General features: G+C 33.5%; 2 protein-coding genes across 2 annotated transcripts; both read left to right on the forward strand.

The window, feature by feature from the left end:
• Window positions 1–14,765: 14,765 nt before the first annotated feature.
• On the forward strand, window positions 14,766–114,594 carry LOC111045892 (mannose-binding protein C-like). Its single transcript, XM_039427717.1, has 5 exons — window positions 14,766–15,197; window positions 69,829–70,110; window positions 102,645–102,748; window positions 110,375–110,483; window positions 112,071–114,594. Exons 1-5 carry the CDS (start codon window positions 15,056–15,058, stop codon window positions 112,316–112,318), a joined length of 885 nt encoding a protein of 294 aa, XP_039283651.1. The 5' UTR covers window positions 14,766–15,055; the 3' UTR covers window positions 112,319–114,594.
• A 1,581-nt stretch (window positions 114,595–116,175) lies between these two features.
• LOC111045908 (ARL14 effector protein) lies at window positions 116,176–121,554 on the forward strand. The gene is made up of 2 exons (XM_022331386.2): window positions 116,176–116,380; window positions 120,992–121,554. The coding sequence occupies exons 1-2, from the start codon at window positions 116,349–116,351 to the stop codon at window positions 121,341–121,343; spliced, it is 384 nt and encodes a 127-aa protein (XP_022187078.1). The 5' UTR covers window positions 116,176–116,348; the 3' UTR covers window positions 121,344–121,554.
• Window positions 121,555–121,896: the final 342 nt, after the last annotated feature.

A 121,896-nucleotide genomic window follows, 5' to 3' on the forward strand; every position in this document is an offset into this window, starting at 1 on the left:
TTTAGTACCAGAAAATTTATTGCTTCAAGGTCTTGAACTTAGCCTGCTATCCTATAAAATAACAAAAATACCATTTCATGCTGGGATATTGAACAATATTACGAATTTCTGCATTTTCGCATACTCTAACCATCATTAATCATGATTGCTTGGAATATTAAAGAGTATTTTTAGTAGGTACATTCAAAGGTATCATAAAAATCTTCGCTTGAACATGCGATTATTGTAAATCGCACCAGGAATTATTTACAAATGAATTTATTACACATCTTTTGAGATTAAGAGAGTTAGCAACGATTCCTTTTCTTGAACCTGCCGGCTAGCTATATATCCTCCACAGAACAAGCTAATAGGAAAACTATATACTAATTTATTCGCACAATGTCAGCGTTCTAAGAAGAATGTGTTTATTTCTCTGCTCTTTTTTATTGGAGCGAAAAGTTTTATTCTTATTTTCAAATCTAGGAACAGGATGGCTTAAGATTGTACCTCGTCCTTTTTTCGAAAAATAAGTAGAAAAGCAAAGTTGCCTGACAAGTTTATTGCAGGGTATTACCTCAACAAAAGAGCAGATGGGATGGCAAGAGGCTACTGCTTGTTTTTCTGAGGAAGTTGTCTCGGGGCGGACGGAGGACATCGCCCTTGTGGGTGTGAAAAACTGGTCTCCAACTTCCAAGGATCGATGTCCTCATCAGTCCTCTGGTGTCACTAACCTTTTTCGAAAATAGAACAGATTCGTCATATTTGTGGAGTGAATAATATTTACTAACAAAGTGATTAATCATTGGAAAATTAGAAAACGATTGCTTTGGCGGTTTTTTAGTTGTTTTTTAGACACCTGACAGTTTGGGTGAAGAAGCAATTATTCTTTTATTGATTCATACAATAAGTACTTCAAAAATGATAGGGAGAGAAAAAATAAGGTACGGTAACGTTGTGCTATTGCTCTCCCAAATTTAGATAAGTTTACACATAGTCCGAAATAGGTTAAGTCTTGTAGTTTTTCACTTCACAAAATTTTAATTTCTTAATTATTTTCACAAAGTAGATTTTTAAATTCAAATGCTTCAAGATCAAACATGGAAGAAAAAATTCACATTATTATCACTAAAGTAGGAAATAATTCATATATTGGGAATGAACCTGTTATGTTATCGGAATCACAATAAATTACAGTTCTTAAAATATTATCTATAGTGAACTCCACGTTATAATGGCAGTGGAGTAAGATAGGAGAAAAGCGTTGCCGATTTTCTGCATTGCGACTGCCTTCTATAGAGGATAGTCGATACCGGCTTGTCTGATGTAATACCAACTGTCCAATTCTTCTTGAGAATAATCAATTATTTTTTATTTATGATACAAAGGCAGTTAATATTTGCTAAGAAAATATATTTTTCAATTTTTTAATAACAAACATCTTTTTATCAAGTATATTATAATTTATTATTAAAAACGATCTGGCAAAGTTTCGGAGCTAGAAAAGGATAGCGCTATCTGCTTTGTAGAATGATAGACAAGGATAGCAACACCAATGCTAATCGAATACTTCAATTATAACGTGATCCCTATCACTCTACAGGTACCGTATTCTGCAGGGCTCCACTTTTGTTATCGATCAAGCTGTATTCCTACATATCAGTGTAAACGTGTCCCGAGTAGTGAAAATATAATCCCAATGAATTGTTATGAGACTATTCATACTAGCTCAACCGGGCTGAGTGTGAATAGTCCCATTAGAACTCATGGGAATCATACTTTTACTGTGCCGGTCACGTTCACTGATGCAGATATGTGTGAATCTAGCTTGATACTTCTAGTCTAACTCAATTTTTGCAATTCAAACACTTAATTTTGCACTTGTTGCGCTAGATGTTTTTGAATTTTTTTCACTAGCTTTATTGAACATAATTATATAACTGATTTGATTGATTGATTGATTGCTTATCCATATGTCTTTAACGAGATTCATCATACCCGACCAAACTACCGAACCATTCAAAATACCGAAATACCGGTAACTTACTACTAGGAACGAGATTACTAACAGCTAAGATACAACCATAGAGAAACAATAGCGTAAGTAGATATCCCATGGTATAGGGAATTAATGTCGCAACTTTTACTGTTATGTCAAGCCGATTACTGTCGATTATTGTCAATTTTCACTGTTTTGTTGGGGTGGTAGTGTATGAACGGCACAATTTGAGAGACTACCACCATCACACAGCTGCATAGGAAAGAACTACGTGAACTGGGATTGGCTTGGGATAACAGTAAAAGTTGCGACATAAACGCCCTACACCATGGGATATCTACTTATGCTATCGTTTCTCTATGATACAACTCACAGAAGTTAATCTATCCTGAGTTGCTCCCTATCTTAATGGGTTGTACTAGAATCTTATTGCAAAAATCTCCAGTGCTGTATATTTGAATTAGAATAAGCATATTTTAGCAGTTTGTGTTACATTAATGAACGCTCTTGTCATGAATGAAAAAGTCTTATAGATCATCTTGTGTAATCAGGCTCCACCAGAATCCTGATGTGTTGTTATGAATGGACGATTGTGTGGCCTTCACAACTTCTTCAGAAGCACAACAACGCATGATTCACAATTCACACATCCAACTCCTAGTTTCTAGTCATCCTATTATCCACAGAGTTCCAAATCTAGCGTCATTTAAAAATAGTCCAACTGCAATGCTGACCACCGTATGAAGTCCCTCCACGTTACCAAGATCCAATTAGTGAGCCGGAACTTTTGATTGTGCATCATACTAGTCGGACCGTCGTTTGAATGTAACATGTTTTCGCACCTAATTAATATACAATATAATATGCTAACGTGTGTAAATTGGATCAGGTGTCGAGTGAAAGTGATGCTAGGATCCTCTATGGTAGCTGCAAGCAAGAAATTTCTGGGGAGTGTAGTCAGTCTCAATACACAGTTTACAATAATTATTTCAGTATTTACGAAAATAACGGACGGCCCAGGGCTTGTTAACGAGCAATTCTTCCCACACTCAGATCTAGTCACAGTCCTAAATATTTACCCAACTGGTTGAAAGTATAGTGATATTAAGTCATTTATTAACAGTCACAAATCATTATCTGTAATTTAATAAAGGAAAGAATTTACTTAAAACAAGTACGGGATAGGATAGTCATTCACGATTGAAGCATCATCACTTATGAACTACTGGACTGATTAACTTGGAATTTTACATAAAGATTCTTAATTTACCAAAGATGGTTATATGCCTATTTTAAATTCTTCAAGATTCAATTTCGTCATAAATAAATAAATAAATAAATATATATATATATATATATATATATATATATATATATATATATATATATATATATTATATATATATATATATATATATATATATATAATATTTATTTATTTATGGAGACAACAGGTTACCCCTAATGTGTCTCCTTCACAAATACAACAATACAAGATACAATTCGTGAAATACAACAATACAACAATACAATGATCAAAGTAACTTACAATTGCAATATTGTTAAAAGAAAAAAACTATAGAAATACAAGAGAAGGAAAAAAATAGATTTATACAATAAAATAATTATAAAACGGAATATAGAAATGAAAAGGTTCTAAAATTAAAATAAAAATGTTACAAAGAATGGATAAAACTAACAAATGAATGTCAGAGGACTGATACCTGCCAATGAAGCAACAGAATGAGTAAGAAGTACGAGTACATAGTGCAATAGATACACACCTATATACAGCAACAAATAATCGACAACACGACTGAGCAAGGATATCTCACAATAGACTGTTTAATATTCTATAAAATTTTTCAGGAGAGAACCAGAAGATGTCCAGTTGCCCAGAGAAACAGTTGAATAGTCTTTGAACTCTGTTGACTGGAGAATTATAGTGACTCACAGTTCTGGACTGGGGCACAAAAAAAGAGAAAGTGGAGCGACGTGATATGGTAGATATATAAATATTTACAAATGAAAGCAAATATGGTGAATCTATTTTACTATTTAATAAGCTATGAAGGAAAATTAAAGACTTAACATCTCGTCTTGTTTTTAATGATTCCAATTGAAACATATTTCTCTGAGTGTCAGAGGGAAAATCAAACGGACAATTGAAATTGAATTTCCTGAAGTAAATGTACCTTAAAAATTTATTTTGTAAACGCTCCAAAAGTAGCACTTGATCATTACAATAAGGGTTCCAAATTTCAGACGCATACTCAAGAATACTTCGGACAAGAGATTTATACAGAAATATTATGGGTGAGACATCATTGAAAGGTGAACATGTTCTCAGGATAAATGTTTATTGAATGTAAAATCAGAGCTGTAAATCACACCCAGATCCTTAAAAGACTCTACCTCCTCCAACGGTATACCATCAATACTATAGATGCATCTGTGTGAAGCTACCTGCCGGGAAAATGATAAAGTTTTGCATTTAGCTATATTTATTCTAAGGCAATTATTCATACACCATACACTTAGTTTATCAACATCCATTTGAAGGCTAAGCTAGTCATCAGGGCTCAAAATCGCTTTGTACAGCTTCACATCATCTGCATACATCAGACAGGATGAACCATCAAAGACAGCAGGGAGATCGTTAATGAATAGAAGGAAGAGAAGTGGTCCAAGGTTAGAACCCTGAGGCATCCCAGATGTACAGTTGAGAGTTCTAGACTTGAAATTATGTACTCTAACATACTGCACTCTTGAATCCAAATAGCTCTCAACAAGATTTGCCAGGCTTGTACAAAAACCAATCGACTTTAGTTTTTTAACTAATATTCTGTGATTGATTGAATTGAATGCCTTTGAGAGATCCGTATAAACAACATCAACCCGCCCCCCACCATCAAGAACTCTGGATACCTCATTGCTGAACTCCATTAGATTAGTCACCGTAGAACAGCCTGACAGAAATCCATGTTGCTCGTCCGCGATTACTCCCTTCACCTGCCTGTATATAACTGCATGCAAAATTCTTTCAAAAACTTTGGAAAAGCAATTTAAAATTGATATGGGCCTATAATCACCTATATCAGTTCTCTTACCTGACTTGAAGATAGGAGTAATTCTAGCGACCTTCCATTTAGAAGGGAATTGGCCAGTCCTAATCGATAAATTGAAAACGAATTGCAATGGACTAAGGAGTACCTCTACACAACCCTTCACAATAAAAGTAGGTATCAAGTCAGGGCCCTCGGAACAGCTAGATCTAAGGCTGTTAATAGCAGACAGGATCTCGTCAGAGGAGACAGAATCAATACTAACACCTAATCCCAAGCTCCCAGACATCTCCAGCTCATTCTCATGGATATCAGGGGCGGCGTGTGTATCAACCTCATAAGCTGACTCAAAATATTTCGCGAACCCATCTACAGCCGCAGAACCGCAGTAGGAATCCCCATTCAGCGACATCGTCGACTCCACAAACGACGTTTTTCTTTTGGAATTTACATAATTCCAAAAGTTTTTCATACTTCCATCTAAGCCTGACTGAATCGATGTCAAATAGTTTTCATGAGACTTAGATATTCTAGCCTCCAAGGATGTTCGTAAACTTTTGAAAAGGTTATCATGATAAGGAGACACTCTTCTTTTTCGTGCACATCTATTCTTAATCCTCAAATCAGAAATTATATCAGGAGTAAACCAAGGAGGGTATTTTTTTTTTCTTCAATACGATCCTTGGAATACACTCATCCAAATATTTGTAGAGTAGACTATAGAACTCGTCCACTGCAGAGTCGACATCAGTACAGCCAAACACAGAGTCCCAACAACAGTCTCGCAGCTTACAATAAAGTTGAAAGTAATCCCCTTTAGAATAATTATACCGGGATTCAAATGGATCAACCGGAGATTAATTTGCCTCCGGAACAGAATATGAAGCATCAACACACAATGCCGGGTGATGGCCGTCTTCAGGAAGCAAGGGATCATCGCTTTGGAAGACTTTGGCAGGAAAGTTACAAAGGACCAGGTCCAAAGTCCTTCCCAGTTCGTTTTTTACCGGATTTAGAGAAACAAGATCATAGAATGACACAAAATTGTGAAGCATTCTTGCCTTAATTGTCCCTACAGAAAAATCATAATCATTTGAGCAGATTTCAGGCAGATTAAAGTCTCCGATAACCAAGAAATTACCGTTGATTAGGCCATTGAGTGATTCAAGGTGGTCACAATAATTGAGAAAGACATTTGTTGAAATTGTCGGCGATAAATAAACAGCATTAATGAAGAAGTGAGTGGAATTAGATCTTATTTTTATTCCGACGGAATCATAATTATTATTAATATAAATGATTGGAAATTATATAAAAATGATATGAGGGATTGGAAATTCACGAATCATCACGTCTGAACTACTCAACTGATTAACTTGAAATATTGCATATAGATTCTTAATTTACCGAGGATGGTTATATGCCTATTTTAAATTCGTCAAGATTTCCGTAGCTGTGTGACGCTGGTAGTCTCTCAAATTGTGCCGTTCATACACTATCACCCCAACAAAACAGTAAAAATCCACAATAATCGGCTTGAGATAACAGTAAAAGTTGCGACAAAAATGCTCTATACCATGGGATATCTACTTACGCTATTGTTTCTCTATGTTAATATCGAGAAATTCCACAAAATTCCCTTGCGGAGTACGGGTTACCTGCTAGTAAACAATGATCAAGAGGTGGCAGAAGGATACTAGTATAGGTAATTGATGGTGCTAGTACTGAATAAGTTTCATTATACGTATCCATTATTGGTCTACATTTTTGTAATGACCCAAAGAAAGTTTCGTCCATCGATGAATATTATCTTGGTGAGATCCATTTCAAGCTGTCATCGTTCCCAATAAATAACATCATAAGATTCCCATTCATCAGATACTGACTAATTAAAGTGAATCTCACCTTAGTTATACATTGTAGTGTTGAATGGAGTGCAGTAAGAAAAAGATCAGAGCATGATCCTTTCTCGCAGCTGCAATTCGTGGATGTTAGTAGTGATAATAATGGACTTCTGTTTATGTAACCTCTGTGTTATGAGAGTAGGCTACAACTACAAAATAAAGAGTACAAACATCATAAAAAGGCCTTGAAAATAACTCAGAGTGAGTAGAAAGGAGGATCGTCTGAACTATTTAGGTACAGATTCAAGTCTAATTATTTTGATTGATGTTGATCATTTTCTAGCTTTATGCCTTAACTGTTACATCTTTATTAGAAGTATCTCAACTGCCTTTGTAATAGTCTATTTGAGATTGGGATTTGTATCTGTTGAATAGCAGGCTATTGAGAAGGAAGGATGAATTATTGTAGTTTGCGTTACAAAATAGTACAGCAATTGTATGTCATTAGAAACGGATGGAAGTTGTGAGTCTATTGTTGAAGCAGGCTCAATTAATTCCAAACAGGATTATCGTAAACTTTAGTGAGCTTCATCTTTGTGAATTTCATATTTGAAATGGTTATAGGGTTGATTCATTTTAACATGAGAAAAATATTGATCCAATTTCAGTAGGACACTGAAAAAAGAAAAAACAAAATTCATAAGTGAAGATATTGATAACACATCTAAATACATACACTAAGGGAATGAGAGAGTGCTAAATCCGTACAAACTGAGAAATGAAAACACAAATTTAAATTGTCAACCACTTTTTAAATTTTTGTTTTCATTATGGAAGAGTACCACAACATCACTAACAACACAACTGTAAGGTTAAAATTGGGAAACTAATGTAAATCGATGAATAATAATACGGTATTGATTATCCATGCAACAGCTTCTCTTCATACAATCCAATGTACCTAGTATAGATATTTTAGATACCTTGATACAATCTATCCTACAATTTGAGACTAGGCGTATCCTATACTATATGTTGCCCTATCCTTGTAACCATCATCAGATGGTATCTTGAGGATATCATTCGAAAGATTCTCTATTAACAGGTGGTAATTATGATGATGCTTATTCAGCTAGTAATCATTTTTCAGCTATAATAAAATTTTCACGTTATAAGGAGTTCTTAGACTAAATTCAAATTTTGATCGAGCTCGTTTCAAGGTATGCCTCAAACGTACTTCTATACTGAAAATTTAGGAGTAGCCACAGAGAAGAAGAAAGAGTTTTTATTAAAAAGTTAATTGAAGAGTTTAAAGTAAACTTAAAGAGTTTGTTGAAAAGTGTTAATTCCTTCTACTTTGTGGAGTAGCTCAGGATCTAAAAAGGTGAGCTCCTTATTGAATTATTTGTTGTGAGAATAACTTTAGAGAAATATGAGAGAGAATTTCAAAAGAAATTCATTGAATTGATAATGGTTACATTATTATTTTGCCGTAGTACAAATATTAGGAAGCTACCCTGACAATACCTTACCATGAAGTCATCTCACCGCAGAAAAATTATTAACAGGATGAATTTTTAATGGTTAGAGGTTCACTCTCATCACAAACTAACTGAGGAAAATCTCTTTCCCAATTTTCTTGAGCCTACTCATGGTTAAAAAGTACAAGCACGGAGTAAAGAACGATTGTTTCCTTTCTCTGTTTTAGAACATATCATAGCTACATACACATGAATGCTAACACATTTGGTATTGTACTCATGATAAGTGCATACACTAATATAGTAATACCCATGGTAGGTAGATAAAGAGAGTAAGACCTTTGACTATAGACAGATATTCTGACCTTTGACTATAGACAGATACTGAAATTTTAAGAAAGATACTGAAACAGAAACTGATACAATACTGATACTGAAAAAGAAAGATACTGATACAGAACAGAATATCTGTCTATAGTCAAAGGTAAGACCTAGTTGAGTTGGGTGACCCAATCTCAGCATGTAGATTACTGCCTACTTAACTGTACTTACTGTAATTCACCAGTAGTTCTCAACTCGTAATCTACAACTCAGCTACTTTTTCGTCAATTATACACACCAAGAGTTTCAGCAGAACCTTGGGAGTGAGCTATTATAACCGCGTTAACCCTCTGTTATTAAAACGGTATTTACTTTCCTTCTTCATTGAGCTTACCCTTTCATAGTTCAGAGATGTCAGACTCATCATCAGTTGATTGCTGTGATTTAGGATGTGAACGGTTGTTAGGTGTCGTAATAAAATGGCCATTAGGAAAGGAGTCATCCACTCGAGTCAAGTAAATGAGTCAAGTTGAATCGAGTCATCTACTTGTGTCAAGCTGAGTCGAGTTCTATCTCATCTTGAATTAAGCTTTTAGAATTAAGTTTGTTTTTTCCGGTCCTTTTTCAAAATTTTATTCTATTTTATTTATTTATTTATATTTTTCACAAAGAAGCACTGATTGGGAGAGAAAAACTAAGGATACTCCTTGTACTATTTCTCTCCCAAATTTAGATTACATTTTAAAAGTCCAAAATTATTTCTTCAATATGTGAATCTCATCTATTTAAGTAATAATAATGTGAAATAGCTGTTACATTTTTGGTTTCGAAGCATCTAAATTTGAAAATCGACTTTGTGAATATATTTAAGGACTGTGAAGTAAAGAACTACAAGACTTAAGGTGGGTTTACACCAAAGCTATTAACAAAATGTTAATCACTCAATCCTTATAGATTCTATTAGATTGAACGGAGCTTGACAAACACATATGTTCATCATGTGTATGATAAGTGATGTTCGATCTAATAGAATATATAAGGATTAAGTTTTTAACATTTTGTTAATAACTTTGTTGTAAACGCAGCTTTAACCTATTTCGGACTATGTGTAACCCTATCTGAATTTAAAAGAGAAATAGCACAAGGCTACCTTACTTTTTCTCTCCCTATCATTTTGATGATGTACTTACTGTAACAATGAATGGATAAATGAATGAATAAATAAATCTACTCGAGTGAAGTTGAGTAAATTTAATCATCGAGTCTGCGATGAGTCGTTGACTCGAGTCAAGTGAGTCTACTTTAGTCTCCAATGTTTCTAAATGTGAATAATATAATTCAACACCTTTTGACTATGACTCTGACTGTCTTTGAATCAAAACTCTGTGAACGTTGTTTTTGAGAGACTTTGTTGAGCCTTGTTTTTCTTATGAGTCTTTCCACAGTCATGTACCTAATAAAGCATGGGAATGCGTTCACTTACAAGGTTATTATTAAATTTAATGACAGAATTGTCTCTCACGTTGAAGAATGTGAGAGATGTCAGATTATATTTTTGATGATATTCTAGGGAAGGTTGAAACACCTTCTAGGCTAATCACATAGTTTCTTTCAGCTCGTTTCTTAATCGTTACAAAATCGTCTACCAACTAGCCTACTGATATTTGTGTGGTAGTTAATAGATTTGTAATGGTTTTTCAAGTCTATGAGATATTATTACACAATTTTGGTAAGTCGTAATATTTGAGGAACTCAAGTTGGATTGATCTTTTTGGATTGACCCTTTATTGATTTCAAAGGATTTAGAAGGTGATAGTGGTTTCTCTTAGAATTCGCAATTTTCGTATGTTGATGAGAATTGTTCTAAAATACAAAATAGTACAGAGAACAGTGTCAAGGCTTCTATGATGTAAAACACAAACAATTTTTCTTCGATTATTGAATTTTATACTTTACTCTCACGGTATAAGCTTTTTCACGCATTATTCACCAAACTATACACCCCTACACCAATACATTACACCTTTCCATTTTCGTTTTGTTTAGATTTTGCTGAGGGTGATGCTCACATCAGTTCTAGGATTGTGCATGTGCATGAGTAATGAGGCGGTTGATGATGAGAGATGAGTGGACCTACAGTTTTAGGTGGGCTCCGAACCACCGGTTTCAGCCATGCATTTCAAGTAACGGTAGCATAAATTTAGTAGCTTGTGACATTTCTGAAAGCCCTATATACCTTCTAATTGAGTTGATAGTTATTTTAAACTGTTATTATTGGTAGAGTGAGAAGTGTTGCTGCTATTTACGGTAGCCAAAATATCGCATTCCCGAAAATCATACGGTGACTTATAGCCAAACTATATAAACATGTTCAGACATGTAAGCTTTCTGTTTGTGCTTTACAATAATTACTAGTAGTTCTGTGAACAGTAGACCTCACGCAGTATTCTCATCCACAAGTACCTGATTGAAACCATAGACCTTATGGAAATACAGCAATAGACTGGCTTCTCCACACATCTGTGTAATCACTTGTCAGCTGATTTATGATGAATAATTCTATAGTCTGATTTTTACTCTAATATTGGCGTATGAAGCTCCTTTTTCCTTTCATATTATCCTTGAAATGCAAAATTTCCAAAAACCTTGTATATACGTCGACACGCAATTAAAAAAGGAACATACCTGTCAAATTTCAAGAAAATCTATTACCGCGTTTCGCCGTAAATGCGCAACATATAGACATATAAACATTCAAACATTTAAACATTAAGAAGAATGCCAAACCGTCGACTTGAATCTTAGACCTCACTTCGCTCGGTCAATCAAAACATTTGAATAATACAAGCATTTTGCCATCTAAAAGCGAAAATCTAACCTCCTAACCTACCCTTTCACCTTTCAAACCCTTAAGGCTTCTTCATCTATTAGGTCGTGTTTATATTTTATAGTTTGCTATAGTTTTGTATAGCTACACGTCAGCTTGTGAATTTCAGGGATGAGATATTTTGGTTTTCGCTATTTACAAGGAAGAAGGAGTGCTGGCAGTTTAAAGTGGGCTTTGTGACAGTTCAAACTGAATCACACTATTTCAATATAAATTAATTTTTCAGCACATTCACTCTTGTGAAAGGCTGCCTGACCAGAGGGTGTCCAGTGTTCAAAACAATCAAACTTTACACGCAACTATTAGTGAAAGGGTTAATTAAATCATTATTCTATTATATTTACCGACAATATTTGTCCTCCAAAACAGTTTGGCGTGATTAATTTCCTCTGTTATAATTAGATTGTTTATGATTACCGCAGTGGGCTGAACATTTTTGGAATGGACTTGAATGTAATGAGCTCTGATAGTAGGCTACAATAATACAGTAGTTTAATTCTTAAAACATATACTTATTGTATGAATCAATTAATAAAGAATTCGACTAATTATTTGTTGATACAGTCCTGAGCCGAAATAATGCTGGAATTATAGTAAATCGTATCAGAGAGGTTTGGAATAATAATATAATACCATTGAGAAACATTAGCATAAGTTTGTTTCTGTATGATAATACTCATATCATAATACCATAGAGAAACAATGGCGTTAGTAGATATCCCATGGTATAGGGCGTTTATGTCGCAACTTTTACTGTTATCTCAAGCCGATTACTGTCGATTTTGTCGAATTTTACTGTTTTGTTGGGGTGAAAGTGTATGAACGGCACAATATGAGAGACTACCAGTGTACCAGAGTCACACAGCTTCACGGGAAGGAATTACATGAACTGTCGGCTTGAGATAACAGTAAAAGTTGCAACATAAACGCTCTATACGATGGAATATCTTCTTATGCTAATGTTTCTCTATGATAATACATAACCTATTCCAATCATATAGTATTGAGACTGATAGTATTTTGACTTCATCTTCAAATTAAGATGTTTTCCGAGGATAACATAGGGTACCTAGTATTTTTTCCTCATAGTGTATTTCTTTTTCTCTCCCAACAATTTAATTTCTTTGTATTGCAATTCTCTTGATTGAGGAGCAATTTTTGGGATTTTTTAGCACTCGTGTGCTCCTATATTGTTGTAAATGAATAAATAATGCTCACATGATCCCTGAGCTTCTGCTTCCGCTTGAATATTATGGTGAGAGATGAGTGGGTCTCAAGTTAATTCAATTACCGGTAATTCTATAAGTGTATTTCGAACCATCAAAAAGTGGCTATTAACCGTCAGATAACAGAACTTTCAAAAGTATACAGTTGAAAGTAGTATACAATTGCATAAATTGTATAAAAAGTAGAATTAAAGGGACAAAAGAAAAACAATAGGGCGAAACCAAAAGGTTATATGGAGTTTCAATCCGGTAAATTTTTCTCTCTCAATTTGGGAAATATAGAGGAGGCTAATTTCACCCTAAAAATGGACCTATACAAAGCAGGAAACTGAACAGCTTCTTAGCTATCTGATATTGAAGAATCTATAGTTGGATGCACATTATAAACTCAGCACGTGATTGATTTACTATCCATCCTTACTCAGCACGTGATTGATTTACTATCCATCCTTATTCAGCACCCAACATTGGTTTACTATCCTTGTGTGTTATTAGACGCAGATAGCTTTAGAGCAGATAGCTCCATCCTTTTCCAACTCCGCACGGTTACCAAATCGTTTGTGAGCTATGAAGAATTATGATGAACTATCTGAGCACTTAATCTCAATTGCGAAAAAGTATAATTGAATCTTCTTCTTCCTGCATTCAAGGTTTAGGCTCTTGCCTGTTCCGACTCACAACAGTATAATTGTGTATCATGTTAAGTTATATTTTTATCATGGATATGATATATTTTTGAAATATAATTTGCTATTATGAACAAGAATCAACAATATTAATACTATATAACATACCGGGATGATTGAATAAAAATTTGACAGTGACTCAGTCGAATTTTATACTGGTTTGACTTGAATCACAGCCATCTACTATGGAAGGCAGTGGAAAAATAAAAGTGGTAACCTAGTTGTCCTACAGTTTCCACTGACTTCATAACGTGAATCTCACTGTATAGAAACGACCATTCTTATCAAAATATCAGAAGATTGAATTGCTCCAAGATGAGTGGTAGCTAAAAATAAATTCATTAATCCATGAGCACCATCTCAACTTTCGGAGACATTTAATTTCCGCTTCCAACTAATCCGATACAAGTTTAGTTTGTCTTCTAGTTAAAACCACATTAAAATGACCCGCGGTCCTATCAATCTACACTTCCTGACAGATTATATATGGCTTTTTAGTGACACCAGACATTCCTCCAGAAATAAAACATCGTGTCTGTGATGTCGTCTACATAAGAGGACATTAAATTCCTTGTTAGATGATTACAATCCGATCGTTTTGTGGAAAGCTGGTAGCTGCTGTGTTATAGCAAGGTAGATGAGAGAGGGGTTGTGAGAGAGAAAGAGAGAGATTTAAATAGAGTAAATGAAAGTGAGAGAGAGAGAGAGTGAGTAAGTGAGAGCGAGTGAGAGTGTGAATGATCGAGGGGGGCGTGAGAGAGTGAACGATATCGATGAAGGAAAAAGCATTCTTTGAGAGAGTAAGAGTATGATTTTTGGAAGAGGAAACCCATTAAGATGAGAATGAAGATTGAGTTCAATAAGAATAACGATGAATATTGTGATGAAACTTCATAAATCGGGGATGTTTCAACAAATAGTAAGAATAAAGGATAGAGGGAGATGGAGTAAGCGGTGGAGAGAGTATATCGATGGAGGAGTAGGTATTCTTTGAGAGAAAAAGGGTGATTTTTTGAGGGAGGAAGAGAGTAAGAGTGATAGACAGACAGACAGAGAGAGATGAAGGGGAGTGAGTGAGAGGAATTGATGAATGAGGGATTCTTGGAGATGGTGAAGAGGGATGATTCTTGAAGGAGGGAAGAGATTAAGAGAATGAAAGTGGGAGAGAAAGAGAGTGTAAGAATGAGGGAGAGAGAAAGAGAGCGAGAAGGTGAGTGAGAGAGTGTGTGGAAGAGATCGATGAAGGAGGGATTCTTGGACCTTCAGTTTCCAGAAGTTGTTTCCAGTAGATTCAGTCGGTTGACCAGCGGTGTAGTGCGTGCATGCAAGCAGTGGTGTGTGAAAGCTGTATTTCGTTCAACTGGATCTCTCGTCAATCGGCGATCTCAGGAAATTTTCATTTCACCTCCAGTTTCAGTGGTTTGAAAACAAACAAAAAATTATCGACACTAATTAACTGTCCACTTTTTGATCTAATATTCAAATTTGAGACAATAATATTATTGTCAATCTACTGTTCACTTTTTTGACTCTTGATTCCTGACTTTTGTTCCTGAGAACAAAAATAATGGCTAACTTTGTGCTGTGTTGTTCTTCGATGACCCTTGTTGTGCTTCTGCTGTCTCTAGCCAATCGCTGTGGGAGTGTCGAGGGTCAGGGCTCATCCCGGGGACACAAGCTGCCCCCAACTTCTGCTTCTCTTGATCCAAGTGAGTATTCATTTATTCATTCATTACTCCATTAATTTATTCATTTATTCGTAGTATTGTTCATATATTTATTCTTTCATAAACATATGAAAATTGATGAATAATTGCATTTATTCAACTGCCAACAAATGATATTATTATTAATATACACAAATCCAAATCAATTGCTGTAAATCACCCTGAAGACTTCTGCTACTGCAAATATTGACAACTATAATTATAATAATCTTTCATAGACAATAAATACAAGTCAGGTAGATGAACAAGCAGTTGCACAAAACTCTTCCAACCCTTGGATTGTAACAACTAGTCAAGAGATGAACTCATTTCATTCATGGACAGAGACCGTGAAGACTCCTGCTTCTGCAAATATTGACAACTATAATATAATCTTTCATAGACAATAAATACACGTCAGGTAGATGAACAAACAGTTGCACAAAACTCTCCCAACCCTTGAATTGGGACAACTAGTCAAGAGTTGAACTCATTTCATTTATGGACAGAGACCGTGAAGACTCCTGCTTCTGCAAATATTGACAACTATAATATAATCTTTCATAGACAATAAATACAAGTCGGGTAGATGAACAAGCAGTTGCACAAAACTCCTCCAACCTTTAAATTGGAACAACTAGTCAAGAGTTGAACTTATTTCATTTATGGACAGTGAAATAATTCAGGCACACCCTGCATTTGCACAGAACTAATTCACCCCTTATTTCAAGTCCAGTGGTATGCTGAGTCGTGCTCCAATCCACACATCATTTCAAGACCAAAATTTCATGTTACACTTGGCTGTGACAGAGTTTTGAGCTTATATAGTTTTCTCGATAAAAACTTGATTTTTTATTTGAAAACTGCAGATGATAGAGATGTTAGTGACTTACACAAAAGTATGAGGTTCTTGGTTTTGCCATGCTCCTCACACATCATTTTTAAACCAGAATGTTATGTTGCATTTGGAAAAAGCTTCTCTCGTATATTAGCTACCCGTCTTATTTTATTATTAACTAGTGTCTACACTATGGACAAAAAATATATGAATAATCATCATCTTATGTGCAAGGATTAGGCTATTGCCTGTTCCGACTTACAAGCAGTTTAAACAGTAGTTAGTGAGTTCAAAAGAGTTATGAAGATTTACATCCATACACAACATGCATTACATTTATTGCCATCTTTTACGTGGCCTTCCAATTGATCTTGTACATTCTGGTCTATAATTTGATACTTGAAGGGGTAGCCTTTCTCATGAATAATCCAGAATGGGATTAGAAATATGGAGTATTAAAAAATGAAGTAGGCTTATGTGAAATTCGTTGTGTTCAAATTCTGTAAGGAATTCTTAAACCTAATGGTTACGTTCAAGGAATGATAGATGCATTAACAAGAATATACAGTATTATGATAGATGGTATCATTCTACAATATTATCTGAGGTTTTGAATAATTGTTCCCCTCATTATCACTTGAAAAAATTAACAATGTTTCAGTTGAAGTAACAATCAAACATTTTATTGATTTAAAGATTCCCTCTTTGTACTGGAAGTCTGATATTTAATCAGATTATGGCCCACTCTCTAGGGCACCAACTACTTATTAAATCTAATCAAATACGAAAAAATAATTTACGTTATCTTCTCTCTGTGATCTAATGGACTAATAAATCCAAGTTTAAGAAACCGGGCCTAAGATTATGATTCTCAATTCTAAGATTGCAAATTAACTGAGATTGATTTATGTCTCTGTTTAATATGCTCCGGCTCTCTTTCTATTCCGAATCAGCTTCTCTATCTTCGATGGAGATCATAGCTGTGTCAGATTTGAAGGCCTTCAATTAAGACGAACATCACCTTTCTTCATTAGCTTTCACTGATTATATCACATACTCTTCACTCTTATCATTATCACCTCCCATCAATTATCAGTCTTCATGAGAGTCATCTGAACTTTGGTAATGAGAAATTTCATTGTATTCTGCTTATTGTCTACATCTAAAGCGAACTATTGATAGGATCCTTGTCAATCAATTTATTCTGTGATTACATTTTACTGAATATCCTTGATGTTTCTAATAGATTTGTGACTAGGTATGAAAATAGATTTGTGACTAGGTATGAAAATTTCATGGCAAAAGCACAGAGATGAGCTTATTTATACCTAAGTATTTAGCATAGTACATCTAAAGTAACTCATAGATTTTGAGTTTCTCAAGTTTAAGCAACTCATAGTAACTCAAGTTTATAGCATAGTAACTCTACAGTAACTCATAGCATTAACTCTACGGTATGAAAGTGACATTGAACATTTCGTGCTTCTTCAATAAAAGTCCCATTGAAAGCTCATAATTAAAACATTCCATATATAGTAACATTATGTTACTATGTCAAGTAAATAGCAATAATTGATACACACACAAAATATTGAATCCAGAGATCTTTCGAATGTAATTTTTCATGAATTTGATTCACAAAATGTTTCTATGAATAACATAAGTGCATTACGAACAAATCAATCGAATGCAGAGCATTGAATCATAATTCACAGATTTGTCAACATTTGTTACGCAGAAATGTGAATCACGATATGTGGATAACGAATGTTAAAAATGTTTTACCTTCTTCTGATATATTTATTTTTGGAATTGAGAAAATGGTCAATTTCTTTTGATTGAGATTTCTTTGCTGAATATTAGTACAGTAGAAACCTTGTAATTTTCTTAATCATGTTAATCATTATGAGGGAAGTTTATAGGCACTGTAGAGTTTATGGGTTCAGAGTTCATGGGTTTGAGAGTTTATGATTAGTTCAGAGTTCTTGGGTTTATGAGTTTGAGTGGAGTCTATTGTTTATTAATTTATGAATGTGTCTATTCTCTAAAAACCAAAATTAAGCTGATATCAAATTCACCAATTGAGTAATAGACTATCCTTCTCGTAGTTTGGTCAATATTTTTTTTTGCAATCTCACTATACCCTTCTACTCATTAACAATAATAATTATTTATTTCAATTTTATCGCTTTTGAAAGAGACACTAGCGTTTCACATATCATCAAATCATTTTCAATACTAAACTCTGAGCTCTGTCATAGTTAACTGATTTAGGTATCGAGACTTTCACTTAAGATAATTTATATCGAAGCCATCATTAATCAGTTGATTACAGAGAACAACTACATGACCTGTGAATTTCATCTAATTTATGTAGGTACTCATTTCAATGATTTCGTTATTCATCAATGTGTCAAGTTACTTAATTTTATTGATTTGAATGATTGTAGAATTGAATTTCATCTGATAACGATTTTGATTTTTTGTGATGATTTTATTGCTAATTTTCACAAATATTAGTCGTAATGTTGGTTGACGAAGGACTTTGGTGACAAACTATTCAAAGTCAAAATACACCGAGAAATTAAGAAACATCGGCTTTTCCTTCTTACCAATTTTCTACTTCTGTTTTCTATTGTAGTTTTTGTATTTACGAGATTACTTATATTAGAAAAGGTATATTCCTCCACTCTTTTCATATTATTCATTTGGTTTTGTTAGTTACCTACTAAGTTTTCTTCATTTTTTGTTGTTTAACGGCTCTCATGACCATATTTGGAATACTTGGGGGCGTGTCGTGTCTTTGCCAATGACAGTAGAGCTCAACGTTAATTGGACAGCTAATGACCAATCGTAGGGCTTCTCCCACACTTTTCTGCTGCTCGTTGTATAAGCCAGGCCATTATAAATCGGCCTGCTTTTTCATTCCGGATCATTCTTTGATTATGTGTTTCTGTTATTGATGAATAAATGAATGGTATAATCTATAATACATAAAAATTGTATGATCTTTTCATAATAAAGGAAAGAGCTGGCTTATACACGTACGGGATAGGAAATTCATGAATGACGCATCATCACGTCTGAACTACTAGACTGATTAACTTGGAATTTTGCATAATATGCATTATTAATTTACCTTGGATAGTTATAGGTCTTATAATTTTTTTTTTGCTTTAGGGCTACTTTTAATATAAATCTGAGTACCATTTTTAAATTATTTCGTCACGACATAATGAAACATATGTCGTGACGAGATAATTTGAAAAGGGTAGGTACTCAGATTTATATTTTTATTATGTCCATTTTGATCTATTCGAGATTTCAGTACGTCAAGTTTCCAGTTTGTCAAGTTCTCAATTGGACCCTTGCGGAGCACGAGTTACCTGCTAGTAATTGATGAATATGTGAATAATATTAATAATGGTAAGTAAATAAATGGTGAAACTACTATCTCAAACTAATAAATAATTAGTGTTTTTGAAAATATCAAGTCTATGAAACTAGAGATGTTCTTAATGACAGGTACTCTTATGATGATGGCACAGAGAAGAGATAAAGAAGATCCTTTCTTATCTGTGATGATAGCTATAGTAGGGTCCACGTTTTAATGGCCATATTTCATTAACATTGGTTTTGCTATCCTTGTCTATCATTCGACAAAGCAGATAGCACTATCCTTATCTCACATTGTTTCAAACAATGTAGAACTATGATTAATCAACAAAATATTTAGTCTCAATATTATGATTAATATTTACTATTTCAATTATTATGAGAATGCATTATTGAATAATTGAAAGATATAATATTTTCTTGTTGGCTAGTAAAGTGTCCTATCAAACTATTAGGCTAGACACACCAGTTAGTCAAGACAAGACAAGACATGATCAGACACAATACTTCACATAGTTATTACATTGCAGAATGTTGCTTATGACACAACACACACTGATTAGTCATTGCAATTAGACATGTCTTCATAAGAAACTATGTGAAGTATTGTGACTGAACGTGTCTCATCATTATTCATTTATTTTCTTGTAAAACTGTTGTTAATTGGTGAATAAAATGTGATTTGATTTAATGTATTGTCTTGTCTTGAGTAACTGGTGTGTGCCTAGCCTAAGTCAACTCCTACCCTACACAATACAATTTTTTTTAATCTGGATCATGTATTCTTCGCAGAATGAACAAATTTCTAGTTCAATGGACTCTCATAGGTTTTTGGAAATGTAACTTTATTTTATCGATTGTGCTATCAGTTTTGTCTGCTCTCATTCAACATCATTGTTTTACATTTGAAAAATGTTGAAACTGGGATACCAACATAATTTTTGGCGTTCACGTTCACATCTAACTTACTCCAAATGGAACACCGTCACAATTTCTGCTTGAAAGTCTCAATGAATAGACTCTAGACTCAGTTGTGTATGATCTCATCCACGATCCAATAACGGCGAGAGTGAGAGTGAGATTATGTCCGATGTACGATGTACACCCATGTAGGTTTTGGATTGTGAAACACCTCAGAACCAGTTTAAATGAGCCTAGTTTAGGAACAATAGGCCTGCAACTAGATACTAGACAAAGCAGGTGAACCAGGAAAGATTCTGAAGAGTGTTTTTGTAGCTAGGAATGCTGTCACAGCAGTGATAGTAGTGGCGTAGTACTTGCTGTCATATCCAAGAACTAAATCTATATAATAGAACTATATCTGTAGAAAAATAACTATATAGGTACTCCATGCTATCATGCAGGCTTATCTAATATTTCTGTGTTTACATTTTCATAAAACCTTCCACTGTTGTATAGACCTATCTGTAGATGATAGAAGAAGAACGATATAGCTACTTCATGCTATCATGAAGCCCTATTCATTATTTCTGTATTTAGGCCTACTATTTTCATTTAACTTTCACTGCCCCAAAAGTTCGACAATGTAACTGGAATGATTGCTTGCTATTATGGTATAGTGAGATTCATGTTATTATTAGCACCTGATTAATATTGATTGGCTTTCTGCTATCATTGTATGACATTGGAAAAAGCACGACAGATATCTCTATCCTTTTCCACATCCGCACTGTTGCCAAGTCATTTGTTGAATATGGAGAAACAGAATGGACTATCAAAATAGTTAATCTCAATATCATGAACATTATCATAGCCACCTCTAATACAAGGCCCCGACCTACGATATTGCAACGTCGCAGTGTAGGCCTAGAATCTAATACATGATTGGTGACAAAGCTTTTTAAAAATACCAGCTGATCTTTTTCACCAATCATGTATTAGATTCTAGGCCTACACTGCGACGTTGCAATATCGTAGGCCGGGGCCTTGTATTAGAGGTGGCTATGACATTATTGTTAAATGCATGAGAAAATAGATTTTCTTGACAAAGAAAATATTCATTTGATAAAGTTACAAAGTTGAAAATTTATTTATTTTATTTATTTAGTGTATGGCAGATACACAACAAATATATAGCTCATGAGTCTCAAGTGCTTACACTGTATATTTCCAAATTCTTCGAGATGTTGTGTAGTTTTCGGTCAGGAGAACATAAGTTTGTCTGACCGCCATTATTTGCTAGTCCATTTATATTATTTCCAAATTCTTTGAGATGTTGTGTAGTTTTCGGTCAGGAGAACATAAGTTTGTCTGACCGCCATCATTTGCTAGTCCATTTAGCGTTACCCAATGTGCACCATGGAGGCGAACTAGCGTTACACATATTTAAGTTAAAAATCTGATTGCTGGAACAATTTTGAGGTTGAAGAAGGTTAAAACTAAATTTTAAATTTTAACAAAAAAAAACATTTCCTAATCATCTTTACCACTACAAATGTCCAAAATTGCTTCAAATTGTTATTTATCACATAAAAACAATCCAAATATAGAATTTCTGTTTGAAATTTGCACCCAAAATGATCAGTATTTATAATGAACTATATGTCTAATATAATCTGAACATTATTAACAAGAATCAGCAATTAATATCACATTAGATATACCGGAATAACTTGAATCACAGATATCTAATATGGAAGGCGGGGGTAAATTGATTGATTGATTGATTGAGTACTTTATTTATGTAGATTACAATATATACTGGCTTATACACTTATATACAATAGCTTACAATACAGCAAAATTATAGATGAATTTACATAATATAGACTAAGAAAATAATTATTGAAAGTATATGATATGAAAAAGTAATTTGTAATATAATAACTATAGATAATTATATTGTTATGCATCTACATAAATTGGCGGAGCTTTGGACATATCAATGTCCATTCTTTGGGAAGAATATTAAAATATCCTCCCCACTAACTCTCTACCAAAACGTTAATTTCGTGGTAACAGAGAATCGCCAACTCTGTAGTGCTATCATTTCCACTGAATTAATAAAGTGAATCTAACTATAGTTTGAATGGGTAGGGTTGATTGGATCAAGATTCAATTTAGCATACAGATGATTGACTCCACCCATTGTGAACTGAAAACTGTTGACCCCAAAAATGATAGAATATCAATCCTTTTTCATCTCTCCATTACATAATATTATTTCTCCATCTCCTTTCGAGTGACAACAAGACGCAACATCACCAACAAGACAACATCACCAACACAGCAACATCACCAACACAGGACAGCTTGATCACTTGTCGCTTCAATTTGTGACCTTTATGAGCTTCAATTTATTTTCTGATGGTTTCAATCCTACTTAATAATGTTGGTTCAGTCTATTTCCTTTTCCTGTTACATTTTTCATCTTCTCAGAGATTGAAGGTTTTCCTAGTAAATGGATAAACTTAGTTGGAAAACTCCTTCAATCTCCAACCTTTTTTTGCACCACTTTCTTTTTGTTTTGTTTAGATGTGTATTGTTGTTATTGTTTGCATTTATTCTTTTTTTTTTATCTTTATCAAACTTGTATGTGTGTGTGGAAAATAAATTGAATTGAGTCATCTATAATCTATAATATAATAAAGGAATGCATTGGCTTATACATGTACGTGATAGGAAATTCTCGAATAACCCATCATCACGTCTGAACCACTGGACTGATTAACTTGAAATTTTCCATATTAATTCTTAATTTACCGATGATAAATATGTCTATTTTGATCAAAATATGTCTATTTTAAATTCTTCAAGATTTCAGCAGGTCAAGTTTTCAGTTTGTCAAGTTTTTAATTTTACCCTTGCGGAGCACAGATTACCTACTAGTCCTTCCATAATTTCTCTCAACAACATTTAAGCCTAAAATAATAAACATTCAATCGATATCTAGATGAATCTGATTTAATTTCTCTTGATTGAAATATATCTAGTGCGGTCAAAGTTTATAGATTATCTGTGAACCTAATTTTATTTCGGTTGAACAAAATGCATTTATAGTGCGGTCAAATTTATAAAGAGGTGGCTTGAATCATTAAAGTTCGCTATTGTATCAGATATTGGATGGAATATCGAACTCGAACTTATGGAGTAGGTGTCACTATTGTTAGCAAACTGCGGGTTTGATTAGAATCAGAACGGTACTGTACAAGATTAAATTAACTTATGCAATGTGGCTTATAGTGTGTATTATTGTAGAGGTGTAGCAAGAAAGCTGGCATTTATTGTAATAGCTTTGAAACTACAATACAATATTATCCGCTAAGTTATAGCACATCGAATATTATCATAGCTTATACTATTGCATCTAGTAGCCCAACTGCTAGTGCCATTGGATTTATTTTCAACTAGTGGTATAAGAAGTGGATTTGAATTTGATTATTGCATGATAAGTAATATTTATGACGCTGTATAAGATTTGATTACCAACGGTATAGGTAGTAATCAAAAAATAAGATTTTCCTTTCAAAAGTATGATCAAGTATTAACTGTACGTTGTCTTAAGTACAGTACAGTAAGAGCTTTACGAAGATAAACACTGCTTATCTATTCAAAAAATGCAATTCTATGATTCTATAAAGACAGTGGAGAAAAATAGGAGAACAGTGTTGCCGATTCTCTGCCTTGACACTGCTTTCTATAGAAAATAACTGATACCGGTATATCTGATGTAATAAGCTGTTTATTCTTCTTTGAAATAATCAACTATTATACTTCATCATCATACATCAAGATAATATATTTTTTCAATGATTGAATTATAAATATTTTAATAATTGAGATTGAATATTTTGTTAATTGAGTAATGTTTCTACATTGTTAGAAACTGGCTGGCAACGTTGCAGAGCAGGATAGCAATATCTGCTCTGTCGAATGGTAAGGATACAAGGATATATATTATATTTGGGGAAAGGATAGTAATACCATAGATAAAGGATAAGCAAAAGATATTTCTGTATTATTTTCTCTGCTAATACCAATGTTAACAAAATACTGCAATAATTATATTGTGGCTTCACAATAGACATATCATGCATAGGAGATTTTCGCTGTACAGTGAGGATCACGTTATAATGGCAAATTATTCATTCTACATTGTTAAAAGACGATCTGGCAACAGAGCAAAACGAGAAAGAGATACCGCTTTCCTCTTTGTTAAATGATAGACAAGGATAGCAATGCCATTATAACGTGGACCTCACTATAGTTCATGTAGAGGAAAGTTATAAATTCAGTTCCTAGTCATACAGTCTTTACACTTTACTAAAAAGATGTAAAAGTGTAGCTTCACCATAGGTGTGTCACAAATCATGAATATAAGTAATTCCTTCCTAAGTACTCTGTGATCTGGACTTAACTTTACCCAATGAAATTTGAAAGTATGAATAGTTTTATTGACCCAAGTCATGACAAGCATATATTGCCAACACGTCATGCAAGTTGGGCCGAACCAGCAAGATATAGTGATTATTCAGTATTAACCTGGAGAATATAATATTAATCTCAGCATTCTTATTCTATGGTATTAGTGATTGTGCAGGACAGTTGACTCCCAGTTTTCTCCCAGACATCTCAGAATTCAGTATTCAATACCAAGCTGTTACTAGATTAGACATTTTGTTTTTTGCTTGTCATGATTTATTTGAAGTCAAGCTTCTTTGGGTAAGCTTCTACACGGATTATAAATTGGTATATTCTGAGAATAATTATTGTTGACATAGGTACTGCTAAATAAATTCCATCCAGAACATAAAATACTTGAAATCTCATCTATTATTATCATTCATGATGACTTGCTCGATTTATGATAATAAAGAGTAATTTCTTGTAGGTATTTCATAATTATACAGATTATAAGAACTAAGACTGCCATAATTTAGTTGAATGAAGCACGGAAATACAGTTATTAACCAATTTCATTTATTCTATTCAATTATTTCCATACCAAACTCAGAATGATATCTGTAATGCTATGTTAGGTTTCTGTCATGGAAGACCTCAATATACTGTGAATTCTTCATTATAGTTTTTTTTCAATTAGTTGAGAGTTGGCCGTTCATCCCAAGAAATAACAGCGTTGCAAAAATGTGTAGAATAGCGACTTTCTCAAATTTCTAATTGAACCACAGAATTGTGTGTAGAATATCATCCCCGATATTTTAGTAGTGTTGAGAAGGTTTCTGGTTTTAAGGGTTGAAAGGAAATTCAATTTTTTATGATACTGAAATCGTTGTAAAAAATGTATTTCTTTCAAAGGATCATGTCATATAGGCTATAACAATATCACTTCTCTCAGAATAATTATGGGATGTCATAATTGAGAATTTTATATCACAATAACGGGGAGAATGTCTTCTTCATATTGGTGTCTAGATCATTTTTATCCACCCTGTAGTTATTTTTAATCAGTGATTATGTTCGTCGATGTCTAGACATTTCTAGGAGAAAAAGCATGAATTTATAGACATGCTAGAAACGTTTTTGATTCGAAGTCGCATAGTTTTTTACAACTTGGCAACGCTGTATTTTTTCGGATGGAGGGCCAGTTCTCAACTTATTTTATTCAGACTAAAGGATAGTTTTTTATTGAATGTTCAAATATTGTGATTGAAACAATTCTGATCCCTAAATTTATTATTTTCTCAAATTTCATATTGATATAAAAAAAATGTTGTAGGAACAATGAAAATGGGATAACATTTTGGGATAACATATGATACCTATTACAGATTTATTGGAAAATTAAAAAAAATATGTAATAATTTTTCATTCCCTGACCATTGAAAAAAGGTTTTGGAACATTGATAATAAGATGATTCACAGCTCATCTACTGTAAACGATTTTCCGAATTGCTCCTTTCCACTATGATTTGCTAATCATATTATTTAGTATTCAAGTATTGAGCCTATCAAAATCTTTCACCTCAAATCTCAAATTCTGGTCTACGAATGTAAAATGAAGTAGGTGAGATTGAAGGTCATGATCTCTGACCTGATAAATATCCTACAATATTTCATCACCAGCGTTTAGATCTCTGATGAAACCTGATAAAATGATGCAAAATGGAAATACAATATCTTGTTTCAGTCAATTTTTGAATTTCGATTAAGATTAGTTCAATGAAAACGTTTGTCTATCATCACGTTTTATCGTGATCGGTTTTGATTTGAACCAGTTTTATCCATTTTTATCTTCGAGATCAAGGATTTCAGCCCCTGGAGTTGTGTATCAACAACTCAAGTGTATTCACAATATTTGAAACTCAAATTCTTAACAATATTACATGAATTATAGTAAGCAACAATATATACAAATTCATAAACTCCTCACAAAAGAAGGCAATTAGGATAATGCGAAATTATTGATTTTTTTGGGTCAAACGCATTTCTCGTCAAATATTATTTATGTACGATAGATTACGGTTTCCTAGGTTTCAGTTTCAACACTAAGGCGGGGTGCACACCGGAGAAACGCATTTCGTGTAACCCTTTTCATGAAACTTGTTTCATGCAATCCGTTTCACTCGCCCATGCATACAAAAGAAACGTTCCCTGCTTAATCTTATCAGTCGATTGCAAGCAACTTTAGTTTCACGTTTCCTTAAACTGTTTTCATGAAACGCGTTTCTCCTGTGTGCACCCCGCCTAAGTAGGTCTATGTTTCAATTCTACGTAAAAAGCATTTACATTTCGACCTGAACCTCTGAATATTGGTCTCGAAGTTTCTACACTAAAGTCTTATAATTTGGAGAGATATTACTCATTTATTATTATTTGTAAATAATTCATTGTTTTCATCTATTGCATTGTTTTTTATTTGATGAAAAAATTTGAATTTGAAAAGGGAACATCTTGTGTCAAGATGTTTAATGGAGTATCTTCCATAATGATGTTTATTCACTTGTTTCCAAAGCAAACAATGTATTATTATTATAGTATTGTACATCTCATTCCCTCATTGAGAGAATGCAACACACAGCTGTGTTGCATGAAAAATTGAAATGTTTACATTGAACTTATGAGTAGAGTACAAGAGAATCTACAAGGAATATTGGAAAATATTCTATACTCAGTAAAGAGATCTCTTTTAATTTGAACCAGTTTCTGGTAGGGTATCGTGGGAAAATTATATCTATCAATAACAACTCTTCTCAAATCAAACTACATAATGAAAATAAATCAGGAATAGCTTAACATAATCAGGAAGTTCCACTTGACACTAAATTACGAAGACAACTATTATCACAACGGAACTGAAAGACAGATGTTAGTTTGGCAACCAATCCAATCAATCAGCAACCTTGTCCTTCGTTTCATTGATTGACTAACGATGTAATGACAGCCGGCGGTCATAGTGGTCAGTAAAACTTTATGGTCAAACGGGATAATTTGAAGAGCGTTACACGTTATTAACGTGATCAGTGAATTGCTGGTTCTTTTCATGGACTGACACCTGTCAGTCGGATTATTTTGAGCACAGGTGGACATCAGTCATAAAGAGACAAGCGTGGGATAGGCTTCCTTCGATTGAGAACACGGGTAACTCTGTAATACTGATGGAAATAGATGAACAATAATACACACGTCTGTAGTGAAAGTGATGTGAGGATGAGAATCACTTTTAAACTGTCAGAAACCCTTATAAAAAACACCCATGCTTCCCATCTAACCTATGCTGACAGTTGTGAGTGAATCTCACCATAGTGAGATACACTTTAAACTGGCAGTATTCCTTTTGATTAACATCCGTGACTCCCATTTGAGAAATGCTGACACATCATGGAGGGAATCTCAGTATAAGATTTACTTGAAGCTGTCAGCAGTCCTCATTTAATTACATCAATGCTACCCATTCAATCAATGCTGACAGTTTGTAGTGAATCTCGCGGACAATTGGCTGCAACATTGAATGTAATGTACAATAAAATTGAAAATCGGAAGTGGAGCAATTGGCTTTTGATCGGTAGCTCACGTGAGCACACACATTACAGGAATATAACTATAGTGCTGTCTAATATAGAATATAGTGTTGCTATAGTATTGCTGTATGTCCAGAGTGTGCCGTAAATCGTGCTTATGATAAAATTGGTGCTGGACTCGGTCTAACGAATTCATAATACTCCTGACAAATCTGATTGAACGAGCATAGTGAACTCTTAAGCTGCGTTTACACCAAAGTTAATAACAACATGTTAATAACTTAATTCTTATAGATTCTGTTAGATTGAACATAACTTATTATACACATGATAAACATATGTGTTCAGTAGAGAGTAAAGCTGCGTTTACACCAAATTTATTAACATGTTTATTTCTCTGTCCTTATAGATTCTATTAGATTGAACATAACTTATCATACTTATGATGAACATATGTGTTTGTCAAGTTCCGTTCAATCTTATAGAATCTATAAGGATTAAGTTATTAACAAAATGTTTATTTTTCCGTCCTTATAGATTCTATTAGATTGAACGGAACTTGACAAACACATATGTTCATCATAAGTATGATAAGTTATGTTCAATCTAATAGAATCTATAAGGACGGAGAAATAAACATTTTGTTAATAAATTTGGTGTAAACGCTGCTTCACTCTCTACTGAAGGCTCGAGTCGTTGTCCGTTTAAGGGGTTGTTTGAATGTTTGATGAATTTAAATTTACTTACTTTCAACACACACTAACCGTCTATGCTATACTTACTTAAAATTACTTTCATTAATCAACTTCAAATTTTCTCCACAACATATTCTTTGAATCATTAATGAAGTTCGATTTGATAAACGAAATTAACTCACTCCTTCGTTCTATTTGAGGATAAAGCAGGATAATATTGAAAGTGCCTAAGTTAAATTAACTCACTCCTTCGTTCTATTTGAGGATAAAGCAGGATAATATTGAAAGTGCCTAAGAAAGAGATGTAAATTCATCTTATTGAAAATAATAAATCAGATGTCGGCTGATTATCAAATGCATGAAATGATGCATACCTTCAACAGCTCATAACTAAATGCATTTTTTACCATTTCTCCTGCCTTCCACTGCTTTCAATAGAACAGCTGCCAGAATATCAGCGGCATTTTAAGCGAGTTCTCAAGCACAGTGTCTCACTAGTAATAAATTAATATTCAAACTACTCAGCAATCCTGGTCGTAACTGGAGACAATATTTTACAAAGTTGAATATCTTTGTTGTTAACGCTGCTTCACTCTCTACTGAAGGCTCGAGTCGTTGTCCGTTTGAGGGGTTGTTTGAATATTGAATGTTTGATAAATTTAAATTTACTTACTTTTAACACACACTAACCGTCTATGCTATACTTACTTCAAATTACTTTCATTAATCAACTTCAAATTTTCTCCTCAACATATTCTTTGAATCATTAATGAAGTTCGATTTGATAAACGAAATTAACTCACTCCTTCGTTCTATTTGAGGATAAAGCAGGATAATATTGAAAGTGCCTAAGTTAAATTAACTCACTCCTTCGTTCTATTTGAGGATAAAGCAGGATAATATTGAAAGTGCCTAAGAAAGAGATGTAAATTCATCTTATTGAAAATAATAAATCAGATGTCGGCTGATTATCAAATGCATGAAATGATGCATACCTTCAACAGCTCATAACTAAATGCATTTTTTAACATTTCTCCTGACTTTCCACTGCTTTCAATAGAACAGCTGCCAGAATATCAGCGGCATTTTAAGCGAGTTCTCAAGCACAGTGTCTCACTAGTAATAAATTAATATTCAAACTACTCAGCAATCCTGGTCGTAACTGGAGACAATATTTTACAAAGTTGAATATCTTTGTTGTTATCACCGCATTTTCTCGATACTTACTCTATAGTTCAATGCTGAGTTTTTATTGAAAAATACATTAGGTTTATGAATGAGAGGAAAGTTGTATAATAACTTGTGGATTATTCGCACAGTTTCTCAATGATCTATTTCTACTTTTTATCGTTTTCCTCTGAAAACTGGACAAAGCGATAGTAATAATTAACCCATTCCATGCAAAAACGGGAGTTATTATAGATTACAATACAGTAGGACATATTAGAAGTTTATCATTGCCATGTGCAATCAGCTCTTGGATGAATGATTATTTGGAACAATCCTCAGCATTAAGAAACTTGAATCATTCCTTTAAGCTGCTGTGAAAGGATCATTTCTGCATTATTGGAAAGCTGCAGTCCTAAAAAATTGGCATACTTGGAATATTTCAGCATTCCAGCTCAGTTTGAAGATCCATTTACGTAATTGCAAAGCACGGAGGCCTACAGAAAATTCCATGTCGAAAATTTCTCTGTCTCTGAACAATCTAACTGATTTTATTTCTGGTTCTTTGATTCATTAATTAATAAAATAATGCATAAACTAAGGCTACTCCCAGCTATTAATTATGAAATCCAATGCAATATTGCAAACTAGCATGTAACCCGTGCTCCGCAAGAGTCTATTTTAAAACTTGAAAAACTGAAAACTTGACGTGATGAAAACTTGAAAAATTTAAAATAGGCTCATATAACTATCCTCGGTTGATTAAGAATCTATATGCAAAATTCCGAATTAATCAGTCCAGCAGTTCAGACGTGATGATGCATCTAACATAATTTTCCTATCCCGTACCATACGTACCAAGTGGTACGTACCCTACGTACCCTAAGTACCCTACCCTCCCGAACCCTACCCCAAGCCAGTTCTTCACTTTATTAGAGTATAGATTATCGTAGTCAGCTTGATAAAATCTCTTACACATTGTTCTTCACATACTTTGCTTTGATAAATGTCTCTCTCTCTCTCTCAAATAAATTAGTTTAACTATAGTGTATCTATTGCTATATTTCTTATCAAATAGGCGGTAGTTGTTTTTTGAGATTTGACTGAATATTTATAATACAACAGCCATCTGACATTTTTCAAGAGTTCAAGAAAATATCTGTAAGTTATATTTCAACCCTCTCACTCTTTCTATATCCGCCCTACTAGGTAAAAAATAAAGGTTGCGATTCTATTCTTATTCTATTCTCATACATGAATAAAGAAATCTAATCTAATATTATCTTATCACTTTCTATTTATATATTTATCCTACTATCTCACAATCTGTCTCTCTCTTACACTCACTTCAAAGACGCTGACCTAGTAAAGTATTATGAATGAATGAATCTATCAATCAGTCTCTCTCACTTTATTTACCACATCACAAACATTGCTCCTCTACATGCTGGAAATACTTATGATGAAAGATTAATAGAACAGTATGACATTTCTCCTTGAAAATAGAAGCCCAAGGATCATTCAGTGGTCAATCATTAACAATAAATTGTAAAGTTCTGAATGATATGGAGAAACCACAAACACTGAAGGCTTTGTCGCAAGAGATGAACTAGATAATATCGATGGGATAGTCCTTCAAAATCATACATTCAATTTCTCGCAGCGATTTGATTAGGTAGTTGGAAAGTAATGATTCGATTTGAACCTTCTAAGACATCTCCAAGGAATGTTCTAGAATTGACCTCCTATGAATTTACACTGCGTTATATAGCCTTTAGTATACTGCACTATAGTATGATTGATTTAAGTTTCAACTATTCTAAATAATGATATTATATCTTACAGTGGTACTGAAACAAAACAAATCACAAGATTCATATTCCTATATTCTGTGTAGTATCTCCATATCTAGAGACTCATTTATCTCTATGGAGCATTTTTCTTCACCAACTGAATGACTTGATAGATTCGATAAACACAATCTTTCTTTAAACCGCAAAATGAGTTGTCGTATTATCTTGCGCCTCATTATCCATGTATCCCAATCATTATAATATGTAACTCTTCTTCTCAATGTATCAATATATCTCAATGAGAATGATCTATTTGTCCCTAGGAACATTTTTCTCGATCAAATTGATGGGATTGGTGAGCGCAATGACTTCAGAAACCACATAGATCCCATTTATTAAAATGGTATGTCTAAAGGTGCGTACAGATTTACGCGCCGCGAACATGAGCAATTCACATTTGATCAGCTGATGCCAAACTTTTTATATCTGTATCTTACCGTTTCTGTAAAAATACATATATAGTCAGCTGATTAAAAGTGAATTGCTCATGTTCGCGGCGCGTGTATCTGTACGCACCTTAAATTTCATGCCCCTCATTATTTTCACATAATTATAGTGAGGTCTACAATATAATGACAGTGAAGAAGGATAGGAGAACGGGTTGTCGATTCTTCGCCTTGCCACTGCCTTCCATAGAAGATAGCTGATACCGGCATATCTGATGTAATACTAACTGTTTATCTTGTTTAAAATAATCGATTATAGTCTATTCGTCAAGAAAATCTATTTTTCGATGAATTATTGATGAATATTCCTCATTGAGATTGAATTATTTGTTGATTAATCATATTCCCACATTGTTAAAAAACGATCTGGCAATGTTGCGGAGCTAAAAAAGGATAGCACTAAATGCTTTGTCGAGTGATAGACAAGGACAGCAAGACCAATCTTAATCAAATACTGCCATTATAACGTGGACCTCACTACAGAGACATGTGAGTCTCTCGGTTGAATTGGACCAATGATGAACGCAAGGATGCGCGCTCCTTGAAACCGCATGAATATCTTCTATCAATGAGATTCATGATGGAAAGAAAGAAAGAATCTTCTTATAATCACATGTGGTTGACGGTTTATTAGTTGGAGGAAGAAAAGAAAAATGTTGTTAGGAGTAGAGCCGTGCCCTTGCCGTCCTTGTTCCAAAGAAAGTGGTCAGGTGACTTGGACTTTCGTTTTCTTCGCAGCGTAACCATGATACTTCACTTGGTCACTCAGCGTTCCACTCCTTGTTCGGATACTATGACAAAACAACGAGTCTGAGGCCCTCAGACTGAACGGTCAGGTCGATATTTACAGATTTCAGCTCGCTATTGATCTTCTATATCTATCAATGATCAATGACTCCAAATGTTTTTATTATTGCACAGCTGTTTAGTAGCATCGATGTTCACCGCGACTGACTCGTTCTGTTTGCACCTTAAGTCCATGATTCAAGTGGTTTATGCTTTCAGCATTTAAATCTTCATCACAATCTGAATCAAATGCTGTTGGATGTTGTTATAATCGTTATCATTGTTATCCTAGCCCTTTACCTCTTGTTTAAGTATTCTTGTCCAACTCTTGAAATGGAACAAATTCCAAATACATACATTACCTACCTAATCTTGCACTAGCATTCACTCCAATATTATTCTCATGTTTCTCGCCCAAAAACTTCCATTCAATTATCGTGTGTTGGGTGTTGAAGGATATTGTTATCATTTATAATTTCTTTCCTGCAACCTGAAATCCAGCCAAATTCTACATGTCTGGAAATCACCTTGTCCCTTACCTTTCAATACTTTGGAATCACTTATTCCCTCACAACGCATTTCATTTTGGCGGAGTTCAATTTTCCATCATAATCGCCATATTACAGTATCGCATCTCTCTCAATCTGCAAATGCATCCCTTGCAATCTGAAGACAATTTGCAAATGTGCAAATCAACAACTTTTAAATTTAAATACCATTGATGCAATATTGGAGAAGCATTGTTCTTTCTTCGTGTCTGGAGACACACAAAGTCAAACGCTGTATAGTTATATATCAGCTCTATAAACTAGCATGAGTTTCCTTCCTGAGAAACTAACAGGGGGTCCACCCCATTCTTGAGAAATTTACTTTGTAACCTCCTTCTCGTGCTTGAGGTAGGTGGTTAGAGCAGTTTATTCAAAAGAACACACGTCGATATTTTATTTTTAGAACAGCTGTTTTGACAACTTTTAAAAAATCCTTAAATTTCATAATTCAAACAAAGGAAAATGTACTCTAAAAACAATAACAATAGTAAAATCGTAGTTTTAATAAAATTATTAAGCCGCCAATCGGCATAATGTTATTCCCCTAGATTATCCTCGTTTAAGAATGAGGCTTATAGATCAATGAGCAAGGAAAGTAGTGTGAGTGTACCACACCAGATTTTTTAATATTACACCGCGACTTACTCGTTCTGTTTGCACCTTGAGGCCATGATTCAAGTGGTTTATGCTTTCAGCATTTAAATCTTCATCACAATCTGAATCAAATGCTGTTGGATGTTTTTATAATCGTTATCATTTTTATCCTAGCCCTTTACCTCTTGTTTAACTCTTGAAATGGGGCAAATTCGAAATACAACATTACCTACCTAATCTTGCACTAGGATTCACTCCAATATTATTCTCATGTTTCTCGTCCAAAAACTTCCATTCAATTATCGTGTGTTGGGTGTTGAAGGATATTGTTATCATTTATAATTTCTTTCCTGCAACCTGAAATCCAGCCAAATTCTACATGTCTAGAAATCACCTTGTCCCTTAACTTTCAATACCTTGGAATCACTTATTCCCTCACAACGCATTTTATTTTGGCGGAGTTCAATTTTCCATCATAATCGCCATATTACTGTATCGCATCTCTCTCCCTTGCAATCTGAAAACTGATCCAATATTGGAGAAGCATTGTTCTTTCTTCGTGTCTGGAGACATACAAAGTCAAATGCTCCACCAAAATTCAGCCTCAGAAACTGCTCTGCCAGTTGCTAAAGTAATTGATATTTCATCGTGAAAGATTTCCAATATTGGGGCTTATTATGAAATACCATCACTTCTTATCATTCGTATCACAGTTATCATTGTAAACTATTCTACTATTTGAAATGTATGAATTCAGGGCTACTTTCTTGTATTTATAAAATAGAATTGTAGTACCCTTCAATTTAAAGGGTACTATAATTATATTTTATTCTATTATTATATGTATTATTCTATTCTATTATTACCATATGTATATTTTTGAGTATAAGCATAATTTTAGCATTTGCAATTCATGATTCATGCATCATTTGTAACTCAAATGTCTCAGCTGAGAAAAAGGAGCTGCAGTCAACTGCTCAACTGTCTCAACTGTATTTTCAATTTCAGGGTCATCAAATAGATAATATAGGTACTTCTAATTCGATATCATGGAATGTCCTCACATTTTCTACCCTCGGCAATTGTGACTCTATATTATATTATTCTACTCATTACAAACTTCTAACTATTCATAATATTGCTGTTTAAAAACAAGCCATCTGTAGGAGTTGAATCATTTGAAACAATTCCATTGTCGGCATTCCTTTATCAATTGCATGATCTCCCAAATACTTTGTTAAACTCGCCTCTGGAAAAATTGCTTGGTGCCAGATTTCATTCATGAAAAATGACATAGTTCGGCACGGAACAAAGAACGAGTCAATAATAGCTGCATCGTCTTGACTCCGAAATAATAATTCATGTGTTGTTATTAGTGGATCTATGTAAATCATATCTGCACCTCGAGGTAATTGTTGAGCTGAACAGGTTTATTCCAATTTCTTGTTGCTAAAGCGTAGCACTCTGCACCATTATGGAAATTAGAAATTTGTTGTGAAAGTTGAGTGAGTTTGAAGAAAGTGAAATTACCGAACTTCAACCATGGCATGGAATTCGTTGGTTTTGTTAATAGTCATATCATATGCATAACAGAAATATATTGGATGTTAATTAATAGGAAATTATTCTAATTATAGTTGGCTGATGTCTGTATACTGTTTGGAGATCAGATTATTTTTAAGAGTATTATTTATAAAATTCTGGCATATATCTCTACTATTATTTTTTACATTTTATGCATCAGCTTTGAATCAACCAAATTTCATTCCACAACTGCAGCAAAGACCTAAGAGAATAGGAATACTATCATCATCCTATTCTCTTTGAATACAGGCATAGGGAAATCCCTAATGTCATTGTTTTAAGTAGCATAGGTTAATGATATCAGTATTTTTCCACAAAAATCGTTCAAGTATGAGAGGCTGAGGTAATAGCAAATTCGAAATATTTTCCATATTACACCTCTATTCATTCATTTCTTCATAATATTAGGACCCCCCCCCCACCCCGAGGGATGAACTTTCACAACGAGTTGGAGATTTGTGGCTGACCGAAGCTAGAGACAGGAGAAGATGGGCAAAAATTATTGACAGACTCTGAATTGAAAATTGAAAAATTTTATAATTTAAATTAATGTGAAATTATTGTATTTGTTCCCAACCACATTATGTACCTCATAAGAGAGGCTTTTGCTCTTCAAGAATGTTAATAAAGCTATCATTATTAGAACCCCAGGTAATTTAGAGGTATACAATGGATTAACATACATAGATAAAGTGATTGGCTGGGACTTTGTTAATCACAAATTGAGAATACCAGTCTCAAATTTTTGTCCAATTTTTATGTAAACTCGTTCCGATACCAATAAAAGATTAATGCATTATCGAAATAAGTAGCCTATACCATTTATCCCAAGCTATAAACTAGCCAAAACGAATAAATTCGAAAAATGAATTATGTGTGTTAGTTTTGGAATTCAGTACGTAACTGAATCAGACAGATTACAAGACTGGATTACATTTTCGTATTGAAGAATGTATTCACAGAATCACTCTTGGGCAATTCCCATCCACCCTCTCTTATTTCCCTTATTATTCAATGTTCAAGGTCATATCAGTCTCATCTATTCATTTGAATACGAGAAAAAATGTATCTTGTAGTCTATTGTAATTCGTTTATTGAAGATGAGAGAGTTCATTTATTGTGTACATTCTCAAGTGAACGTCTTGATCAAAGATGAATCCGAGTACTTTATCTCAACAATCAAACAGCTTCATTATTGAATAGAAAACATTCAATTTGTTGAAACTGACAATAACCAGATTTGAATCTCTGATAGAGTCTATTGCTAATCGTATCTTCTTCATATTTCCGAGTGCTCTCTGTAGTGAGATTCACTTAAAACTATCAGAACTGGAGTTATGGGAAGCATTTAACTTTTTGTGTAGTTGAGAAGTTGATATTGTGGTAATTATTCATATTGAATGAAAAAGACTGAGAAATTGTCAAAAACCACAGATTTATTGATACTTAGAAAGACCGGTTTCGGTTATTACACCATTGTCAATCTCTGATAAACAGAGTTTATCAGAGATTGACAATGGTGTAATCATTTTATTGATACTTAGAAAGACCGGTTTCGGTTATTACACCATTGTCAATCTCTGATAAACAGAGTTTATCAGAGATTGACAATGGTGTAATAATTGAAGCCGGTCTTTCTAAGTATCAATAAATCTGTGGTTTTTGACAATTTCTTAGTCTTTTTCATTCAATAGGAAGCATTTAAGTTATAATAAGGGATGATGAAAATAAACATCACTATATTGTTTGTTGAACCTGCTCAAATGTTCCCAGTCCATTTACTGAATAGATTGAATCCGGTTCTATTATTTCCTTTGTGAGTATTGTATAACATTTGAGAGGAAGTGTAATCAATAACACACTAATTAGAGCAGAAGTGTCATCGTAATATTATTTCCAGAGGACTTTCCAAAATTAATATTTTTGAAGTGGAGTGATATGAATCATCAAATGTCCCAGGTCAGTAATATTATGACGTAGGTGAGATCTGATTTCCTCTCGAATTTCCTCAATCACCTGCTAATTAGGTTACTGATTTGATGTTCTTTAAATAACATTTTTTCTCAATAACCAACTGATGAATGGAACATTATCTAGCGGAAATGATTTGTTATTGGACAAAACATAACTCATTTTGTTAGAGTTTCATTCTAATTGGTTTCAGTTTTAAATAGGATTTGATCACTGGCTAGTCACCTATTGTTTTCATAAATATATGGCTGCTTGGATATTTTCCATTAGTGGACCAAATACGACTCAATTTCCACACAATAGAGATTTACAAGACACCAATCTAAGACAACTTATTTTTGCCTTCGTCAAATTCAATGTGCTAATTATTTATTAACCTTAAATCCACAGTTACATACTATAAACCACCCTGAAGGTTCCTGCTACTGCAAATATTGACAAAAGTGTTGTTAACAGCTAGATGGAAATTCGAAAAGACTACTATCCAAAAATCATCTGCCAGCCCAGGAATCGAAACCGCGGTACCTCCTAACTACTAGTCAGGATAGATTCGTTTGGAAAGGCTAGTTTTGATTTTTGTTCAAGAGTATAATTAATTATTATTCATTAGCTTTTGAAAAAATTCAATTTTTCATACAGTTTGATTTGCTATTTGAGTGTAGCCTCTGCCTTCTCCAATTATCCTTGAAAATAAGGTTTTTCAACTGGAAACTAAAGAAATAGTATAATCTTTTGCCAGAATTAATAGTTAGCACCTTTTCTAATCTTCTCCAACCTAAATCTCTCCGAAAATTATTTCCTGTACACTTTTTGTGTAGTTCAGAAGTTGATATTGTGGTAATTATTTATATTAAATAAGAGGACTAAGAAATTATTGTCAAAAACCACAGATTTATTGATAATTTCTATCTATCCTTAGTCTTTTTATTTAATTACCTGTGGGCCTTATCCTCATATTTCTATATCACATTCACATTAACTCTCTAATATGACTTCTTTTCAACGTAATTACTATGTACAGTGTAATCTTTCAAGTTGTCTGTTGCTCCCTTTCTGTTGCAACACTTTGTCAATATTGTCTAAATACTAATATTGAATGTTATACTAGATATAAATTTTCTAAGTAATCCGATAGAAAATAGAATATCATCGTCACATCGATAAGATCAGATAGGATCGAACAGGTTGCGGACTGACCAGTTTGAAATTTGACCACAGAACGATCTAGAGTGCGTTTAGTTGTAGCATAATAACTTCCAAGTTACGGACCTAAACGAGTTATGTAGCCTTGCTTGGCCATGGACGATAGTGAAAGTAATAATTTGTAGTTCATCAATTGATTCCTTAATTATTTATCGGCTCGAGCATCATCAGTTTCATCTCTGAAGGCTGTTCCATCAATAACGGATGTGCTAAATCACCACAATCTGTCAGCATTCCTTATGAATAATATCAATGCTTCCCATAAAATTAACGCTGACAGATTGAAATGAATTTCTCTTGAGAGTTCATCATTTTAAACTGTTATCTTCAGCTCTGAAACCTGTAGACTTGAACCCATCTAATATATAATTATTATTACAGTATCATCATAGTTGTTATTGCCTGTCCACTTGATTTCAATCACCAATACCGGGCTATTATGAACCAAGGTGATGAACCATCATCTCTAACGGTTATTACAGTATGAAATACTCGGTATATGTTATCCTGTATTTTCTAAGGTAAAGTGAAGTTCAGATGTCAGCGTTAATTGTATGAAAATCATTGATGTTTTATGTAAGGATCGGTGATAATTTGAAGTGAATCTATAGCAATGTCTCAGTTTCAATTGTCAAGTATGAAGTAGTTCTAGTAATCGTTCTTGAAAATAGTTCATAAACGTAGTTCTCAGTATCTCAAGATCATTTCAGTTCTTGAACATTTCCACTGTAAAATTATCATTTTCCTCTGTACAAATTTTACATTTTTTTAATTATTCATCTTCTGAAAAGATCTACAGTGTACCTTGTACATATGTTTAGAAAACAGACTTAAAATGTTTAATAAACAATTTAAATTTGTAACATTTATAGCATAATGCCAGAGGAACCTTATACACTATAAACAGAGGTATGGTGGAATTTCTCCATATTAAGATGAAATGAAAACGATATTGTCAGTTCCACATAATTTATTTGAGCCAAACTTAAGTTTCAATGCACTAAGGCATAAAGGATCTTCAGTGACTGTAATGAGTCCAACCAAAAAAGATCACTGAAGATGATGCCTGAGTGAACTACAGTTCACTATATAGAACTATAATTCTGAACAATAGTTCAGAGTGAAACTTAAGTTTCAATGCACTAAGGCATACAGTATCTTCAGTGACTGTAATGAGTCCAACCAAAAAAGATCAATGAAGATGATGCCTTAGTGCATTGAAACTTGAGTTCGGCTCTAATAAATTATGTGGAACTGACAATATCGTTTTCATTTCACATCAATATGCAGAAATGCCATGATATCTCTGTTCATAATTTAAATCCTTTTTGAATCTGTATAGGTTTTCTCTGGCATTATGCTATAAATGTTTTTCTCTTCCTTCTCCTCTGCTCATATACACAGCATTCTGAGAAACATGTAAAAATTAAGAAAATTTAGAAATGAGAAAATTCATGATAAAATATAATCATGAGATATGTAGGAATCATAAAAATAGAATGAGGATTAATAGAATTAAAAAAAACGATTATATGAGGGGACTTGAAAGAGATAGAGGATTCAAGGTTATTCTAAGGTTATTCTGTAACCTCAAGAGGATCGGAACGGTAGCTATTGAGGACAGAAATAGGATAGACATTCAGTGATTTATTTGATCTTGGATTATAAGCTATTACTCTTAATTACTGTTCATGCACTGTTCTTTATATTGGAAGAAAATCCAGAGATTCATTCCACTGAAGGATGAAATCCCGACAATGATTAAAAATGGGAATGACAGATTGATTGAACTTTGTTACATCTCACAATTGAAAATTGTGATCACTATAATATTATTATTGGAATCTCAATTGGAATGCTTTGAAATTGTAGAAACTCTTCAGGATTTCTTCATGAGCTTTGATAAATATTACCTCTCTTCTCCTCCGTTTCTTGAGTCTTTCTTTCTTCTGTCCTTCCTCTACGTCTTTCTTGTCCCATTTCTTCTTTCTCATTATTTTTAATAAATTTCCACACCGTTTATTCAACTTTCAAAATTAATCCATGGTTGATAAATTGCCATTATCGATTACTAGCATACATACTGGACCTTTATCTTTCTTAAGGTAAACAAAAACTGAATTACAGAGCAGAGAAGTAATGAGAAATATAAATTATGAGAAACATAGATTATCCTTCCCGAATAAATTTCTGCTCGGAAGTAAATGACTATTATCTTCCTTGCCTTTATTTTGCAATCTATTTGAGCATTCATAATATCTCCACTTACAATGAGCCAATCGTGAAATTGTGAACACAATATGTAATAAGAACAGGTAGAAAGTTTCTCAATTCAAGTTTTTCAACGCATCCTTTATCAAGTTGTTAAAAAACAATCGATACTTGATAACTTGGTAGTACAAACATGTAAGTTATACAGGATTAGTTTGAATTTGGACGATTTATTTTGATTGAGAGATGATAGTATCTTCAATCAAAATTGTATAGTAGCCTCGAATTTTTTTATTTGATTAAATTACTTAGTTTGCACTTATTAATTTTTGTGGATTTGTATCAAAATGGAACTCATTTAATCTCATCCATGTTGTCATCTCTTCATTTTGTCACAGTAGATTCTCTATGTATTCATAGATAATTAGATACTTTATTCATTTTTATCCATGTACCGTATATACAAGGAAGCGCATTCTTTCTTATTCATCTGACAACGTAACTAATTTTAATAAAACATTGATTTTCAAGCACTTTGAATTACTAATACCAGAGAGTATACAAAGCAGTTGTTACATCTCTAATCTTCAATCCCATAATCCTATACTAAACTATTACTCTGCATGACTTCTTTTTTTTCTCTATTTTATGATTACTTTTTTGAGTACTGTACTCAATACTTTTTGACGTATAATATACTACCAAGCTTTGCTTGATTCTGTAGTGTTACATGACGAAAATTGAACTAAACTGACTATTTTCTAATCTGGCAACTACAAATCTTTATTCTTCATTCAATGTTTTGAATGGAAACAGTCTAGGATTACCAATGTATAATTGAGAAATTGAAGAACAACTTTACATAATGAGATTAATCGAAAATGTATTCAAGGCGTTGTATTTACCGACTACCATAATGTAGGTAATGGCTCATACATTACATCATCTACTTACTGATACTATATGTTGACTTTATGAGAAGCTCTGGGTTAGGCTAATGTTATGTGAGGCATGAGGAATGAAATATGGTTGTAAATGACCTTGACATTCAAAATGTAGGTATTTCACTTCCAGTTCTCCACAGAGAATCCAATAAGTATTGAGGAAGACTTCAAAAAGATCTCCAATATATGATTTCAAGTGTAAATTCCTTGAACTTCTGATAGTCAAAAATATTTTCCACTTAGTAGTTGAAACCAGAAAAATTAATAGCTGCGAAGTAGCCTACGTTGAAGCTGTAGAGTAAAGCTGTAACCAGAGAAAACCTATAAAGATTGTTTATTCTATGCTGTAACCTAGGCCTAGTGCTATGTAAAGCTAATGTAAGTTAATCTTCCAACTAAAGCTGTTGAATACGAAATAATGGTTCAAATAATAAAGTTTTCAAATACAAATTTTTCAACTATAAGCTACGTCTTTTCTAACAATAGTAGGCCTATTGAATGAAAACTATTTGATATTATCAAAACCACTTCATTTATTAAGACAATTTGTGATACAAGTTATTTACATCATTGGGCGCCTAGATGTCTTCTGGTTTTCTTGCGCTAAATTCCGGAAAGCGTTATAATAATATGATAATCTTGTGTAAGCATGATCTGATCAATTGAATAGTTGATGTGTCAGTGTGGATTTGCATATGGTTTGGGAAGTCGTTCAGTTATAAATGTTATTTATTCTATTGATAAAATTGTTCATTATTTATTATTATATTCCTTAATTTTTATAAGTTTTAGTATTTTGAATTCTCAATTTGTTTTATTTTTACTTTTTTCATAGGCCTAAGTATTTGAAATCTTTGTATTTCTCATTTTTTAATTAGGTGGTATTTTTTTTTGTTTGTATTAGTTAATATTGCATAAGTTCATAATATTTTTATCATTATTTTTCTTTTTTCATTTGTATCTGTACAATTTTTATTGTCAAGGAGACATATTTGGGGAAACCCGTTGTCTCCATTGTGAATAATAAATAAATATTACCAATCTCTAGTAATCTGAAAGCTTAAACATTGGGCAGCAGAAAGTGGAACCCTACGATTGGTCATTCGCTGATGACCAGTGAAGGTTGAGCTCTACTGTCATTGGCCGAGACTAGACACGCCCAAGTATTTCTCAACACTCTCGCGTATGACAATATGGTTATCTTATAATATAAAGCATGAAGCATTTCTCTCTTGACTATGGGGATGATGATACTACCAATATTATGATGCTTCTAATAGAATTATCATACATATTTTCTATCAGAATAGATTTAAAATCCATTATCTTTAGAAACTGAGAACCTTCTTCGGAAGCTGAGAATTCTTCAAATTCTCAGACACTATCTCAGTTTTTGATGTTTTGAATGGTGACTCAATAGGATGATAATAATACTAGGCCCACCTGTATTAATTAGTTATGATGGAATGGGACTAATTAACAAAATATTTTCAAAATTCTTTCGAGTGATCGATTTATAGGCTACTGAATTTAGATATTGAAATAGTTGGAATGCTATTCATGTTTCCAAATATCCAAATTCTGTCTACACATTGCGTAGATGATGGAGATTCTTGACAATAATAATTAGGGGAAATATTTAAATGATGGTCAGAAATCATTCATTCTCTTAATGACCTTATTATTGAAATTTGAATAGCCTACGTAATTGGTATTTCTCTGAATGAGGTAAGATATTATTGGCAAACATAATTTATTTCACATCGGAACACACTAGAAAAATATGAGTTACCCATTCTATGTTCTTACTTGGCTAATATAAGTTTTATCCTCTCTTGATGATAAGTATGAATATATTTTTGATTGATTAGCATGAATAAGAACAATGAATAATTAGAGCCTTCGAAATTATAAGTTTATAAAGATTGAACAACTTAATGCTCGGTCGCCCAAAAGCCTGTTGAATTTCAATCTTGATCAAATGCCACGATGATCAATCAGAGAAGGCTTTTCTTAAAAGAAGTCTTCTCGTGGCGTTTAATTACGATTAAAATTTAACAGGCTTTTGTGCAACCGCTTCTCAGAATATTATTCTCTCGGAAAATTGTCTCTAAAGGTGCTAATTACGATTAATTACGATTACGATTAAGGTTTAATTACGATTAAAATTTAACAGGCTTTTGTGCAACCGCTTCTCAGAATATTATTCTCTCGGAAAATTGTCTCTAAAGGTGCTTACAGATATACGTGCCGCGAACATGAGCAATTCACTTTTAATCAGCTGATGCCAAGCTTTTTATATCTTTATCTTACCTTTTCTGTAAAAATACAGATATAGTTAGCTGATTAAAAGTGAATTGCTCATGTTCGCGGCGCGTATATCTGTACGCTCCTTTAGAACATCAACTAGAGACATAAATGAAATATAATTATATAGCATAATGAATAGTAGTAATTTATAAATTAGAAAGTAATAGACCAGTCGGATGACAGTTTTTTATTGTTCTTGAATTGTTCCTTGTGGACATACCTATGTAGCAGGACCATGCCCACGTCATGAACAGAAAACATTATTATTATTATCAATAAAATAATATAGGAGCTACAATACGCCATATGAAAGGAAAATGATGAATCAACCTCTATTCATTGTCACCTGATATCAAGTTTAGATTCGATACCACGTTATCCATTTTCAAGTGATAAGCATAAGAACTCGAAGAAATATTACGACGATTGAAGCTATCAAAACAGAAGATTTATTTTTACTATCAAAACCTCGAGATTGAAAAGCGCCTATGATTCGCTTTGAAATCTATTGCAATAAACATAGAATGATGATCATGAATGAACGATCAATGAACGAATGAATGATCAAGGTTGTACGAGAAATGAATCAATTCCTATAATGAATTAAATCACTTAAGAATAGTAGGCTATAAATCAGAGATGAAATATTACTTTCTCCATGTATTCTTACGTCTCCTAGTATTCGCCTATTATGTATTCCTCTAAGTATTCTTTCCTCTATCGTATAAATGAAGCATTTCCTCAAATCACTTCTCAGCAACCAAGATCAACTGCTTCTTTTGAAATCTAAGCTAACTACTTGAACTAATTTGTAATCAGTTTATTTGCAAGTAAATTTTACAAACTCATCGCGAATTTTATGAGTTTGCGCACAAGTTTTTTGTCCTTGCCTCCATTTTTTGTAGCAGAGGAGTTGCTTTTTCTAACCTGTCCATAGCACTTTCACTCCACATTTATCACTAATTAGATTCTTCAGGCTCGCCTGGGAACATTTCAATGGCTAGAAATTGCAAAACACCTGCATGCGACTGCTGCAATACATGCTGAATGTATTCGCCTGGTGTAACCAACAGCAAATTCAACTTGAAAAATGTATCCATCGTCACAAACGAAACTGTTCACCGGTAAACTTAGTGCTGCTATTGGATGTTTTAGTTTTGCTCAATCTCGACAATTACTTTGGGCAGTAGGCAACATTTCAAATAGAACTCTTATTAAATTTCGAGGATGACGAGTTTAGTTTGATAAATCCTAGGGCTAGCTACACGTACACATCGATTTTTGTTTGTACGATATTTTTCCTTCCTTATAAATTCTATTAGATTGAACACATGATTTCAAACATAAGATGTTTGTCAAGTTCCATTCCATCTGATAGAATTCATAAGGACGGAAAAATATCGTAAGAACAAAAATCGATGAGTGTGTGTGTGTGTGTGCAGGGCTTAAGGATACCTTTCAATACAGTTCAATACTTGTAGAAATCATTCGTCTCTGTTTTAGCTTAATAGAGTATTTTCTGCACCACAGTCGACTGAATGGGGAATTGTCAAATTAGTGGTTTCACTCATGGTCTATGTTCATTGATCTTAATAACATATTTTTCAAGAACAGTAATGGTGGGAGAGGAAAACTACTCTCATAAACAGACTGGAACAACCAATATCTAATAGTCTTCCATTTTTGAGTGAATAATATACAACAATTTCTGTTTGCTGTTTGAAATACCATAAAGCGTGTCTTGTCTCGGCCAATAGCAGGAGAGCACCGCCTTCATTGGTCAACAGCTAATGACCAATTGTAGGGCTTCACTCATATTGTATATTCTGCTGCTCGATGTTCTAGCATCAATTTGTAGATGGTGGTTTCTCGATCCATTCCTAGCTGCGATACTCTTTTCTAATGTATTTTACACGACGTGCAGTGAATTATCTTAAGCAAATTTGTTCACTTACTGACTGGAAAACTATTTGATTAGTAGCGCTCATCGAATTTCCATCTAGCTATTTACCCTGTTGTCAATATTTGCCGTAGCGGAAGTCATCGGGGTGGTTTACAGCATTTAATTTGGATTTTTGTTTAATTATAATTAGGAACTTGTTTCTTGAATTGTTTCAATAAATTAGTGATTTTTACTGAGGAAAATACCCACATAAGCTCAGTTAGAAGAGATTGATAAACAAATGAGACTAGTTTCTCAAGTTTGTTTCAATGAACCAGTGGCTTTGATAATAAATCAAGTATTCTCCATTTAAAATATACAACATTCTTTATAAGTATTTCTGAAAGTAAAACGATATCCTGTACTGTAGTTTTTCTCTAGTAGCCTACTGTATAGTTTATCACATACTATATCAATAATTTGTTTTAATAAAGCAGTGGTTTGTTTGTCATTTTTATCATTTTTGTCAATCATTCACATTTAAAATATACTACTCTAAAAATGATTTTTGTCTGTTTTGAATTGTAAATTGAGTGTGTAACTGAAGAATGTTGAAGTGACACATAACCTAGCTACATTTTGACTGTTGTATAAATTAGAATTGAAACCGTTTTGGGCTTATAAGCCTGTGGTACTTTTCTGTAAGTTGTGTAATTCTGAATGATTAAATAAATGAATGAATAAAATATTGACTCTATTTTGAAGTATTTCTGAAAGTAGAACAATATTGTAAAAATAAAAATTACACTAAAAATAAAATTACTACATTAAAACAGTACTGCAGCTTTTCACTGTTTTAATGAACCAGTGGCTTTGACAATATCAAGTCGTTTGCATTTAAAATATACTACACTTTTTTCAAGTATTTCTGAAAGTAAAACAATATCCTGTACTGTAGTTTTTCACTAGTACTGTATAGTTTATTACATATTATTATGTGAAAGATTTCCAACTTCGTTGATATATCAAGCAATTTTCTAATAAACAATCGAACGTATTGCAATGAGAACCGTTCCTTTCACTGTTACTCCCATTGGTCCGCAATCGTCACGATAGCCACAATTTATGTGTCGCCCGAACACAATATTATTTCCGCAACACGTTCCAAAGTTCCGAACAAGCTCAGCTGAAGAGAAATTCACCATCAACTGACAGCAATCCTAATGATTAGCATCAATGCCTCCCATTCAACCATAACACTGTCGGATTGGACTGAATCTAATTACAGGATATGCGAGGTGTTTTTGAGGATAATAATCGCTACCAAAGTATGCGGTACATTAATCTTGCGCGAAAGTTAAATCATATCATGGAAGTTGAATGGTTGTTCATGGTTCACGTACACTGTGAACTATAAGCTGCATTATGCATGCACTGTAATACATGTAATGGTTCAGAATGCAACATGTACATGCAATTATTCAAATTTCGTGGCTGGTTTCTTTGACATAATAGCTTGAGCTCGAATGAAAATGGATTGTTTGATGCATTTCATTTCGAAAGTACCTTTGTGATTGAAATTAACATGAGGGAAATTGCAGGAAGGAAGAATTCAGGGAGAGTGGAATTGCATGAAGAAGCAAGAAATTAATCAAGTCTTTGGTTTAATGTAATTACTGTAAAAGACAGAATGTACAACGGAGCTGAATGTTCAAGTCATGTTTAAATAATACGGGTGTCATGAGCGGGGAAGTTCTATTGATGGAGTTTGAAATTGAAAGTGTACACCATTCTACCGGGAAGCGTGACTTCATATGACCACATACACGGTTTGCTAGTAAGCTTCCCGGGCTGAAGAACTAGCTCAAAATATTGTCAGTTGTTCTATTGAAAACAGGGAAAATTCAAGAGAAATATTCCAAGTTGCATTGAGTTATTAATTGCATGCAATTAATAATTTAGCTTATAGCTGATTTGTGATTTACAATGACGAATTACTACAAATATTGAGAATATAGCTGATTTGTGATTTACAATGGTGAATTACTACAAATATTGAGAAATATCAAATATTGTGTACAAACCACTAACACAACCAATGTTAACCTGTTATATCCCCAAGAAGAACACATGAGTTGAAAAAAAATACCTTGGGTATCAAAAATCGAATAGTGCTCATGATCCCAACCAGAACGGGGAGTGGTGTATTTAAGAACGTGTTCATGAACATCCCAATTTATTCAATAGTGAATTGAAAGTGAGCGAATTCAGAGTTGAGAAAGATTTTAGCAAGTTCTATTGATATAACCTGAATAGTTAAAAAGATCATGGAATGGAATTGCATTATTTAATAAGCTGCAAAAGCAAACTAAGTACTGTTAATACAAAACCTTTCAGCTGAGTCCAAGAATCTGAAATAATATTTCTCTTCAAGATCCAATAATATTGGACAATTATTGTGCAAACCCTTCTCTGTCCATATATTTATTATGTTTGTAGCTCTGTTTACAATCCTCTTCTTCTTACAAACAAGGATTAGGCTACAGCCTGTTCCGACTCACATCTAGCTAACTTTTAAAATAAATCTAAAATATTGCAAAATTTCCTATTATTGCCACCGCTTGCGTGGTCTGCCAACATCTCTTTAACTTACTGCCAGATAATATAAAGATTTTTGAAGGAATTCTCTCAGCTTACATTTTTTGAACATGCTCTCTCCATCGAAGTCGATTCTCCGCAACTCTTTCATTCATGCTGTAGATATTCAATTATTTTCAATATCTTTATTTTTTACAACTGTTCTTTGTTAATAATTATTTTACAATCTACTCTTGATATTCGATTTAATTTGGTATACTGTTCCCAAGACCAAAAAATTTAAAACCCATCTTCCAGTTCCATCCAACTCTACCTATTAACAACTTACGTAACAACAGCGACCTAACAATGAAATCTCTATTGTTATCTAGCAAGGTTTTGACAGCTGATGGCAACGAGAACAATTATTAGATCGTCAGCTTTTTCACGCACCTATGATTCTCGATGTAGATTTTATGATTTCTTTCATCTCTCAGATTGCTGGCCGGTCAAGATAACAAAGAATGAGAGATGGTCTGGTAATAATTGAGGAAAGACACGAAATTGAATGAACAATCACAAAGTCAGTGCAGAGAGAACCTAGTGCTTTTTCTTCTTATTTCTGCTCCGTCGGTCCGTCCCGGCATTTTGTGAGTTTTTGTGTCGTCATAGTCGCATTTTTCTGATGATGTTTTGATTTGAGATGAGTTACAAATGTTTGATTGATGGTTGAGTGACACGCAATCGAGATTGCAATCGCAAGAAGTAGATTCTTTTCACGGCACATTGTTGGAGCTTTAACACATAGTACTCAACAGCCATCAAGTGGAAATATTTCATTCAATCTTCAAGATTGTACCCTTTCTTAAACAACATTTGTTTGATCGAATGTAGGTGCATGAAATTGCTGGATATTAATGCTCTTTACATCTCAGTGTTACATGTCAGAGTGATCTTTACATCTCAGTGATTAATTGACCGAGCGAAGTGAGGTCTAAGATTCAAGTCGATGGTTTTGCATTATTCTCTTTATGTTTAAATGTTTTTTTGTTGCGAATTTACAGCAAAACGCAGCAATAGATTTTCATGAAATTTGACAAGTACGTTCCTTTTTGAATTTCGCGTCGACGTATAAGGTTTTTTGAAATTTTTCATTTTAAGGATAATACAAAAGGAAAAGGAGTTTCCTTCGAACACCAATATTACGGTAAAAATCAGACTATAAAACCATCATAAATCAGCTGTCTATTGGACTATAATACTACCCATTCAAGAACATCGAATATCTTTAAAATGTATCTTTCCATCAACGTTAGTAGACTGTCAACTAACAGTTGTCTACTAACTTTGTCTTTCCATAAGCTGAGGCCATGATTCTAGTTTGGAGTTATTGATAGAAAACATTTTTTTACATTTTTTTTTAAATCTGATGATAACAAATATTATTGAAAAGAAATAATTGATTTCTAAAATCATGAAAAGTGAGAAATGAAGTTTGTAGGAAATCAGCATTATGGTAGTTTATTCTGTTAATTTCAACACACCAATTTTCTCCCACACGACAATACAGAATGTTCTCTGATGGCTTGATTGGATTGGCGTATCGACGGCAGCCAGACCTGATAACAGTGCTCACACTCACATTCCGGGACGACACGTCACGGTACGATAGGACAGAAAGCTCTATGTTTATTTAGGATTTTTTCTAGACATTTCAAATTGATAAATTATTTACTAATTTTTGAGAAAACATAACAACAGGTCAATGTAACTTACTGAGCGCGAGGTCTACTGTTCACAGAACTACTAGTTGGAATTAGTGAATAAGGGTATGATCACATTGAATTCACATATATGTGCAAGTGAGTGCAGGTGGAATCATGCATGACGAAGAACGCAGATGAACTCTTGAGAAGAGCCATTGAAACACCTTGTGACTTGACTTGTCTGTAGCTGCTTACACTGAACTCCACTAGCAAGTGCAGTGTGAATGTTTCTATGGCTCTTTCCAGATTTTGTTTCTCATCTGCGCTCTTGTACATGCGTGCATCCAGTGTGATAATACCCTAACCTGTTCCAGTATCCGTCTCTACCTCGACCTTCCCACATATCTTTTACTTTCCTTGCCCTATTACAAATTAAGGTACCCCAATTTCTAAATTTCTATACGTTTCAAGGTCCCCTGAGTCTAAAAAAGTGGTTTTTGGGTATTGGTCTGTATGTATGTGTATGTGTATGTGTGTATGTGTGTGTGTGTGTGTGTGTGTGTGTGTGTGTGTGTGTATGTGCGTCTGTGTACACGTTATCCCATCTCCAAATTAACGGAATGACTTGAAATTTGGAACTTAAGGTCCTTACAATATACTAAGGATCCGACACGATCAATTTCGATCTAATGCAATTCATGATGGTGGATAAAATGGTGAAAATGTTGTAAAAAACAGGGTTTTTCGTGATTTTCTCAAAAACGGCTCATACGATTATAATATCAAATTTATACCCAAAATAGTCATTAATAAGCTGCTCTATCAACTGCCAAAAGTCCCATATCTGTAAAAATTCCAGGAGCTCTGCCCCATCTATGCAAAGTTTGATTTAAGATTCCCAATTATCAGGCTTCAGATACAATTTAAACAAAAAATTCGAAGTGGAAAGGATTAAGCATGAAAAAAATCTCTACAATTAATGTTTAGTAACATTTTCAACTAAAATTTAAAATAAGCTCGAAATTGGAGAAAATGTTATTATATAAATTGCAAACTGTTGGCAACTGTTGATTCTATTGAATCATTCACTATGAGGAGATAGCAGACTTCGTGTGTCTCCAGTGTTATTGTCCTGTCACCAGCTGGCTTGGATCTTTGAATAGTAGACTTGAGATGCGCGTTAACACTAGCGTCAGGTGATAAATTTTCATAACGGCAAGGAAAGTTGTGTGAGTGCGCCACACCAGATTTTTTCCAGTAGGTTTATAATATTTAGCCTCCAGATTTTAAATTTCCAGTCTCTAAAGAAGAAGCTATACGTAGGCTATATATGATAGTTATATAAAAGGAAGAATTGGATTTTTGAACATGCAATCTGCAATGTATAGATAGATAACATCATCAATAGGCCTACTAGTATGGGGGCTTTTGGAAAGTTGAGAGATCAAATTCTTTAAACGTATTATTTCAGAGAGAAAGTTCTCGGATTGTTACCTATATTCATGAATAGTAGAAAATGAGACACTCTATTACCTTATTTTTTCTTATTCATGGATAAGAAATTTTGAAAAGAAAGTTTGATGATTGTCCAGTTGATAGTAAAAAATAAGACACTTTTTATGATTTTCCGTGTCTTCTTATATATGAATGGAATAGTTTCATTGTTATTCAATAGGAAATGTGGCAAATATGTTGTAGTTGCATGATATATATTATGTGTCAGACAGAAGTCAGGTGACATGAAGACAAATTTCTCAGTTTCTTGGACTGAAGTGACTTTTTCTTCTATAGTCTGTCAGTCAGTTGTCATCCACTTGTCTCACGAGTTCCGTACTCACTCACTCTCTCTCTCTCCCTCCCTCTCAAACACTCTCTTTCACTCTCTCTTTCTCTGTATGTCTCTCTCTCTATCTCTCTCACTCTCTCTCTCTCTCTCTCTCTCTCTATCTCTCTTTTATTATGAATACAAGTTGAAGAGTATGTTCATATAAGTTTGCAGTAATCACAATGTACTGATACATATTATCATACATGAATCTCAGATGTTTGATACATAAAAATTATTTGGGGCTATCAACATTACCTTGAAGTTGTTCAAAATATTATAAATATGGATATTATAAATATGTTGATTTATTTTTATAGTGGATATGAGCAATGTGTCCATGACGGTGCTACAACATCCAGATTCAAGAATCTCCCTAAGAAATCTTCTTCTTTCATCTCAATCGTTTGATTGGTTGGCAGCCTTCCATCTAAATCTATCCATTGCTCCTCTCGTCCATTGTATATAGTTTATAGCACCCAGATCCTTTAGTCATTTGTCTTAGATACTGTAGCCGAGGTCTGCCACGACCCCTTTGTCCATCAACTGTACCTTCTAGAATACTTGACGTGAATGCGTCGTGTCTGATTATGTGTCCAATCCAAGAATGTCGTCTGTCCCTGAGAAAATTCAGAAGAGATCTCTTTTCCACCGCCCTCTGGAATACCTCCTCACTCGTAACTCTGTCAATCCATTTATTTTGAGAATTCGCCTCCAACATCACACCTCAAAAGCATTTAGAGTCTTTTCCTCAGCCTTACCAATAGTTCACGTTTCAGGCCCATAGAGAGCTATACAGTACTCCAAATGCAACTTTTATTAGTCTCTTTCTCATTTTCAACGTTAGACTATTTAAGGAAAGAAGCTGCCTTTTACTGATAAACATACCCTTAGCTTCTCTGATTCGGCACTTTATATCCAGTCTATCTTTTCCATCTTCTGCTTTAATGCTTCCAAGATTATCCTTGATTTCTCTACGAAATAGGATAGTGATAATACTCGCAATGTTTCAAAATATATTTTCAGTGACATCTGGGTATTTTCATGTTTCGCATCATCCATGGTATGTATCTTTTGTTTCAGTTATTATAACCCACATTTCATCAATTTTCCTTACTCATGAGGAAACTTATACCATGAGGAACTTTACAATTTTTAATCATCTATTATTGAAGTATGAATTTGATATTTTATGTTTATTGGCTTTCTGCTTCTCTGACGCTACTAATGAAGCAATAACTGATTTGGATTATCATGATCGTCTATATCTCTCCTAAAGTGTTAAATAACTATGAAAATTTCAGACCTTTAAGCCATACCTATTGAAAATCCCATTACTGTTACATGAGTTTGAAATAATTATTTAATGAGATTACTATCCATCCTAATTATACAACATGGTTCTTGTTAGGAGATCCGGTTTATCAGTGTAAGGAAATATTGGAGACAATAGGTGTATGTTCTCCAATTAATTGATAAACAAAATTCAGCACCGGTTCGTGGGAAATCTGTGAAAGGATGCAAAACTCACAATAATAACTATGATTGTTGGATGTCATTGTCCTCTTAACATGAATGTATTGATTTGTTTTCCAATGACAACTGTATTTTGAAATCATTAGCTATTACAAGTACCTAGATCGGTTGATATTTGTGCTGGAGGGAACTGGGAGCTGGAATAACATTCTCAACTTCCTCTTACCACATAGAACCATTTTGAATTGGAACATGACTTCTGATAGCTTCTTGGAATAGTAATATTTGTAAACAATACTAGCCAATTTATTTACTTATTGGTGGCAGGCTGGCTTGCTTCGCTCACCATCGTAGTTTAGCCGAGAGGGTGTGCTCCCTGGACCCACAGGATTTATAAACCCTAACAAAATTACCCAAATTTCAAAATTTTAGGCCTATTTCGAGGATGAATTCCTCAGTATTGAACTTGTTACTACAGACTTGATCAAATTTGTATACTCATTTATTCAAATATTCTATATTTTTAATACTTTCCTGCTAAAGATAGTTGGAATATCAGTCTATGATGTTAAAAATGTATTTCAATATTTTCCTGCTGAAGAGACTTGCAATATTATAATGTTAAAAATGTTTTGTTTTCTTTTTTCCAGGTACGTAGCCTATAGCAGTTATCCAGCAACTTAATTCAAGTAGACACTTCCCATTGAGGTAGGCATCGATGAAATAATTTTCAAGAGTACAGCTTACATTTTAGATACATTTTTACAAGTAATTTATAAGGTAATCAGTCACTTCGAACATTAATCTCCTGTTCTAACACTAGATCTCACAAGAAATTTGTAGAATATACCTCCAAAATAATCCTTTATCTGTACTAGACTCTCTTAGATCTATATATCCATTCATAGAATTATAGAGTTTATGAATTCATATAGATTCTATAGAATCTTATATTAGATCTCTTGGAAAACTTGAGACGTTTTTTCTACATGTTGATAAGGCTGTAAACAAAGTTTTTCTGCATGCTTACTTCTATTTCATTTTATTTCATTCTCTATCTCATCTACAACACTAATCCAGTTTCATCTTTCTAATTCCACTATCTAAAACTACATTGGACTATTCCAATTTGGAGAGCAAGTAGCGACGATTTGACGATAAGTAATCATGCATTACATATAGAACTCTGTATAAGAAACTGCACTATTACAGTAGTTAACATGCATTTCTCCATGATTGATGCATCAGATTTCTCTAAACGATTCTACATCTAGTTCTGGTATGCACTCCAATGATAACTGGATAGGCATCATTAAAATGATCTCATATCAATCTAGAAATTCCAGTTGCATGTATGCTACATCTTACATGGCTCAAATTGATTGCAGTGATCCAGATGCTTTCATAAGAATCATAACAAGATATCTTTCATTGCAGAATGACTCTAGCTAGTAGTTCATTCAAATGGCCTGAAATTATCTCTGGAATATAGTTTCTAGATGTTTGATAAATCTCTTATTCCGGCTTCAATTGATTTCCTGCTGTTCTTTTACCATAAAGTTGACCACCTCCTGAACCGTAATCAGTTTTGTAGAAGGTATCATTATTTTAATACAATTTTGATATCACCTATGTACAGAAAATACAAACAATGTACTACGACTTCAATCAGAAAATTATCCAAGTAAAAGAAGAAATACCCAGAATAAGAGTCTATTTAGAATTTACATTTTGGAGTCCTGGTTATGACTGAATAATATTCATGTATTTCACTTTCAATCAAGAACTGCTAGTTCTTTCTTGATCTGTTTTTGACGACACTACAGTCCAATTATTTAAAGAATAGTTATCAAAAACTAGTTCTCCCCTGTGAAGTGCTGTCGGATTTTTACATCAATTTTAACACTCAAGTACTGGTTTATTCAAACTATTATTTAAAAAAATTAGGCTGTAGTGTTACCAAAAAATATGTTTATCAATATATAGTAATAGTCAGATGATAGATTACATATTGATATGTAATAATTCTGTGTTTCGTTTATTGGTTATCAGAAATATTACTCACCTTTAGCTGTTTATCCTGGTACGGTTTAAAACAGAAGCTTTCAAGATTAATGAGAAGAGAGGAATACATTCATTGAAATTTGGTTTTCAATCGAATACTCTTCCTTCACAATTTAATTCAACAACCATGAATTGTTATGTGCTTGACATTCAAAATCAAGTAGTTCTACAACAAATTCTCGATAATTCATGCGAATCCCAGCAGAGGAATGAAGACAATAATATATAGCGACCTTTGTTGTAGTTATGATGTAGCCTATCGATTAAAAAGTGGAAGTTAATAACTGATTTGTTTCAATACCTAAAATTAATTAGACACAAATCAACCATTGATGCATTATGAACTTCTCCATTGTTGTTGTAGATTGGATACAAGAAGGCTTGAATGAGATAAAACTTCCTTATTAAATTCTCCAGTCTGATGGATGATCAATTGATGACTGATTGGAATATTGTTGATTGTATTCCCCCACTACATTTATACAGCTACTGAATCTCCTCTTGAGTTTGTAATAAACAACTACTAATTGATCGTATCCAGCTACTCACAAGCTCAACGTAGAGAATACTGCAGTATTCATAAAACTCTCCTTTGTTTCTTAGTCAGGTCTATTTTAAACTTAAAGACACACCCCGATTCAAAATTTATTATCTTTTCTATTCTAGATTGTATTTGCGATCCGATTAGATGTGGGATATTATAGTGGAGTATTGAGTAGTAGCTGTTTTTTCCACAATGAAGTTTGTGATGCGAGGGATATGAAGTTTAAAGTTTTGATGATAACGTCAAGTGTAGCATTGATTTTGAAACAATTTTCAATCTTGTTGGATTGCAATTTATTATAATTGATTCAAATAACAATTCAGTATCTAAAATGTAACTCACTATATAATATTAATTTTGTAGTATTCCAAGGTCCTTTATTTTTTGCGATATAGTAACTTATCTTGCTCCATAGGAGACAGGACCACAGCAACGGTTTGCTGTGAATCGGAGAGACATTAGGAGAACTTCAAATATTTTTACTTCATCTGTTGAAATTATAGTGACACTTTTCAAAAACAGAAATTTCAGCAACATTTTGCAGTAAATTGGAGAGACTGTAGGAGAACTTCAAGTATTTTTACTCAATCTATTGAAATGATAGTAATATTCTTCAATGTAGTTTTTATACTCTTCAATATGTGAGAGGACCTGAAATTGATCAGTTGCGACCTGAAAACTCTGACACCACACCTGACCCAGTCAGGTCACTCGATATTATTATTAGGATATTATTATAAGGATTTTCTCTACTTGAAAGAAATAGAAAAACATTACTCAAGGTCTTAATTTGTCTAATTTCAATCATAGAATCAATCAATCATATTTATTCATCAAATGTACAAGTACATTGATTATTGTCATATACACATGTTGTCATATTAAACAGAGAAAATTAAAAGAACAAAACATCACACAAATACAGATCTTTTAATACACAAATCTACATCTTATCATTCAAAATTCAATCTCTCCAGAGAGATTTTTGTGTTGGTTCTTGGTTAAGGATCCATTTTTTGGATCATTCCTCCGACTGTCTTCTTTTGTTCATCATTTGTCTGCTACTTTCTGGCCTTCTATGGACGGACTATGGATCACAATAGGACCATGGAAGAACAATTGACATTGTGATCTCTGTTACAAACCTACTTGATATTCCACTCTTGACCTCTTTCCAGTAAGTACCCTTCCATAGTGCACCTCTTATCTTCGCTTCTTTCTTTCCTCCATTCTACTTTACTTCTGTCATCATAATACTTCAATGCGTTTGTACAAGTTATAGGCATAAATTTTATACCAAAATGAGATCGAATGAATCCCATTTACATCAGATAAATTTTCAGTAGAACTCCAATTATTAGAGCTTCGATTATCTAAATCATCGATTATGCGAGGTCTGGTCCCAATCAATTTGAATAATTAGAGTTGTACTGTATTATTAATTGTTTGGGAAGCATTTATAGTTGTAAGATGAGGAATAATAAGAATACAGAGTTTCTTTTTGTATAGTCAATTGAACTTTCTTGCTCTTATACGACTATTGAAAGTTGAATGGATTTTGATAAAATACTCGTAGTATTTACAAACAATTTTATTTCAATAATCGAAATTTATTCCGTTATAAATATATTTCCTAACTAGCAGGTAGCCCGTGCTCAGCGAGGGGCTAATTGAAAACTTGACAAACTGAAAACTTGAAATAGTCCTATAACCATCCTCGGTAAATAATAAATAATCCATATACAAAATTTCAAGTCCAGTAGTTCATATGTGATGATGCTTCATTCGTGAATTTCCTATCCCGTACGTGCATAAGCCAATTCTTTCCCACACTTCATTACAATTCTTTATGTTATGGATTATTAACAGTTGAATTATTTCTTCTTCTGAACTGGACAGTCAAATCTGTGGTCTGGAATATGAATTGTAACGCTAAAATAAATTCATTATGATATTGAGAGTGTTTAAGACGATATTTAGACGTCTTCCTCCCATTTGAAAAGCTGGAGAGCCTCGCGAAACATTGAAAAGCTTTGATCCAATATTTTGAACAAAATTATCAATAGAAACTTTAATCAAACAACAAGATGCTTGCAGCTAGTTTTGGATTTTTGTTATAGTTGAAGAGTATTTATATTATCACAAGTCTCCAAAAGTAAAAGGAGCATTTCCTTTAAATTCAATATCAACTATGAGATTGATTCAACTCTTAAATTGATTCTCGAATAGACTAGATCTCATAAAATAGAATCTTGTTCTGATTCTGTGATATATTATGCTAAACAATATAATTCGAATCTAGTTCATTACCACCGTCCGAGTGCAGCTTACTAACTGCATAATAAACTGGTTCTTAGCAAATAATGCCTGAATGAAGTAAGCAATAGCATCTCAATTATACCAAAAAGTTGTTGATCTCATTTCGTATGTAACGGGGCAATGTAGATCTTATTGTGACAGCAGATGGCTACTAGAAAGTCGACACTGTCCAAAAAATCTCAATTGCAATATGACTAGAATTGGAATGGAAAAAGTACCCACCAATTAGCCACACCTGTGACCAATTTAATTAACTTGCACTTCTCTAATGCAACTTATATTATACTCATATTATACATATTATTATACTCTAATTGCAACTCTTAGTGCCGGTTGCACAACAGCCGATTAAATTTTAACCGTGATTAATTCCACGAGAACCAATCAGAAAACCCGTCTTTTCAAAAACGCCTTCTCTGATTCTCGTGAAGTTAATCACGGTTAAAATTTAACCGGCTGTTGTGCAACCGGGCCTACTATTCATATATAATGGCTCTTATTATTTATCTCGGAACCTATCAATCTTGTGCTGAGAATGTCAGTATTCGTCTTGAATGACATAGATGATTCCCGTTCAATCTATGCTGCAATTTTTAAGTGAATCAAATTTCAGTGATCAATTTAAGCACCTAGTGTCAAAATCTCCTGTAATATCAATAATTGTTGATGTGGCCATTTTGAACGGAATCTGATCATTTATCGACATGTGCTTATTATCGGTAGCAATTATCAACTCATAAATATTCAAATGAAGTCGTCCAGTTGATTTATTTTCACTTTGGTTCTCTCACACTTGTGTGAGCGCCGTGATTATGGAATTGATTTATATAATATGACGTGATATACTGTTATAACTGACTGTTTACTTTGTTGTTGAAGGTTGAATACTGTTGTTGATTGATTGAAATTGCTAGTAGTAAACTGACATCTCACTTTTCAATTTACTGTTCTATGCAACGAAATTGCTCCTCTCCTATTGTATAGCTTGTGAATTGGTTAAACTCTCTCACTCAACTACCATTGGTTGTGTCATGGCAACAAAATGGCTTGGCTCTCATTGTTTAGCTTGTGATTGGTTGAATTCATTATTACTCGACTCTCATTGGCTTTTTTCATGACGACGAAATCGCATTTTACTTTCCTTGTGCTATTACCATAGGTAAGGAAAGTATTGCTTTCCGAAAAAAATAAGGTACCCCAATTTCTAAATTTCTATACGTTTCAAGGTCCCCTGAGTCCAAAAAAGTGGTTTTTGGGTATTGGTCTGTATGTATGTGTGTGTGTGTATATGAGTGTATGTGTGTCTGTGTACACGATATCTCATCTCCCAATTAACGGAGTAACTTTAAATTTGGAACTTAAGGTCCTTACACTATAAGGATCCAACACGAACATTCTCGATCAAATGCAATTCAAGATGGCGGCTAAAATGGCGAAAATGTTGTTAAAAACACGGTTTTTCGCGAATTGGAGAAGAATAACTGTATAAGTGGAAATTGACTTGCAAACTTAGTACTTTGAACGTAGACAATTGAGTAATCAACTTTATAGATAGTTAACTTTACAACCAAGTCCATCAATTGAATTCTGTCAGTGATCATCCTTCCAATAATTTCTATCCATCCTTGATTGATAATCATCTCAGTTCTACATCTCAAGAACTTAAATGCAGTGAACTTTGCGCAAGCAAACATGAGCAAGCAACTTCAATTGATTTGATTGATCCCTACTATACTCATTACAAATTAACTTCGGACTTGGGATGGACATGCGCAGCAGAGAAGGCATGCAGCGGCAGGGATACAACGGCGGCTATGTTGCCGTTGTGTACCGGCCAGCGTTCTCTAATTTTCAGTGAGTATTCAAGCACCCATGTTAAACTTAGGAAGTTTCCTCTCTGCAATCACAGACTCGACTGACTCTAATCGACAAAATTGGCAACTGCGCTTCCACCTATCACTCTATTCATCACTATAATTGGCTGATCTCCCTCCATTCCTCTGCGCCGCAAATTCCTCCAAGTCTGAAGTAAATTTGCACGGAGTTTAAATCTGATCATACTGATACCCTCTCCTTGCAACAATCCACTGACAATCTTCTTCTCATGAAGAACACAATAAAAAGGATTTTTCAAGACCATGCCCTTGCTAAGATTTTCACTAATCCTCGATTTAAACAAGAGCCAGCAATGTCTTTGTTCTGATCTGTTTACAAAACTTTAAGCAGCAAAAATTTGTTGAATATTTGCTGATTTTGGTTAGATTCGACTCGTTCTCTTCCGCATGCCTAATATATACAGGCATTCTAAATACATCATTCCGTTTATGGGATGATTTTGAGAACTAGTTTTGTAATCACTTCAACATAATTCAGAAAAAGGATGAGGTGTATCTACGGTAAGTGAGTCAGAGCAGGATAATAAAAATCTCATCCAAAGAGAATGATTCGCTTGTCTCTTCTTCTGTTGTCGTCTTGGGACAGAACACAACTGATCTTGACCTTTCCATCGTAAAAAGAATTAAATCAATAAGATTTAGTGGAAAATAAATCAGAAGTTAATGCGTAATTTTTATGGTGGAGACCAAATATGAGCAACAATTGAAATAATTGCTACTTATGGTTCAGAAAAATGATATATCTGATGAATGCATGTTAAAAGTATTATATACGTATCTAAATCCATAGTGTGAAGCGCCTCTATGTTAAAATTTCTCACCATTCAATCCAATACTGCATTTTCAGATTTATAATGTAGGCCAATAAGACAAAAGAAAATCTTCAAAACATAGACCTCACTACGTTCGGTCAATAACTATATAGTGTACTCTATAAACTGAGCCGATTGCTGCCAGCTTGAAATTCCCACTCTGTGATCTGCTCGCTTGTGATTGGTTGATCATTTCTTTACTCAACTCTCATTGGCTGTCGCCATGACAATAGAATAGCTATTCTCTCATTGGTTGGTTTGTGATCAAATTTGTGTGTCGAATTCTCTACACATCTCCCATGACAAAAAAGTTTTTACTCTCTGATACGATAAGTTTTTGATTGGTTTAATATTGTATTTTACTCAAATCTATGGCTGTTGACATGACAACATTCCCATTGGTTGGCTTGTAACTCAATAATTTTTTTGATCATTTACAAGACGCCAGGATGGTTGAAAGTTTTAGAAAATAGGTTTCATTTCTTGACATTCCGAATATAGAGAATATTCTCGAAATCACAATTACTCATTGTATTGTAACAGTTATTATATTATTTTATTGTATCGCTGAGATCCAAGTATTTATGACGTGAGAGGTGAATCGGTACCTTTGAATTTATTCATAATTCACTACAAATTAAGAGACATTTGTCAGATTTCTCAGTTTCTACCTACATTTGTTAGTATACTCGTTTTTCCTCTTGTGTATATTCCGTTATCGATTTTCGGTACCTTAGAATTTATTCAAAATTTACTACAAGTCCAGAGAAATTTTTAAATTTCCCAATTTTCACAAAGATTTGTTAGTATACTCGTTCTTCCTCTGGTGTATATATATTATTCCGATAACGATTTTTGACAATGTTAATTTTTTGACAGCTTTCTTCACAGAATCATCAACTCACGCTCTTTAGCAAGTATATGATTTGCCTCTTACAAAGACGATGTATATTATTTGCCTGATATAAGTACTACTTGACATGAATCTATTGATCTATCTCTATTATGTACTCAACCTCACAGCATGAGCTCCACACCAGATTACACTATTTAAAAGCGTAAGGATTATAAAAACATGTAATGAGTGCACTTCAAGCTAGCCATGTTGAATACTGACCACTTTCAACCAAGTTATTACTTTCTCTGGAAATTGTTTTAGCAGCATGTTATGAGACGAGTGAAACTGTTCAAAGAAGACGACAAAAAAGAAGATTAAATGCCTGTGAAATTGTTGTTGACTAAGTTGACTCCCCATGTAGTATCATTATGATGTAATGGCTTCTGATACAGTTCGCAACTACGTTTACAGAAACTGGTTCATTTCTTCTGATTCCTCATTCATTTGAACATTTGTGAAGACTTGTTGTCAGACTGATAGACAGTCCGCATTTATCTTACACTTCCACTCGGCTAAACAAGTTTCTGTTGATTTCATAATAATGCTCCAGCATCTGGGAGAGTTTGGAAATGTTCAATCACATTAACTAAATTAAAGATTTCTTTGAATATGCATGCATGAAATCGAGATTGTAAGGTGAATGGGATAAAATAAATTCATTGTTTTATTTGTCGTTATTGATCAATCCTATTGGGGTTCGAGGATAAAATTACTTATCATTAATTCATTAAATGATTAATATTATCTTATTGGGTAACAAATCATCATTGGAACTAGATTTTCTCCAATTAACAGAGGTATCAAAAGCTTATTTCTCAGAATCCTTTTTACAACCGAATAGAAGCGCTACTGTATTATTGCTATATCATACACTTCAATTTAATGTCAAGGTTTTCAATTTCAGGAATGTCATGTCATTGGTGTGAACCTTTGTGGGTGATAACTCTAACTGCATAACTCTGCTGATTTATAATAAGATGATACGATCTTTACCGTTAGATGAATCTTACCGTTAATGGAACAGGCAAAAGCCTAATCCATGAAGGCAAGAAGAAGAGAAGAAGAGATGAATCTATCTAGAATCTCGCGTGTTAATGAATCTTGTCTCTGTTAAGTTAGATGTGGGATGCATGAGGATAGGATTTCATCACAATATTTTAATCTGATGAATATAATTGAAAGCCAAGAACAGATTATCCTCATAGATCCCAGAAATCACATGTGAGTTGTTGAAGTACTAATAAAGACTTGATAATTATATTCGAGTTTATGAAAATTTTATTCATCTTCAACTCTTGCAGTGAATTTATTACAAGGTAACGGCATTATTTTCATATTAAGTGCATTGATGAACAGGTCCTGATAGCGAATTTATTGGCCGAAGGTCAACAAGGTCATCATTTCATGATAATAATTTCGAATAAAAGTAGTAATAATACATGTTAAAATTCTAAAATGAATTGCTAATTGTAGTGAGATTCAGGATTAAAGAGATTCGTTTACATTATCCTGTTGGCTTTCTTGTTGAAGATAAATCATTGTTTTTTTGTAAAAGAAACTTTTGTTGAATGAAAACATAGAAAAAAGAATACTTAATATTCAATAATCTCTGATGGAAACGAATGGATATTGTCAAACCACTGATTTATTCTTTTTTGCTGAGGTTTATGCCCACATCAGCTCTAGGCTTGTGCGTGGGAAATGAGGATGATTATTATTGATTGATTGAGTACTTTATTTATGTAGATTACAATATATACTGGCTTATACACTTATATACAATAGCTTACAATACAGCAAAATTATAGATGAATTTACAAAATATAAATTAAGAAAATAATTATTGAGCTGTATATGATATGAAAAAAGCAATTTGTGATAACTATAGATAAAATAGATAATATTGTTATGCATCTACACAAATTGGCAGAGCTTTTGACATATCAATGTTCATTCTTCGGAAAGAATATTCGAAGTATCCTTCCCACTAACTCTCTACCAAATGAGAGATGAATGGATGAGAGATTTGAGATACTAGTATTATAATTATGTTACACGATTATAAATCTCTAGTAAACTTAAAGCTTAAAAATTGAACAGCAAAATATAGGTTAAGGTATGGGTGAAGCCCTACGATTGGTTATTAGCGTGTCTTGCATCGACCAATGGCAGTAGAGCTCAAACGTCATTGGTTGACAGCTGATTGAGAATCGTGGGGCTTCACCCATACTATAGCCCACATTCTGCTACTCAATGTTTAAGCTTTCAGTAAAGTAGAGATGGTTTAATAACCGGAACGAGTATCTTAAACTGTTCTAATGAACTATTAGTTCAAAATTCACAGTTGAATCATAATTTACTCTCAAAACCTATTATTTGTTTTCTCCAAGATCAAAAACTCACTTACGTTAATAAACTCAGTTCACGTTTGAAATTGTATCCCATATGATAATTTATTCAGTCTCGTGATAATCTTTCCATCTGATAAAAATATTTCTCAACTATTTTAAAATTAATTTTTTTCAATCAAGAATATTATAATTTCTTCAGCATTATTCAGTTCATTTAATAATTTTTTATTTTATTTTCAATCACTTTCAATTTGTTTTTCAAATGTGAGAATACTGATGGGCACGCATCATAAAAAATATTGAAACCCTACCTTATAGAAATAGACACGGCCAGACATTTGTGTAATGCATGCAATAAATAATCCACTTGTCAGCTGATTGATTATAAATAATTCTATAGTCTGATTGATTCAATCTTCAAAGTAGATGATATTATATAGTGATATCAGAGTATGGAGGAATTCCTTTTCTCTTCATATTATCCTTAAAATGCAAAATCTCAAAAAAACTTGTGTATAGTAATTCGAGTTGTAATTTCGAGTTGAAATATAGACCTCACTATGTTCGGTCAACTAGTGGCTTTGACAATATCAAATAGTTTTCATTCATTAAATTCTCTATAGGAATACATGGGTGTTCTATTTTCAGAAAAGCTTCCTGTAGTGTAATTGAAGATTGAGTAAAGGATATTATAACTGTTTTAAATGACAACTGTTCTAAATCCAATAACGCTAAACCGTCATAAATATTAGAAAGTACTGGTGCAATATATTTTTGGGACAAGTAACTACCTACTTACATTTTGTCAGCAAAAACTTGAACTATCATGAAGGTCGATCGAACATTACATGAACAAACTACTATTCGACTAGGCTGACAAAATCCACGACCAGGAGTAGGCTAATACGATGATAACCTGTAACATGCATTCAAAATGGGTGCGATACACTTTGTATAATGTTTGAATTACATAACTGAGGCCGGAAAATCGTGTCATCGTCTTCGACCAGCGAGAAAGTTATTGGCAGCAATTTTAATCCCAAAAATGGACCAACGATTGGTCACATATTGTACGGTCATCCAGGAAGTATGGAAAAAATATATTAGGGCGGAAAGTCTTTGTTTTATGATTGGATGTTTAATGGGAGCTAAAAGACTCCTATCATTCTATTTCGTGTTTCACTGTTTCTTTCTAGACATGTTAAGATTGATCTAACAATTTCTAATTTCTTTAGTTTCGTCCAAGCTAGTCATGCAAGTCCACTAAGACTGAGGAATGAATTCAGGAATTTTTGGAAGTCCTAAAGCTGAGTTATTCAGAATTAAGTTACTAGTCTAGTTGAAATAAATGTGACTGTGGAGCTCCAAAACAAACTTTGAAACATACTGCTGAGGTCTGTCCTGTCAGGTTGTATGCCCATGCTGTTGAGGATTTTGTGAATGCTGCACCAGCAGCTCTTGAATGGCTGGCAGATTTGGACTTAGCTTCATAAATTTCTAGTTTTATCTTTTAATATTATGTTATTGAAACTACTGGATCTCTACATGTGCATAGTTTGACATTTTGTGTTTTTAAATTTAATGTAAATCAATTATTATAATTGAGAACATAATTCATATTTGAGAGGTATAATTCTCGTATACTAATGAGAAGTTGCATGCACAGCATAAAATTCCTGTCCTTGAACATTGCTCCTTGAAAACTATCAATGCTAACTCATAATCAGAACTTTGAACATTATTTGTGAAATGAAAAATTTCATGAGAATAATGATTGTTGATATGCAATTGAAACCTCTCCATAAATTATCGATAAACTATATTTGTGTGTTATTAATCAATTCATTAATATTTCAATATTTAATGAAATAATTCATTAATACATAGTATAAATCATGAATTGGAAATTACTAGACGAGAGCAACAGGCCTAGCCAAAAAGCTGCTCCACTCCCAAAGTTTAAAAGTAGTAAAATTTCGAAAAGAAGGGTTATATTATCAGTTCCAAGAATTTGAGTACAATTTTTTATCCAAAATGAAGGAATATGAATTTCTAGAGATATATTTATTATAGAATTTCACTCCAGTAGCCTATATTAATCACTTTGAATCACAGTACAGCCAAAGATGTTGATACTTACACGATATCATGGGGTTATGGTTTCAAGTTCCGTTTGCACAGTGCCAGTTTGAATCAAATTTTATTTTAAACTGGATTAAATCCAATCAAGTCTCGTTTGATATATGTTTAATGTTGTTCATTTTGAGTTTAAGCCACCAGCTAACTCAATCTAGTAATAATAATAATGAATCTTATACAAACAAGCAATCTAGTGTATAAACATTCACTGGGCAAACGGTCAAAACACGGACATAACAATACGAATATGATCAATCTATCTCAATTTGTGAACAAATTGTATTTTCCTCTTTAGTAATGGTAAAAAATCTGCCTCTTATATCCGCTTCACATACCCTCGACAATTACCTTCACTGCACTCTTCAAATTTGAAAAACCGTCAATTGAACGCCATATATTGGATGTCAACATACAGGATTTGAAAGTGTCTGTGTGCGTTTCAGGGTCATAATACTCAATTAATGTGTTCCGTTTGTATTTCTAATTTCGCGTGATAAACTTACAACTAATGCACACCCTTTTTTGTCACGTAGATTATTTGGCTGGCGTCAGGTGTTCTAATTAGTTTCACGTTGTTTGTTGAATTGTCATTGAGAATTGCTCATAAAACTTTGAGAGACAATAATTTTCTGGCTAAATGAAGTTGGGTTTTGGGGATTATAAGCTCTTCCATCCTGTATCTCAGTATCTCCGTCAGCTTAGAAATAGCTCTCAATTGAATAGCAGTTTGTTTCATAGCTTAATAGCAGCTGAGTTATATTGAGTTTGAGATTGTCCACGTTCAACATGTTTTCCATGGAGCTTAGTGCCATATTCAAGAATTTTTGCATGAAGTTTCTAGTTTCTACTGTTTGGATGCTCATGCACTTACCGGGCAATATTTTTGATCATAATACATGAAAATTATTTCTACTTTATTATTTTCTATAAGTATCACTTAAATTGAGCTGTGTTACTAATATAACAATAACTAATAATTAATTAATATAGAAAAAAGTAAGAATAATCAACTGATTAACTAAAGTTAATCACTTAAAAACTAGAATAATGAATATCACCTTCTTTTCCGCCTCCGTATTGTTGCCAAATCCGCAGTATGCCGGATTTTATTTTTCATAAAATGAAAATCTCAGGAATTTTTTCTAATAAATTATTGATTTTTGGGATATAAGCGACTAAAGTTTAAATGTAGATTTTGAGCTCTGTTGATGGAATCTGTTATGTGAATGAAATATGGGAGTCATTTCGCTTTTATACATTAACAATTGTAGATTGGCATGAACTTGAATTTTGTGATTTCTTGTAGATGTAGAATGCTACAGATGTGAAGTTGATCTTAAATCTTCTTGGTATGTGTGAGATACTTCATACTTATCTATTTGCAGTAATGTTAATCATTGGCTTGAAGAAATGCAGATGATTGGTAGAACTTGGAATTGTAAATTGTTGCTCCTAGTCATAGCGTCCGCCTATCCTTATTGTTATTCTGAACAATGGATCGCTCAGTGGACTGCTAACCCCCAAAATCGCTCAACGGAAATCGCTCATCGGACGTAACGATAAAAAACTATGACGAGCTACTATCAATTTTTTACAAAATTCCTATCACTTTTGAAAGTGATCTATCACATTTATACTTAGACCAGCGCAAACGTGACGTTGTGGTCTCTCCTCACGATGAACAGACTAGACGTACAGGAATTATAGTCCATACACAACAACTTCCTACTTGGAGGAATATGCGGAGCAGAGAAATGGAGAGCGATCAGCAGATAACTAATGAATAGTCATAAAAACAAGTACAATTACCAAGTTGTCGATTAAGCCCTGTCCAGAATGAACAAATTCTCGTCAAACATGTTTGTTGAGGAGCTCAGGGACAAACATTTTAAAACGTTTGGACAAACTTTGTCAAACGAAAAATTACTGTTTTTACAAACATTTTCAGAGTTGACAGCTGTAAATCAAAAACCTGTTCTTCCCACTTACAGATATTTTGTTTGGTGACGTGTCCACACTGGCCACTGACTGGCGAACGTTGTTTGTCAAACATAATAAAATTTGCCCAGAATTTTCTTACAAACATGTTTGTCGAACATTTGATCAGTGTAGACACGGCTTTAGACCAGAGAGAAAAAAGTATACTTCTCACAATTTGTAAAATTGTGAAAATTATCAAGGATATCATTAACATAATTTAATATCATTGAGGATATTTCGTTCATCTCTGATTAGACTCAGTCGACTCAGTGCTTTCAGAGAGGAAACTGCGTATTTGAATCATGAGCAGTTGAAAACTCACTAAAGACTACAGAACACTGCCTGCTTTAGCACGGCAACATCGCCGCCGCTGTATCCCCACTGCTCCGCATATAATTAATTATCTTCAAGTCGGAAGCTCCGCTTCTCACAGCAACATCGCCGTTGTTGTATCCCTACATACTTTTCTCTGCATCGCTTATCCCTCGAAGTTGGAAGTTGTTTTGTATGGACGACTATAGTTTGCTTGTACTCGCGAGTAGTGTTGTGCTATTTTCAGTGAATGTATTATTTATGTGATATGTGTTTCTGCCTGGTTGCAGGCAGAGAGTATAGAATGCGAACTTGGATCATCAGTTTGTATTACATCAATGTATTACATTCTATACTCTCTGGTTGCAGGTGAGGTGGCCAGGCAGAACCGTATCACTCAGCACATTCTGGCGCAATACTTGCAACGTCGGCTGTTTCCGCATCTCGCGCGGCCGCCTTCTTCCTTTTCCGCGTCCTCCTCGGCGCTGGACAGTCCACTGCGCACGCGCACCCGATCTACTTCCGAACAGGATGCTCAGGATGAACAGGACCTGGCATCTTACGATCAGGATGCTCTCGACCAGGAACTGGAGACTGTCGAGACCGAGCAGATATCCAACGTTTTCGACGAGAGGCGAAACTTCATTGAAGGTCGGAACTATCTTACAGAACTCTGCTATTTCTATTCTAGTACCCATTGTAGTATGTGGAAATGAACTTGACAAATCAAATCATGATGCTTCAAATTCCTATTAATCTTGAAATATGATGGATTTGCTGTGGTAAATATAAAATTCTATGATTGCTATAGTTGACTATGGCCCGGTCGCACAAAAGCCGGTTAATTTTAATCATGATTTAGTTTACGAGAATCAATCAGAGAAGGCGTTTTTGAAAAGACGTTTTTGAAAGGTTGAAATTCAACCGGTCTCCTCTTATTGGTTCTCGTGGTTTTAATCACGATTAAAATTTAAGTGGCTTTTGTGCAACCGGAACCATGATTGCTGAAGAAGGGTGCTCACAGGGGGAGGTCTGGACGCAGACTGCGTTCTTGAAATTCTTTGGGGGGAGGAGGAGCTCAAAATCAAATCTTGGGGCATCCCCACTGTTTGTAGTGACTATTAACGGAATTTTAATTTTTTTTTCAAGGGGGTAGAAGCTGAATTTTTGTCAAATTCAGGGGGGTGCGTCCATGGGCATGGGCAAATTTAGGGGAGGGGATGTTCACCTCTGCTAAACGGTGCGTACGGACTCATGCGCCACGAACACGCGCATTTCGCTCCTTATCAGCTGAAATTCAGTTTATTATATCTGTATTTGAACAGAAACAATAAGATACAGATATAAAAAGCATAGCATAAATCATAGCTATGATTTGTTCAATGGCTATTCCATGAGAATCATTATTAATCTTTATGGGTATGAAAGTACTGCTAGTGAACGCTGTGAAATCCAGTGTTATAGTTTAATAACATCCTATAATGACCCAATTGATAATTTCTCTTGATCATTGATGAAGACATTAAAGGAGGGAATAAAATTATAAGGAGAAAATAATTATAAATATTGATGAAGTCAGAGTTGCTCAGAATGATTTTTTTTGGATTGAGAGAGCGAATCAGTGTTGGATACCCACCCTTTCTTATCTATATACTGTATATAAAAGCGAAATGGCATTCACTCACTGATTCACTCACTCGCAGAACTAAAAATCTACCGGACCAAAAACGTTCAAATATGGTAGGTATGTTCAGTTGGCCCTTTAGAGGCGCACTAAGAACAGATTTAGAAAAATTTTCAAAGATACGCCCAAAATCTGCGTTTTTCCAGCGGTTTTAAGCTTTTTCTCAGATTTATCGAGAACAAATGAACAGAAAATGTTCAAATTTACTACAGAAGCTAAGCTGGGTTGTAATAATGTTGTGTTAGAAGGAATTTGAAATAACGCCAAAGTTACGCCCAAAATTAGCGGTTTTTGCGTTTTCTCAGTTCTTTCATCAAGTAATAGACAGAAAATGTTCAAATTTGATACAGAGGCTTAGCTAGCGTCTAAAGATGTTGTGATAAGGTGACTTTAATATTTCATCAAAGATACGACCAAAATCAGCGTTTTCCAACGTTTTTCTCAGCTTTTCTGAGTTTTCTCACCTTTTTCAGTAATTGATGGGAATATATATACAAAAAAATTCAGTACACAGGTTATCTCTGTTTTGGACGATCCAGCCGGCGGTCCAGATATGGCGAGCGAAGCGAGCCTGACGGCTAGTAACATGATATTTTGATGAGGAGTAACCGAATCTGAAACTAAACTGATTAATACTTACAAGTGGTGAAATCTGGAAACAAGAGTGATAGTGACTGTATATTAATATTTGATTTATTGTTAAATTAGGATGAATTCTCACCATCGAGCAACTTGTACTTTTGCTGGTGGTGATATTCATCATCGATATAGTAAATAGCAAAGAATCTACAGTGATTAAATATGAAGTTTTCGAGGAGGTAGAATGTTCTTGGACATATTTCCAATTTGAGTCATATCAGGCTAATTTCTAGTTTATATATGCATCCTGAAACTTCTGTTGATAAACAGTGTTCAAGATGAGAAGTGGATATAAAGAAATATTCCTGATCAATATTCTTGTATTTGTGATGAGAAATGATTCACTAATGACAAACTTATGGAGCCACGATTCTTGAGATATCATCCTATTTTAAAATTTGTATATATTGGCTATGACAGGGTGGATCAAACTAATCGGTATCATCAGAAGATTTGCTAATTACAGGACTAATATATTGTATGACTCATTTATAAAACTAATTAGGATGTTTTCATTAATTTAGCTAATTTCTATAACATATAAATTCTTGTTTATAACAGACATTATGATTTCATCAACAGAGATCTCAATTTATATATCAGTGGTACATTTCCACATTAATTATCAATTTGAAATGCAAGATAGGATAGTGAAGTTTTTAATAATGAACTAATAGCTCTTCTAATAACTACCAATTTGATACAGTTTGTCCAATATCTTTATTCTACTTTCTTAGATTTTATGGAAAATAAATTGAAGTATCATCCACAAACCACGGTCTATGATTTATGGATCTGGTTCAAACTAATGGATTATTCTAATTATTCTGATTACTCTAAATCTCCAGTAGTAAGGTTTATTGGAGCTTAGTTTGTAAAACCCCTGAAAAAATTGATCATTTTCGTCTTAATCATTATATTATCATCATCATGATCATCTTGAACATCTTGAACATCTTGATCATCATCATCATCATCATCATCATCATCATCATCATCATCATCATCATCATCATCATCATCATCATCATCATCATCATCATCATCATCATCATCATCATCATCATCATCATTCATCATCATCATCATCTTCTTCTTCTTCTCTTCTTCTTCTTCTTCTTCTTCTTCTTCTTCTTCTTCTTCTTCTTCTTCTTCTTCATCATCATCATCATCATCATCATCATAATCATTCCTCACATGCTTACGAGCCTCACCAGCGTAAGTGAATCATTCGATTTGTTTGTGAAAAGTCTAACCTCTTCACTTTATCTCCTCTCCTCCTTTACTGGAAACGTTTCATTGGCAGACATACACAACTATTCAAAATAATGGCTTATTTAATAATAACTATTAATTAGTCACTCGTTTCCAAACTTATCACGTTATCCAAAAATATATTTTTCTAAAAATAAACCTATTGTTGTTAAGGATTCTATTTTGACCGTGATAATTAGGTTTCACTCTCAGGTATTCATTAATTAGAGTTCAACAATAATTAAGACGTGTTATAGATAATTAGTGTGCACCTAACGTTCTTTTCAATTGGGAATAATTAGAGAACGAGATCTACTAATCAGGATTAGTATTTTACATTGTACTGCGTTGAGTACTTGTAAAATATTTGTTAATTACCAAATTCGTCCGGGGGTCTCTGAACTTCGAGAAGGAATCCAGTTAGTTGATGAATTCTCTTCTTCTGAAATATTAATTAGCAATAGCTTGGTTTACTTATTTTATGCCTTTATTAGGCTGAATAATTCAGAAGTACTCATTTGTATTTTGTTATTGTTTTCGTGAAGATCTTATGTTATTGTTTGTATTTGCCAATTTAGAGAAATTTTCAAGTCGACATTTTTGAATATTTCGTCTAAAATATGTTTAGTTCTCTCATGAAGAGAGAATTCAAACATGTTTAAGAGTTTATAGACTATAACTTCAGAAGACTATAACTTTTATAATAACTTCCTCTATCTCACCAAATCACTCCCTCTCTCTCCCACTCTCATTCAATAATTATGTTTTTCACTCTCTCCCACTCTTTTTACACTCTTTCCCTCTCTGCTCGATGTTAGAAGCTTTAGCGGGATGTTCCAATAGATCGACTCGCATGAGACCCAAATTATTCTTTATAGATGTCTGGGCAAGATTTCTAGTTGAATACTATGGTTTGATGTATTCCTGATTACTAGTCTCCTACCGTATTTCAATTGTTCATGTCATTAAATTGGTTGATTTATCAAACTCACTGTATTTCTTCCAATATTCATTCAAATGTACTTCAGTACAATACATACTGCCGGTTGCACAACAGCTCGTTAAATTTTAATAGTGATTGATTCCACGAGAGCCAATCAGAGAAGCCGTCTCATCAATAAGGCCTTCTCTGATTGGTTCTCGTGAAATTAATCACGGTTGAAATTTAACCGGTTGTTGTGCAATTTGTCTGCCAGTTGATTTATCAAACTCACAATATACACTCTAATTAACTGCAGTGCATTACATTAGTTTGCTTGAATAAAATGTAGATCCATTCAGTGGTTGATTGAAATGATTTCATAATTTGTCATTCGAAAATTATTAATGATATTATTAACACTATAATTATCATTTTATTGATGGTTTGCATACTTGAGATGTAAATTTATTTATTGTGAATGAATGGTTCAATCATTCGTCATTTAAAATTGATGGTTACTCACACACTCTACCATAATTACTGTATATGGCCGTAGCCGAGTGGATCAGATGCTGGCTTTATGATTCAGAGGCCCGGGTTCAAATCCCGGCCCGGGCAAGATATTTATCTTGGGCCACTCCCGTGTTTCGAATGGACACGTTAAGCCGTCGGTCCCGGCTGCCTAAAAAGCAGTCGTAAGGTCATGTCAGAGGCCCTGAAATTGATCAGTTGCGACCTGAAAACTCTGACACCAGACCTGAGCTAGCCAGGTCACTCGAATATTATTATTATTACTGTATATGAATGTATTATTGATAGATGATTACTCATACATTCTAGTACTCTTGCAGTCTTGGCTCAATGCAATATGCATTAGAATAGATACAGGCATACAGCACAAATGAAATCAATCTTAGCCTCTTGGAAGGAAAGTCAAGTTCCACCATTAAACGCCCCAGAGAATAATAATGATATCGGTTGATGAAAGTCGTTCAAGTAACCGCGCTGGTCATGAATAATCGACATTCCTAACAGATCTTATCAATTGATTCAATCTTATTCACTCGATTCATTCTTCTGTCTTGTCACCCTATAAAAGTTGTTTTGAAAGCTTGTTGTTCTCAGCGATACTGCAACGAAATGTGCGGTAATGGATTGATTTTCTACTGGATACAGTTGTATTTGATTGTTCAAGGTTGATCGAGTTCTTGCTTATTTTTCAAATTCTAGCAGAGGTTATTGGATGGTTCTTGATTTGGTGACTAGAAGAAAATATCTTTCCATTTCTTGGTTTCCAAAACCAAATTTTTTGTGTTTTTTGGAAACCTCGAAAAATGAGTCACCCTTCTTTTAATAAAAATGTATTGTTGAGGATTATCATGTATTTTGTTAGGTCTACAACAGACAGTAGAGAAAACGATAGAAACATACACATTGCACATTGAATTGATTGTTACTATGGTTGTATACCGATACTATTCGATTATATACTGATACGATTGTCTGATTGTACGAGGGCAGTCTGAAAAGTTTCCTACCCAACCATGAAAGTGACAACTCTCGTGAACAAGAGATGATGTATTACTTTGTACTCTGTCAATTCTAACTAAAATGACAGCCATTTTGGACGCGTGGTATTTATGTTGTTACAATTGTTTGAGTAAATTGATGTCGACTGCCGAGGGTCATTTTCATTGTCATTCATGAAAAATTAATCATTTAAAGAAATTAGGTTAATTTACTCTACTGTACATCTGTACATCTACGATTTCCACTCAAATGAATACAGTAAATCTTCATGTATTCAAAATCAGAAACTTGAATGGGACTGGTTCTTGAATTATATTAAAAACTATGAATAGAATACAAAATAGTCTATATTTCAAGTATTTGATATCAATAGCATTCAAGTAATGTCAGATAAATTGAGTTGAAATGAGTTGAGATAGTATAAAATATTTTAAAATAAAAGAATTCTCAAAAAATTTCTATTGAATTGAAAAGTAATCCTATATCTACCTATTTTTCTCACCTTACATAGGCCAGCGTAATAACAATCTTAATAATTCAGTATCACAATGTTAAAAAGTTCTGGAAAATTCGAAAAGTTTACTCTTTTGTACATCTACGATCTCCACTCGAGTGAATTCAGTAAATCTTCAAATATATTGATTATTCAATCGAATTATGCTATTTTGATTTATTTCTATTGTTATGCTGTTTTACTGCTAATCTATTATGGTACTATGCCACAGTAGAAAACATTTTAGTCAATTCCACTATATAAATTGTATTTAATTCTATGTTATGGTAAATGAAGAACTTGAATTTGAGGAATTCCTTTAATTATCTGTGAGTGGGAACTGTGAGAACTAGGATTAATTGGTGATTCCTGGCTGGGCCTAGGAAAGGGAGACACCAGACGTTCTGCAGCAGGAGTGAGAGGCAGAATACAGGGAGAGAAGTGCGTCCTGTTATGCGGAGCGACCGAGTCGCTTGCCACTGCGACAAAAGCGACCAAGATGATGATGGTGGCCGACGCCCTTGACGATCTGGCAGCCAAGGCGGCTGAAGATGAGGACACTATTGAGTATTTGAGTGAGTCATCATCACCAGTTTTGTGTCGTTGTGTGCTACTAACACCGAGTTTGACGTTTGACATCATAATCACAATCATCTGTGGAGAAATATAATCTAAGGGATGATTGATTTCACTGGAGATGTGTTCGAATTTGACTAATTCATCATCAAAATCATCTAAGAGTGGTGGATGAAGAAATATCGGTCAACGAATGTTTGATTTCACTAGAGATTTGTTCCAATTTAACATCTCCATATCACAATCATCTATCAGCGGTGGATGAAAAGATATCAGTCAAGGGATGTTTGATTTCAATAGAGATGTGTTCAAAACTGATATAATCATCATCACGATCATCTAATGACGGTGGATGGTGGAATATCGGTCGAGGTATGGTTATTGTCACATGGGATGTGTTTGTTTTTGCTTTTTTTGAAGGATTTAAATTCTTACTAATGTCGTGTTGAAAAAACATCGGTGGATAAAGAAACATCGGTCTAAGGTTAATCGGGATAATTGATTTTAGAGATGTGTGCAAATTTGACATAATCATCATCATCACAATCATCTATAAGCAGTGGATGGTGGAATAATATCGGTCAAGGGATGATTAATTTCACTAGAGATTCATTCCAATCTATATCACAATCATCGGTGGATGGAGAAATATCGATCGAGGGATGATTGATTTCACTAGAGATTTGTTTCAATTTAACATCTTCATCACAATCATCTGTCAGCGGTGGATGGAGAATAATTATCGATCAAGGGATGATTGTTTTCACTAGAGGTGTGTTCAAATTTGACAAAAGCATCATCACAATCATCTATGAGCGGTGGATGGAGAAGTATTTGTCAAAGAATGGTAGTTTTTAGAAGTGGTTGAATAAGAATTTGATTGATGCCCACACTAAATATCACGTTTAACATATCCATCTTTTTGTAATCGTCAACGGTGGATGTGGAGGAGAAAAATAAGATCAGAATTTTTTTTCATTCTGTATTAAATACATGATTGATGTTCTCGAAATTTCATGATGAAATACATGATACAAATTACGATGTTTTCGAAAATAATTGGATGGGGATTGAAACCTGAATGAATTTGTGCCATGGTAGTATGTGATGTCACGTTGGACATCATCATATCTCAATTAACATTCAGTGGTGGATGTGAAGGAAAATCGATTGAGAGATGTTGGAATGATTTTTCTTACTTGAAATGTGTTTGTTTTTGAAAATAATTGATCAAGGATTCGGACCAAATTTGTATAGATTGGTGCTTCATGAATGAATATCACGATCAATGAACAAAGCAAGATAATGCCTTCATGAATTTTAATTAAAAATACGAATATTCTATAATTTATTAATAGTACCATGCAATTATTCTCTCGGGTTTTTACATTGAATGAGAAGCAGTAGATGGTAAAAATAAAAAACACTTATTGCTATCTCCTCTCATTCCAATTGCTATCGTTTTAATTTTGTGATCGAGCTGATGGAATTGTATCATAATATCAATATAGTTGCAAACTCAACGAGGGGAAATCGTCATAAACCATTTGTGATAATATCCCTTAACGTGCTCAACCAAGAGTCCTGATTTCAAATTAGCTATTTTCTAGCTGATGATGTTTCATTTAATCAATAATTACTTCCGACAGTTAAAATACAGTATTATTTAATAAAAATAATTATTTATATCATATACGGTACTTGCATTGATTGCTTGAAATTCATATGGTATACAGGGAATATATCACTATAGCCTATCAGATTATCAGATTAATTTTCAGCACGAAACTTCAGTACGTACGTTTAGATTTATGATGCTTTTTATAGTACTTTCACGTAATTTTATGATAGTGAGAGTTTTATTTTTGGTAATTGTTTACGTTTCTAATTCGTGTGTTGATTGTAATGCACTTCCAAGAAGAGGGAAAGTATATTTTTAAAGCATTTGTTTACGTATTTGAAGCTAGTAGTGATATTCAATTGACGCTGCCTTCAACACATTGTACGTTCATATTATTTTAAATGCAATGATCCCTCAGGAGTTGATATCGCTAGATGTGTGGGGGTTGCAGAAATCACTTTTATCGTCAATTAATATCGAGTATCCTCTTACGTGAGGAGCTGACGTAGACATATTTACCTGGATGAGAAACTAGGGTGGAGAATTATCAATGTTACTACCCACTGATTGCAGAACTCCTACAATGATCAATTTGTTTAAAATTTAATTAATATGTATGGATCCCTGGATTCCTGACTTTTCATATTTAAGTCGGAACATCCTCGAGTAGTCCACCAGTCTATCACCACGCCGTCAACCCTACGATACTCCGCTAATTTCGAACAAGTTCACCATGTTCAACTCTGCCAGTTCTGCAGTTTTTCTGTTGGTTGTTGGGCCAGTGGCTGTACTTAGCCTACCGAACGGGATCTTTTCAAGCATTTCTGCGTCAACCGCTCCTCCAACATATCACATGAACGATCTCAGAGGCAACAATACCAACTGCCCCTTTACCGTCAACATAACAAAAACTAAAGGCGAACCGCAGTTTATAACTGAATACAGGTGAGAATCTTTCAATTTCTCTATCATACGAAAATGACTAGCTTTATTATCCCGATATTATTATCAATTCAAAAATCAATTATAAAGAGTTTATAATATGTCTTGAATATCCTAATTGGCAATAAATGATATTGAAATTGAATTTACTATAAAAATTGAAAGATTGAGGCTTGGTTGCAGAGAAGGCAGTTGAATTCGTCATTAACCAACTAACTAATCAATCAGAGAATACTCATTTTCAAAAATACTTCTCTGATTGGTTCTCTTGTAATCTAACCATGATTAAAACTCAATATGCTTTTGTAAAAACGGGCCTCTATCTTTCAATTTCAACCTTCTTATCTTTCAACAATATGAATCAAATATGATGATTTCATAGTAAATATTGTTGTAATGATGAAGCAAAATTCGGGTGCGGAAACAAATTTGAATTGTGCCTGAATTGTGCCCCCACCCTCCATTGAGTATAATCATAGAGAAACAATAGCGTAAGCTATGCTATTGTTTCTCTATGGTATAATTGAATCAATTGGATAAATATGGATATAATAATACGTTTGACCATTAAGGGTGTCTTGTGTCGGCCAATTACAGTTGAGCTCAACCCTCATTGGTCAACAGCTAATGGCCAATCGTTGGGCTTCACCCACACTTCATTATATTATATTATATTATATTATATTATATATATTATATATATTATATTATATTATATTATATTATATTATATTATATTATATTATATTATATTATATTATATTATAATATATTATATTATATTATATTATGCTGCTCAATGTTCGAGCTTTCAGTTCATAGAAGATTATAAATGGTGATTCAACCGAACCAACTGTCTCAAAAATGTTTATATAAATAAGTGGTTTTGAAAAATGTAAGTAGTTTTCATTCATAAAATAGAATTATAGTACACTTCGAAATTAATAGAATAACAATACAAATTACAACTACTAGTCTCAATGATCACACCATCATCAGGTTATAAAAATAAATTACAAATAAATGTTTACTCTTATTCTATTATTTTTTATTAATTTCAAAGGGTACTTCAATTCTATTTTATAAATACAAGAAAGTAGCCCTGAATTCATACATTTTATGAAATCTTCATTCAATATGGAAAAAATAATATAAAAAATAATAATTCCATTCAATTATTTGATGTTGCAATATTTTTTCTGTACAGATGCGAAACACCATCTACTAGCAGTGATTCTGGATGCAGTGAAAAGGGACAATGTGTCCAAGGCTACGTCACAATCATGGTCAAGATGCTAGATATCCCCGAACCTCAACCAATGAATGTTAGCTCTGGATGCTTCTTCTACATCAAAAAAGGAACTGTGCCTAACTCTGCAACAAAGCCTATATAAAACAAGTAAAAATTCCCAAATAAATTGTTCTCTGTGATAACAGGACAGGTTTCAAATTATGGAAAAAGGACATTTTTGAAGGTCAGTCATCCATAAGGATAGTATGGGATACTATTTACTAGCCTTGAGTCATCCTATGTTTAGCTCATTTATTGTCATCTCAATTCAAAACTTCAAATCTACGATTTGACCATTCAAATTTATGATTGGATTGTTGCTCTTTGCCATAATAACACAGATTGCAGTTCGAGAAACAAGTCTGGGGAATGGGAATTTTGTAGAACGATCATTCTTGGGAACATTTTAAACATTGTTTGAGCATAACTGCTCTCAATCGATACAAAATGTTTATACCTTATATCTATTTTCAAAATTTGAATAACCAAGCAGCATCTACCAATATAAACTATTCAAATAACTAGTAACAACTTCTAGTAGTTGTATTACAATTACTAGTTACTGATTCTGATAAAGCATTGCAGCTCTCCAATTGTTTGTTTTCCAATACATTAATATTCCAATGTATAGAACAAGTCTCCCAATATTTTGAAGAGTTCTAAGCATGTTAATTTTTTAGATCGAAAATTAATATTACTTAATAAAATTACTATTACTATCTTTAAAGAGAAGAGGTTTTGACGGTATCGGGTTCGATTCCCGATTCAGTATAGCAAATTATTATGAGAGCCCTTGGAAAAGTTATATTGGCTGTGAAACTTTGATCATTTTCTGTGAGAATGAAATTATTGTATATTTAAATATTGTAAAAACTAAGGCCTAGTACTGCAGTTTTTCATTCTCGATAACTATAAGACTGTTCAAACCATCTCTAATAGAGCTATATGTGAATGGTCACTGGCCTAATTGATTCTAGAATGACTGACCTTCAAAAAATTATGTTTCCAAGTATATCCAAGAACCAGAACGTTTGTCTATCTTCATATCTGAAATCTGTTCATGATAAGGTTGTGATTTCCAAAGATTTAATAAGTTATGCATTTAAGGTATTAGGTTTTGTATTAAGATATATTCTAGTTTTTTACGAACGATTCTCAAGAACTTTCTTAGTTGAGCATGATTCGGATACCAAGTAACTAGAATCGTAATGATTGGCTCCTGTGATTTATTTTTCTAGCAACCAAAGCGTGTAGGGCTAAAAAATCTTGGGATCGTTCAGAAATTTCAAGTTCCTAAGTTTATAAGTTGCCATCTATCTTTATAGAGTAGAGGTTTTGACGGTGTCGGGTTCGATTCCCGATTCAGTCTTGCAAATTATTATGAGAACCCTTGAAAAAGTTATATTGGCTGTGAAACTTTAATTATTTTCTGTGAGAATGAATTTGTGTTATATGTAAATAATGTAAAACTAAAAGAATAAAGTGTATTTCATCAAGGCTTTTATTAATTCATCTAACCTATATTTATTGAGAAGCAAGTTCTCTACAAATCCTGCTTACTTGTAATGAAACTTTTGAAACTCACATCTACTCACTCATTATTTTAACAACTACCTCATATCAGTAGAGAAAGTAATTTATATTAATGGGAGAGAAGAAAATAATAAGGTACTTCTCTCCTGAATTTCCATAGAATAACAAAGTCCAAAAAGAGGATAGATTTTCACTTTTACATGATTACATAATATTCACTAAAATTCAGTCAGTTTCTGCAATCACCAAAATATATCATGTCTTCGAACTGATTTGAAAGGTTTTTTATGAAGCTTTCGACAATTTATAATAATTACAATCACTGTTTAATCACTGTATCTCTTCAGATCAAATGTTTTCAAAACGTCAAGTAGGATGTACAATAACTAGAGATGCTAAGATGCTACTGGCTAAGATTTCAATGTATACTTCAAGTTATTGCTTCTACATAAACATAACCATAACCGTATAAAACTGGCAACCAGCTGGTAGGCCTAAGCCCTCCATGGGCTGTTGAGCCATTGACATACATACATACATATATAACCATAACTTCAGTTTGATAAATCCTAGATCTTGGAAAAATTAGATTCAATCCATTGGTTAAATAGTTCTAGATGCTTGCTAGTTTTTGACCTTCATGTAGTTTTACTTCTTACTCTAATTCTAGACTCTAGAGGAGAATATTTCGCTAAACGCAATTCAAAATATGAATCCTTGAAATTGACAGCTCGATACAAATTCGATCACGAACTCAGATAGTCTTGGCCTCAAACCCAAACTAATTGATGGTTTTAGAATGCTTCAAATGCTGATAAATCGCTCTTCGCTTGGTCATCAGTAGCCAGTAGCTTTTATACAGGAGTTGAATTAAAGATTAGACCATTTTTCGAAGTGCAACTAGTGATTTGATAATCATAACATGTCAAAAGGAATAGCTCATACAATAATTGGATAGAGCAAAGTTTGTGAGTTGGCCAAGAAGTATGAATCCTTATCCTTTTTTGAACAAATCCTTATTTGAACATGGATAAAACTTCTGCTCGTCCAAAAAGACTTATAAAGTGTTTCAACTTTCAGCCTATACTGTAGTGAGATTCACTTTGAACTGTCAGTATTGATTAAGTGGAAAGCAGTGAAGAATTCTGACAGTTTCTAGCGATTCTCTCTACAGTAAGCAGCCTTGGAGCTGATTATTATTTTTTAATCTCAACTTCTATTGAATTGAATAAAGCGTTTTTTTCAATAGTCAATTATATTAATTTATGTTGTTCATTTCAATCTTATTAAGGCCTGCTAGATGGTTTACTCCAATCTGATCCAGAATCTTTCCTTGATAAAGAAGAGTTCAAGGAAAAATTAGCAAATTTGAATCGTTACCCCTAAAACTGAGAAATTATAAAATGAAAAATACGATTGGACTGAATCTTCTTAGTAGACAATCAGGATTAGAATTACTTAATTAGATTGGAATTAATGGATAAAACATCAACCCAAAACTAATCGAGAACGTTATCCCATACTATTATGTGCGTTATGTAATATATTTGAAAGATCCCATTATAAGAATGATAGAATCTAAGAATGATAGAGACATGCAGGTTGAGTACTTCGATACTTGTTTCTTGAACAATTTTCTATTTAGGCTAATGGAACCATGAGAGGAAGAGAGAGGAAGTTGTGGAACAAAAATTGATACAATGGAATATAAACTTAAAGAAAGATGTAGTTATTAATCAGTCGCCTACGATATAAATCTGTCACTATGTAGGCAAATGTTACTCAAATACCTTTAAAGGTAATGAATCACCATAATGCCATGTCTGCATATATGACAACATACATCATACAATCTTGGAACGGAGACATTACTTTGTATCTAATGGCGAAAATGACATCATTATTCACATTGATGACACAAAAAGTTTGTGTACGAAATCTGATCTTTAAACTTGAAAAACGGCTTCCATAAATCCCATCTTGTATTCCTCAAAATAAAAGCTCAACCGCGATTTATAATATTGGAGCTGTCTTGCAAAAATATGAGTTAATGTTTTCGTTTTGGGAACCTTGAACATTTCTGAACTGCAGTCGTTAATGTGGCTATGAATCTCAAAGAGACTTGAACACTATTTCTTATAAACGAAAGAGGACTTGACAAGGCCGTATTTTCGGTAGGGAGTGGTTCACTTCTCGGTACTAGTCTAAATAAAGCTCCTTGTAGGCCATGTAGTTACTCTCATAACAATCGTTTCATTTTTTTCTTATAGTCGAATTATTTTCTTACATCATCCTCCAATTCTGACACAAAATCAATTTGAGATTCAGTTGATTTCTAATCAAATTGTGAGATTGGTTCTGAGACATTCAAAAAGTTCTCATTTTCCTAATATCCCCACCTCTTCTCCACCTTAAACCTTTCTTGTACCACTCATGACCCTATCTTTACACTTTTTCCTACTTTCTTTCTTTGTTTTTTATCATTTTAGTTATGTTTGTAGTCCTTCATTGTTAGTCTTCTTTTCTACTTTTGATCCTAATTTTTGTCAACGTAGTTGTGTTCAATGAGATGATTGAGTGTAGTTGATTATGAATGTGTTCATTCATATCTCTCATATAAACTTTGAAACACTTGGTGTTTGGAATAAGAGAGACTGAAAAATTTTGCTTCGTTTTCAAACAATAAATCTTTCCTTTCTATTTCTATTAATTACTATTCTATTGGAGTTCTATTCACATCCCTGTTTTATTTCTCTTTTCTCCTTGATTATCATTTCTTGCAATCCTTCTCATCAATCTAGGGTTAAGTGCAAGAGAACCTTAACTTCGCCCTTTTTAATAAAGGCAGCAAATCAATCAATCTTTTTTCAATGTAACATGACGTTGCATTAGGTAATAGCATGGCAAAATATGAAACTACAAAATACAAACAAGAAAATAGTCAAAATGGGAAGAATAAACAATAAAAAAGTAGAAAATAGAAACTATAGAAAATATAATTCTCTTGGTTATCGTATGCCCTTCCCAACAAGTAAGTGAACTATCATCGATGCAAATTACTGCGAAATAAAGGCGTGTTCTATTTAATGTTTATTCATTCTGGATCTCAGCTTCTGCATGTCTTCTGATTAGCATTTTGGATCGAGAAGACCTCAGTGTCGTTGAGAGATACCATGCTTGAGTGATTTTTTACAGTCGTACTGAAATAGTTTGTATTAAAGGCTTGGCTTTACTGGATCAAGGTTTAATCCAGTGAGAATAATAGCAAATGTAACAGTTGGATGAAATGTGGATGAGGTATGTGGTAAGATGAAGTGTGGATTATGTTAAAATATTATCCCAATTGTTTCCATCTTCATCCAGGGTCGGATTTATTCAGTTTCTCCTTAAGGCACTCTTCAAAGTGTCACCCTCTTATATCATCACATATACGAGCAAACGGATCCAAAGTTATTATTGAAATAGACTACTAGATGCAAATTCACATTGCTCTCGCCATGACAATGAATTGCTACTCTCTCATTGGTTAGCTTGTGATTGGTTGAATTCGTTATTCCTCAACTCTGATTGGTTGTTGTCTTGACATTTGAACTGCTACTCTCTCATTTGTTTGCTTGTGATTGATTCAATTCTCCATTCCTCAACTCTGATTGGCCGTTGTCTTTGCTACTGGATTGCTGCTCTCTTATTGTTGGTTGTGATTTGTTCTATAATCTTCTACTCAAATTCTATAGACTGTCAAAGATGAGATACAAATCTCGGTTTTTGTTATCTTTAAGGTTGAGATGTGAATAGAATATCTCATGCTATACACAAAATTGGGTTGAATCATTCCAGGGAAAATAATATTTTTATAATATTATTTGGAATATTTCCTGCTGGTATTCATATTCCTGAGCCAATTTGAATATTTATTATCAAAGAGGGATTTTTCACTTCATTTTCTGTCGGTTTCTTGATGACTGGATGATAATCAATGTTACATTTCATGAGCTAACTAATTAAATATTGTTTATCATTATCAACAATCTTGAATTCCATTCAGATATTTTTACTCTTTCGACTCTCCGCCTCAAGGTATGTTTGAATATCATTAGTGGCACTTATTTATTCATTAACAATATTATTCAGGTAGCAATCAGCAATTCGCTAATTTCTTTCTCTAACAAAGGAATGTTGAAATATTCCCCAGATCTTATCTCCATCATCAGCAAACTCTTTTCAGTTTGCGTACAATGGAATGTCTCAAAATATTTTGACTTTGTTGAAGTTTCTAATGAATAATGTGTTGATTATTGATTTATAATTTCCGAATATCCTACAAATATTGATCTCCAAATAGACACAATAATTCTATAGGGCTATTGTATATCTTCAAATTACATTCTACTCTTTCTATTCTAAATTATTGAGGTTTGAAGCAGTTTTGGACAAATGCCTGTTATTTTACCTGAATTGTAATTTATTGTTTATGAATAAATAAATAAATTCAATATTATTGCTCATAACTTGATACCATATTTCAGCTCTTCAACATCAGATGGATTACTCTTGTAAAAATGAAATGATCATGATTATAATGACGTAAACTATATTGAGATTTATGTAAATGTGAATTGAAAAAATTGGAAATATTTTGAAGTTTTGGCAGGCTTCAACAGCATTTTGGACAAATCTTTCTATCTCTCTCTTCAAAAGATCTCTTTATAAAATCTTTAGTGTCACTCACACCCTCTCAACCTCTGGAGGACTTTTTCCAATCTTGTTTCAAATAATGTAAATTGTAGCATTGAAAATGATGGTGAATGAAATAGTAAGAATTTTATTTAAACCTGAAAGTTGCCAGCGTGGAAACCACTAAATCTGAATACTTTCCAACCTTAGAAACGGATATAAACATCTATTTCAAGTCATGATCTCTCTAAAAGTCGTGACGTGTTGAGTACATAAATTATCATGTAAAACAATGATAGCTGTATTGATAGGCCTACTATTGAATTTCTTGACTAGCAATGTCATTTAAATGGGTTGATAAATCTTTCCCAGCAAACTCATTTAGTAGCATTGTTACTAATTAGGTCAATACCATTCACTTCACCGATAACAAATATTGGCATGGCATTCCCATGATGGAAAGTGCGATAAATGTTTGAATGTTATCCGTATGAAAGTTTTTTATCGACAGGGACTCCCACACCTGTTAACATGTAATTGGAAGTGATTGAGAATAATATGTGATGAGAGAATGTGAAGATAGTCTTAGATGAATTTTCGATGTCAGGTGCATTATTCTCATTATTTTCACGGTTAGTGAGCTTTCATTGTATCACATTGTATCAAGTTGAAATGATTACTAAGTGTGAAATTCAATTATGATGAGCTGATTTGGTGTGTGTAGCACCAATATGATTAATTTGAAACTTTTAATTTCATCAATCATAGTTTTGATATTGATCTAGCTATAAACCGTTGTTCAGTATTAAACGGGGGTTGAATTGTAGGGGGTAAACATATTCCTACTATAGCCTACAATATGTATTAGCCAATATGTAGGTTGCCTTTAGTGAAGTCCATGTTCTAATGGCAGTGCATAATGATAGTAGAATAGCGTTGCTGATTATTTGCCTTGCCACTAGAATATGGCTAATACCTGTATATCTGATGAGATATTAACAGTTCATTCTTGTTTAAACTATAAAATATTTATCAATTATAAATTATTTTTTCATTAGGAAAATGTATTTTCCATGATTTGATAATGAATTTTCATGATTGAGATTTTATTATGCTAATTAATTACATTTCTACATTGTTGAAAAACGATCGGGAGCGTTGCGGAGCTAAAAAAAGGATAGAGCTATTTGCTTTGCCGAATGATATACAAGGATAGTAACACCAACACCAATGTTTATAAAGTACTGCCATTATAACTTAGATCTCACTATATTACAATATAGTATTTTCAACTCATGACAGTGTAATGTCAGTGATGTATGATGATTGATGAATTCAATTGAAAGTTCTACTTGAGAATTGAAAATTGGGGCAAAAACTATATCAATTTTCCAATACGAATAATGTACATCCTTCTATACTCAATACTTTATGATATAGGCATATCATCCCACTGGACAACTCTGTGCTTGAGGAAGGTCTTCCATATCTCTTCCTCGATCCTATGTCATCTATATCTATACTTCATTCATCCATAGTGAGGTCCACGTTATAATGACAGTATTTGATCAACTTTGGTTTTGCTATCCTTGTCTATCATTCGACAAAGTTGGTGGTACTATACTTTTCTAGGTCCACAACGATACCAATTATGTTTTTGACAGTGTAGAAATATAATTAATTAACGCAGAGAATCGGCATCGCTATTCTTCTATGTTTATCCACTGCCATTATAACGTGGACCTCACTATATAGGATTTTATCCTTTCGGAAACTTCGCGTCTAAAACCAGTAGAGCAGAAGAATCCAAGAAGCAATGCCGCTAAAGAAGTCTTTCAGACTTGTTGTTGTTCAATGAGAGAGAGAGAGAGAGAGAGAGAGAGAGAGAGAGAGAGAGAGAGAGAGAGAGAGAGAGAGAAATAAATAGATATGTTGTTAGAATGAAAGACAGAAAGAGACAGATCTTCTGTTAGAATGAGAGACAGAGAAACCTTGAGTGAGTCCGGTGGTGGTCTTCATTGACTTTCCCCTATCCTATCATACTAGTCTGCGAGTCTCAAGAATCAGTTACCGGTTACCAGTTATCTCCAAGTCTGTACCGGTGACAGACGCGTGAATTCTTTCAACAACATAACCTAAAAGTGGTTTTTCAATCACTGATCAGGATCTCGTCACCTACTTTCAAGAAGTTCTTCAAGTTACATACTATTCCAGTAACTTTTTCCAAGTTAAATACAATTTCCGTTACGTTTTTCAACTCAGATACGTCTTAAGATACGTTTTTCAGTTACGATTAAGTTAGATTGATCTTCAAATACGATTTCAGTCACGTTTTCCAAGTTAGATAAGAATTCAGTTCAGTTACATTTTCAATTGTCGTTGGACAATTTAATTTTCAATTTCCAATTCAATCGTTGGATGCGATTTCAGTTACGTTAACTGTTAGTGTGAGACTTTTGACAACAGTTGGAAATAGGGGAAAAACAGTTTTCCCAGATGAAAATCGCGATGAATGTTTCATTTGTGCTTCGTTTGCTGGCCTGTGTTGTCGTGGTTGTAGCGGAAAATGCAACCGCTCATCTTTTTCCCGCGTCAAAAGTTGCTGATAATTTGACAACAAAGTCCAGAATAAGTAAATAATGCATTTCACACATTGTTCCCCATATTACTTTGTCATTATATTTTAATCAGTTTATCATAAATTATCAATGTTGTTTCCTATCAGTTTGTGATTGATCAACCAATTACCTGTAATTTACAATTGATTTACAGTGATTCACAAATACAATAATTATTAATCTTCCATCAATTACAGTCAAAAAATATTATTTTATCATGCATTTTCAATACTGTTTCTCATTAGTTTGTGATAGTTATATTGTTGATAACCAATTTTCCACCACTGTTTCTTAGATTATATAAAATGAAATCCTTTGAATATTGAAGAAAACTCTCAACAATAACAGCAGCAGCACAGTTTTGTGAGTAAAGGTTTTCTCTTTAAAGTGTCGATTCTCACATTTCGATTTATCAACATTATATTATTATCTATTACTGTATTATGATTAATACTAATATGAAATCATATATTAAACAATATCCTGAGTCTAATGGAATTAGCACAACAATTTCCTGAATAGCTGAAATATTATTAAGGCTCTCATTATAAAATTGACCATGCTCTTTTCTTTCACTCAACTTTAAATTTGAATACCATGTATTGCACATTATTAATGCACTTGTTATAATATTACCGTTTCGTTGAATGGAGAGATATAGATTACCGGTTGATTGCAATGAATCTATTGGAGTAATTGTTTTATTATTTCATCTAGTTATATATTTTGATTTTACTTACATTGGCTCATAGACAAATGTCTAGTATTCCAGTTATTTTCTCTCCTAATCTTCTATTAGAAATCACAATAACATACTGATAAGATAAATCTCGAGTTCTGAAGGTTACCTGGCTTCATTCTTCATATAATTGTTCCGAAGATACAGGTGACTTCACCAAAGGTTACCTGCGGCCTTTTATCCATGCATATTTTGGCAGGCTACTCAGAAAAATTGAGAAACTTTTTGTGTAGTTGAGAAGTTGATATTGTGGTAATTATTCATATTGAATGAAAAAGACTAAGAAATTGTCAAAAAACCACTGATTTATTGATAATTAGAAAGATCGGTTTCGGTTATTACACCATTGTCAATCTCTGATAAACAGTCTCTGATAAATCTTTGTTTATCAGAGATTGACAACGGTGTAATAACCGAAACCGGTCTTTCTAATTATCAATAAATCAGTGGTTTTTTGACAATTTCTTAGTCTTTTTCATTCAAAATTGAGAAACTTCCTTAGCTTATATTCGTGAGACCTCTAAGATGAGATAATGACGTCTGTTGGAATGGAGGAGTCTTTTTAGTATAGAGGAGTCTATGAGTTCTTTTATAATAGTGATAAGCCTTTCAGGATATAGGAGTCCGTTCAAAGTAAAAGATTCATTTGAGAATATAGGCGTCTTTCAGAATAGGAAAGTCCTTCTAGAGTAGAATAAGAGCTTTTTTATTTATTGCTGAAGATGATGCCCACATGAGCTTCAGGCTTGTGCGTGGGTAATGTAATTGATGATGAAGCTGCTGCTGATGATGATGGTGATGATAAATGAATTGACTTACAGCTTTAGGTGTATTCCAAACCAACAAGAAGCGATTTTACAACTCATATATGGTATTTTGGTATTTAACGGAGTCTGGCTCCAAGTACTGTCCACCGTATTAGCATCATCTCTCAAGTTAGTCATCTTTCCAGTTGGTTGAAGCCGCCAATACGTATCTCTCTCATTCGCTCTCTCTCTCTCTCTCTCTCTCTCTCTATCTTACCACTCTCCTTCTTCTCATATTCTCAGATACGGGCCACAAGTGGGTCATTATTTTTGGATTTATAGTTGAACGCCTGCTTACGTAATATTTACCTAATCGCAGCCGGCAAAATTTCTTCTAAAATATTTCGTACTAATCACGATCCTCTTCAGACCTCAAATTGATAACTGCAGACGATTCATTAGAAATCGTTCGTTGCTGACAAATTTTTTCGAGCTATCAAAAAGAGAGAGATTTGATTTAGTGGTCAAAGGAGTGACTTATGAAACTTTATAGTATGAAGTAATGAGGAAATTCTACATCCTCATTAGAAATTGCCCGTTGTAAATTTGCATAGGAGTGTCATCTAGAAGGGTTATGCTCTCCACTGAGAATGAAGAAAAAATCGATAGTTGAGAAGATAATTCAAAAAGATTGTATCGCCCTTCATCGGATAGTTCTTGTTGAGAAACAGAAAGTTCATAAATCTCTTGTTGGTTGGCATTTTTTTGTGATATGTTATTTGAGTAATATTGATATACAGTGAAACCTCCTTCATCCGATACTCGCTTATCCGATATTTCGATTCACCTGCGATTCTCTTGCGAATTTGCATCTTTTATCTATCTATATAATTATATAAAAGCGAAATGGCACTCACTCACTGACTGACTGACTGACGACTCACTCACTCACTCACTCGCAGAACTAAATATCTACCGGACCAAAAACGTTCAAATTTGGTAGGTATGTTCAGTTGGCCCTTCAAAGGCGCACTAAGGAATCTTTTGGCAATATTTTAACTCTGGTTTTTAAGGGTTTAAAGTTCGTCTTTTAGCATGTATATTCTTCTTATTCTCTTAATTATAATTGAAAAATGTCCATACCATATGTTAATATAGAACTATAATCTAGAGAGAGTACCTCTTCGAAACAATTGTTAAGTTGTAACTAAATTAATAATATTGTCAGGTTGGCATTAAGTTGAGTTGACTTTGTTAGGTTGGCACCAAGTTGAAGATTGAAATGAATTTATCGCGGAAAAATTGATTGGGCACTGCTACTTCAATCATAGCTATTCCTGGGAATATTATATTACTAGCCGACAGGCTCGCTTCGCTCGTCATATACTTTTAGCCAGACGTTTAGTCTGACCCCCGACTGGATCGTCCTAACATATGATCGTCTTACAAATGAAAAATGCTGATCTCATTCTTGGACGATCCAGTCGGGGGTTCAGGGGGCGAAGCCCCCTGGCTAGACGGATATGGCGAGCGAAGCGAGCCTGACGGCTAGTGTTGTACATATTGCTGTAGGCCTAATTTATAAGAATTTCAAGTAAATGTTAGAAAAAAAGTAACTGGTTCATTCCATACATTGCATGACCACTCCCCTACTTCTATGTATTATAAAGAAAGTCAAGACCTTTACTTGCGTTTCAAAACTTCAACATGTCACATTCTCGTGTAGGTATTATTGGAAACTAGTATATATTATAAAGTTGGCAGGTCATAATGTCAACACGGCTATTGTAAATTTATTGACAGGTCAGAGGTTCTCCAGCGATTAAATTAAATAGCATCTGTACACAAGCCATGTCTTGGAAATTAGTTCATTCGAGTTGACTTCAACCGCTATTGTCCTGCTCTCGTAGTCTAGATAACAAATTGACAGAAATCAACTGTCAGCTACTAACCAGCTCATTCAACCAGAAAGTTGAACGATTCCCGTGTTAAGCATATGGTATTAACGTAAAACCATTAATTTACAAACGTTAACGTAAAGCCCTTTCTCCGACTTCGATTGATCCGCATTATGAAACTCATTATTGGTTCACTCTGGCTGAATTGGAGATTGTATTGTTATTCTATTGTTGGACTAAACTGGATTAATTGAACCGAGAACCAGGGATTGGAGGCGTTCAGTTACCTTTAGAAGAGAATTTGGTAATTTTGATCAATACTCCTGATAATTCGATAGTGAACAATATTTTGTGATTGCTATAATAATGATAATTTAGTTTGGTCTGTTCGCTTTATCTAACTGGCCCCCTTGATATTGGGTTTTAATTATTTAAAGGCTAGAGTTCTCACAGATTCATGTTCTGTTGAGCGATATATTGTTAGTTCTATGATTGTCCAATCCTACAAGTACATTAGTTTGTCCCTCGTACATTAATAGTTTATCTCTTTCTATTCTAATGCTAAGAGTACAATAAGAAAGAGAGAGTAATAGTTTGAGAGAATGAGAGGGGGAATAGAGTTGAATATTTGCCTTTATTACGGGCGGAGTTAGGGTTCTAGGTTCTAGGGTTCTAGATCTGTTAGAGAGAGTGATTGATTGATTGATTGATTGAGTACTTTATGTAGATTGCAATATACAGAGTGATTCTTAACTATGGTAAAATAATTTAATACATGATAGTAGAGGTAAAAATAAGAGGAAAAGTTCTTACAAACGTACATACATAAACGCTTCATTAGCGAACTATACAGGTTGAAAGATTTCGCCCGGAATTCAGTTCCTGTGGTGAAATACACCGATGCTGAATTGTTTGGTAACTAGTTTTTTGGAAAACTTAAGTGGATTCATATGAAAAAATATCTGAAATATTGAATAAAACTAGTCTGGAAGCTGTAGTGTGAGTAGGTTTTGAGAAAAAAGTTGAAATATGCAAAAAATCTAAGTAGAAAAACACAGACTTCTACGTTTGATGCCCAATAACTTTCTTGCCCAGTGAACTAATAATTTTTCGCAACAAATTTTATAGAGAATTTAATTCTGAAAAGAAATATGTGAGCTGTGTAAACTAAATTTAAATAAAAGTTTTAAAAAATGTATTCTTTTGTAGTACATTACACCACAAAAATGTTCTGTTTTATGAGGAGAGAACTAATAACTCATAGGTTGCAGCTGAATGCAAATAAACTATTCGTTTTTTTATGAAAAATTTTATTTTTATATGAAAGTAACATATCTAAATGACATTAAACTTATACCAAAATCCACCATAAGTTTTTTTCAAAAACTAAGTCCCCAAACATTTCAACATCGGTGTATTTCACCAGAGGAAATGAATTCCGGGCGAAATCTTTCACTCTGTATAGCTCGCTAATGAAGCGTTTATGGATATATGTTTATTAGAACTTTTTCTCTTATTTTTACCTCTACTATCACGTATTAAATTATCCCACCATAATCAAGAATCAACCTGTATACTGGCTTATACACTTATATTCAATAGCTTACAATACAGCAAAATATTATAGATGAATAATTTACTTAATATAGACTAAGAAAATGATAATTTTTTAACTGTATATATTATATAAAAGAAGCAATTTGGAATAACTATAGATAATATCGTTATGCATCTACATAAATTGGCGGAGCTTTGGACATATCAATGTCCATTCTTCGGAAAGAATATTCAAAATATCCTTTCCACACTCTCTACCAAAGAGAGAAAGACAATGAGAGTGTAAGAGAGAGAGAGAGAGAGAATATGAGAGATAGGTTTGCAGTAACGTAACAGATCAGACTGTCATTAAACTTTAATCATACTAAAACTAAAACGATCTTTTAAATTCTCCAGTTCATTTTTCAGACTTCTCTATCAATACGTAATGATCAAATAATGTATCACTACGTATAATACGTATGCAAATCAGTTTGAACTGTTCAAAAATTTAAAATTCACAAAAACAGTGTATGTATTCCTAAAACTAAATTATGCTTCAACTAGAAAACAATCTATAGGCCTAGTAAGATTCAATTCAAACTTTCAACATTTCTCCAATGTTGTTTTCGATCACGAACGCTTATTATTAAATCACTTTTTAATAAATAAAATTCATTTATTGTAAAAAATCTTGACTGCTAGTCAACATTTCTTATGAATAAAATCAACGCTTCACATTTAAACAATGATCGGTTTGAAGTGAATATCACTTTGCACTCACACAATTTGTTTGCTATTTACTCACACAATCTATGAGTTGAGTTCCTGTATATATAAGGTGGGCCCATAGATTGTTACTAGTCTTTCAATAATGTAATGTATTGATACAAATTATGTATTTCTCTATAAATGTACTCTACCTTCACCTTCACCTGTATGCCAACCCAAATTCCTCCCACAATGTAAACATGTTTACAATACTTTGCTCTCAATTTTTTCCACATGTGTGGCAGTAGCTTCGTAACGAAATTATTATGTAGGTCAAAGTCGCACCTCGAACTAGTTTCCACTTCAATTAATGAACATCGTGAGGGTGCGCTATGGCCTGCCAAATACATAAATATACTGCACTACTTTATAAGGCTACAACCTGCTGATATACAGATATACATCTCCACTACATTCAAACTTCTTGTGCTCTTGCTTCACATAGTTGAATATCACTTTATTGTTGTTTATATTTATTTCCTGACAAATGTATTTTCCTTGCTTTGGGATCTCCTTGTTTGTTTTCTATCATTTATCCTTGTCTGTTGTCCAGTTCAGACCAGTGTTCTCCTTATCGCTCTGAGATCTCTCAGAAGCTAGACGAGGAATTTGCGAGGGAGGTGAACGTTTTGTAGGACAGTGTATATCTATTTGCAATCCTCCTCCACCTTTACAAATTGTATCTAGTGTTTGAATTTATACATATATGTTGGTATAAGCTAGTCGAGGAATTTTCGAAGAAGGTGAACGGTTTGTTGGAAGTAGAGGACATCTGGTGCAGTGTATATCTATGTACAATCCTCCTCCACCTTCATAACTGTATCTAGTGCTCGAATTTATACCTATACATTGTACAATTGCACTTACAGCCTTCTTAGTGAGGACAGCGTAGTCAAGTGGATGTAAGAAACGACACGCACCCAAGGATTTTGCATTGTCGCTTATACAAAATCGTGTAGTTTCTTAAGATAGCCTACTTTAAGGCCAAGCCATATGAAGCGTTTTTTCAGGCGTTTTTGTACGATTCGGCAGGGCAGGAAGCTCTCAGATCAACTAATTATCAGCTGATTCACGAACGTCAACTCAATCAGCAGATAATCAGCCGATCTGAGAGCTTGCTGCCCTGCCGACTCGTCCGCTGTTTGTGCAAAAACGCCTGAGAAAACGCTCCATGTGGCTTGGCCCTAAGCAATCATCGACTATAATAGTGAGATTCACTTTATAAATAAGTGAAAATTATGGGACAGCAATGTTGTCATCTTTCTGTCACCACCGCCTCCTATAGCTGTGATTCAAGTTCCTGTATATGTGTAATTCCTGTATATCTGATATAAAATTAACTTCTTCTTCTACCTTTTAGGGGTTAGGCATCTCTGCCTGTTCCGAACCTCATATCTGTCCATCTTTTCCTTGGACTGCCTCGGTCTCTCTTGCCTACTGGCTGGTAGTTGAGCATAAATTTTTCTAGCCAGTCTTCCTCCATCCTATTCACATGCTGGTACCATTTAAACCTACTCTGAGATATCTTTTCATTTATAGAAAAGCCATTAAGTTGGTTTTTTATCTCAGTATTTTTCTTAAATGATCTTCTCGGCTGCACCATAGGTTCTTCGGAGAAATCTCATTTCAGATGCCTGTAGTCTACTTTCCTCTGGCCCTGACAACACCCAGGTTTCACATTCATAAAAAATGGTTGGTGCAGCTATAGTTTTGTAAAATTTTAGCCTGGTGCTCTGGCTAGCATTATTCTTCAGATTTCTATGTATGGTACCATATATGTTTTGGAAGCGATGTATTTTGTTGGTAGTATCTCTCCTTTTCCTGTACTTGGGCTGTCATATCTCTTACAGGAAAGTGAATAAAATTAATACTCAATTATTATTTAAAAAGATCAGTTCTATATCAAAATATATTTCATAGTCGATAAAATATTATATATTTTTATGATTTAATAATAAATGTTCATAATTGATCAATCCCATATAAAAATATATTTTTTTATTATTCGTCGAGAAAATATTGGATATTTCTATGATTAATAAATTTTCATAATTGAGATTAGATATTATGGTAGTTTATTTTATTCCATCTTGGTTCACAATAAACGGTTTGACACCGGTGCAGAGCCAGAAAAGGATGCAGCCATCTGTTATGTCAGATGACAGACAAGGATAGCAAACCAATGTTGATCAGGTGCTGACTTTGTAACGTGAATCTCACTGTAGACTGGCTGCTCTCAACTTACCTGGACAAGTCCATGGTGAAAGTTGTGGTGACGTCATTAAAATAGGAAGGCTGAGGGTCGGCTGTTTATATTGTTGTAATGTCCTTGGTGTCAACCGTCAAAACTGAACTATTATTGTGAAATGTTAGAATTGCTTGAATGGGAAGCATTAATGTATTTATGAAGAATATTGACTGTTTAGAATGTGTCCCTCTATAGTAGCATACATCATTCTCCATTGGAGTAATAATATTTTGTTCTGTTTCATCGATGAACTTGATCTATATATTCCTACTAGCCGTCAGGCTCGCTTCGCTCGCCATATCCGTCTAGCCAGGGGGCTCCGCCCCCTGGACCCCCGACTGGGTCGTCCAAGAATGAGATCAGCATTTTTCATTTGAGCATTTTTATCATATGTTAGGACAATCCAGTCGGGAGTCCAGACTAAACGTCTGGCTAAACGGATATGGCGAGCGAAGCGAGCCTGACGGCTAATAATATAATATTCCCAGGATTGAAGTAGCAGTGCCCAATCAATTTTTCCACGATAAATGCATTCAAATCTTCAACTTGGTGCCAACCTAACAAAGTCAACTCAACTTAATGCCAACCTGACAAAATTATTAATTTAGTTGCCAGTTAACAACTGTTTCGAAGAGGTATTCTATCTAGATTATAGTTCTATAGTAACATATGATATGGAAATTTCAATTATAATTAAGAGATTGGGAGAAGAAGAATATACATGCTAAAAGACGAACTTTAAACCCTTAAAAACAACCCTTAGAGTTAAAATATTGCCAAAAGATTTCTAGTGCGCCTCTAAAGGGCCAACTGAACATACCTACCAAATTTGAACGTTTTTGTTCCGGTAGATTTTTAGTTATGCGAGTGAGTGAGTGAGTGAGTCAGTCAGTCAGTGAGTGAGTGCCATTTCGCTTTTATATATATAGATCAAAGATCTATATATATATTCTTCAAAGGAAATCAGAACAAGTGATTCATCGTTGAGATTCTATTTGAGTTGAATCAAAAGTGAGGGCAAATTTCAACAAACCAACGGATTTCAAGAGTGTTGTTAGCCAAGCACCCTTTGGGCGCGTATAACAACGAATAACGTGGACCAATCAGAACCGTTGAACCAGCTACTATAGAATCGTTCTGATTGGTTTTCCTTATGTTTTACTTGGTTGTCAGACAGTCATAGCGTGCTTGGCTACGTCCGTTCTTGAGAATCACTTTGAAGACGGTCCAGTAAGTTTCGTGCTATTTTGGCGCCCTATCCACCATTCCTCATCGCCCTCATGTTAGGCACTTTGAATGAAGAATTTATGAGAAAATATTCTTAGAACTTTATGATAATTATTTCAACTATCCAATGAAAGCTACCTATATAAATAAAGCTGATAACTTCTGCTACTGAAAATATTGACTGAATATCTTTAAGCTTTAAGCTGCGTTTACACTAAAGCTATTAACAGAATGTTTTATTCCCGTCCTTATAGATTCCATAAGATTGAACGGTGCTTGACAAACACATATGCTCATCATGTGTATGATATGTAACGTTCAATCTAATAGAATCTACAAGGACGGAAAAACAACTTATGCTACTGCAAATATTGACTGAAAATCTAAAGCTGCGTTTACACCAAAGTTATTAACAAAATGTTCATTTTTCCGTCCTTGTAGATTCTATAAGATTGAACGGTGCTTGACAAACACATATGTTCATCATGTGTATGATAAGTTATGTTCAATCTAATAGAATCTATAAGGACGGAAAAATGAACATGTTGTTAATAGCTTTGGTGTAAACGCAGCTTCTCCAGAGAAGGAAATTTGAAGAATGAAACTGTCCAAGATTGCGCCCAGAACGGGTGAAAAAAGATCTTATAGAACTCTTACTCGAGAATTCTCTCAGTACCGTCATAGCCACCTCTAATACAGGTCTATAGAGGTGGCTATGGTACCATATTTCAAATCTAGTAAAATTTCAAGTCTGGGAAATTTAGTAAAAACAAGTGGAGAAAGGACATGGATAAGGAGAATATCCATATAACAGAAGAAAAAAATTTTTGACTGGCACAAAAGCAACAACTTGGAGCTGAACTAGATTTATTAGAAATTTCAGGTGCAAAGCTAAATCTTCTGCTTTGAGAGTGTTGTTCTATTACTCATATCCCAGATGTGAATTATTAGGCAGACGATATAACTCACAAGCAAACGAGTATAGTGATGCAAATAATTATACCCCTGCAGCAAAAATTTCCACAATAAAAATGAAACTTCTTGAGAACTGATGAACAAAGAGCTAACTCAATATTCCTCCAGCTTGCAAGTTTGTGCTTTTTTTACAGCTGGAGCGGCTAGGAAGGTCGGATGAATTGGAAAATTACATAGGCAAGAACTTGACTCTTTCGAACCTAATTTATAGCTCGTTCATAACCAGTTCATTGTTCTCTTTTCAAACTTGAAGGTCGAATCAAGGATTATCAGTGAGCTTGAACTCTATCCAGTTCCGAACAGTGTTCAAAGGCATCCAATAAATTGATTGAACTCTCAGAGTTATAATAAAACCATTACATTGAAGTGATCTCTTTGACTTCCCCAAAATACCCAGGCCTACATTGGTTCCAGTCTTCTCAATAACACTCTTTCTACTTGAAATTTAGAAACTGATTAAAATGGGATGTAAATGAAGCAAAATTGTTCTCAGTCTACGACTTCCTCTTTGTAATTTACCACAGGACAATTTTGCAGAACATTGAAATTCTTATAGGCTGGAGACACTTCAATATTTCCAACTTTCAATAACAAGGAGAGATATCAAGTTGGTAAAATGAGGAATTGAGATATTTCAACTTGATAAAATAATGGATTGAATGATTTAAATCAATATTATTACATTAAACGTAACAATGGCATATAGCCTAACTACAATGAGAAAGAAAAGAATACAGTATAGCAAGACATATTTTTTTAGCTTGAGGATTTTAAGATTTGATTTAACGATAGCCCAAGTCTCGAAAAGGAATAGCCTACACAGCGGTTATGGTTCTATCTATGTTTTATAGTATGATTTTCAACGTTTATTCAATATTTTTCCAATACTTATTACTTGAGTGTATTGTTTGAATTTATTTCCTTCAAAACATAGTAACATTCAAAATTTCTTGTCATTATTTTGAATAAAAAATATCTGATCAGAATGTACTTTTGAGAAAATTTCTGATCATAATGTACCGGGTGCAAGAATTCAATACGCCTGTTACCTTTATATTTTACTATTGTTTCTGAATTCAAGGATTATCCGATGAATAAATTCCATAACTGGAAATGAACAATTTATAGGGATAACATCACAGTAAATCACATTTGTTTGGTACTATAAGAGATGATTTTATTATGATTTATAATTTGAATCTGAATGCTATTCTCATGGGTATCAAAAATTATCTTCTCCATCTGAACACCTCTTCTATGAAACTCGTCACACCTTTTCTTCTAAAAACAAAACCGCAAATATCAACCATTTCGAATTACACTGATTTGAAGAGAATGAAACTAACAGATGGGGAAAGCCAATTATCTTCAAGGCATATCATATTTCAAGTAGAGTTCATTATCAAACACCTATATCAAGGTGAACGAGACTATTCATGCTCAAACCAGCGTAACAGCGGCTTAAATCAGTGCACTTTTGTAACCGATAAAAAATCCACCTTGTAGATGATTTTCGTTTATTAAATATACGATAATCAAAATCACAAAAATGTTTATATCATGCCTAATAAAAAGGTGGTCAAACTACTCCTAGCAAGTTGAAGTTTATCCTTTTTTGTTGATATTGGAGTCAGCAAGCAGCCTCAAAAATCTTGTCAAAACATCTTTTGAAATCTAGTTTTGTTCCATAGAAACTCACCTTGACCTTCCTAATTTATTGATATTTTTCACTTCAGTTCTAAAAGTCAGGTGGGATTGAAATATCTCCACACAGGACGTGCTTTATTGAAATGCCGTATATGAGCAGTGCTCATTGTTTTAAAATGTCCCACCCACAAAGAAAAATAAGAATCTCCCTACTCCAGTGAATTTTTTATCAACAAGAATTATTTGAAAGTTAGCCCTTGAATCAGTGGTGGATATAATATAGCCTATGGCTCAAGGATTATGCATAAAACTATTCATTGAGTTGAATAGATTTCAAAGTAGATGGCCAACTTTGGAGCAAGAAGCTAGAATAATTTTATATTAAATTTTAAGTGATCCAAAGGAAGAATAGTAACTTCTATAGTGAGGTTCATGTTTAAAAATCAGCACCTGATTAACATAGGTTTGCTACCCATGTCAAAGACAAAGCAGATAGCTATAATAACTTTTTCTAACACTGATCCGTTGTCAAATCCTATTACGGTATATTAAACGAGCAATTTCTGTATTTTTGTATTTGGTTATTTATATTTATTTATGGTTATTCATGTCTAACATATCTCGAAAACGGCTCTAACGATTTTCACGAAATTTGGAACATATTAGGTCTATGATATAAAAATTCGATTGCACTAGGTCTCATTCCTGGGAAAACTCGCTGAACGACATGAAAAGGATAATTCATCCTTGTAGAAACAGCTGAGACTTTCGTCGTCTGTGGATAATAAAAAAGAGTGAGCGAGTGCGTCTGTGGAGAATCAAAATATCTCATCCCCGAAATTAATAAGCTGACGTATAGCCAGCTGTAAAATATGAAGACGATCATTTTAAAGAATTGTGTTATGTTTATCAATAAAAATGACGAGCGAAGCTCGGTGCCCGATATTCATTTATAGGCTATGAAAAAATATAATAAATTCATTTATCTCAACTTTCATGGAAATTGTTTATTTGTTCATTGTGATAAAATATATTTATTGAGCTGTATTAATGATCATTATTACCCAACAAGAAACAACTATATTAATATAATTATATAAATAGTATATCAGTATTCACTCTTCTTTGTTCTTTTTAGGACTACTGATTATTGTAACACAATAAAACTTTTCAAGTTGGTACCCTTGAGGAGTTGAAACTAGTGATGTTCCAATAAAATAACGGGTACTTGATCATTTTTATAGTGTTTTAATAGTATATCAGATATACCGGGATGACGTGAAACACAGTTATTTACTGAAGGTGGAAGAAGAGATAATTATTATTAAACGAAAATCCCAATTAAATGCTGTAAATCACCCCGAAGACTTCTGCTACTGCAAATATTGACAACAGGGTAAATGCAATCTCTCAGTAATTTCCATTGGAAGAAAAGAATTGGCAAACTGTATGCCGTCCTATCATTTGTCATTTCCATTGACATTATAACGTTTAGTGTATCTCATTTTGGATATTATAATTGGTTATCTTATGCTATTTATTCTCTATTTTGTAGCTTTGTTATCAGCTTTATGTTACTGGAGATTGTAAAATTCACACCATTTTTTTTTAATTGTTACAGATGAGTGCACCAACTGCGTTGATGATGGCCCAGCAATCAACAAATGGACCATGCCACTACTCAAATTGGGCGAGAAACGATACTACCTCGGAATATTTTTCAGGGTGAGAGTATAACATTTCTTATTTCATGTATAATCCAAATCATCAGATGAAAAACATTATATCCAGTAATATTTTAAAGTGAGATTTCGCTCGTATCACTAAAAATTCATTCATTCATTTATTTATTGTACAAAATACTACAATCATAATATAATTATGACATTGAAGGAAAAACTAGGCTGAGCCTGTACTATTTCTCTCCAAAAATTTTGATAAAAAGTTAGCCGCGTTTACACCTAAGTTAATAGCAAAATGTTAATAACTTAATCCTTATAGATTCTATTAGATTGAACGGAACTTGACAAACACATATGATCATCATGTGTATGATAAGTTATGTTCAATCTAATAGAATCTATAAGCATTAAGTTATTAACATTTTGTTGGTGAAACATCATTAACATCATGTTGGTAAAAACGCAGCTTAAATGTTGTCCAAAGGTTGAGGTTATAACATCACACACTGCTTCGTCACTTAATTTTTGGTCCAGGAATAATCATTAGAAGATTTTTAATTTTGAAGGTTGACATAATACTTCAAGTGAATCACAGAATGTATTACAATGAATGAAAAACTTGAGAAATATTACACTTATTTGAAAAATTTTAATACAAAATCACAAACCTACCCACTAAATTGAATTAAATTTACAGTATATATTCATAAATTCAATATTAAAAATTTATTCCTCATTCATTCATACAATAAGTACATTATCAGGGATAGAAAATATAAGATAAACTTGTGTTATTTCTTTTCCAAATTTAGATAGGGTTACTCAGTCCGAAATAGGTTAATTTCTTGTAGTTGTTCACTTTACTAAATTTTCAGTCCTTATATGTTCACAAAGTATATTTTCAAGTTTAGATGCTTCAAAACCAAAAATAGAACAGATATTCCAAATTACTATCACTTAAATAAAGAAGATTCACATATTATTGAAAAATTATAACAGCATGTGCCTGAAGAAGATAATTTTGAATAAAATTTAGAATTTAAAAATAGGCCGACACATCTAGAAAATACCTGAGTCTATACCTAATTCATGCAGTTGAACGGGCTAGAGTCAAGAAAACTTCAATTAATCTTGCCATGCCTGATTTAATAGGTTTATACTATAGAATAACACTACAATTTGAAATAATAGAAAAATACAAACAGCTTCAATAAACATTGGCAACTAAAATCGAACAACAGAAACAATAATTTCATGTTACTTTGGTGACATTCTTCATCTGATTCGGGGGCGCATTACTATCCCCGTTTAGATAGCAATACGTCACAAAACCAAACAAGATCAGTCATAAAATAACCAATCAATTTCAACATGAAATACTCAAGAAAGAAAAAAACCGTTGAACCAAATTTCGTCGATAGTAACCCATATAACCCATTTCATAATAATTTGAATCCCCACTTTTATTGACATTCTCGAATGAACCTTTGTTTCACTACACTGCACTTTCGTTGGTTTGTACGTTGCTTTATCGTCGGGGTTACAGTACCTTGTTTTTGGCGGTGAGCTTTTACGGTTGAATTTGGCTTGACGGCGACGTCCTCTTACGTCCCTAGACCTGTCGTCTGAACGGGTGTCTTGAAGCGGTGTTACATAAAGTTGCGGAACCAAAGGGGTGGTAGTACAAGAAGTTGGTTTGGGAACACACATGAACCGCTTAGCGGTTATTTGAAGAAACAATTATTCGTACATGATGAAGAAACACAATTAAACCTTTCAGGACATGGCACTACTAGTAAATTTAAACATTAATAAAAAATAAAACTAGCTCCTACATTAACTACTGAGATAAACTTATAAACCTGCCCAAAAAGGGCGAAACATAATGACTACATCTTTACTCTCGTAGTGCTCCTAGCAAAGTGTCCTCCGAAACGTAATCTGGTCTGGCGGCTGGGGAATCCCCACTACTGTATTTAGAAACAGGTCTCCTATTGGGCGAAAGGAATCAATTTGACCAATCGTCGCGTGGCTTATAGAGCCTTTGGACCAATAGTAACTGCAAAATCGGTAGTTTGTTATAATTTCAATGCTTGCTGTTTTCCAACTTATCGCATTTATGTCGCGCCAAGAAGGCTAAGTTTTAGAGATAATTCCATAATCTACATTCCTCGACGACTCGGAGCCACAATTTTTAAATATCTATCATGGGAAACTCGAAGTCATGGCCGTTCATAATAGAGAGAGAAAATAATTTATTTCGCTAACTCACTTACAATAATGGCTCTAGTCTATTGCGTATTAAATTTACTATTATAACTTGGGAAAAGGCCTGAATTAAGACAGTGCCCGGCACACTCCCCTTCCTTCCGGTGTGAAACACGCAAAAAGAAATCTAATCAGGATATGTTACCATAGAGGCATTCTGTATGATTTGGAGAGTCGAATTTCTGGATTGATAGTAGGATCCAATTTGAAGCGGGCCCTCTTCAAAAGAAATCTCTTTAATCATTCCGAAATTCAGCAAAATGTATAACTAATTGAGATTTGTGGCAAGAGTCTTTAAAACTGTGGCAAGAGTCAGGACAAAACAATATGGGCGTGTCCACTTTCTAAGTAGGTACTAAAGACGGACCGAGTATAATAATCTTGAATACTTCAATCACTTATTGAGTCCCTGGTTATTTTCTTGGCAAACTCTAACAAGGGAAAACGTTTAAAAGACATCATAGTTTTAATTGGTTCTATGTTACTCTGCTGTTGTAAAATATGAAGTACGTTTATTATAATAGTAAAGGATGAAACTTTTTCACTCTGCTGAATGTATTGAAATCTAACTATCATTACTATAGAGTTGAGAGTGCAACATATTTTTAACAATATAAAGCAATTCAATAGGCAATACTATTCTACATCGACTACGATTCAAAGATAACAATGATTTAAACTGCATTATTAGATCAACGCGAGAGCTATATGACACAAGCACAATTTTGCATTCCACAATCATGAGAAAAACACTTTTCATTATAATATTCCAGTTGGAAACCTCTACCACAGAACGCTAGTCAAAACAAAACTATGATATCGGGTGCCAGGCTTTAATCGACAATAATAATTCTGTATTTTGCTTCTCACTAGAGTATTGTCATTTTCTCACTGCCTACAACTTCAACTAGATAAATTGACTCGACAGCGATCATGGTTATTTATCTCAAACTCAAAGTACGTGACATTTTCTCTAAACACTGGAAGAATAGACTACTATTACACTATTACTGATTTACAAGTGCACTGACATTTCCAACCTTACTGTAGCCTCACATATTTCTCAACAATAAATTTCATATCCAACTAGTTTCAATTACTCTACTAGATCTCAAAATCTCTCAACTTATTCACATGAAAACTTGATTGCAATTTTACTATTCATCATTAAAAATTTGATCATTTCATTAAAGATTTTCCTATTTTTTTTTATTTATTAATTCTTTTTGACTACTTATCTCTAAAGGGTCCTACTACTGTTAATTACCTCAATTTAATTTTCCCAACAAAAAATTCTATTTCCTTTTTGACACGAATTTCCTACATATTTCTACCTTATATCCCCATTTAAATTTTTAATCACCTTTCAACTCTCAACTACAGAATAATTTAAACTCATGCTTAACTCAAGAGATTTTCCCTTTTCATTTCAAATTCAACTAGAAGAATTTCACTGTTAATTTTATTTTAATCTAACCCGTTCATTAGTGTTCCAATATTTATTCTACTTTCACTGATAACCATTTTAACATTACCTAGGTACTCGAAAAAGTTTCTCTGTTATTTTATTTGTATACCTTAACTAATCACTTTGAATATTCATTGTCTAAAACTTTCAATTTTCGTTACCATACCAAATTTCTAAGCAACTTAAACTCAATAATACCCCTTTTTTTTACTAATTATTACTTGTGTTTTTGCGGCTGACTTTCCTACCAAACATTAACGAACCTTTTGACTGGGCTTCCCTAACTGCATTACACTGATTGTTTTCCTTACAATCACTACGAAGACTCACTAAATATTCTAGATTTCGGTTTACGTTATTCTACTGACGAGCCCCATAACTCTCGAATGAACCAGACCGTTTACTAGATACAAAAAAAATCTCAGCTCACACCATCTTCGGTGCCTTTCGCTAAAATTAAACAATTCCACCGTACAAATTTGCAAGGTTAGTCACAGCTAAATTCCTTGATTTGTTACATGGACAACTTTCGGGCAGTGCTCCGTTCTCTCTGGACACGGACCTACACTCGCGCCGATTACCTAAATTCAACAACACACACACAGGCAGGACATTCCCGTATTCTCCTCTAAATCTTGAGTCTCAACTAAACAAACAAAAAAATTCCCCACAGTCTACAGGAAACGTCATCAACACAACGGATCTTTACACTATCACTACGCATGCCTACCGCAAAAATCACACCTAAAAAAACAATATTTCCAATAATAAACTGATTCACCTTTTTGAGAATAAACATTACTGATAAAGGGACTTAACAACCTCATCTGAATCAACTTATTTTCACACAAATTCCCAGGATTTGATCATCGTTTCAACTTTAATCTACAATACCCAATTATTTAGTTTAAACATTTCAAGGCCAAAACTACTCATCAACTTTTCAAAACTACATATCAACAATAACTAATAAAACAGTTTCCTATTTATTCTCTGATTACCTTCGATCTACCTAAACTTATCAAAAAAATTTCCTATTTTCCTCAAACATTCTCCCATAATAATTTCCGAATTTTCCTAATTTACTTGGGTTGACCTTTAAAATCTCAATATTCACTTTCACTACTACTATACTATGATGATACTCAAGTACCCGATGCGTGAGACCAGAATACGTACGTTGACATTACAATAATTTCTATCATCATTCACGGAATTACAGAATCAAAAAATTTATTCAGCACTTAGAATCAGTTTTTTTTCACCTATGCTAGTTTCTTCTACTAATTTTTATTCTACCGTTAAACATTTAATTTGTCAATCAATTTCAATATAAAGTTTTAGAATACTCTCAACTTAAGCATCAATGATACCTAACTTTATCTTTAAGCACTTCAAAAGATTTTCATTTTAATGGATTTACTGAACTTAATAACTTCCCTATTTCATCTACAATTATTTAAACATCAGAAAAATTGGAGTAGCAACTATAAATTATTCATTCAACTCCAAACCTAAAATATTGACAGTTAACACGTTCACCGAATGAATATTAAGTATAGATCAGAAAAATTGATCTAGTATGATTAGAGTAAGTTATGAAAAATTTAATTTTTTAGAAAATTTGAATTCCAGAGATTTAAATATCTCTAGACAGCAGAGTCGGCGCAGTTGTGTTCCTTTACCTAAACATTCAGCAGCAGTGGCGCAGTGTGCCTTAGAAGATAATTTTGAATAAAATTTAGAATTTAAAAATAGGCCGACACATCTAGAAAATACCTGAGTCTATACCTAATTCATGCAGTTGAACGGGCTAGAGTCAAGAAAACTTCAATTAATCTTGCCATGCCTGATTTAATAGGTTTATAGTATAGAATAACACTACAATTTGAAATAATTGAAAAATACAAACAGCTTCAATAAACATTGGCAACTAAAATCGAACAACAGAAACAATAATTTCATGTTACTTTGGTGACATTCTTCATCTGATTCGGGGGCGCATTACTATCCCCGTTTAGATAGCAATACGTCACAAAACCAAACAAGATCAGTCATAAAATAACCAATCAATTTCAACATGAAATTACTCAAGAAAGAAAAAAAACCGTTGAACCCAAATTTCGTCGATAGTAACCCATATAACCCATTCATAATAATTTTGAATCCCCACTTTTATTGACATTCTCGAATGAACCTTTGTTTCACTACACTGCACTTTCGTTGGTTTGTACGTTGCTTTATCGTCGGGGTTACAGTACCTTGTTTTTGGCGGTGAGCTTTTACCGGTTGAATTTGGCTTGACGGCGACGTCCTCTTACGTCCCTAGACCTGTCGTCTGAACGGGTGTCTTGAAGCGGTGTTACATAAAGTTGCGGAACCAAAGGGGTGGTAGTACAAGAAGTTGGTTTGGGAACACACATGAACCGCTTAGCGGTTATTGAAGAAACAATTATTCGTACATGATGAAGAAACACAATTAAACCTTTCAGGACATGGCACTACTAGTAAATCTAAACATTAATAAAAAATAAAACTAGCTCCTACATTAACTACTGAAATAAACTTATAAACCTGCCCAAAAAGGGCGAAACATAATGACTACATCTTTACTCTCGTAGTGCTCCTAGCAAAGTGTCCTCCGAAACGTAATCTGGTCTGGCGGCTGGGGAATCCCCACTACTGTATTTAGAAACAGGTCTCCTATTGGGCGAAAGGAATCAATTTGACCAATCGTCGCGTGGCTTATAGAGCCTTTGGACCAAATAGTAACTGCAAAATCGGTAGTTTGTTATAATTTCAATGCTTGCTGTTTTCCAACTTATCGCACTTTATGTCGCGCCAAGAAGGCTAAGTTTTAGAGATAATTCCATAATCTACATTCCTCGACGACTCGGAGCCACAATTTTAAATATCTATCATGGGAAACTCGAAGTCATGGCCGTTCATAATAGAGAGAGAAAATAATTTATTTCGCTAACTCACTTACAATAATGGCTCTAGTCTATTGCGTATTAAATTTACTATTATAACTTGGGAAAAGGCCTGAATTAAAGACAGTGCCCGGCACAAGCATTTGTATTGTGCTGACTGTAAAACGTTTGCACTCAGTTTTGTATTCTTCACAAACAACAATAATTTTTCAATCCGTCATTGAAAAATTACAAAAATATCACCACTACTGAATTATTTCAAATCAATGTAGATATTACTCGGTTTTATACAAAAACGTATTTTACTGACACAGTAATTGGTGAGATGTAGTGATACCCGTGTACTTATTTATAATGAAAGCACAAGTATATGGTCAAATATGTAATGCATGTGGCACTCTTCTAAAAGTTATGTAATTCTGAATGATTAAATAAATAAATATTCCAATTTATGCAGAGAGAAACACAAAGATTGTATTTTTTTGTTAGGGCTACTCTTGAATAGGAATAAAAAATAAAAATCCAAGTACCCTCATCAAGACGTATTACTTGATAATGGCATCATGGTCGAAACATGTCGTAAGTAAACAATTTTAAAAAAGGGTACTTAGAGACAAGGATATATGTTTGTGTTTTTCTCGAAATAAATTTGTAATATTTGACATTATCTTTGTGTTTTCATTAAAAATTAGATCATGAAAACTCCATACTTGTCTATGCTTTCTATAATGATTGCACTTTCACGAAAGTTGGTCCCTCCACCACAAATACAAATGTGTTTTCTTACAAGAATACTACTTTTTTATAAATTCATTTCTTAACAGAATATTGTCTACATCATTATTTCTCATTCTCTTCATTATTATACATTACCATGTAATCAATCTACTAGAGTACTAAGCAATTTGGTCAATTCCAACTTCCCAACTAATTTTTTATCAATATAGTGACGTTTTTTATTCATTTTTCAATATAGTGACTTTTTTTATTCATTTTCCAGGCAAACTGGTATAGGGCGGCACAGTACTGCAGATACCACGGCATGCACCTGGCCAGTATAAGCAGTCAAGAGGAGAACGATAAATTGGAAAAACACATCAGGGACTTTGGTCAGTCATTTATTTATTTATACATTTCATAGATTCATTACACAATTTACAATATGCATGATTGGAAAAGAATCAGCCTAAAACTGTTCCTTCTCCAAATTTTTATAGTAGTAGATCCAAAAAGTAGTTTTAAATAATGTTCCATTCACTCGAGTCGAATTTAGAGTTTAAATATGCGTAAAATGAATAATGAATTTATTGCCAAATAAAAATAATCATTGAAAATACAATAGGTTTTGGCCTGACTGGAAAAAGAATCATCAAAAAACAAAAAATTGGCATTCCTTCTTTTTAGAACAATATTTGTAGTATAGTAAAAGTGTAACTCCAATTCAAAATAATCATTTTTTTGATGGTATCTCTATAAAAATTTAAAAAACTCTATCAAATTTATTTGAAGATGTCTCTGAGTTAGAATTTATATTCCATAACCGCAAAGGAGTAGATTGTTCTTATTCTCTTCCTTAAGAAATAATTGTTGCGTTGATTTTGCCAAATCAGTTCTTACTAAGAGATGCTATCATTTATTGATCTTACACAGAATAAATATCGTGTGGATGGCTTCATAATTCATCCGTTTATACATTTCATAATACCGGTACAAAAATCTTATGTTGTATATGATCAGAAAATGGCAAACTGACCTGGCATAAACTTTTTCCTTAGATCTGTTAGTTTTCCAATCAATAATGTTGATGTTGGGCTCTGTGATTGTCATTAGAGTTTACTAGGGGTTGAAAATGATGTATCAAACGAAACTATCTTCAAATTGTTCTAATAAATCTATGGTTTTGACAATAATCACAAGTAGTTCCCATCTGATATGGATGTCAGACACAACAAAACCTTCACTACTACACAGAGATTATCAAATTTGATTGATAATGCTTGAGTAACAACCAAAACAACTTTCAATAAATGTATTTCAATAAATCATTGTTCTTGACAATTAGGCTACAAATGAGTAGTTCTTATTTAGTATGGATGGCTGACACAACAAAATTTTCACTACTATACACAGAGATTTTCAAATTTGATTGATACCTAGTTATTTATTAATTTGATTTAATGTTGTAACAACCAAAACTAGTATCGATAATAGTTTTGATAAATCAGTGTTTTTTACAATGTCAAGTCGTTTTCATTCCATATGGATATATATCTAACACAACAACACAGAGAAAACTAACTTATATTAACTCTGTGATTATTAGGAAATTATAAGAAAGATGCTGTTCTAATGCCATCTTCTTTTGTGCTGAGTTATGTTTGACTTCCATATCCTACATTGATAGAGAGCTATTTTCCATGCAAGCAGAACTATAGATAGGTTATTTTGAGTTGAAGAAAAATGGATTTTTCAGTAATAGTGGTATTGTTATTATTATTAAGATTTTTTAATATACACTTTTATTATTATGAGAAGGCAATTATTATTATTATAGACTATTAATAGCGTAGTGGATTAGCACTATTTTATACTCATTTTGTATAATAGGTGGATTAGGGTACCACTATTTTAAACACATATCTACTTCATGAATTAAGAGAAATGGAATTTTAATGAACTATTTGTGGTTGTCTCAGGTCTGGGCCACGAACACTTCTGGACATCGGGCACCGACCAGGCTGAGGAAGGCACTTTCTTCTGGATGTCAACCGGACGCCCAATCACCTTCACCAACTGGAACACCGGGGAACCCAACAACTTCCGCTACGAGAACGGGGAAGAGGAACACTGTCTGGAACTCTGGAACAGGGACGGAAAAGGCTTGAAATGGAACGATTCCCCTTGCTCGTTTGAAACCTACTTTGTTTGCGAAGTTGGAATGTGAATGAGGAATTTCCAAGTTTGGTAGTGAAAATTTCGTGATATTTTTGTCATAGAAGACAAAATATTGTCAGAAGTTGTATCAAGGAATACAGATTAATAGTACAATTTATTCTCGATACATATCAATACAAATATATACGATAACCTATATATTGTATACTGTTGAAAATGTAATTTTAAATGTGGCGTTGATAAAGTATAACCCAATCATATAGTATAATTTAGAAAAAGGTCGAGATACATAACAGTATATGGACCAAGTCATATAAAGCGTTTTTCCTGGCGTTTCCTGACGAATCGGCAGGGCTTGAAGCTCTCCGATTGGCTGATTATTAGCTGATTCCCAAAACGCCAACCCAATCAGCCAATCGGAGATCTTACTGTCCTGCTGACTCGTCTGATAATGCCTGAAAAACGCTTTGTTTGGATTAGCCCTTATACTGTAATGTATCTCAAATGAAAATCATGTAGTCTATTTTTAAAATTATACTATGATTAGGCTATACAGTATGATCATCATGTATGCCTATATTTATTTTTTTAATTGTGAAATCATAATATGAATTATCTATTTTGATATCATGAGAGATTTTTTAATAAATTGCAATTAAAATCCATTTATCATAATGATATAATGAATATGGATGATAATAGCATATACTGTATCATGATATTATTCCAATATATTTCACCAAAAATAATATCGACTTCACACTTTCTATGTCTATAGAACAGAGATATTTCTCCTTGAATCGAGAGGTAACATCATTAATGAATCATTGTAATAGTATCATGCTAGTATGTCCCCATATTTTGTGATTTAATCTACAAATCCCATAAGTTTTTCTTTCATTTTATTTACAAATTTGAAAATGTTGTAAATATTTAATTGAAAAACATAAAGAATGAATGCGTTATAAAGAGAAAGAAAACAATTATTTTTAATTATTATTGGTAGAAACAAAATTTACACTGAATGAACAGTAAAATTCACAATATCATGAAATATAGGGACTGTTTATGAACTCTTTCAATGAAGTACACACACTTTTTAAATTTATGAAGAGCTCTTTCTCTGAATTGCTCTCTTTGAAGAGCTCTGTCTATAATATAATGTATAGTGCTAGATACATCAATATATTGTTAATTCTGGAGTATCAAAAGAATTAATACGTTCTTGGGTTAAACAAATTGAGTGTTCAAACCAAGATATCAGCTTTATTTAGATTTTAATAAACATAATACTATAAGTGTACTAAATGAGTAGTATGGTAAATTATTTGTTTCTATTTTTATTTGATGTTTTTTCTAATTAATTTAGTAGCTATTCTACAATTTAAAACGAAATGGAAATCCGAATTTTTAGCTTCTTTGTAAATGTATTGTGTTTATAGAGTGAATTTATGGAGAGCTCTTTTTCTGCAGTACTACTCTCTCTGTAAATTTATGAAGAGCTCTTTCTCTGAAATGCTCTCTTTGGAGAGCTCTGTCTGAAGATTATCTAGGGCTCTTCCTGAAATTTAGCAATCAACTGATATTTGGATTATATGTTTGTACAGTTTTAGAATATTCTTCTCATTTTTATTTCGTGTTGGTACTTTCATGTTTTCATTACAATAATTATTATTTAGTATGCAGTGTATAAATTGAAAAACTGTCTAAAATAGGTAATGCCATACATTTTGTAACAAATATAGCCTAATTAGACACAACATGAATCTATATAAACAATCATGGATAAATTCAGGCATTATGTACATAAAAACATGAATCCCATTTATTTTAGCATGATAAATTTAATTTTAGAATAAGTAGCTATAGTATTTGTAAATATATAATGTTTAGTTAATTATTGAAATATATATTATTGTTGTGAATAATTAATGTTTATAATAAACTCCTACTAATAATGTACAGTACATAATATAAGTAAGTTGAATAATTCATTCTAATACTAATCAAGAATTTCAAGTCTGAATTATGTGCAAAAATGAGTGTTCCACTTGATACTTTATACTGGAATTCAATAGTAATGTTCAATGATGATTTTGACTTTAAAATTCATAATATTTTTGTTTATTTTAAAAAATAGTAACAAAAATATTTCTACTAGTAACAAAAATAAAAATTCGGTCTTATTTTATTTGATTCAAAGCAATGCTTTTTCTGTATTCAATGTCTCCTCTCACTTATTCTTGTCAGCTCTACAGTTCATAGATAAGTATTTCCTATATATTGTCAATTTTAAAGTACAATAAAATGTTTAGTTTTATGATTTGTGATCGTTTATCTATTTTTTACAATCCACAAAACCCAATACAAATTAATCTCTATTGTCCTATCTTCAAAGGCCATAGTTTTCTGATAGTAAATGAAAGGATATTCTATTGGTTTTTTTTTATTTTTATACTTCTTACATTTGATTAGAACTGTTTTCAGTTGTTTTGTGACAATAAATTTCCTCACCCTCGAGGCCCCATGCTTCATGGATGGAACAATAATAATTGAGCTCCAAATTTGTGCAACATAATATTCAGTCTAAAAAGAATTAAAAGTCGGCAAGGATAAAATATAATAAGTTTTCAAGGTAAGTTACAGTTTATAGTCCAAAAAATCTTCAACTGAACAGATGGAAAGATATTTATTTTTAAAAAATGGAATAGAAGGCATAAAATCGAGGAATAAAATAATTGAAAGTCTGCAAGGATAAAATTTAATATAATAAGTTTTCAAGGCAATTTACAGTTTATAGTCCAAAAATCTTCAACTAAAACAGACAGAAAGATATTTATTTTTAAAAATGCAAATTTCAAAATAAAAATCTTATAGACCTACTCAAACACAGTTCCAACACAAACAAAAAACAATAATACCGTAATGAATACTAAACTAAATTATTTATAAGAAAATGGTCTACATGGACAAATGCCTGTGCGCAAACCAGATTTACATACTCAGATTTATGAAAACTTCTTGTCCCCTATAACTCTTTGCTTTCAATTTTCTTGTCTTAAAGCAGCTTAATATTGCAAAATTTCAGTGTAGAAACTTCATGGAAAATTTCAGGAAATCAACTTTTGATTTTAGTATAAATCAACTGTATTATCTCTTGCGATTATCGAGGTAGCGATAAAATTAGATTGATTTAAACATTTATTTGGACTTAAAAACGTTTGTTTTGAAGACAAAATTGTATGAAACAGTACCGGTAGTCCTAATAGGTAGAACAAAATTATCAGTTTTCTATTTTTTCCACATAGTAATATTATGAACTGGACCACTCCTACTTTCTAGTTGATAGGTACCGTACTCAAGGTATTTACTGTATATTTTATTATCCATCCTAATTTATTTTCATTGGGTACCTCAATTTATTTCTTGAAGAGAAAAGCAATGAAATGCTAGCTATTTTAAATGTTAGAATTAGTACCTAGAATATGGATTGCATGACGCTATTTTAATAAATAAAGCTTAAAAAGTATTCGCAAATAATTGCTCAGATAACTTTTGATATTATAAGACTTTATTAAAAAAGAGTAAGGCATTATACATGTCAGAATAAAATAATTAGATCACTTCCCAATTTATCTTTATACTATTGAAAAATTTCATAAAACATAGGTACCTAGTGAATACTTTTTGCCGACATAATTATTTGGTAGAAGGATGCGAATTGTATATTTCAACTAAATTAAGAATATTGCAATTTTAGTAGTTGATACAGAGCTTTCATTGGAAGTGTATAAAAAATTTGAAAAAATATTATTTAATATATGATAAAACAGGTATCACTGAGTTGGTTGCGTTCAAATTTACCCGCTAAGAACTTGATGAGACGAGGATTGACGAGGCATAGGCAAAGCCGCGGCCATTTGTATTCAACAACAGTGAAAATTTGGTTAGTTTCTACTTGGAAATTTTGATTTTGCATTTTTCAAATAGACCTACATTCACGTTTTTTCTTTGTCGTTAAATAAAAGTAGAAACTTTAACATTTTAATGAGTAAGTTGCCAAGTTTTGTAGGCCTACTATGACGGATGAAGTCTTTCCAAGACTCTCAAAGTAAGTTTAGTACTATTTTCCATAGATCTTTGTCTTTTTTGTGTAATAATACTTTGTAGGCTAAGTTTTCTCAAAATTCCCTTAAAAATAAATTATTCAGTTTATTTAAAAATTACGGCGGTCACCTCAGAGTTTTAATCAGTTAGGTACCTTATGAGGTTAGGTCTATACAATTTGCTGTAAAATGACGTTGACCAATAGAAAATGTTAACTATTTTTTATAGAAATTTAGTTCTGTTCTATTCTATATCATATACTATAGATCCATTCTAAAACAAACCGAATGAAAACGTTCAAATTTTGGTCACATTTCCAAAACATAGTGGAACGGCAAAGTTAACTTTAAACTTGAGATTGTTAAAAGTAATGCATGTGGTTGAATGGGTAAATCTTTTAGCCCATTTGAATAGCCTACATTCATTATTCTTAGAGCTCTCAAGTATTGCTACCTTGGCAGCTCTACAATGTTTTACTGAACGCATTTGCTAAACCTTTTGGGGCAGTGTTTTCTCATTAGTATTGGGCCTTTGCTCACAGAGAGTGGACTTAGAAAAATATAGATATCCATAATTTATATCTATATCCTCTTTAGACCACTGGAACTCCGAATGCCCGATGATGTCTGTATGAAATCTCACATAGTCTGCCGCATAAGTAATCGTGCTTTTTCAACGAGCAGAAAAACACAACTGAGATTGGCCGTTTTAATACACACCGATTTCTCGCCGACACATGTAGGCCGGTTTTCGGCCGACATCGTTAAACCCTTTCATATTTACCGACTCCGATACGATTTCTGTAATTTTGTTACATAGCAAGGTTTTGACTATTACCATTATATTATGAGCTTGGGTGAAAAATCATATTTATTTTTTATAACAATATTAACATAAGTTCCATTTCAATAGTCCATTCAATATAAAAGTCTTATCACAGCTTATTATTTGTTCCACTGCTGAGCCAGTCCATATCATAATTAAATTAATTATAACAGAAAAAACAACAACATATAAAATAATGATCAAAACAATACCAATTGATAACATTTATATCACAGTCAGGTCAAACAGAGATAAAACAAGAATCAATCACAGTCAGGTAGGACAAATCACAGAAATATAATTTATCTATACATCAATATCACAGCCTCCAGATAAAAATTCATTTATTGAATGAAATGGGTTTTTTTTAAACCACTGATGCAATTTAATCTTGAACACATTTAATGGAGCATCTCGCAAATCAAGAGGTAGTTTACTGAAAAATTTTAAACCACAAGAAAGCCAGTGGTCCTGAGTCTTTCTAAGTCTGCATCTAGGAACATTAATATCATGACTGGTTCTAACATTAAACCTGTGAAGTGAACCTCTTTCATTATGTTGTAACAATACTACTTGTTATTTCTGAGGTTTCACTGGTTACTGACTGGTGTTCAGTTACTGGAATTCAAAATTTATCAAACAAATGATCAAAATATTAACTAGAATTATATAAAGGAGGAATTTAAAAACACCGGAACAGGCTTTGTAAGCCTAGAACATGATGGATGATGATGATTTAAAAATTTAGTTGATATTTATTTTGAACCTAAAATTAAGTGTGAATCAAAATATTATCTTGACATATTTTCTGAAAACGTATATAATCAGGACTACTTGGGTTACAGGCCTAGAATTTTCTTTTTGCAAAGTAGAAACGATGGGGTTTTTAGGCCTAGCTTTCCCGAAAGAAGAATATTGGACACAGTATCAAGACTACCTAGAATAAATTTCAGTCTTTTTTTTTCAAAATATTTCTTATACCTAGATCAGTTAAAACTTTTCAACACCATCCCACATGCTGGTAGAAGAAGTAGAACTTTGAAAGAATTTCTATCCATAGTAAATCTGGCTATTTCAGAAGCAAGAAATAGATATTTTTTTAGTTCTCTCCTGATAACCCATCACATAACTCAGCTAAAATAAAATTTATGTTTCTTTCGGTTAATTTCGAAATTTTTTGTAATTAGTTATTTACATTTTCCACCTTAGCTCATACTTCTATATAATAAGAGAGAGTAGGGTTGTGTTTGTGTGTTCGCATCAAAACATGTCAACTTGTGGATTGCATACCGGAAAACGGGAATGATTTAGATCTCCAAATTTTGCAAATAGATTCTAAAAATATCAATCTCTTGCACCTCGAAGCCCAAATTCCAATTTTCCTTCTAGATTTTTCAGAATTAATGTTTAAATTTCATTAATGGTACATACGATTTCATAAAAAATAACCAAATCATATGATCGAGATTAAAAAAAGGAACATCAGCTGTTCTATTATTGCTTTCTACCTGATACCACTCAACGAGCTAAAATAATATAGTAAACTATAGAGTGGCTGAGTGGCCGCTATTCCTGTTACGAATTGAACATGGGCAGCCATGACAGAAAGAGGCAAAAGCGGCGGAAAATTTAAATGGCCCTATTGATATAATGGAAACTTGCATAAAAGACAAGGTGCAAATCAGTTATATTTAATAAATACTTCATTGAATTTTCATTGAACATTTTAAATATATTATGTATTACAGTTGTTATACATCCATAAAATTAATTGTTTGAATTGCTTTACTTGAAGCCTTGGTGAAATTAATGTAGCCCAAGTTACAGTGTTAATACTGCTTAGCCGTACAAGTGCTGTACTAAGTTGAAATGCCATACCGTAACTGCAAAATTATGATTTTAGAAATTGGATTATTTTTCATGCTATTTTGAGTAGGGAATTCGAAAAAACTAGTAATCAATATAGTATTATTTCATTATTATCAAACTTAATAACACTTATGTTTTGTTTTTCTAAATCATGTTTTATCATTGTTCACACATGAATATACACTTATACCACAATGGCCGTATAATACTGTAATTGGAGGGGGTTGTTTTTTTTTCTATAATATTTGCTAAAGTTTACTGCTATCAATTCATCTACCGGTATTTGAATCCCTGATTGGTTGGGAGCTTTTAGTGGATTCGTTCATTCAAATGCACAGATTATCATCATTATCTAATGGTCACCTATTTTAGCAACTAGCAACTACGAGCCAGGAACTTCAATGAAAAATACTAATAAAATTCAACTTCGGGTTTATTGAACTCTAAATAGGTAGAACGAATTAATAGTCAGGTAACATGTCAAATTTTCAAACAGAACAAAGTGATTCAGCAATTGATTCACAAAAAATATATTCCATTATTCCAATCCACACATTTTGGGAACCTGCTAACTTGCTGCATTTAAATTTGGGCCTCGGTCATTCTATGAAATTAAATTTTGAGCTTAATAAGAAAACAACAAAAGTTTGGCACTCACCATTTTAACAATATTCAAACTTGGACTCTTCAGAAACACTCACATACGCTTTAATAAAACTCACTATACTTGAACTCACACGCACAAATAATTTCCTGGTTCTACTCTCACTAACAATATTAAATTTTGGTTCCTATTTAACTACATAAAAATGACTGCAAACTTGGACTCTTCAGAAACACTCACATACGCTTTAATAAAACTCACTATACTTGAACTCACACGCACAAATAATTTCCTGGTTCTACTCTCACTAACAATATTAAATTTTGGTTCCTATTTAACTACATAAAAATGACTGATAACTAAAAAAAACTTTTCAATTTGTCCCTCTGGATGGGCAACAGACCCATTCAGAGGACCGAGGCTCGCGCACTGTTACATGATTTTCCGTTCACGTCTCAATACCAACTGTGGCCCTTTCACTGAAAATTATTCCCCCTCCACGAGCGTTGAGCATAACTTCCAGTGGAAAAGCCAAAGCTGCAAAAAGGTCAATGCTCGTACAATTTTCAAATACAGTGGCTTTTTCGACATGAAATTGAAACTGCACTTGGAAAATGCACGAAAATTGCTTTAATTTTGACAACTAAGCGACAAGTTAGCAAATTCAAACAAGACAGAGTCAATTCTCACACTAAAAACGCAGGGTTCAACATACAGTTAGAATCAAAGTTCATTTCAGTTCAAAAACCTGAAAAACAATATAAGATACACAAAAACAACTACAATACTACCCTCTCAATATCACACTATTACAATACTTTGCTTACGTTTTTAAAATAGCAACTATAGGCTATAGTATTTAATTTATGTAACTAAAAGATTTATGACACTGGCAGCGCCGATACACAATTGCTGCCAGTTTAATTCTAAGATTCTTTGTAAAAAAAATATTGTTATGCAAAAGGAGAATAAATTTCATTTTTTAGTTTCATTACTTATTTTTTTTGTAAAATAACATCACAGATCTTTTCAGGGTCTAGATTTCAGAAAGGGTACTATGGTGCTATTTTACAAATAACATAGTGCCTTTATACCTTCTTCTTCATCCATTACCCACAATTGTAGGATCGATGGCGTCATGTCATGAATAAAACAAAAATAACAAAAAACACTAAAATGATCAAGATGGCCTAGAGGATAGTTTAACCTCTGCACTACTCATTTAAAATTAACTACAGATATGAATGTTTGAGGATGATTCCTGTTCAAATAGTTTTTCTTTCATAAACTTCATATCCTACTTTTGTTCTTTTGTAGGGAGTTGAAAGAGAAGATGAAATTCATGGAGGACTTCAACCCAGAACGCAGCGACCGCGAACGGCGCAAGCTGACCAAGAAGATCCTGAGCCACACACGTGCAATGGCGCCGAACAGCGTCTACAACGAGTTCGGCGTCCATGTGGCGTCGGGACGCGACATGTGCGACTGCTTCAGCAGCTCCTGTCCTGGCTGCTTCCTGCCCTGTCCCAAGTGTCGCTCGTCAAAGTGCGGCATCGACTGTCGCGTCAACCGCAAGTGGTCCTACGACTTGTATCACATCGAGGGCATCGATCTCAGACGCACTAACAAACTGAAGGATTTCGAGAAGGTGCGAAATGATTTGGAATAGATGGAACAGTGCTTCTTGTCCTACCTCCTCATTTCCTTATTCTTCTCCTCCACCTACTACTCCTCCGCCTTTCCCTATTATGAATAAATGAAACCAAGTAATTAGTGATTCTTGGTCTTCTCTCTCTCTCTCTCTCTCTCTCTCTCTCTCCTCTCTCTCTCTCTCTCCTCTCTCTCTCTCCTCTCTCTCTCTCCTCTCTCTCTCTCCTCTCTCTCTCTCTCTCTCCTCCTCCTCTCTTCCCTCAACCACTTCTCACTCCTATTCTTCCTCCTCCACCACCTTCTCAACCTCCTTTTCCTCCTCCTACTCCTACTCCTCCACCTTTCCCTCCTTCACCTCCATCTCCACCTCCTCCTCCTCATCTTCCTCTCTCTCTCTCCTCCTCCTCTCTTTCCTCCAACACTTCCTACTCCTCCTCCTCCTCCATGACCTTCTCAACCTCCTTATCCTCTTCCTCCTCCTACTCCTACTCCTCCACCTTTCCCTCCTTCACCTCCATCTCCACCTCCTCCTCCTCATCTTCCTCTCTCTCTCTCCTCCTCCTCTCTTCCCT

Source organism: Nilaparvata lugens, chromosome 5 (assembly GCF_014356525.2).
Source record: "Nilaparvata lugens isolate BPH chromosome 5, ASM1435652v1, whole genome shotgun sequence".
NCBI lineage: Eukaryota > Metazoa > Arthropoda > Insecta > Hemiptera > Delphacidae > Nilaparvata > Nilaparvata lugens.

Bases quoted from the DNA above. Each gene is read 5' to 3' on its own strand.
- LOC111045892 (XM_039427717.1), top strand. From the start codon at position 15,056: ATGGCTAACTTTGTGCTGTGTTGTTCTTCGATGACCCTTGTTGTGCTT. The intron at 15,198-69,828 runs GTGAGTATTCAT...CTCTGGTTGCAG, and splicing joins TTCTGCTTCTCTTGATCCAA to GTGAGGTGGCCAGGCAGAAC. The intron at 110,484-112,070 runs GTCAGTCATTTA...TGGTTGTCTCAG, and splicing joins AAAACACATCAGGGACTTTG to GTCTGGGCCACGAACACTTC.
- LOC111045908 (XM_022331386.2), top strand. From the start codon at position 116,349: ATGACGGATGAAGTCTTTCCAAGACTCTCAAA. The intron at 116,381-120,991 runs GTAAGTTTAGTA...GTTCTTTTGTAG, and splicing joins GTCTTTCCAAGACTCTCAAA to GGAGTTGAAAGAGAAGATGA.